The 142659-nt window shown below is 49.8% G+C and overlaps 2 protein-coding genes across 11 annotated transcripts in view; both read right to left on the reverse strand.

The window, feature by feature from the left end:
* Window positions 1–6163: 6163 nt before the first annotated feature.
* Window positions 6164–93213, reverse strand: Ltbp2 (latent transforming growth factor beta binding protein 2). 6 transcript variants are annotated; one of them, XM_050164627.1, is made up of 36 exons: window positions 92522–93213; window positions 85103–85173; window positions 69457–69703; window positions 52166–52356; window positions 51066–51236; window positions 50421–50627; window positions 49476–49762; window positions 48814–48916; window positions 38621–38695; window positions 35739–35861; window positions 32728–32892; window positions 32262–32477; window positions 31512–31531; window positions 30311–30350; window positions 29479–29592; window positions 27542–27670; window positions 26740–26868; window positions 22487–22606; window positions 19239–19358; window positions 18159–18281; window positions 17836–17961; window positions 17177–17302; window positions 15921–16043; window positions 15689–15814; window positions 15142–15264; window positions 14403–14534; window positions 13921–14046; window positions 13232–13375; window positions 12384–12575; window positions 12043–12126; window positions 11033–11161; window positions 10653–10790; window positions 10406–10573; window positions 9882–10163; window positions 9456–9605; window positions 6164–7954 (listed from the first exon to the last, which is right to left on the reverse strand). In XM_050164627.1, exons 1-36 carry the CDS (start codon window positions 93001–93003, stop codon window positions 7926–7928), a joined length of 5331 nt encoding a protein of 1776 aa, XP_050020584.1. In that variant the 5' UTR covers window positions 93004–93213; the 3' UTR covers window positions 6164–7925. The 6 variants fall into 6 exon arrangements, with proteins under 6 accessions (XP_050020584.1, XP_050020579.1, XP_050020581.1 ...); XM_050164622.1 differs by having other exon boundaries at window positions 6164–9120; window positions 92522–93211; XM_050164624.1 differs by lacking the exon at window positions 29479–29592 and having other exon boundaries at window positions 6164–9120; window positions 92522–93211.
* A 41953-nt stretch (window positions 93214–135166) lies between these two features.
* The window catches only part of Arel1 (apoptosis resistant E3 ubiquitin protein ligase 1), a 50357-nt gene continuing 42864 nt past the window's right edge, over window positions 135167–142659 (reverse strand). For 4 of the 5 annotated variants that reach the window (XM_050164566.1, XM_050164569.1, XM_050164567.1 and 1 more), the window contains exons 16-20: window positions 141161–141290; window positions 141022–141080; window positions 138258–138347; window positions 137708–137883; window positions 135167–137602 (exon numbers count right to left, since the gene is read on the reverse strand). In XM_050164566.1, coding sequence (XP_050020523.1) covers window positions 137500–137602; window positions 137708–137883; window positions 138258–138347; window positions 141022–141080; window positions 141161–141290 — 558 coding nt within the window. In that variant the 3' untranslated portion in view covers window positions 135167–137499. The remainder of the gene's footprint in view (window positions 137603–137707; window positions 137884–138257; window positions 138348–141021; window positions 141081–141160; window positions 141291–142659) is intronic. The other variant, XM_050164571.1, reaches the window with a different exon arrangement.

Genomic DNA, 142659 nt, shown 5'->3' on the forward strand with positions numbered 1-142659 from the left:
CTAGAAAAGGGACATGTCACCTTCCTCACATGGGGCTCAAGAGCAGCGTGTTTTCACAACCGTGCTTCTTTACAAGTCAGCATTAGCGTAGCAGTAACTATGGAAACCGTCAAGAGGAGTTCCAGTTTTATTATGCTGTGCTCCTGGGTGCCCCGGGTTATTTTAAGTCTTTCATTTTAATCTCGGGGCGCTAAGAACATCTTTGCTTTAATTGGTTTTCTATTTCCGTTTTCATCTTCATAATTGGCACAGTCCATCTTGGCAAGCTTCCAGTTATTCCCAGCAAAGTCTCGTATTTTCTAGACATTTCTTCATCTGTTTCTTCATTTTCAAGTTCCACTGTGGCATCTTGATAATCTTCTGCTTCGTTTGTAAGACTCATCTGAAACGTTAACTTCTTAGTCTCAGGATTAAGTCCCTAAACGCGTTTGTCCATAGAAAGGAGTTCTGCTCTGTAATGAAGTGCGCTCGCTTCCAGTTCTGGAAACCCGAGCACCAGTGCTCTTCCCCAGTGATGTTTCTTGTGTCCTGGGTTCAAGCCCAGTGCCCTCTGCGTGAACTTCATGCACTGTAGACTTTTGGATAACTCAGTCCTATACTCAGATGCCATGAGCCCCACTCCACCTAAGAAAAGCTTTATAAAACACAAATTCTAATACTTTTTAAGGTACTTAGGTGTGGCACTTAAGTGGACTACAGAACTTGAAACAACTGTCTTGAGTGCTGTGGAGCCCAGAACTGTTTAGACGGGTATTAGAAAAAGATTCCACACCACGTCACAACAGATAACTATTAATACTGTGGGAAACTATAGACATCCGGACTCCGGAAGAGTTACTGGTCAAATGTATCTTTTCTCCATATACTAAGAGTTTGTTGTAGAGAGGACCTAAATTTTGTTCTTAGCACTGTGTGAGGAGACTCATAACCTCCTTTACCTCCACCTTCAGGGGACCAGACACCTTTCTGGACTCCAAGGTCACATTGCACTCATGTGCATTACCCCCCCCCCCATAATTAAAAGCAATTTAGCCTGCGGGTATGGTGGCACACCTCTTTAATACAAACACTCAGGAGGCAGAGGATCTCTGCTAGTTCAAGGCCAGTCTGGTCTACACAGCAAATTCCAGACCAGCCAAGGTTATATAGTAAGACTGTTGCAAACCAACCAAAAAAGCTTGTTACAGCGAAACGTTTATTTATGTACTAGATAGGAATTAACATCATCTAGCAAGACAGTTTGCCAAAGAAAATGGAAATTAAGTATGGGATCAGAAACTGACATTTTCAGTGTGGGAAAATCTTGGAGTAGTAAGCAGATCAGAGGCATAGAGGGCAGAAGGGGATTCTGGGAAGTGAACAGATTCCTTACCTGCTTAGGAGCCCCTCACTGTGTGGAAGTACTTGTGTGTATATGTTACTAAGACTGAAAGTCAGTGACAATAGCTGGGCCTAAGATTTTCAGTTCAGACTGCTAACAGCCTTTTTCATTATTAAAAGAGATTTTACTACATTTTAAAGATTACAACCTATTATTGTTGCCAGGTGGTGATGGGGCACACCTTTAGTCCCAGCACTCAGAGGACAGAGGCAAGGGGGTCTCTGTGAGTTTGAGGCTAGCCTCGTCTACAGAGTGAGTTCCAGGATGTCGAGGACGGGCCTTGACAGCCTCGTCTACAGAGTGAGTTCCAGGATGTCGAGGACGGGCCTTGACAAAAATACTGCTTACCAGGATAGGGGCGTGGGAATTTAGAAACATAAGTAAAGAATATGAAGATAAAACAAACAAACAAACAAAAAACAACAGGACAGAACCCACAGAAAGTATCGGGAGGGCATTCCAGGGACTGAAATCACCTGCGTTTATTTTTCCACAGTTTTTATACCCAATGTAAATGGGGGGTAACAAAAGATTTTATCAACATGATACAAAGGACAACTCAAATAGTCAATTGCACTAACTAGACATCAAATCATTAGCATTCTGTTGTCTAGGTAGTGAAGCTGCTCTAGATCACATATCCTGAAGGCTGCCCCTCTCCAGGTGACCTCATAGTTAAAAAAGAAGGAGCAGAATTACATTTGCCTATCCTTACCACCTGTCAGGATGGCATGGATCTACTTAAATGAGCTATTTTAATGTAAACAAAAAACAAAAACAAGCAATCACATCCTAAGTTGGGACGTGCAACTATGCTTGTCTATCATTTGAGCAACCTACAAAACTCTGACCATCAGATTGGTCATTTTTGGGCCTCCACACCAGGACAGACAGGGCTACACAGAAAAACCCTGTTCCCCCCCCAAAAAAAAAAACAAATAATTTTTTAAAACTATGTGTATGGGTTTTTGTATATGTCTGTTCCACATGTGTGTAGTGCCAGTGAACCAGAAGAGGATACCATGCCCTGAGACTGAAGTTAAAAACAGTTGTGTGCCACCATGGGGCCGCTGGGAATCAAATCCCCATCCTATGGAAGAGCAACTAACAGTGCTCTTAACCATTGAGCATCTCTCCAGCCCCCAGCATCTCTCCAGCCTCCAGCATCTCTCCAGCCCCCAGTGTCTCTCCAGCCCCCAGCATCTCTCAGCTCCAGAGCATCTCTCCAGCCCCCAGCATCTCTCAGCTCCTGAGCATCTTTCCAGTCCCCGACCACCTCTCCAGCCCACAGCATCTCTTCAGCCCCTGAGCTTCTCTCCAGCCCCTAAGAGCCTACTCTTCAAGAATGTTTTTATAGGTTATTGATATAGTAGTTTTAAAATTCCCAAGCACAAGCAGAATAGTTCTGTTGCTAAATATTCTCCACTAAATTGCAATGGCCAAGCAGGCAGAAACAAGGTCCCCTAGAATGTCAGAGCCTATGTCACTTGGCTTCTGGTAATGGAAGAATTGAATTCTGTATTTAGAAAAAGGCAGGTTAGGGAAGTGCAAAAGTAGTCATTCTTATTTATGGAAGAATGTCTTTCAGAGGACTTAATCCTGGTGGTAGGGACACTTCATGAGGCAGCTAAAGTGTCAGAAGTCTCAGAAGAGTGACTTCCACCCATGGCGTGATAGGAACAAGGGACACTGGGCTATTTGCCTGCACTAACAAACAGCAATAGAGTTCTCTACAAGCCCTTTCTGACCAAATGCCCTCTTCCTGACAAGCCATAAAGGCTGGCAGACAAACATTACTGCAAGTTTTACTCACTGCAAATACATATCAACAGAAAGATTTTCCATTTGCCTTCCGCCCGGGGCCCATTTTTCCCCCTTTTCATTTCTTTTTTTTAATTAATTAATTTATTATGTATACAATATTCTGTCTGTGTGTATGTCTACAGGCCAGAAGAGGGCACTAGACCCTCTTCTTGTGAGCCACCATGTGGTTGCCGGGAATTGAACTCAGGACCTTTGGAAGAGCAGGCAATGCTCTTAACCACTGAGCCATCTCTCCAGCCCCCCCCCCCCCCCCCCCCCCCCTCCCCCCCCCCCCCCCCCCCCCCCCCCCTTTCATTTCTTGAGCCAGGGTCCTGCTTGGTCATCTAGGCTGGCCTTGAACTCATTCTATAGTTCCAGCAAGCCTTGATTTTGCACTCCTTTTAAGAGTACATGGGATTATAGCTGTGTGCCACCAAGCCCAATTTACCAGAACTTTTATAAAAAGACTTTTATTACTTGTGTTTATGAATGTGTATCTGTGTCAATGTATGTCACGTATATAGGGGTGCCTGTAGAGGCCAGCATAGTATGTTGGATCTCTTGGAGCTGGGGTTATAGGCATTTGTAGAACTAACCAACATGGGTGCTGGGAACCAGACTCCAGTTCTCTGGAAGAGCAGGAATGCATCTTAACTACTGAACCATCATTCCAGTCCTACTAGAGCCCTCATCAATCCTTTTCGCCTTTTTGAGGCAAGAATTTTAATGTGTGGCCCAGGCTGACCTTGTTACACCGTGTCAGTTCACACTGGCCTCAAATTCTTGCTCCTCCTACCACAGCCTCTTGGGTGCTGAGAAGTACAGGCATGTGTTCCCATATCCTGCTCTCCCTGTTACTTTGAAGAGCATTTGTCAAGACCTTAGTTGTTGCATAATTGGTTTCTATGCTAATCTGTGTCTGAGCCCCCTCTCCTTTTTCTCTGTTGGGGAAGGAGTATTGAGCAAGGGACTCATAGAGGCTAGACAGTATGGCTTAGGTTTTCTATTGCTGTGACGAAACACTATGACCAAAAAGCAAGTTAGGAGGAGAGGGTTTATTTGGCTTATACTTCCAGATCATAGTCCATCATCAAAGGAAGTCAAACTGGGCAGGAACCTGGAGACAGGAGCCGATGCAGAGGCCATGGAGGGATGCTGTTTACTGGTTTACCCCCCATGACTTGTTTAGTCTGCTTTCTTCTTTTTTGTTTGTTTGTTTGTTCTGTTCCATTCTGTTTTTTCTTTTTTTTTTTTTTTTGTTTTTTGTTTTTTGGGACAGAGTTTCTCTGTATAGCTTTGGAGCCTGTCCTGGAACTCACTCTGTAGACCAGGCTGGCTTCAAACTCAGAGATCTGCCTGCCTCTGCAGGATTAAAGGTGTGTGCCACCACCGCCCAGCTTTAGTCTGCTTTCTTATAGAACCCAGAACCACCAACTCAGGGTTGGCACCACCCACAATAGGTGGGGCCCTCCTCCATCAATCACCAATTAAAATATACCACTACAGGCTTGGCTATGGCCCATCTTGTGGAGGCATTTTCTTAATTGAGGTTCCCTTCTCTCAGATGACATAAAACTATCCAGGACAGGCTGTAATATATTTCATCTTTAGTAAATCATATTACTGCAATGAACAAAGGAGACAAAGGATCTCTGAGCCACTTTAGGTTGATATTTTGAAGAGGGGGCCTCCTGGCCAATCCTATTGTGCTATTATACTTTACAGTTATATGATGATAGTGACAGGTGTATGTAAACTATGTATTCACCTATCTGTGTGATGGGACCGCTGATTTTAAGAGATTGGGAGGAAGAGATAAACAAGGACTGCCCATGCTTGAGAGTTTGTTTGGGGACGATTGCTGTGTGGTGTCATCTTCCACTTGCTATTTGGATCCCTCATACAGAATTCTCTGCCTTTGTGTATGACAAGAGGAAAAGATTTGATGACCACAGCTGACTGCCAATGGCTGAGCCTTGGAAGTCAATGACTTGAAGATGTGGCCATGTGCTGCACCACGCATGATTGAGCATAGCCCTTGCAGGGATGTGATGCAGGACAGCTTTGCATGTGAGGCTTTTCTGGGGTGTATGTCAAGACTAAGGAAACACGCCCAACTAGCTGAAAGGATTGTATGCGAGGAAAGCAAGCATCCCTCTAAGCCAGCTGTGCTGGGAAGACAAGAAGGTGTATTTCTTACCTAAGTATCTGTTTGTAAGGGACCAAGATTGGAGAGTCATGTTAGGTGATGTCAAGTACAGTTTTCTTTGGTAATCATATGTATTTCCATATATGAGCTTTGTAGTTCATTAAAGTTGCTTTTTGATGGGGGCTGGGGAGAAAGGGTGAAAAAGGTGTTTGGGTAATGTTTGCTGTAACTCTGGAACTGAGTTCTGTTCTTTGGTCTTTTGTTGCAGCGCCTCAGAGGAGGGCTGACACTTAGCAGGCACAACCAGAGAGAAGGAGTAGGCTAGGCCTCCCTGTGTCTCCTCCGAGCTGATGTTACAGATCTGGCCTTCAGGAGGGCCTAAGATCGCCCAGTGAGTCACACAGTTCATGTGTTTGCTGAAAGGCAGAGATTTCCTTTGCTTTTTTTTTCCCCCCTCTAGGATTGCAGTCTGCAGTTGCTCTCTTGGAGTTCTTCCCCTGATGTCAGGGTCCAGCCTCAATGGCTCAATGGGTTTGCACGTTCCAGGGAAGGACTTGCAACAACAATACCTTAGACAGAGCATCCTATAGGCAGTCACTCCCTGGGTCAAACCTCCTGTCATATCCTTGAATGAGCAGGAATAGGCTTGAATTCTCTGACCTTTGGTCAGGGTGGAATGGATCCACTTCTGTGGGCTCCCACACCCTATAAAAGCACTATAGAGCTGTTTGATGGAAATTTGCTAAAGAGATTTCAAAATGATTACTTTAATTAAAATATAGATAAATATATAAAAGGAGAGGGCATTGAAGCAATGGTTAGCCAGCAGCTGTATTTAAAAATATTTTATTTTTCTTGAGTAGGTAATACATCTACAAATTTAAAAGGGGCAATACAGTAAAAAACAAAACTCAGTATTTTATTTATTCCTCTGTCACTCTCCCCATTCACCATATTGTTTTCAGGAGTTTACTCTCATAAATATAACATTTAATAACACATGTTCAGGAGTACTCGCTACAGCATCGTGAGCAAAGGTAGGCAATGGAATTGGACTGGTTGAGAAAGTTCTGGTTTATCCGTTCCACAGAATAATATACAGCTTTAAAATAGAACGAGACCATTGTTTATTATTTCGTCTCGTTTTGTAGTTCAGGCAGCCCTAGCTCTAACAGTCCTCTTGCCTCAGCCTTCCGAATGTAGGTTTGATGGGTGAATGCCCCAACACTAGGCCACATGAGATAATTCTTTAGGAGCAAGTATAGAAGAACAAGAATGTAGCTGGATGTGGTGGGCCATACCTGGAGTTCCAGCACAAAGGAGGAAGAGGGTCGTTGGTTCTAGGCTAGCCCAGCCTACTTGGTAAAATCCTGTCTCCAGAGGGGGGGGGGCACTGTGCAGAGCACAACAGCATGCACACTATATTATTTCTGTTTTTAATAAAGGACACTATGTGTATGTGCATGCACCGTGGCTGAAGGCTGAACAGGGACACTACTTGGTCAAAGGATGCGTGTAAGGTGGAGTGGTGAGGATGAGGGGACGAGAGGTCCCCTCTTTAGACAGACAGCACCTTCCACCCTATTCTACAGCCTGCTCCCCCGTCTGGTCAGGACATCGCTCTTGACAGGGTGTTTAGCCCGCCATCTGTTTTTGAGCACACTGTAGCAGTCATTTCTAATCTTCCGCTATTACAAACAGTGCATGATGGCATCTTTGGTGAGAGTAGATCTGAAGGTTACAGTCCTGGGAGTGGGATTTCTGGGTCAGAGAGCTAGCTTTGTGCCTATGAAAGCCAGCCATAAGAGTTCTCCAGGTGCCGCGCAGCATCCGCCTCCCCCGGTTGCCGCGAGTGTGCCTGCTTCACCAGAGCCTTGCCACCTTAGTCCATCTCTAAAAAGTGTCTTTGCTATTCTTCCCCCTCTCCTGATGCATTAGGAAGGGAACCCCTGGATCTTACGCACCCCAGGCGAACACTCTTATCAACCGAGCTAAATCCCCAACTAAATAGCATTTCTTTTAGGAACAAAAGAATATTTTCATTGATTTTTGTCTGTTGAGGACACTTCAACTGGGATAATGGCCTAAAGAAAATTATTTAAGCTTCCTGTGTCTCAGTTTTCTTGCCTGTAAATAGGAATAAGGTGGTAAATGAGGTTGTTGTATGATTAGATGAACTTTATGCATAACCCTCATTACAACACTCAGATATAGCAGACATTCAGTTTGAAGTTACATGGGCTGACGACCAGAGCAGCAGGCAGGACAGGGCGGATTTAAGAAGTAGCAATCTTCTCCATGGCTTCTGTCACATGCATCCTTGTTACATCACCGCCAATCTGGGAAATGCAGCAAGTCTGCCTTGTCTTAGGACAGTATTGAGCCTCCCACACTGGAGCGCAGTCCCTGGGGGCTGGGGGAAGTGGACATGGAGCACCTGCAGGCTCATTTCTGATCTCATCTTCAGACCTAACCAACACGGTAAAGTTGGTGTAACAGGAAATAAACACAGGCACAGGAAAGTCCGGATGAGCATTCCTTTATTCCACCATGCTCCTGAACTCCCAGCTAGCCTGTATGGAAGTGCATCTCTCAGAGGGGTTCCAGACATTCATTGTTTCCTGAAGGGAACAAAGGCAAGGCTTTCTGAGTAGAGGGGATAAGCAACATTGAAAACCTGGCTTCCTCAGTCAAGACCAACTAAAAGAGAGACCTTGTGTTGTTAGTCCATCGATCACAAAAGCCCAGAAGAGATTTGGTTTCTGACGGGAGCATGTATCTAACAAAGGTCTTTGGAGATGGGCACTGTATCTTGTGGCAGCCCTCACTGCTGGTGCATAGCGGCTCTAAGATGGCTCCGAGTACTTATTTCCCCAAAGCTACTCGGTGTTTGTAGATTTGTATAATCCTAGCTCCTCCTTCCATTGCAGCTCCCCATGTTTTAAGCCCTCTCTTGCTGCTTTCTCAGCTCATTCCTCTTCGTTTGTGTTTCTTGCACTCAGCAAGTTAGAATTAGTCTCCATCCTTGAGACGAGGGAAATGGGTCCCTTTTTGGGGCCACAGACCGTTATAGGGTGGACATGTGGCAAAAAGAGGCCACACCAGCTTGACTGGGTGGTTGTAGTTCAGAGAGGTGGCGTTGGAGCTGTCCCCCAAACTTTCCCAAACCCTGTCTTGCTCCACAGATTGTGAAGGGCCCTCCCAGGGCAGATGTAGCCACTGTCCCAGTTATGGAACCGGCAGGATGATGTGTGGATCACAGCTGGAAAGAGATGCCTGCAGCTTTTGCACAGCCTAGGGGAGTGGGTGAGGACTCTTCTGATGCGCGTCCTCCAGCGAGGCCCCAAGGACAGGTGGTAGGCTGTGTCTCATGGCCAGTGGCTGAAGCATTAAAATACTTGTGGTGTCTGAGCCAAGCAATGGCATAGAGGCAGTGGTGGAAGCTCACAACCAGAACTAAGCTGGAAGAGAGTTTGAAAAAAAGCAGGCAAGGCTGGCAGAACTTGGCTACAGAGCCCTGGCCTGACGACATCACCTTGTCTTCCCAGCCGCGATGTTTTCTCAGCTAGGGAAGCCATCTTAAGTTCCCAGCCTACGACTGAAGCCATTTCCAGATAGCTGCCACCAGCAATCCCTCACTTCTCCTCCTTGGCCGCACAGTGTGGGGGGCCTGGCTCTGCCACATAACCTGGGGAGCAGTGGCAGCGATAGGAACCCTCTGTGTTCTCACAGTGGCCATGTGCACAGAGTGCTGCAGGTCCGTTCAAGTCTTCACACTCATTCACGTCTATGGAAGCAACAAAGAAAGCTGTAGGGGGTTCTCTGGCTGTCTAGCCACCAGCCCCTAGTCCCTACCCTGGATATGACACCCAAACCAGACAACTCAGGGACAAAACCCAAGAAGCAGCCATCTCTTAGCATACCCAGGACCATGACTTCTTTCCCTGCTTCTCCTCTGTTGGGGACCATCCATCCAATGATTTTCCCAGGAAGCATTAAACCCTCCTTGGTGCTTTTGCAATCACTACCTTGACACATGCCCACTAGAGGGCAGCAGCGTATTTCCAAGCTTTCCTAAGCTCCGTCCTACGGTAGGGGTCATTCTCACAGCTCCAAACTTACCCACACAGGCCATGTGGGCTGCGTCCAGCTGGAAGCCTTCAAAGCAGTCACAAGTGTAGCCCTCCTGCACGCGCACACAGCGGCCATTCTCACAGCCATTCAGGATGCCACATTCCTCAGCCTGAAGTCCTTCGAAGGAGGCCAGTGGTTCTGAGAGGGGGTCAGAAAGAATAATGCTGAGGCTGCGCTTAGACCCCAGTCTCTCACTAGGACCTACACCCTCTAGAACAAAGGTTTTTGCTGTTGAGTGCCAACGGTGGGGTTGTGTTGGTGGATCTCTCTCTCTCTCCTCTCTCTCTCAGATTTACTTATTATATTCTGCCTGCACATATGCCTGCACACCAGAAGAGGGAACGAGATCTCAGGCAGATGGAGGGGATGAAGGAATGGTAGTGCCCATCTCTTCTCCAGTTTTGCTACACATACCGGGATGACTGGGCACATAGTGAGGCTGGAGTTCAGAAGGCTGCAAAGGAGGCTCCAGGACCGGCGTGTTGTCTCCTAGCTCACTGGCTATGTTGGAGAAGGGAGGCTCAGGAACGGTGTCTTCCGGGCCCAGGTAGTTGTAGAAAGGGGCCCCATCTGGGCCATAGAGATTGTAGGGCAGATCATCTGGGCCAGGGACATACTCATAGCCTGGCCGGAAGTGGATCCCTGCTTCCCGCTCTGCCTCAATCCGAGCCACATTGCACAGCTGAGCATAGACTTCTGTTGGGGGGAAGGAGAAAGGGAGCCGGACTTTAGCTCCAGCTAGCTAAAACTTGGCAAACTGGTTCATTGGGCTCTTGCCCAAGACGAGAACATGTGGGGATTCCTGGCCACGCTTGCGCCTCTCTCTGTCCTGAACAACTGGGATGGAGGACGAAGCCACTGCTCAAATTGCTCTCCTCCTTCCAAGGTGATAGCACCCCTTCCCAGAGCCACACCAAGACCCGCAGGCACCTTCTTACCAGAGCTCCTGGGGGGGCACAGGGCACACTGCTGGCTCCAGGCCTCGCCATCCTGGCAGCAGCATTCTGTGTAGGTAGTACGGTGCCCACGCAAGGGTTGGCTGCACACGTCATTCGTGACTTTCTTCCAGCAGATGTCCATGTGGATGTCATGGTCAGGGAAGTCCTCTGGTGGCACAGACCCCAGAAGCAAGTGAGTCCCAGATCAGGCCTGTGCCACCCGGTGCCCACGCCCCTATCCAGTCACCTGTGCTGCTGGTACTGTTGACACAGCGTTGGCCACTAAGGTCCAGGATGAGGGGAGGACTGCAGAAACAATGGAAGGAGCCTTCCGTGTTCACGCACTCCCCGTTCTCACAGACCACGTCCTGGCATTCGTTGTGATCTGTGGCGTCAGGGAAGGGTGCAGTGGGTGAGTGACCTCTGACAGGCAATGCTCAGGGAAGGATTTGCCTCAGGAGGCCCATGAAGATGCCCATCCTGGAAGGGCTCTCTCTAGAGACAATATCTGACAGCGTAGAGCTCCCCTCACCTCAGACCCGCCTGCTGCAGTGGGCATCTTTACCAGGAGGGGGGACTCCCGGCAAGAGTGGGACTTGGGGTTAGCAGGCCCTTGTGAGTCCTCACCCTGGCACTTCCTGCTGGAGGCATCGTAGTGGTAGCCAGGGTTACACAGGCAAATGTAGCCAGGCACTGTGTTGAGGCATCGGCCATTCTGGCAGAGAGCAGACCCGAACAGGACACACTCGTCGGCATCTGACAGAAGAAGGCAGGGTGAGGCAGAAGGGAAGACAGGGCAGGAAGGGAAGCTTAGAGCCTACATCCAGCTGTTAGAGCGAGTTGGGCAAGTTGTTTGTGTTCTTCTTGACTTAGCTTCTCTAAAATACTGTTTAACCTCTTGTAATGAGGATTAAGAAATGCTAATACCCATAAAGCACTTTAAGTAGTTCTTGGTATATAGCAAGCACTCCAGGAAAGCTGCTTTTTTGACTGGGGTGTTCAGTGGCACAGTGTCTGCCTTGCATACATGAGGCCATTGGTTTTATTCCCAGCAACACACACACACACACACACACACACACACACGCACACACATATACACACACACATATACACACATACACACACATGCACACACATACACACACATATATACACACACACACACACACACACACACACACACATACACACACACACACACTTTCTGTTTCCATTATCTCCTTCTCAGGACTAGTCCTGAGACTAGTCCGAAGGGCCCAGTACCTGAAACTCTCCAATGAGAGTGAGCTCCCCAAAGTGTTTGTTTTGGTGGGGGGAACCTGTGTGGCAGTGCAGTACCCTCGCTCTGTCCCTCTGTCCAGGTATGGGAGAGGTGAAGTTAGACACCACAGGGCACCCTCTAGACTTGAGGGCACAGGGAAACTGAGCTTAGGGTCATGTGACCACTCCGGGAGGAGCTTAGTTAAAACTTTCCAATTAAACATATCAGGAATAGAAGTGTCCCAGAGCCCAAAAGAAAGAAACTACCTGGAAGCCAGGGCTGGGTGTAGATTTCCTGGGACCTTACAGAGAACCAGGCCAGGGTTAACTGGGGGCAAGTGGAGTCTGGGGAGGAGGGTGTGGAGACTGATTACCTGTGTACATGGTGTGTCCAAATGTCCAGGTTCCTTCCACAGGGATATAGCCTTGACCACTGGGGCAGAGCTCACTGAATTCAACTGTGTAGGAAGGCGTCCAAGCTCAGAGAGGGAATGGTATGTCTCCCCACCCCCACTTTTTTACGGTTCTAATTATATAATAGAGGCTGGCCTGGAACTTTGCAATGTAGCTCAGACTTGCCTCAGACTCATCATCTTTCTGTTCCAACCTCCCGAGGGCCGGAGTTACAGGCATGTGTAACCCCTGGCTCCTTTCCCCTGTTAGGTGTCACCCTGCAAACTGACCCCAAGGGTCTTTGGAGCCCTTGAAGCCTTACCTGAGCCCTCAGATGGGCAAGGGTCACAGGCTTTTCCCCATCTGGCACCCTGAGTACAGCAGCACTCGGCCTTTGTGGAGTTCCAGCCCAGGATGCTAGAGCAGGAAGGACCACCATTACTCTCAGAGTAGCATTCCATGCGGATGAGGCCTGGAGTTGGGTCCCCTGTTGGGACCTCTGGGATTCTCTGAGCTGTGTGTGACAGAAGCCCCTTATTAGTGTCTGTTCATGACCCTCTGAACTCTGAGGTATCCCTGCCATCAAGTTGGTCTTTGAAATATAATGTCTGTATAGAGCCTTATGGTGTACATGATCTCATGTAGTACCCCAGCATCCCTAGGACTGGCTAGTGTTATCATCCCCTGCTACAAAGACATGGCACCTAAGAAGTTATTATGGAGTGAGATGGGGCTGGATGTTTCTACATCCAGTACACTGGATGTTTCTAGTGTACTATTTGCCCACAACCCCCATGGGCAATATCCATCTCTGGCATGGCATACCTTCTGCTCCTCAGGGACCCCAAGTCCTTCTCCCCCACCCCCATTTTCCCTTACAAAGTTCCCCTTGATTTTTTTCCCAAGTCATTGAAGCCAGCCGAGTCCTGGTCCAGCCTGAGGTAGAGTGGCAAAGGGGAGGGGAGGGTCCATCTGAGCTCAGTTTCAAGGTCTCCTTAATCCAAAAGACTCATCCAAGGATTGGGTAGATTCTGGGTCTCTACTAAACTCAACCTGAGGTCCTTGGAGGCTACTGTAAGTACCATAGCACCCCTAATTTCCCTAGGTCATCTTAGACTTTCAGGGAAATGTTGTCTGGAAGTGAAGGGGCCTGAGTCTCCCAGGTCTCACCTCCAGCTACCCGAGGACGACAGCGTCCTTCTTGGGCGTCATATTCCTCAAGATCGCTGGCACAAAGGCACAGGAAGGAGCCTTCCACGTTCTCACAGAGTGCAGCCCCACACACCGCCAGCATGAGTTCACACTCATTCACGTCTGTCAGGCACAAGGACAGCCTCGTGTACAGAGAAGAGGTAGCAAATGCACCCTGCCCCCAATTCCAGCAGGCTCTCATCCCACCGCCCCCCAGGAGAACCATGCTTGGAAGAAGCAAAGGTGGGTATGAATTAGCAGAGAGGGCACCGGTGGGCAGAGAGCATGGGAGGAAAGCGGGGCAGAGTTGCTGAAAATGGCTTTAACCATGAACAAAGAGAGTGCCCTCCTCTGGGCACCTCTTGAGCCCCCAAGTTCTCCAGGGAATTGAGTGGGGCAGGAGGTCTCTTCCTTCTTGTGCTTGCTCCTTATGTGGCCGGACTGGCCGTTCTCCCACCAACCCAGCAGCAGCTCTAGCTGGAGGGGATTCTCCCTCCCTTGAGCTTGCCTTGCCCACCCCTTGGGGTCCTGTCACGGAGCCGTGTAAACATGGGTGGTTGGAAGAGGGCCCTATCACTTCCTTTCAAGAAAGAAAGAAATTGGTAGAAATGAGAAGGACCCAAGGGCCTTTGCTAGCCCAGACCTTGGGGAGCCTGCAGGCTTCTCACCAACACATTCCCAGCCTGAAGGTGAGGTCTCAAAGCCCTGGTCACACAGGCAGCGGAAGGAGCCGTCCGTGTTGTCACAGAAGCCATGGTTCCCACACACGGTGTCATTGACACATTCGTCTATGTCTGTGGGGTGACGGAGACTAGGGTAGAGGGCATGCACGCTCACCTGTGTGCTGGGGATACTGACGTATCTGGTCTGTTAACACTAAGATTTGCAAACAAAACAAAACAAACAACCTCCCCTCTCCCCGTCCCCGCCCCGGGCCCAGCACAAGAAAGCTTTGACTATAATACATTCTTCTTCAATTTTTGGGTCAGCTTCGCTGTATGGAAAATAAACAAACAACTGCTCAAACGGTACCCGCGGGAGAAACTATTTCTAGTTGGATGCTTGGAAAACCAGATGTCCTCAGCCTTCCTCCTTCCTTTACCCTCCCCACCCCCACGCCTCACTCCACCCACCGCCCTGTTCTACTCACCGATGCAGTCTCCGGTTGGGGCCATGTAGAAGCCAGGCTGGCAGCCCAGGACACAGTGGTAGGAACCAGGGCTGTTCTCACACCTCCAGGCTCCACACACTGGCTCTTCCTTGTCCTCACACTCATCAATATCTGTCCCCAGAGCCATGAGAGGGGGCAGATATGTGGCTAGGTCACCATTCTGGCCCCACCTTGCTGACCTGACAAGCTCAGAGCCCACAGCTTCTGAGGTCCACTTCAGATCAGCATGCTCAGCTCACCCCAGGAGATTAACTCAGGGGGATTTCCCTGACCCAGCAGGGCTGAGCGTTTAGGAAGAGAACTAAACACCATTTGGGAAGCCTCCTCCCCTCTGATCCCCAACAGAGCACTCTGCCATTTTCACCACAACGGAGTTCAGGGAGTTTTCTTCAATATTTATCTCCCTTATTCAGTTTCAAGATCATCTGTAATCATCTGTCTTACCAAAAGACATCGAACATAGCAGGTGTTTAATATCTGCTGAATGTTTTTGGCTTTTAAAACTATTTTGTGTCTTCTGCTGGCACAAAGATTCTGTCTTTGTTAAGCCAATCCTTGCATCATCAGAAGCTCAATAAATGCATTATCCTTTGGATCCTGTAGAAAATGCTGTATTTCCTGGGAAGCTATGTTCCTTAGTTTAGGGAGCTAAGGACCATAGAGGGACAGAGGTGGACAGAAGTGAGGCAGGGTCCCATCCAATTCTTAGAGTCCTTACCCACGCACTCTCCACTGTCTGGGGAGGGCTGGAAGCCGGTCTCACACAGACAGTTGAAGGAGCCCTCTGTGTTGACACAACGCCCTCCCAGACATGGGTCTGTGGCTGCACACTCGTCAACATCTAGGAGAGAGACAGCAGTCAGCAGATGCAAGCATGGTTCTCTTTAGAGCTTGTTTGAGCCCCGAGCTGCTTCCTTTGGACCTCAAGAAGCCCATCGGAGATCCAAGGAGAAGCTCAGGGCAGGAAGATCAAGGGACAGCCCAGGCCATGCTGTGGGGAGGCTTTAGTGCTGGCCTCCGTTAGCAGAAGGGTGACACTGAGACTCGAGAGCACGCACAGCGGCCACAGGCACCACAGAGAGGACCCTGCAGACCTGAGTCCTTCCTTACAAGCCTGGATCTTTCCCATCTCCCCAGCCTTCCCATTTTCTCTTCCTTTGGTAGGCCGTTAGCAAACGATTCACTTCAGCAATGGTGTTCAGATAAGACTCTAGACATAGCCTTTAACTCCTGTGACCTTAGACACAACCACACTGATGTCTTACCCTGGCATCTGGTTCCCCGCTCAGCGCTGACAAAACCGGGTGCACAGAGGCAAAAGAAGGACCCCTGGCTGTTGAGGCACTCGCCGTGAGGAGCACAGTGCTCCTCCTCAGAACACTCGTCCATGTCTGTAGAGGCAAGATGAGACAGGGTGGGGGGGTGACTCCAGGGTACCCTCACCTCTGCAGATCCTCACTGTCCCCAGCTCCCGATGGGGAGACTTGGGGTGCTCACCTTCACACATGGTGCCATTGACCAGTTGGAAGCCCTGGGGACAGAGGCATTGGTAGGAACCTTCTGTGTTCTTACACTGGCCTCCAAGGCAGCTGTTCTGGGGACCTTCACACTCATCCACATCTGTAGGGTCACACAGGGAGGAGGCAGCTGATAGTGGCACCTTCCAAGGACAGGTTCCAAGGAAAACATTGCTAGAGGCCCTATCACCTGCCTGATGGGACAGAGCCTGCTATGTTTATCTCCCTTCTCCCAGGTACCTGGGAGAAGCTAATGAGAGAGCCATGGGGAGAAGGACAGCAGCAGATCTTCCCATTTGGCTCAGATCTGGCTGGGCTCCTTCATGCCCCGTAGTCCTGGCCTAGGGAAACCAAAGCCTCCCTCCTCTGTCTTGGCTGAGAAGCAATGGGCAAGAAACCAAGGAAACAGATGCAGGGAACCTGAGAAGGTAACAGAAACTCCCTTCTGCTTGTTCGTGAATTTGGTTTGAGATAGGATCTCGTGTAGCTAGCTCTGGCCTTGCCTCTCACTGGCTAGATAGTCAAAGATGAACTCCCTACTCTCCTCCTAAGTCCTAGAATTGTAAGCCCGGGTCACCACACCTGACCCGCCCTCCACTCACCCTACCCCTCTCTCCCTCTGTAGCTTCTTTGTTGGCCTTAGACTTTTAGTCTTCCTGACGAGGTTTGCCAAGTGTTGGGATTATAGGCATTATTAACCCTATTACAAAGCACCAATGGCCACTCTAGAGCAGTGGTTCTCACCCTTCCTAATGCTGCGACCCTTTAATACAGTTCCCCATGGTGTGCTACCCCCAACCTTAAAATTATTTTCGTTGCCACTTCATAACCATAATTTTGCTACTGTAACGAATTGTAATGTAAACATCTGTGTTTTCTGCTGTTCTTAGGTGACTCTTGTGAACGGGTTGTTTGACCCCCAATTTGAGCACCACTATTCTAGAGTCTTGTCATAACAGAGTCTCAAAAGTCTAGGCCAAGGCCCAAGAAACGCAATGTGTCTCTGTCTCTTGTCCCTTGGTGCTGCTGAGACCCCACAGCCCGTGCACCAGTGCCTTCATGGCGGTGAGACTCGGGTATCTAGCCACTTTCCTGACTGCTTTCGGGGAGCGGGTAGGAATACGAGTCCTCAGCCCCCATCCTAGGTTTAATGAGGAGCTCTTGTTCCTTTTCATAAAGCCTAGGTTGGTCTACTGTGTTCCGCCTGTGCTTTCCTTGCGGGGGAGGGTTGCCTACCTTCACAAGCGTTGCCCAGGGCGCTGGCCCGGTAGCCCTGCTCACAGTCACTGCAGGAGAAGGAGCCCACAGTGTTCGTGCAGACTCCTGCGGGGCAGGCTCCAGGGAAGGCACATTCGTCCAGGTCTAGGCAGACAGACAACCGTGGCTGTGGAACCAGGAGCGCAGTCCTACCACAGCTTTCTCTCACAACACCTCTTGCCTATCCCTGGGTTGGAAGAACACTCTGGACCTCTAGACAAGGGCAAACCCTGGCCATATTCGATAATACACTCCCCCACTTACTTCCTAGAAAGCTCCATGGGTAACCCCACCCCCAGCTTATCTCTTTTGAGACAAGGTGTTACATAGCTCAGGCTGCCCACTGTGTAGCTAAGGCTGGCCTTGAATTTCTGATCCCCAAGGCTGGGATCATAGGCAGACACTATTGTATGTCGCTTTAGATTCCCTCCTGTCTCTGGGACCATTTGTCTCCCCTCTGAATTTGGAAGTTATAGCAATAGAAGCTCTCTTGGGGCTATGTCTCCCAGAGTTCTCTCTAACCTAACCTGGAGGATTAACCGCCGGGATCAGCCCGAGGCTGGAGGACAAACAGATGTTCTTTAAGAGGGAGGAAGGCCTATATTCTGTCCCTCCTGTCACCGTCTGTCTTGTGTTACCTTCACAGGCAGTGCCGGCTTCGTTCACCCAGTACCCACTCTGACAGACTGAACAGGTGTAAGAGCCTTCGGTGTTGAGGCAGAGGCCCGTGGGGCATGAGGCTCGGCTGACACACTCATCCACATCTGAAACAGACCATTGAGTTCTGTATGGGATTCTGCAGAGCAGACATGCCAGAGACTCATAGGTGGGCAGGGAGGGTTAAAAGGTCAGGTCGGGCCTGGAGGGCTAGTTCAGGGGTGGCTTCAGGGACTGGCAGCCAGAGGGGAAGATGTTGCGGGTTTGATTTGTCTGTGGAAGAATTGGTGCTACATCTTTGTACCTTGGCAGCCCTTCTTGTCTGGGGTGACCTCATAGCCCGGCTCACAGGAGCATCTAAAGGAGCCTTCCACGTTGATACAACTTCCATGGGCACAGATCCCAGGGGTCAGGCACTCGTTCACATCTGTGGATGAAGTCCAAGATGGGGCACTGCCTCCTCTCTTCCTTGCACTGTCTGCGCTCTAGCAAGCCTAGATCATCTCAAGTATGAGTCCATGGAAGCAGCCTTCAGAGGGAAGCTGCACAGCCCTGCCCCTTTATTTCGTCAGGGCAGAGCAGGGTCACACCCTCTTTACTGCTCCTCAGCCCCCCATAGTCACACAGAACACCCTGCTTAGCCCTGGAAAACGAAGCCACCTAGAACGCTAGCAATAAGGCATCTAAGACCCTGATTCACTCCATCCTGAGTCTAGTCCTCATTAGTTTCTCACTTGCCACTAAAAAACCCCAATGTTTTACACCCAGCAAACAGTTTCAGTACATGGGTGGGCAGTGTGGAGAGAAGCCAGGCCATGCCTGGGTGGCTGTGGCTGTCCTGAGGGCCTGGGAACCGCCTGCCCTCTCATGAGCTTCAAAGCGTCTATTCAAGGCATGGCCCCTCCTGGCATCAGAGCACTGGGCCTTGTTCTCTGCGGGGGCTGAGGGGAAAGAGCACTCCTCTTCCCACTGACACGGAGCTGTTTGGGAACAAGAAGCGCTACTGCTATTCAATGTCCTTGTGTAGAACTTCAGTGTAGGAAAGCAGAGGGCCTGGTGGCTGGCTCTTGTCACCACTCAGCTTCTCACCCCGGTCCACAGAGGCCAACCACAGAAGCTTCTGGAACTTTGGGATAGAGCTTCAGAACGGATGTGGCTAAGCCCCAGCAGAGGGGCCCACCCTAGCTGATTCAGAGGGCAGAGTCCCATAACGGAAGCACACCCACATCGTGCTCAGTGTTGTCTGAGAACCCAATCAGATGATGGGGGACAATGTCCTCTAGGTCACTGCTGTCTGCCACCTCTTCCCCTCCCTGTCTGTGGGCTCAACCAGCCATCTCAAGGCAAAACAGCCCCCCTCAGTGCCTTGGCAAGCAGCCCTTACCTACACAGCTCCCGCTCTGGCCTATGTAGCCCTCCTCACAGGCTACACACGTGTAGGAGCCAGGGGAGTTGACGCATCTCCCATCAGGGCAGCTACCAGGGTGACGGCATTCATCAATATCTAGAAAACAAGAGCCCCTCCCTTGGTCATCTCCGAGAACCACAACCCATGGGTATTTCATGTCTGCAAATCTTTGGCCCTGCCCTGTATGGCGAAATGGATGTCAATTTCCATATCTGAACACCAGGAAAAAATGAGTTTCCCTGTGTTCCCAATCCACCTCCCACACACAGTCCTAGAGCAAAGATAAACGAAAGGACTTAAAAGACGGAAAGACGGCCCAGGTCGCTGCAGGAGGCTGTGGGTCCTGTTAGCTGTAGGAAGTCAGAGAACTGCATGTTTCAGACTGGATCGTTTGGGACGGTCCCTCATATCACCCTTGGTGACATCAGGCAAGGTAGGAAGATTGCACTGGCCAAGAGGAAAGGACCCTGAGTCTGCCCTACCTGCCATGTGTCAGGTACATTTGCGGAAGGTGTTTGTAGCCCCGGATGTCGGGCATTTAGGAGATGTGAAACTCACTCATCTTCAAAAAGTAGCTTACGTCTTCATTTTCGGGGCATGATATAGTTTTGTTTCTGGGTCCCTTGTGGTTGGGTGACATCAAAAGATTAGTGATAGCCAATGAGGTACACATGGATATGATGTAGGTAACTTGGGAACCAAAGCATTTCATTGCACGCAACCCTTGAGTGTCTTCTTCCTTTCTTGGTGACTGGGCACAGTCCAAACGTTGGCTATTCTTTCTGTCTAGTACCAGAGTAAGGAAGCCTGGGTCAGAGTTCTCAACCGATCCTTGATGGACACGAGACACTGGTGAGATGTAAGATTGACTGTGTGCTCTATAGCTGATTTGGGGGTTGGTTGTTAGTGAAGCAGAACCTAACACGAGCTGCAATGCTCCACCCAGCTTTCTTCTTAGAGCAGAGCCCCGGGGAATGACAGTGATGTTAATATGTGAGCAGTCTGTCAGGGAGGGAAAGAGAGAGAGGTCAGAAGACCAGAACAGCCCTTAGCCTCCCCCCCTCCCCGGAGCCAGGGGAGTCTCTCCTGAATGGGGAGTGGCTAGAATTGCACCATTAGATAAGCTCATCAAAGGAGGCCGAGGAAAATTCTGGATCGAGTGGACTCCATCCCCAAACAACCTGAGGCTATCCCACGGAACTCATGGTAGCTAAAGTGGGGCTTGTCACCGGATAGAGATCCTTCTGCCTAGTCAAGGGTTTGAACTTTAACCTAAAATTATGGAACGCCTTGGTAGATTCCAATATTCTGGTTTGTTTTGGAATTATTATTGCTGTATTCCCAGCCCACGGCTAACACACAGCTGGCACCCAACATGTGTTTGCAGACCAGAAGAAACAATGTGCCTAAAATAATACACACATTATCGTCTTAGTGTAAGGCTGCTAAAGAGACCGCTAGAGGGATCCAAGGGGAGGTCGCACAGGACTAATCTGTGAGTCTGCCGCCCATACTCTGGGAGGACACTGTGGCATCTTTCCAGGGACCAGTCTCTGTGTGGGGAACTGAGAGGGGACCCACCTGTGTTCCTGGTGAGAGTACGAAGTGGGAGTGATGGGCAGGAGCCAGAGTTCAGGGGACCTTGGGTGATAGTGGGGGACAGCCAAGGCCCTGACAGTGTAAAGGAGAATCATACTCTCTGTCCCTGGGAAACCAGAGTCCTGGGTATGATGGAAATGTCATTGAGACTGTTGCACGGGCCACTGTCCAAACCTCACAGTCTCTCACCAGAGACCTCGGGTTTCCATGGAGAGAGTAGTTCCTTCGTTGGAGACAGAAGAAAGGGAGAGGAAATTGCCTGGGCTCCCGGGGTGATGGGCAGGGTCTGTGGTTACTGATGGAAACCCGGAGAAGTGAACAAACTACATCATTCTTTCAACAGCCCCAGAGTGTCTGCCCAGGGCCAAGAACTCAGCCTGACCTCCCAGATGAGGTGTCTGTCTAGAAGCTTTCCTCCTGATGGGTCAGAGCCATCCAGAGTAGGACGTGGATGTGGGGGAGTCGGGACATGACAGAGAGGGGGCCTCACAGTGTGCTTGAGGTGGCTCTGCACATCTTGTGTATGAGAGCCGATCAGTCCTCGGAGAGAAGTGTGGCAATTTCTATTTCCAAACATGAAACATTAATAACAACCCAGACCTGTCTGCTCTGGAGCCTGTGCCCTTAATACAGACGGTTAGTATAAACCTGATCTTTTCAGTGTTCTGGCATTCTCTGGTTCATTTTCATTTTTTCTAAGTCCTGAGGTTAAATGTGTAGTGCTGTGATGCCCAATGAGGCTCTCTTAGTGCGGCCAGCTGGCACTTAGCAGGGTACCTATCAGGAGCTTCCAGGCTGTCTTGTTTCTATTGATCTAGTCAGGACAAGGGGATGGGTTCCAGCTTGGATCATGCCTAGGCCTGAGTTTTAGGTGGAGGGGCACTAAGAGGGGATCCCTGAGAGAAGGTGATCCCTGGGGTGAAGACAGTTTGTTCTACACCTGTAGATGTTTCCCCTCTGCTTAGATCTCCTGGGGCCTTGCTTTCCTGGCAGTGGACTGGGGAGAGGTCTCCCCTTCACAAGGTCCATGAGTTCACCTTTACTTCCAGAACTCTCTGGAACCAGGTAGGAAAGATTAGACGTTATCCTGTCTTACCTGGTTCCAGATAGGTTAGTGGCAGGTCCAACCCTGTCTACAAGGAGACGGGTTAGCAATGTCCTAGCCCATCTTTTAGCTGCCTGTGGGGAAGGGGAGATCTATTTGTTAATTCATTCGTTCATCAACCAGTATTTGCTGGGTGCCTATGCACATGCTAACTAGAGACATGGTCCACCCTCTGGGAGTTTAAATATTAACACACTTCAGTAAGAAGACTAAAGGTGCCAGAAAGATCAACTCTTCTCTGCTATCTACAGAGAGAACACATTTTCCAAGGTGATGGGGACAAAGATGTGAAAGGTGTGCATTCCTGTGGTGTCACACAGATTTGCATTTCCCTGCTACTGGGGAAGACAGGATGCTGACGTACCACCCAAAAGGCAGGAGGGCTCAGGGATTCCTAGACGTGTCTCTGCCAGTGGGAATTGGCTTAGTGACAAGGATCTCGGTGGGGGACAGCTAGAAGGGGAGCTGGTGGTTTGTAGTGTGTGGGGCAGCAGGCCGGTCCATTATCCTCGCTCCTTACCTTGGCAGTGTCCTTTCCTGACCATGACGTAACCCCGATGGCATTCACAGTGGTATGAGCCCTCAGTGTTGCTGCATCGCCCACCACTGCACACCCCGGGCTGCTCACACTCATCTACATCTGCAAACACACAGGGTGGTCCCGAGTCAAAGCCCGCCCTGGAGGATGGGCATCCTTCCCAGAGGCCGTGAACTAAGGGAGGTACGGATTCTTTGAAGGGATTCTCAGGTCAGCTCTGAGACTGTGGTCCCTTGATTCTTTTCTCCCAGGGGTAGCTACTTCTAGGGCCCATGGGAGCCCTTTTTTCCTCCTGATGGAAGGCCTGGGCTTGAGGTCAGGTATCAGTCTGTATAGTGTTCTCCCTGCCCCAACGATAGTCCAGTAGACACGGAGTCTACCACTAGGATGCTCCGCAAGGATGGACCTTCTCAGAAGGACAGAGAGCACTTCAGGCAGCCCAGGGTCTATAAGGTACACTGACACCCCCCTCTGAGACTCTCCACTGCCAACAGAGGAGAAGAGGGGGGGAATCTCATAGGTAGAGCAAAAGGCAGAAGCCTGATAGGAAAACCTGATTGACCCTAAAGCCCAAACTTGGTCAGGCCACTCCCCTGATTCAGTTCCCCAGCTCCTTGCTACCCCAGTCCTACTTGCAGTTTGGCTCCCAAACCCGGCCCCAGTTCTGCTGTATTTGCTCATCTGCCCGCCCTCGCTGTTATAATCCTAGCTATGGCAGATTCCCATGAGTTCAGCCTCCAAATCTCTGTTCACACGCATGCCTCTGCTGGGAGTGTCTCTTCCCTCCTGGTGACCAGCAGATTCCTAGTCCCATCTCAGACAGTGGCTCGGTGTACCAGCTCTGTCCTGTGACCACTCCCTGACTCCACCGCAAACCCATCCGGGTCTCATCTTTGCCCCCTTAGGGGAGTGCCTGGCTGGCAGTAAACATGGAGGAACGCTTGCTGGTCTCCAATAGGCATAAATCCAGCGTGCTTCCACCGCGGGCATCCTTCCTATCATCCCTTTCACAGTGGAGCCTCCGGCAGAGCCGTCACACGCACCCTCACTCAGCCCCCAGGGAGATCCTGGCCTTCAGTATAGGGCAGACCCAAGAACCTTCCTGGCAACAACTCTCCAGGGAATTCAGAAACAGCTGTCTGAACTCTCGGAAGCTCTACTGCCAACGCAAAAGGAAAGGGAAGGCTCTCGAAGACAGAGTGAATAGTGGAAACCTGGTGGAAAAAACTGGGTGAAGCCAGAACCATTCCCTAAAAAACAGATGGTGCTGGGAAAACTGGTCATAGAGAAAAATGGAAATGAAAAAGGGGGTTCCTAAGAGCCAAGCAAAGGCAGACCCCAGTTGGAGAAAGCATCCTGGAAAGAGTAAATAAAGTGCACAATGTCTTTGTGACATAACAAAACCACCACGCATTAAAAATAACACAAAAAAGGGGCCAGCCATGGCTCAGTGGGCAAACCTGGCAACCTGAGTTCAATCCCCAGGACCCACAGAAAGATGGAGGAGAGAACCAACTCCTCAAAGCTGTCCTCTGACCTCCACACACATAAAACAAATAAGATGCAGCAGAGTACACAAACTACACCCACAAAGTTATGAGAAAAAGCAACAACCGCACTTGGAAAACAAGCAAAAGACGGGATCACAGATCCTGTTTACAGGCTGAGGAAAGCAGCTCACAAATGAGGAAATCCAAAGGCCGGAGTGCAGAGATACACATATTCTAGAGAAGGTCATATGCAAGCTCTTAGATAAATCCTTAATGTTGAAATAATTTACATTTATTTCTATTTAAATGACCGTTAAACTTGTAATGGTTTAGAATGATTAATTTATACATACGAATCAATGCTAGATTAAAATAACGAAACGCTGTTTTGTGAGACTGGCAAAACTTAGAAAGTAGATGTTAAATTGGATTAGGGCCTTCAAAGTGGCAGCCAAGCCCCAGTGGAAGCTCTTCAGCTGAACTCAGGTTCCTCTCGTTCCTACAGCTGTCGGGGCTGGCAGAGACATCTAGACACCAGACTGGCACAGGACAGAACCTCTTGTCTGGGTCCGTCCTTACAATACTGATCCCCGTAGCCATAACTTGCCTATGGCCAGCTCCCAGACTGGACCTTCAGAGAGAAAGGCCCCTCACCACAGCACCCACCCAGGCTGCTTGAAGCTTGGAAATCCCCTGTCCACTGCCTTTCCCCTGGCTCTGCACACTGCCATATGCGTCACCCCCTTCCTAACAGCCAGACGACAGAGCCATCTACCCTTAACAAACCCTCCTGGCAGCCACTGCCCACAGGACAATGGCCAAGAACTTCAGCTTGGCCCCGGAGTCACATCACGGATTGGCCTCAGCCCCGCCACTTCTGCTAACAAGCCCACACTCCAGTCACCCTGACTTCATCCTAATTCCCAGGGCATGTCAGGCCTGCCCACACGCTCGCCTGTGCAGAAACGGCTTTCTCTGGACTAGTGACCCCATCCACTCCTGCTACTGCTCCTCGGGTACCTGGTACTGTGCATATAAAGGAGGGGATCATGAGATGCAAACCATGCTTTGGAGACGGCGTGATTTTGAATCTATGTCCTGTGCTGCTATAACAAGGCGCAGTGTCCGTGGGTGTTTCAGCTCACCTCTCAGGGCTTTCTCTGATAAAGCATGAAGTGTGGAACTGAGGACTGCAAGGGTTGGAATGGCGGGCCTTATATATAAAGTGCTCAGGGTGGCTCTAGATGGCTCTGGGTATACGTGCTTGTCAATGGGACCTGCTATTACTCTACCCCAGTTCAAGGCCCCCCCCCCCCCCCCAGGGAAACCCTCCCAGATTCTCTGCTCTAGTCAGTCGCTCGCTCATCTAACTCGACAGCGCCATTATTCCTGCTCATGCATTTGGTTATCTTCAGACCTTCAGCCCAGGGCCTGGTACCTGGCCTCTCAGAGCTGGAGTCCTCGCTGAGCGCTGACCTGGCTCCCTCACACCCCTATTAAGCGGGGCTTCTCTGCCTCCCTTCCCCACATAATGAAGTGAGAGGACTTGGATGACTTTGGATTCTGAGGGCCAGATCCTTGGAACCAGACGCCGAGGAGACTCTGCCAATGGAAGGATTCATTGTTCCAGGGCCACGCCGGGGAACAAGTGATCAGGGCCAAGCCCATGACTGGTGCCAGAGATGTGAGCCCCCAGAACAGGTAGAGCTGTTCTCAAGGTACAAGTTTCCCAATTACTTCTGGGTCTCCAGGCACTGTGTGGAAGAGACTTCCTCATTTCTTTGTGAACTTATTCATTTAAAAAATGTACAGGAGTGTTCTATGTAATAAAAGGGTTTGCACGGGGTGCTGGCTTGTTTTATGTCAACCTGACATAAGCTAGAATCATCAGAGAGGAGGGAGCAGTAGTTGAGAAAATGCCTCCCTAAGATCAGACTATAGGCAAGCTTGTAAAGGCATTTTCTTAACTGGTGATTGATGTAGAAGCGCATAGCCCATAGTGGCTGGGGCCTCCCTGGACTGGTGGTTCTGGGTTCTCTAAGAAAGGTAGCTGTGCAAGCCCTGAGAAAGCCAGTGAGAAACCCTCCTTGGCCTCCGCATTATCTCCTGCCTCCGGGTTCCTGCTCTGTGTGAGTTCCTGCATTGGCTTCCCTCAATGGACTGTGATTCAGGTTATGGAAACCAAATAAACATTTCCCTCCCCAAGCTGCTTTTGGTCATGGTGTCACATCAATGGTAACCATAACTAAGCCATACAGGAAGCCTGCTTACCAAGAGTTGCCTAACTGCGGCCAGGCCTTCTTGGAAGATGGTCAAAGCCTGCAGCTATCCCCACTGCTGGGGACCAGAAATCCTCTCCCAAACGTACAAATGCCCCTGGTCTGCTGAGAGTCCAAACTCCTATCCTCATTCCCCAAAAGAAAAGTCTCCTTGTCACTCGAGTCCTGGCATTTGGTCCCCGTCACCAGCCAAGTCTCTGGCTTCCTCTTGGCTCGAACCACACACACAATTCCTTGAGGTCTTTGCAAACATTGCCATTTTCTGGGCTCCTCTTCTCCCCTGTGATCCCAGCATAAGCTCAGCCTCCTCTCAGATCAAGGTCAGAGTGCTGTCTCCTTTCCCACGGCTCTGGTACTCCCCAGTGGTAAAACTCTGCATGCCTGCCTCTTCTTCCACCCCCACTTCAGGGCCTAGCCAAGAGGTGTTCTCCTGTGCCATCCCAGGCCTAAGGCGGGTCCGACTTACCTTGGCACTCCTGTGTGTCTCCCAGAGTGGTTAGTGAGTAGCCAGGATAGCAGAGGCAGGAGAAGGAGCCCACACTGTTGACACAGCGCCCTTTTCCTGCACAGGGGTTCCTCAAGCACTCGTTGTCATCTGACGAGAAGGAGGCAGGGAAGAAGGTCATGGAGGCCAGTGTGCCTTTCTCTGGGCGTCTGCCAGCAACTTGCCCACACTAGAGGATGGTGCTATGTGATATGGAAGGGGTGTGGAAGCAGAGGAGGTAGAGGCAGAGATGAAAGTCTCCAAGGACAAAGCCACAGGTCAGCCTGCCGGGGCCTCTTAGGCCCTAGGAATCCTTGGGTGATGATCAGTGCCTCTTCCCTGCCCATTGTCCCTTCCTTCAGCGACCCCACAATCATTTCCTTTCTCCTCCAAGCCCACAGTGAATGTTTCTCCTTTACACAAAGTACCGATCAGGAGAATGACACATTTGATGATTTTTCTTGGCTTCAAACATGTCCCCAAGGGGCAGCCCTGGTGAGGCCTTGTTCTGCTCTGTAGCTGTAGGCAGAAAGGTGGCCACTTTGAGGTGGGGGAATGCTCGTTCTGGCTTGGGACCCTTTCTCCTAGAGTCTGGTGGCCCTCACAGTCTGGTCATAGCCTGACTTAAGGTCTAGTTAGATGTGTCCGCAGGAACTGCTCTCCTAAGCTCATCAATCTTAGCACTTTACATACATCTTATACAGCCGGACTTCTTGACTCAGACCCCACACCCTACTCCTATTTGCCCCCACCACTCAGCAGTCACGGGACACCCTGTAAATACCTGTGCAATAGGCCTGGCTGGGGTGGAGCCGGTAGCCAGGGTTGCAGAGACATCTGTATCCATCTGGAAGGGTCACGCAGGTTCCAGGGCCACAGATGTTGGAAGCCCCAGCGAAACATGGATCAAAGCCTGCAGAGATGGGGCAAGCAGAGATAATGGCTGAGTGAAGGACGCATGAAGGCACTCGAGCGGGGTGGGGAGACAGCAGGGGCAGGTCCAGGGGCCTCAGAAGACCACTGGAAGTCTACCTACCTTTAGCACACCCTCTTACACCACTGTACAGCACGGTCTCAGAAGACTAACAGGTCCTGTGCCTGGGCTCTGAGTCATTTGACCGAGACCTAATGGCTTCTGGTAACCCATATTCCCTACAGATGACTCTCACCCTCATCCTAAATGTGGGCATAGCTCTTACCCAAAGAACCAGTGCTAGCCACCCCCAGAAATTCTTACATATCTTCGCATAGACTGACAGGTCTTGTGAATAGGTTACAGAGACTGAAAAACTAGCTTATTTTTTTTCTCGTTTCTCTAATATTAGAGAAGTACCTGACACTTATGATGAATGAATGAAGGAATGAAGGAACGAATGAATGATGAACCAATAAACAAATAAGGGAGCACTGCTCTCATCTGTGTCCACCCTGTTGTCTCATCCCATATCCCACATACCTAGGGGTCCCTTCCCTGCCCCACCACTCTGAGAGAAGCCAGAAGCCCTACCAGAGTGGGTAAGAAGTGGTCCAAGTTGGAACACAGAGGGGCTTCATGGCATTGCTAATGTGCCCTGAACTGAATGCCTACAGTGGCCTATAGCGCAAGGTCATCTTCTCTCTAGCTTGGTTCCAAGTCTATATTAGCAGTCCCCAGCCAGAATCCAAGTGTCCACTCAGAGGGTGAGGTTGGAAGACAGCAGGGCAGCAGCTGGATCAGACACAGGATTGAAACTGATGCTGCTGGCTCTGCCACCCGCATGGTTGAGGACCACTGCTGGGCCCAGCCTGGCTTCTCTGCACCATGGTCTTTTCTCCAGGAGTATTTCAGCTGTCAGTCTCAGTACTCCCCAGTGGAGCCCCACACACTCAGCCCTTCCTGCCTCCTTGGAAGGAGATGCTTCCTGGAGTCCCAGGAGACTTCTCTGAATCCTGGGAGAGGTTGTCTGAGAACGCTCAGGAAAGCCAAGCCCCATCCCACCTGCGACTTTCTCTGCACCAGGCTGCAGGCATTTTTCTCTCAATGCAGGAAATCCAGAACTCGAGCCACCCTCAACTCCTACTCAAGGTGACCCCCTAGCTAAGAGCAAAGCTAGTCCCTAGGGAAGGCAGGCAAGAGGGTACACGTGTGCAGAGAACACAGGCGACACTACTTCAATGGTAACCTTGCTTCTCTTGAACGAAGTCCCCAGACAAAGAGCCTCTGTGAATTCCACAGCCAGGTGGGATTTCCAGGGACCTCTCTCACACCACCCCTCATCACTATGGTAGACCATAGGGAGCCAGTTCTGGACACTTGAACAACCCTGTGCAATATAATTCTGTCCCTTCTCCAAAACCTTCCATGGGCAGGTGACAGCCACTTCCAGGGCCCTCACCGACTCAGCCCCCTCTCACCTTGCCTCCTACTCTATGAATTCCTATTCTTCAAGAGGCCCCACCCCCACGCTCCAGGAAGATCCATGGCTTCCCTGAAGCCCTCTGAGTAGGACAGTCCCTCCAAAGAGCGTTAGTGCCCAGGCACAGCTCCTGTCTTTTCTAGGTAGGCTTTGTGACCTTTGGAGGATCAGACCTGGACCACAGCAAGATCAGAGTTGCTGGAGAGTATTCATGTGATTGAAGAAGCAAGAGAGAGAAGCTCCATTCACGGCCTGGAGTTTGCTTCTGGGCAACCACATCTCCCAAAGGTGGGGGCAAAGACCCTCCAAGAACTTCTGCAGCTACCTGGGGGACTCTGTGTCGCCAGGACATTACTGGAGGGAATCACTTTCTCTTCCTCTGGGCTTTCTGGAATGCCCTGTCCAGGCAATGGTGGTGTCGGTCTCCCGGTGGCATCCCCTGGAGAGGACAGAGGGGAGGAAGTAGGGTCCTTGGGCTAGCAGTGGCCCATCCGTCTGTGTTCTCTGATGTTCAGAATCCTAAGAACCAAAAGTGGCGCCTAGGGCTCCCACCATCTTTTGGCATATCTGGTCTCCTCCCCTTGTAGTAAAACCAGGGACTGTAGAAATGACTTCTTGTCTAAGGCCTGCCAGCTTGCTGGAGGAAGAACTGCTGCCCCCATGCCCAGTTTAACATTCTGCTTTCACTTGTAATGCATCTTGCAGCTCACAAAACGGTGCTGCAAGCACAAGCACCCAGTTGCCATGGGAGACAGCAGGTGTCATGTCCACATCACAGCAGGGAAAACTCAACATCCTTGACTCTGAGCCCAGCTCTGGGGAGAGGTCAGCTCAAGATGAGGCCACTGGAGGAGAGGGTTCTGGAGCCCCATCAAGCTGCTTCAGCTAGCACCTCCTCTTTGACCTGATTGTCTTATGTGTGAGTGGTGTTATGAGATTAAGAAAAGAGTTCAGTAGGTAGGAAAACATTTGCAAAGCATCATGGGATCACTTGCTAACTGGACAGTCCCTTAGGGACTCAGTGTTCCCGGAAAGGGTGCTGACACGCCGTATCACACGCTACCTCTGATTGGAACCCACGGGCCAGTTCTCAGGTACTCATTCCATAACTAAAACTAGGTTTCTTCTTCTGGAAGCTTCTAGGAGGAGGAACTCACCTGGTACCCAGGCAGGTAGATGGGAAACACTGGTTGTGATCTGCACAGAAATGAAGGTTATTTGGGGGGGGCTCATCTGTTACTCCTAGGACACATTTCTTTCTCCTCTTACCCCACCTCCTTCCTGTCCAGCTCTCTCTGGTAGTGAGTTTTTACTGCTGGCATGTATTCTCTAGGTGTTTTCTATCCTTAACTGACCAGGTCTGCTTCCTTCTAAGTTGTAGCAGTTAAATGTGGGCCCGCTACCAGCTCAGTGTTGGATGCACAGCAGAATATTAGCACTTATCAAAGCTGCGATGTTCATGTCATAGATAACATAACAGAAATTAATTAGACCATCCAGGGCCACAAGGCCAGTGTGGCAAAGCCCGGAGTCACAGCCATACTCGGTGTCCCTCACCACAGTTATGGACAGAGACAGCTGGGGACAGGGAAGCAAAGAAGACCAGCAGAGGACAGAGCAGAAGGCACTGGGGTATTGCCGGGACTATGAGGACATGGAGGGAAAGTTTTAGCCTGAGAGGTCAGCACGTGGCTGTTTTGTTTTGTTTTGTTATTTTAGACAGGGTTTCTCTGTGTAGCCTGGATGTCCTGGAATTCCAACTATAGCCCAGGCTGGCCTCTGCCTCCCAAGTGCTGGGGTTAAAAGTGCGCACCACCCTGTCTGGCTTCAGCATATGGTTTTTAAGCAGGAAATCAAGGCTGCTGGAGAAGCGGTACATGGAGACAGGTTAGCTCATCACCATCGGGAGATGAGCAGGAACCGGCAGACTGGTCACGGCCTGGAGGAGGATAAAGCAAATTCACTCCTCTGGAGGAGATGCTCAGTCCTGGCTGCACAGGGGGACCTGGGCCCAGGGAAGGAGGGCAGATGCCCTCTCCTCAGTGAAATGGCTGGAGATGTTCACAGCCATGCTTCTGCTTTCCCATGAGCTCTTCACAGAGGGTATGTGTTAAACAAGCTCAGAAAACATGCCAGATTCAGGACCAGCTCTAGGCTTCATGCACAGCCACCAAGCTTGAATGGCAGCCAGGACTAAGTACACAGACACATGGGCCCTTGACTCCACTTTGTGATTTCTCCAAGTAAAATCCGGCATATGCTCCGTCCTTTTTTCCTGCTCTCCTGAGACTATGCCTGCAGTCTACGTTATTCTGTGTCTCACCCTAATCAGGCTCCCTGGCAGGAAGCCTCACTCACCTGAATAGCCTGGGAGTCACCTGGGGAAGGAAGATGACATCATGAGCTCCAGGAAGGGAGGCAGTGACCTTCGGACTTCGCTCCCAGCCTGGCTGCCTCACAGTCTACACTCCCCTTGCATTCCCAGCAAGATGAGCAATACAGAGTGCAGCTCTTTTTAGTCGTCTCAGCCTGTCAGCTCCCTTTGGGGACCCACCACCCCAGAAATCCAAGGCTCTAACAGAACATACAGGTAGCCCAGTTCACCTGTCAGGTGGACAAAGGAAGTCCCCTGCATTCCTTCCAAGTCTCCAGGGACAGAAGTTCTTATCAGCCAGCCTCATTAGACCTATAACAGATCTCTCTCCTGTGGCCCTGATCAAATGGATTACTCTCCATCCTCCCTGTTCAGGCCATGGACTAAGGGAGGACTTCCAGGAAGGAAATGCATTGCCCCTGACTGGGCTAGTGCCCGCATCTGTGGCCACTGAGTTCTGTCCTCACTTCTCTGTCCCAGATTCTTGGAGTAATTCTGGCAATCTCCTAGTTTATTTGTTCCTAACAGCTTCCCAGCCTCCTGGACTGGATGACTTGGGTATGATCCGGCTGTTTTCCAGAGCACCAGCCGGAGAACTCAAGCATAAGCTCTTCCTGGCCCTCACGTCCTGAGCCCCAGGAAATGGTGCTGCAGTTACCATCCTAAACCTAAGACCTGGGCAGGGAACTATACAGAAAAGGAGGGTCCTTAGGTGTCTCCCCCAGCTCAGATACCTTTGTCAGGGAGGGTTTCAGCCTCAATCCAGGTGTCGGTGACTGCCCGGAGTGGTTGTCTCTCGGCTGCCCCAGGCAGAGGTCCACTGACCCTCTGGATCTGTTCTCTGAAGGGGCTAGCCAGTTCCTCCTCCTCCGCTTTCCTCATGGACAGGCGGATGTCTGAGCTCGAGTAGGTGTAACCATGGCCGGCAGGACAGATCTCCCTGAAGGCCTCTAAAAAAATGACAGAGGATGAACCGAGCCATGCCACTTCCCAGGGCCTTGTTCCCCACCTTCCTTTCCTCTAGGGGACGAGACGATTGTGGCTGTAAGTGGAGTCCCGGTCTGGAACATGGAAGGGTAGACTGAGCCTTCTGGCTTGAAGCTAGGGGTGGGGGAGGGGAGGTCTACCCAGGCTGGAGAAGTGGCCATTGGCTTTGAGCAAGTATCCTGGTGGCCAGAACTGGGGTGAGGATGGGGTTACCTGTGCCAGGCAAGGGGCACTTTTCACACTTGTTGCCCCAGGCTTTGCCCACGCGACTGCAGCAGCAGATCTGCTTGGTGATCCGGTGTATCAAAGGCAGGGTGCAGGTGCCAGCTCCCAGTGACCGGTAGCATAGTCCCTGTTGCATGGAGACAGCCTTGTCCGCTGCAACAGACAGAGCATGTGGGACTGGGCAGGGAGCCGGTGGGAGGAGGAAGCACAGAAGGCAGCGGACAGAGGTGGGGTCAGTCATCGGCACCGAGATTAGCCCGGTTCATGTCCCACTCTGGAAGTTCGGATGCTCACGGGAGCTTTGGGAGGAATGGCTGTGGTGGAATGCCCTCACATCTCTTCATAGTGTCCACCTGATGAGGCCCTGCCACCCGCATGTGAGGGCAGGACCTGGGAATACAGGTGTTGCCTTCACCTGCTGCCCTTGAGTGTTTACTAAAGGCTCCATGTGCGCTTCAAGATGAGCAGAGAGCAGTGTGCCCTGAGGGCCACAGAAAACCTCTCTGGGAAGATGAGATGAGGTGAGAACCGGATGATTGTCAGAGAGCTGAGAGGATAGGGATCTTGTCTGGGTCATCCTTGTCACTCAGGGCCATCTATGTGTCTGGGGTATATGTCAAATCGATCATGGATGGCTCACTTAACTAAACAACCAGGACTGAATCCAGGTGTGTAGCTCAGTGGTGGAGCCCTTGCTGAGCACGGCTAAGCCCTACACACGTACACATAAACACAAGACAAAAATAATTCAGAAAACACTGAAACCATACATCCTTTGGAGCTAGAAGCAAGTGAATATTAAAAAATAGTCTCTTATTCTCTCAGAAGGAAAATGTATGACCAACAGGTTGGAAAGAGACTTAAATCTTCAGAGGCCAGACCAGACTGTCAGAGGACAGAGGGGTGACAAGAGCAACAGCCACAGTTGAGAATTAAAGATTCTGAGGAGCCCTGGTCAGTTCGAATATCTGCTACCCGCTGGGCTACACAACGCCCTGGGCCGCAGCTTCTTTATGTGTTGAGTAATGATGCCAAGGGCTGCGGGCATTCGGGCTGATCTGGCATGTATGCTAATGCCTCAGAGTTGTGGCCCACCCTGTTAGGCCACTTCCTGATTGTAAGACTGAAGTTCATATCCCTGGTCACAGTGATTGGGACAGGGCACTCTCAAGGGAGAGGCACTTGAGAAAGTAAGCCCCCTACTGCTCAGCTTGGCAGCTTTTCTTGGATTATTAGAAAACAGGTGACCATGTTCAGACTGAGAGCCTATAGGATATGTGGAGGCTAATGTGGAATCTCTCTCTGTATGCTGCGAATACAACTTTTTCCATTTTGGTTTGAGACAGGGTTTCTCTGTGTAGCTTTGGAGCCTGTCCTGGTATTAGTTCTGTAGACCAGGCTGGCCTTGACCTCACAGAGATCTGCCTGTATCTGCTTCCTGAGGGTTGGGATTAAAGGCATGCACCAACCACCCCTGTCCTGCAAATATGTCTTATTACCATTGGTTAGTAAAGAAGCTGACTTGGTCAATACCCAGGTAGAACAGAGCCAAGCAGGAAATCCAAACAGAGATACAGGGAGAAAAAGGACAGAGTCGGGGAGATGCCAGCAGTTGCCTGAGAAGCAAGATGTTAGGTAACAAGCCATGAGACTCGTGGTGAAATACAGAATAATAGAAATGGGTTAATTTAAGTTGTAAGAGCTAGATAATAATAAGCCTAAGCTAATAGGCCAAGCAGTATGTAATTACTATTAAGCCTCGAAATGATTATTCGGGAACCAGTGGGCAAACCTCCAGTTACAGAGGCCACCTCTGAAGGAGCTGGGAAACCAAGCCAGGAAACAGCAAGACAAAACTCCTGGGCATTGTGGAGAGTTGAATCCAACCAACAAGGTCACATTTACCCCCTCTCACTTCCTAGTTGTGCTCATCCGTTAAAGCGGTGGGAGTTGGGTTTCTGTGACTCCTGGCTGAAGAAGCCTTCTTCACAGGGTCACAGAGATGAAACACAGCAAGGCACACAGGCACACCCTGGCAAAGGTCAGGTACTACATGCATACCCATCAGCTCCTGAGTCCTACATCCTCAGGGGCAATCTCTGCCTTCAGTGGTCACTTCCTTGCGTTACTGTGGGGACACGCTCTATCCCTTTGCATCCCAAGGTGGGATATAAGGAAGCTGGATCGGCCTCCAGAGATGGCTTTATGCTTTAGTCAGGTGGCAGGAAGTCACCAGCTTGCCTTCTCCAATGGAGGTGGGGGAGCATAGTGAATCCTTGGAGGAAGCTGGAGGGAGGAGCCTTGGGGAGGGAGAAAAAATAAAGACAGTGGTCCCCTGCTTCTCCATATTGTATTGGGGTGTTTTCCTGGCATTCAGACATGTTGGGTGTTAAGCACCTGATAAAGCTTTGTTTTGTTTTGTTTGTTGTTGGTGTTGTTTTGAGACAGGGTTTTGCTATGGGACCTTGGCTAGCCTGGATATCACTTCATAGACCAGGTTGGCCCCTGCCTCCAGAATTCTGGGGTTAAGGCGTGCACCACCACGCCCAGCTTGATAAAACTTTAAGGGACCTGGAAAAGGAAAGACTATAAGGTTCTTGGGGCCTTGATTAGCTATTATGGCACCACAAGCTGACTGACCAGTTCTCCCATCCTGGTTCTCTTCCTTTCTGGACTCTCACTGTCTCCTGTCCCCAGAGATGTCAGGTCCAGCCATCCTTTCTACAGGCCACTACCTCTGGGTGGCAGCAGAGTTTTGTTCCTCCCATGGCCTTCCCAGACCCCATAGCAGGCACTTTGCTGCCAGCCAGAGAGCTCTGTGAGCTAGAGGTGGCCTTTAGGGGCGGCTTTTATTGTGCTTTGCTCAGGTCTTCCTTCCCAAGAAAAGCCCCCTATGAGCTCTGGGCACGAGGCCACGAGGTCTTGGGAAATTCGCCACTCTGGGTCTGGACTGTTCCCCCCGGAGGGTGTCTCTCGCCCTCGGGCCCACCATCACTCACATACACAGCGGCTCCTCGATGGGTCCAACATGAGGCCAGGCCTGCAGGTGCACAGGTAGCTGCCCCTGGTGTTCACGCACTCCGAGTCCTTGCACAGCCCCAAGGTCAGGCACTCATTGATATCTGCAGGGGTGGAGGAATGTCGGAATGCCCATTCAGCCGAAGCCAGGGGGCTGGGAGGGAGCTGCCATCCCATAGCCAGAGTGGCATCTCTCTGTGTGCTTTGGTCTTCTCACTCGCCAAACACGGATCCTAATAGTAACCACCCAACCATGCTGGTAGAATAATTCAGTGGGAAAACTGCAAGCTGCTTTACTAACTGGCACATAGTAGCCACCTTAGTGCAAAAGCTAACATTTGTGGAGTGACTACTGTATGCTTCAAACTCTTTTAATATTTGAATATGACACCCCTATTTAACCTTATAGACCATTTTGCCTGGTTCTTATGTCCTCATTTTACAGGTGAAGAAAAGCTCCAGGACTAACTTGCCCAGAGCGACTCAACTCTTGGTGACTCCGGCAAGTGGCATGTGGATTGAGGAAACAGGTAGACAATACTGTCTGGACTGGAGGGTGCCTGACGGGCAACCAAGTCCCTTCTAGTTAGCTCTCTTCAAGAGCTCCTGAGCAGTTCTGCAGCATAGGTCTGTAGGAAGCTGGAAGCAGGAGGCTGTGGGGGACAGTGCTGAGGGACTGGTGGAGACGGGGCAGGGGTCATCAGGAGGGTAGGAAAGCATTTGTCTGGTAACCCCTGCCCCAAACAGGCTACATGAACCCCGAGCCCATCAGAGGCTTTTATTCACCCTCAGGTAAGAAAGGGCAATAGCTTAGTCCTGGTGTCTAAACTTCTGTTGCTGTAAAATGGGAACTCAAAGCCTCATAGTCTGAGCTCCAAATTGGAGGCATCTTGGTGACGTTTCCTCTGTTGGTGGCTGTAATTGCCATTTGATGCTGAATGGGAAACACTTGTGAAGAGCTTCCGGAGCAGGGCGTAATTTAGGTAGCTCAGTGCCGTTAGAACTACCTGCTCATCCTCAGGCCTTGAGGAGATTGGCACAGATGAGGCCGCAAAAGATGGCCGCCGAAAGGACATCCTTGGTAGGATGCCCCACGGCAGCAGAGGCACTGAGCGATGCCCCTGAGAGCTGGGAAGGAAGCCGGCCCATATCCCTCCAGACCGTCACCAGTCACATCTAAACGCAAGCCTGATTTGCCTCCCCTGTGCTTCAGGAGCTTCAGGGCTCCTCCTCCTCCTCCTCGGAGCCCTAAAGCATGACACGGTATCCAAGGCCCTCCCAAAGCCTGTGGTGAGCAGGTTGTTCTCATGAGACATTGTCACCTCCTGTGTGCATATAGGCTGTTTGCCCAGTGTCCCTCAGATGCTTCAGCCAGCCCAAACTATCCCTTGGCTTCTCTTTTTACTTAGGAGACCTGCAGCTGGGAGAGTTATGTTCACTGGCCTAGTACTACCTCTTCCAGGAAGTCTTCCTTGGTTCTCCCAGCCTGGATTGGATTCTACCAGGGGATCCCATGCGATCCATCAAAAACAGGCTCTGGTTGTATTTAACTAGGTGTGTTTAACTAGGTGTGTTTAACTAGGCGTGTTTAACTAGGTGTATTTAACTAGGTGTATTTAACCAGGCGTCTGCGTTCTCCTGGTCATAGACTGGGTCTTCCCCATTGCTGTGTACTTAGCAACTGGCACAGATTGGATGTGGCACCTACCCTGGCCCCATCCTCTTGTTCTCCTTCACTTCAGAGACAGAGAGATGGTACACGGGGGTGAAGAAGTAGGGGCAGGGCACTCTGGGGTTGGAGCTTGGGAACCTTTCCAGAAGCTCCGTGGAGGACAGGTAGGGATGGATCTCACTGAAATTCTAAGAATGAAAGGTGAAAAGAATTCTCCTCACACCCACTAAGACTCTGGATCCACTGTACCCTGGGTTTTAATCCTGGGTTAGGCAGGGTTAGCAGTCTGCACTTGGACTGGACCAAGCACCTTTTCTCATCCTTGAGTCAAAAATCCCTTCTGTGGCCTGGTACCCCACAGGTGGACAGCCACTAAGGCTTCTGCAGGCCCCTCTCTCTGGGAGAAAACTTCTGAAAGGGGCCTTAGGGGCATTTGCGACAATATTACCTCCAAGCCAAGCTGTTTGTTTTACCTCAAGCCACACAAACAGCTCTCTACCCCATCGCTGGAAGTCCTCTGAAGGGGAGTGGCCCCAATTCCCACTGACCCTGCCAGTCCTAGAGACAGTCACCACAGGAGGTCAGTGGTCTATACAGCTCCAAAATCAACAGAGCCTTCACTCGGGGCCTCCCTCTGTCCCAAGGTCTGGTCCCTCTGTGGTCTCTAAAGCAGACCATCCCTGCCTCAGTTGGCCCATAGATACATTAGCGAGGCCATCAAGATGGGGGCAGGATTAGGCTTCATGGTTCACCTACCCATGCCGCCTGTGCCCCACCACCACCCCAGTCCCTGGCTATAGGCTGAGGCAGCTGGGAAGGAGGCCCAACCACCTAGCTGTGCTCTGACGGGAGGAGCCTACAGAGGTCCCCACCAATTCATTGTGGCTTCATGGTGGTGGAAATGTCCCGGAAAACTGAGAGTGTATGTGTAGGGTTTCCCGGTAGGGGTTAAACAGAAGTGGGTAAGGATGGGTGACCCCAGCACCCTGGATCTCTCAGCACCCTCAAGTAAGTAAGACCTGATGGTCTGAGATCCCCAGGACCACAGTCGCTTCCACAGTTCCCTGACCAGTAGAGGCCTCCTAGGCAGTGGCAGGTTCTCATCCTTCCTGGGGTGCACATCGCCCCAGCATTAGCAGGCGGAATCGCACCCCCACCCTTCCGCTTCACCCAGCCCTGGGGTCATCTTACCTTGGCAGTGGCTGAGGTTCAGTCTCTTGTACCCCTGGGGACACTCCAGCTGACCATTTTCTATCACTGGGGAGGCTGAGGAATGAAGATAGACAGGTCTCATGGGAGGGTCTTTGAATTCATCTACCCAGTGGTCACAGTCTGGATGTCTCAGGGGAGTTCCTCCAAGCATCTCCCTGGACAGCTGTTCCACCTTGCTTGATCCTCCTAGCCCATCTTGATTTTTTTTTTAAAAGACAATATTGAGTGAAATGTACCAGGCACACAAAGACAAGCCCAGCCTGATCACATTATTGGTGTGGAATCTGAAAAAGGAAAACTTACAGACTCAAAGAGGGAAATGACAGGTATCGGGAGTTGGGGGGAGGCAGTGGGGGAAAACTACGGAAGCGGTTTGGGAGCTGGGAGTCTAATGGTGTGAATTTCAAGACAGGTAAGATGATTCATCAGGTGAAAGTGCTTGATGCCAAGTCTGACAACCTGAGTTCAAGTCCTGGAACCCACAGGTTGGCCCGAGAGAAGCAACTCCCACAGTGGCCCTCTGACGTCCACATCTGCATGCCGTGGCAGGAACACACCACACAGACACATCATGTATGAGTATGAACACATACAAAACAAACAAAGGAATTAGAGTTATGAATTGCAGAAGGGAGAAATACTGTCTAACTAATAACAAGGCATTACATACTTGAGGATCACTAGGAGATTTTAAGCAGTCTCACCCTTCCCCCAAATAAACACAAAAAACAATTGAGCCTATTAGCACGCATATCAACGCAAAGTGATACACATATTTTGTGTCTGTGCGTATGTATGTGTGGCATATGTACTTGTTCATATGGGTGTGATGCAGGGGGGTGTATGTCCGTGTAGGCACATGCACAGGACGGAAGTCAATGTTGACTGTCTTCTTTGATTGCTTTCCACCTTGTTTTTTTTTTTTTGAGGCTAACTAATGTACAATGTATTCTCATTTCAAAATATCATATTGTGTACAATATATACATTTATATTTCAGTAAGAAAATATTTTTAGAAACTGAAGGGATGCCTTATACCCATAATCCCAGCACCCAGGAGGCCGAAGTTCAAGCTCAAAGCCAGCCTGAGACAGAGTACAAGACTCCATCTCGCATAACAAAAATAATTTGTTTTTTTAAATACTAAAAAAAAATTTTGTCTGAGTTTATACCACATATATAGCTATAATATTATATGCAGAATACACTCTACCACATTCACATTTTGCAATATAACATATTGTCAAATATATTTTTTTGTGTTATTAACTTTTTATTTGGAAACCATTATAGATACACAGGAGGCATCTGAATGCAGATTGGCCAACAAGGAAATGATATCAGTATTTTGATGCTAACACACATCCTGCTTTGATTTCACAACATCCCCCTTATGTCACAGAGACAGAAAGCCCCTCTTGATACTAAATAACAAAAGGAAAAGCATTGTTTTAAAGTGACAGCCCAGTGAGTGTGGTCACCTCTTGGGTTTGATCCCCAGCACTGATGAGAGAGGGAGGTGGAGGGAGGGAGAACTTGAGCTGATAATTCCTGAGCTAAGAAGAGAGACGAGGAGATGATTCAGTGGCTCAACACACTTGCCACCCAACCCGCAACCTGAGTTCAGTCCCGAGGAGCCACATGAAGCAGAGAACTGATTCTCTGGTCCCAGGGCATCCAGCGCCCTCTACGGCCTCTTCCGTCCACTCGGGCGCATATACCAGCACATAGACACACAAAGACGTAACTAAACATAATTTTAAAAAAATAATGCAGTTTTGCTGGGCATGGTGGTTCACACCGTAATTAGGAGGCAGAGGCAGGCAGATCTCTGTGAGTTCAAGGCCACTCTAGTCTACACAGCAAGATCCTCTCTTTCTCAAGAAGAAGAGGAAGCAGGATCAATGCCTCCATTCACTTGTACAGCCAAGTTTGAGGAGACAGAACTCAGGGCCTTGTACTTAGCACTAAAGTCCCAACTCCTCTTGCCCCATTCCTTTGATTTTTTTTAAAAACAGGGTCTCACTGTGGAGTGCAGATTCCACTCTCTATCCCCACCTGCTTCAGACTCCCAGTGCTAGGAATCCTAGTGAGCTACCAGGCGTGCCTGGCCGGAAAATGTTTTTCTGAGTGCACAGCTGTTACTTATTAGCCACATCTCACGGTACTTAGGGCGAGGTTTGTTATCAATGAGAGCCAAAACAGTTTTGCATCTCACATAGTCCTCTTAGCCAGTTAGCTTTTGCTCTCCATGTCGTCACGTATGATAGGCCATGACTCTTTCCCTGTGCTCTGGCTGATAAGATGTCACTGCACAGAGTGACAGTGCTGTGCTTCTCAGGACTGCCTGTGATTGTGTCACTACTAGTTTCTCGGGACCACAGGTTCTTAGCAGTCATTTTCAGAATCATTCCTCTGCTCTGTCAAGACCGATTTAGGGGGCTGGAGAGGTGGCCCAGAGGTTAAAAGCACTGATTGCCCTTCCAGAGGACCTGGGTTCAATTCCCAGTACCCCACATGATGCCTCACAGCTGTCTTTAACTCCAGTTCCAGGGGATCTGACTCCTGCATACAGACATACTTGCAGGCAAGACTGATGAAGTCAATGTCAGGCAACATACAAGTCCAGGAAGCAGAGCAATCGGAACCACAGTAATTGTAACATGACAAACTCAGACACATGAAGTGTCAGTTGCCTGGAAACCCCACCCCAGGACACATTGCATGCCAAGCAAGACACGTGTCAGTGTGACATGTGGACAGATCAAGTACGGATATACACAAACCAGTAAAGCTTAATGCTTTCTTTACTACTAAAAAAATATAAATTGAGGTTCTAATTTTTCAATGACTTGACCCATCTTCTCTGAAGTTTCGCATGAAGCTGAAACTCTGGACTAGGACACTACTCAGACTAAACGTGGATTCTGACACACAGAGTGAGACAGAACGATGGGACCGAAGCTGGGGACATACATGTCCCTGGCCTGGGGCCTGATGGTATGTCCTGAGGACAGAAGGGAGGGGCAAATGAAAGGACATTGTCAGGAGAAGTCAGAAGACTGGCGGATTGGATGCCGACAGCAGACATTGCGAAGAGCAGAAGCTGGGAAAGAATAATTCAGAGTGGCTGCCAGGGCTGAGGAGTAACGCCAAGTGAGCGTTTGCATGATGGCTGAGCAGCGAGGACACTGGGCCACGCCGTCCTCTCTGTCTATCTCAACAGTCGAGCAGGAAAGCACAGCTCAGGGAGGTAAGGAGACTGGCAAGAGCTGAGTCAGGGTCGAAAGCAGACTTCTGCCACAAAGGCCAGAGGGAGACAGAGACAGAGACAGAGACACAGAGACACACAGAGAGACAGAGACACACAGAGAGACAGAGACACAGGGAGACAGAGACACACAGAGAGACAGAGAGAGAAAGAAGAGGAAAGGAAGGAGAGGAGGAGGCTGTGAGGAGAGGAGGGAAGTGTGAAAAACTGCACCAGGTCAGAGGAGGAAGAGGCTCTGTGATCAGAAGATCTAGAAAGAGAAGGTGGCCGGAGAGGTGGCTCAGAGGTTAAGAGCATCTGCTGTTCTTGCAGAAGACCCAGCTTCAATGCTCAGCACTGATAGGGAGGCCATAGAAGCGTTTGTAACTCCAGCCCTAGGGATTCAACACCTTCTTCTGGCCTCCCCAGGTACTTACTGCATGCAGGCAGTGCACAGACGTGCACAGACATACAAGTGGATAAAACACACAGACATATAAAAATAAATAAACACGGAAGGTGGCTACGATGTGACTCAGGTGAACATGCTAAGGACACAGAGCCTTCAGTGTTCTCACAGTCAGTAGTCTGACACCTGACAAAACCGAAATCTCTCTGAAGGGCCCAGTCAGGATCAACCTGAACTCTAAACATCTGAACCATGTAGGGCAGATGTGGGTAAGGGCTCAGATAAAGAACACGGCCACGTGGCTCTGGGCATTTCTGGTCACTGCCCTTGCGTTTACCCATCCCCTGTGCTTCCTGCTACTCACAGATGGGGCAGAAGAACAGAGCACCCATGACTGTAGTCTGCCTTGCCCTGCTCATTCCATCCCTCAGCTCCTGGGACCCCCCAAGGAGTCCTCAACAAAGACAAACTAATTGCGGAGACAGTTTTGGCCCTGATTCCCCAGCAGAGCTGGGAGGAGACAGTGGAGACATGTCTGGCCATAGGGCTATTTACACAATGCCAATGTTGGCCTGTGATGACAGGTGCCCACAGCAGGGAACTATGGAGGGTGCCTGATGCATCGCTTCCCCAAAGAATAGACTCATATTTAGCCTGGAAGGCCAAGCTTGGGCTTCTGAGCTGGCTGGAGGCTTGCTCCGGGTTTGCACACCTCAGGCACCTGGGTGTGCTGGAGGGCAACTCCACTCCTCTGGGAGAAACGGTGTGAGAGCACATGGTAGCCAGGACAGCCAGACACACAATGAATTCCTGGATTGGCTCCAATTCGGAGCACTGTTCCTCCTCTCTTTTGGCCTGTAGTTCAGCTGTAGAAGAGGGGGTGGAAATTAGTTTGTAGGGATGCCGCAGAGACACGCTTTGCTGAAACAATGGCTGTCGGAAAGATATTCAAAATTGGCTCAATCCCAGGAGTTAGTTCCCTCTTCCTTCCCCTGCCATACCCTTCTTTCTTTCCTCCTTCTCTCTTTCCCTCCCTCCATCCTTCCTAACTTCTCTCCCTCCCTTCTCCTCTTCCTTCCTTTCCCCTTCAGCTGCTCTTGATCACAGTGTTTTATTACAGCAACAGGAAGCAGCTGATAAGGAAGATACCAAGCTCTTTCTTGTGGAATTGAAGCAAACTCTAAGCCTGTGAGACCCTGAACACAGCAGCCATTACATCCTAGCAATGATCACACTGTCCACGATGTGGACTCCCTCTTTGGTCCAGTGCCATGACCCCCTCAATGAGAATGGACAATCCCTTCAAAGATGACCCCATCTGTTTCCTTGGAGAGGTCTGAGGGTCATCATCACTACAAATAGCGAGGTGGAGAGTGGTACCCAGTCTACCTAGTCACCCATGCTCCAGCCCTTCCTAGAGTGGGTCAGAGATGCCACATATCACATTCCCACCCCTGCAAAGCAGGGCGGGAGCTAGCTAAGCTTGGGACACAATGCCCAGGCGGCTTCCAATCCTTTGGAAGAAGCTCTCAGAACACCACCCAGCCAGAGATAACAATTCCTCAGCTTGACTGGAGTTTACATCCCATTTCTCTAGGACAGGGGACTAGTGTCTCAACGTACGTCCCGAAGAATAGAAAAACCCTCCCCCATTACAGCTATTCTCCAAGCTGAGGTCCTCCAACTTTTAAATACCTAAGCCAGAGCTCCAGAAATCCATGTACAGACAGTGAATTACAGAGCACTAGAAGCATCAGGAAAAGACGGACTTAGGCGTCACGTCCTTCTGAACGATGGATACGGTATTCCATGACACCTGCAAGCATCATATAGATTCACTGCAATGCGAAGTCCTTCCAAATGCTCTAAACAAACAGCTGCTAAGGGTGGCGCCGACAATACTGTCATTGCTGCTGTAACTTGTCCTAAGGCTCTCTGCCCCAAACCTCCGCAAATCCTCACAGATGCAACTTTCCCCAGGACTGACGTCACAGAACTACCCCCATCACACTCCTTATGGGACAGAGCTTTTTTTTCAGTGAGTTGGCGATGAACCTTCAGCCACTCACATAGACCCTTGTCCTCTCAAGGCAAGCTGCTTTCCCCCTCTGGAACACCTGTTCTCGATAGGTGTAGCACTTGCAGGAAGGATCTTGGTACCTCTGGGCACAGGGCGTTTTATTGCCGGGCATTTGCAGTAGACGCACCCTTTCTCAGTTTCCAGCTGAGCTCTGCTTTCCAGAAACAGCTACCCTTTTACTTTTTTTCTCCTTGGAACCCCTCGGAAACGGCCTCCCTCCTTCTGTCTAGGGCAATTATTTGAGCATACCTCCATTAACACTTAGGCCTGGGTTACACGCTGCCAACTGGCCTGCCTGCCAATTTTGATGGGCAAGATCCTTCACGCACAAGTCACTCATGGACTACGAGGCTGGCGTGCATACTCCTTCCCAGTCTAGTCCCCTAGGTTGTGTTTCTCGCAAGCAGGTCCAGGTCTTCCCAGGATGATAAGGACCAGACACACCGTGCTTTAAGCGCATTCACTTTCTGCAATCATAGATGAGTTCTTCAGCCTTCTCGGGGCTGCATTTCCCCATCTGTTACACGGGCTTCAAGTTCCCCAGCTTGTGCTTGTGCCAATTAAATGAGACAATCAGGTAAGCTGGCAGTTCAGCAAGTGGCCGGCATTAATGTTCACAAGATGCTGTCTTTCCTGGAGGACAGAGGGACAGAGTCCCTGGTGCCCCGAGAACCAGAGAGGGGGCCTGGGTTCTGAGGTAAATGCATCCCAGGCCAGGCAGATGGAAAGACATTTTCGTGGCAAACAGCTGGAGCCCACCACTGCAAGTGGTGCCAGCCCCGCCTGTTCCAGCAGAGGGGCCTTGGGGTTGACATAGCCAGTGCCAAGCCTGATGAGGCAGCTGCCAACTTTCCAGTTAACCCAGATGTCTGTCTTATATGGAAAGTCAAAAATATGGCCTCAATCAAAGTGCCTCTTGAGAGCGGTGTGTTCCCAGACTTTGGCAGGACACTGAAGACACTCTGGGCTGGGACCTTGTACTAACTCCCAAGGGGTCAGGAAGGCAGGGTTGGAGCTAAATCCCAGAGGTCACAGGGGGACGTGCTGTATCAGTCACTCAGAAGGAGACAAAAGGAGGGGCTCACAGTGGGTTTAAGCTGACTCCTGGAGCCATCTCCCTGAGGAATAGGGCTCTGAAATTCCTGGGGAAGAAAAGGGAATTGTCTGTGCTGTTGGAATTGTGACTTCAAGTCAGTCCTTTTGTATGTTAGAAATAGTAGCATGGGGCTGGAGAGATGGCTCAGTGGTTAAGAGCACTGGCTGCTCTTCCAGAAGTCCTGAGTTCAATTCCCAGCAACCACATGGTGGCTCTCTATCATCTATAATGAGATCTGGTGCCCCTTTCTGGCCTACTGGCATACGTGCAGACAGAACACTGTATACATAATAAAAAAAAAATCAATCTTAAAGAAAAAGAAATAGTAGCATTCTACAGTGACTATCTTCCACAGTCAGGCATGGAGCCTTGAAAGACCGATATGACCTGGGAGAAGTCATGGAGTCATGTGGGTCCCAGGCTTCCCATTCTCTTGCTGCCATCATGACTTGACTCTGCTGGGGAAGACAAAGTTTCCCCTCAGAGACAGAGTCCCATTTTATCAGAGGAGAAATAAAAGTAAAACCGCAAAGGATGAGAATGTTCTCGAATCCAGAAGCTCTGCTTTTCTGGCCAAGCATTGCCCCAAACTCCTTCATCGGCTTCTTTTGTTCTCCGGGGCTTGCGCAGTAGCTTGCTTGTTGTGCCACTTAAAGGGGCAGCCCTGCCAGCCCTGGGGGCAAGGTGTGGCGCTAGTTGTCTTGGCAAACTCTCAGCACAAAGAAGGTCCCTAATGTTCCGCCCCTTCCCCAAACAGGGCGCTGCTGCAGTTTCATGTGTTGGAAATGTTTACGTTGCCCTGGTCTTTGTTATTTCTTGCTCAGTATGCTGGAATGTTTGCCATTCCAGGGTCTGTACCCTGCTGCCCAGCTTGCTGAGCTGTGCCAAACACTGGGGAGGGTGGGAGAAGGTTGGGGCACCACCTGAGGGATGGAGGAAAAGAGCTGAGCTTTAAGTGTGCATATGGAGGCTCAGCCTGTGCTTTGCACTGCCACATACATGTAGCGCAACTGCTCCAGAGATCTTCTCCCATCTCCACTGGGGCTGAAGTCCAGGCTCTGACTGGTCAAAGATAGCCAGCTCCACTAGGATCAGGGTCCTTGGTCAACCAGTGGGCTAAACTCACAAGACTAGCATACAGCCCAGACCTTGAGTGGGGCAGATAGGCAGGCAAACAGCCCCCGAAGCACAAACATTGGCCTCCTCACTCATTCCCACCTTCCAAGTGAGGATGTCTTTCAGAACTGGTATTACGGTCACTGTGCACTCCAGCCCCTACTAAGAGGAGCAGGCCAAGGTTCTCTCACTGATGACAGCGATCCCTACAGCCTGCCTCTCTGCATCCTGCTTAAATCTCATGACCAGTAGATAAGACATTGAAGAGAAGAGGCAGGCTGAGCTGGGAGGTGGTGGCACATAGCTTTAATCCCAGCACTCGGGAGGCAGAGGCAGGCGGATCTTTGTGAGTTTGAGGCCAGCCTGGTCTATAAGAGCTAGTTCCAGGACAGGGTCCAAAACTACTGAGAAACCCTGTCTCGAAAAACAAAACAAAAACAACAACAAAAGACCTAGTATAGAACCTATGGGAATCCTCTCAGTAACTTTAAGTCACTTCTAGATTGATTACAATATTTTATGCAGTGTAAATTATGTGCAAATTAGCACTGTGTAGGTTTTAGGGACTATGACAAGAAAAAGTCCTGTGTGTTCAATAGAAACCCGACTATACAGCAAACGAGGTGTGAGGTGAACGGAACTCACGTGACTGCTATAGACACAGGATTACAGCGTGGGGGAGGCTATGAAAGCACATGATCACATAGCAAGCGCTTCATTTCGTGTGGGTTCAGCATCGGACTCCACGAGAGGCAAATTCAAGTTTTACTTCTCGGAACTTGGATGGTCCTTTAAACATTTTTTAAAATTTATTACATCTTTATTTATTTTTGCGTATGGGTATGTGTATACACGTGAGTGTGTGAGCATCACACTGGCAGTGTGGAAGTCACAGGACAAGCGTGAAGTCGGCTCTTCCACCGTGTGGGCTTCACCATGAAGGATTGAATACAAGTTGTCAGGCTTAGTGGCAGGTGCCTCTACCTCTTAAGCCATCTCACCAACCCTGTATTTCAAATATTTTTGACGACCTGAAATTGGTTGAGTCTGCAGTTACAGAATTGTAGCTATGGGGCACCATCTATAACATGTACCATGTAGTCCCTCTCATGTAATAACCAAAGCAACCCTGTAAGGCTGACACTACTACCCTTCGGGGCCAGACTTCACAAGGAAGGGGACCCAGGTAGAGAGAGATGAGCAAGCAGGGCAGGGACTGGCTCCTGACATGTGTTGAATGCTGAAGTCTGAGCTGAATACCACCGTTCGCGGTTTTGCAGAAACACACCGTACTGGGAAACCATCTGCACTCACATTTAGTGTGGAAGATGTAGTCACCGTGGCACTGTTGAGTCTGAAGCTGGGGACATCCCTGCTCCTCCCACCTTTGGGCTGTGCTCCAGGCCCCCCACAAAACCAGCTCACAGAGCTGACTGGTGACAGGTAAGAACACACGCCAGACCCAGACCCAGGCCCAGGAATGAGGCCTGGGGGGGGGGGGGAGACAGGTTGAGTAGGCAGATGCCGTACTTAGGTACAGGCACCTGATCATCCCTCCAGACCACAGAATAAGACCTCTAAGAGCAGTGTCAGTGACTTTTTGCTGACTGAATCCTCAGTGCCTGGCACGTAAGAGATATCCAGCTAAGCCTGGCATGGTCCCAGCTCTGGGGAAGCAGAGGTAGGTGAATCTCTGGGTTCAAGGCCAGCCTGGTCTATAGAGTGAGTTCCAGGACAGCCAGGGCTACACAGAGAAACCCTGTCTTGAACAAACAAACAGGCATCCAGCCCCATATCTGCTGAATGAACAAATAAATGAGTGAGTATGTGTTGAGTTTTAATCAATCATCCAAAAGGGAACAAGGAACTGGGGCTCTCATACCCTATGGTCAAGGGCATTTTCAGGCAGGCACTCAACTTTGGTCCAGGAGGGGCGGAGGAGGCCTAAGGCCCTCGGAGAAAGGAGGGAGACATTCTAGGTTCCTGGGGCCGATGCGTGGGTATATGTGACAAGGTGGAAGGGCCCATCACTGTCTGGATTCCTATATAATCTGTAAAAGTGAAATCCCCACAGAGACTGTCTGATTGAGCACAGACCCAGTTGCTGGGCGGAGGGGCTGAGTGGCTCCTTGAGGTACATATGGAAATATTGCCTGGCCTTGCTGAGGTGTGGGGATGGAGCGCTTCCCCCTAGCCCTCCACCTTGGCACCAGTACTCACCTGGTCTGGGTGGGCATGGAGTACATGAGGTCACCCCCCAGAAGGTCCCCACACTGCCACAGCAGTCCTCCTGAGAAGTCAGCTCCACCAGAGGGTTAGCACACTGGAAGAGAGACCATAGACACCTCCTGTGACAGCTGCCGTCGCGAGCCAAGGGTCCTAGCCTCAGCTCACAGAAAGCCAGTATTTTTTGAGTCCAAACTCTAGGTGGCCTTAGACAGCAGGTACCAGTGACAGCTCCTCTACAAGGGACTCCTGTGGCCCCCTTCTGTGGTGGCTCAGGGGGGAGACCCGGCCTCTCCACATTCAGCACCCTCCCCCGTTTAGACAGAGACTCCATAGCTTAGGCTGGCCTTGAATTCACTATGGAGCCCAGGATTGCCTTAAGCTTTTGATCCTTCTGCCTCTGACTCCTAAGTGCTGGGATTACAGGCCTGCACCACCAGGCCTGGTGTATGTGCTGCTAGGGATCAAACTGCGGGCCTTCCGCATATGAGACCAGCACTCTACCGACTGAACTGCATCCCCAACCCACTCAGGTACTTTTGTGCTGTGCCTTCACCCAATGGGAAATGGAACGAAGAAGAAAGGGAAAACTATAGGCTGGGGAGCCATAGCTGTCCTGGACACCTGAAGAGCTGAGATGGAAGCTTTGTCCTCACCTGTCCGTTCACGGTGCTCAGGTAACACCGGCCTAGAAGTCCCTGATGTCTGGACAGCACTGGGGGCGGTGGCCGAGGGGCCTCTCCAGCCTGAGCGGGTATGCTGTTGCTGGCCCAGTGGCTGTGGCTTGGGCTGGCAGGGGACCGATGAGAGGCTCTGGTCTCCACACTGTTCTCGCTCAGCACAGGATCCACCTCACCCCGGACCCGTGCCACCTGGTGGATCTGCACAGAGGCCTCGGGCGGGTGTTGAATATGCACCTTCACCAACGAGGGGTTCACAGAGGCTAGGCAGAAGGGCTGGGGGTCAGAGCCAAGACGCAGGCCACTACCTCATTTTTCTGACCTAGGTCGGGCAGTCACACTCCAGACTGTGTGAGTCTCCAAAAGCCCCCCCCCCTTTTTTTTTTTTTTTTTTTTGCCTGTCTTGTGGAACAGGAACAATGCCCCGCCCCAGACGGGAGGAAGTGGTAACTCCTCCGTGGAAGGCTCTGCAATGAAAGCTACACAGTTCTTTCTGATACCTCCTCTGTGGCTGTGTGCAGCCCTGAGTACCACTGGACCACAGACAAGTCACGGTCAGTGAATTCCTGGGGGTCATCCCAACACACAGCCTTCATAGGCACTCTGGGGTCAGAGCCCTTCCCAACTCCTAGAGAATCCTGTGTGTTTGTACCTTGAATTTGTCATGTATTAACCGAAGGCAGGGAAATGAAATACATGTAGAATTCTACCCCGACCCCTTCCCCCCTCTATTGCCCAGGCTGGTTATAAGCTGCGCTGTCTTCCCCAGCGCAGGGCACACACACGGAGGAACCGCGATGGGAGGCAGACGTGTAGGGGATGCCATGGAGACTGGTACCCACCCAGCATAGCGACGGTGGCAGCACACGCTCTACCTGCTGCGCCTCACAGGCTGGCTGCCCTCACACTGCTGGCACTCACCGAGCTGGTTGGAGAGGGGCAACATGAAGGTGGATTGCTTCAAGGGCCCTTCCAGCAGGGCTCTGTGGTGGGAGCCTCTCCCTGGACGCTCCCTGTCAGGCTGTGGGGCAGGCAGATGGCAGAACTTCCCCGTGGAGTTGGCTGGGCACCAGCACTCGTCCCGACCAATGCAGCGTCCTCCATTCAGGCAGGGGATCTGGCAGAAATCTGCAATGACAGTCTAGGTAACTGACAGCTGACCTCCAGCTGGTGACAAGTAAGCAGGGAGGTGGGGGCTTGGAGGGTGTAGAACCCCTTGAAATGTGGGGGCTTTCCTTGAAGCCCTGGAGTAAAAATAAACAACGAATAACTAGCCTTTTAGAGAAGCCTCCTCGTGTCTCTCCTGCCCGTTAAAGTAACCTAGAGCACAGGCAGGGGCTTGGTTCTTCCCTATCAAAGCAACTTGGACTCAGAGAGGTTGTGTGACTTGCCTGGAGTCACACAGCCAGGCTGGGACAGAGCTGGGATAACATTCACTCACTGCCGTGATAGATAACAACCAACAGAGCTACAGGACAAGAGGTTCCACACCAAGGAGTCCCCAAGAGGCAGCCCCACCCCCACCACCCCCACCACGCCTAGACCATCTGTGGGAAGGGGACTCACAGATACGGAAGCCAGACTTGGGGTCATGCCCATGGCCACCCTGGCTGTACAGGGTGGTGGTGTCGCCCTTCTCGCAGCTGTTGGCACAGCGCCCGCGGGCACAGGTCTGCTTGCAGATGGTGGGAGTGAAGACCACCTTGATCTTCTTGATTTTCTCGGTGAGGTTCAGCCCTGCAGAGAGAGGGCTTGGGTCCTGGATGGAGCCAGAGCATAACCCTGATCTCCAAGCCTGGTGCAAAAGGCCCTTCGTGTGAGAGAGCATCCTACAGCACCTGCTGAGACCCGGACAACAGGCCTGTAGTCACGGTAGGCCGAGGGTGCCAAGAAGTGCCCAGAGATGCCCCCCACCAAGCTCGTGCCGTGTGCACACTGATATGTACTGCGACGAGAGGAGCTGCTCAAAGCTGCAGGGCAGTTCCCACACGTCTACCGGATATTTCATTTCACGGTTGGACCAAGGTGGAGCGATATCCAGGCACCCTCATTACACAGTCAAAAAGTGCAGCCTCAAGCCTTGGGCACAAGGGCAGGGAGGGCAACATAGCTCCGACGGACAGAGAAGGGGTTCCCTAGAGGATATAGAGGCAGAGAAGGCCTGAGGCATGGCTAGAATCAGGTTTGGGAGATTCGGTTGCGAGCTTCATTAGCAGGGGGTGAGGATGCCAGCAAAACATCATGGAGGAAGTGAGGGCTGCAGACCATGGCGGTGTGTGTGTGGTGGGGGTTTCCTGGAAGAAGCAGCAGCTGGCTGCGCTGGTCCAGGACTGGCGTTTACAGAAAGGATAATGTGGAAATGCATGAGTCAGGGAATTGAGGCCCCCAGCCGGATGTGGAGGAAGCAAAGGCAGGCAGAGATGACAGAGCAGGAGACGGCAGACTGCCGTCAAAGTCCTAGGGTTCAGATGGATTAGTCTGACACTCTGGAACTTGGCACAAAGCAAGTGCACCAACGCTGTTTGTCGGTCGGCTGAAAGAACTCGGCTGAAAAAAGCGAAGGACAAAGTGACAGTGGTGTCCTTTGAGGGTGAGCAGCGGTGGGGGAAGAATGGGTCAGATTTAGATGCTCTGTTCTCCTAGGTCCAGACACAGGGCGACCTTACCCCAGGAGGGTGAGAGGCGGTTCACGTGGGATCCCGGTTGGATGCTATCTCTCAGCTCCAGTCCTGGTCCCGAAGGCAAGGCGTTGGAAGTCAGCTGGCCGTTGGCCCCGGTGGCTGGATAACGCCGGACAGTCCTGGACAGCCCTATGTGCTGCTGTAAGGGCCAGGTCTGGCTGAGGCCATTCAGGGTCCTGTGGAGATGACCATGGCCTGGGGGTTTGCATTCCAGGAGCAGCATGTCTCGGCCCTCCATCATCTGACCGCCCTCAGCCCAGCACTTACACGAGAAGAATGCTCTCCATTGAAGAATGCCTTCCCCCCACGCATACACGGCTGACTCTTGGATGTATAAGTGCCCAGATAAAAACCAAGGGTGGCCAGGCTTCTAAGGAGGAGGACCTACCCCTATTGGAATATTTAGAAAACCCAGCCTCTCTGGGCCTCGGGACCTTTGGCTACAACATGAAGCATCAGACTGTCCTGTGTGGCTCTGGCATTCTGGGAGTCTTTGGCCACTCAAGGGTCAACCCAGCACCAAAACCATGGTGTGTGCCAAAACCCTGCTATTTTTATCCACAGTGCAGAAGATAAATCCCAGGAATATGTGCATGCTAGGCAAGCACTCTATCACTGTTACATGTCTAGTCCTATTTAAAAAGTTTTTCTTTGAAGCTTGTCCAGGGCCAGCCTCAAGTTCACTGTCCTCTTGCCTCCCCAGTGCTGGGATGACAGGTGCCTCCCCACACCCGGCCCAGCCACTTCCCTTGATAACCCTCTATGTAAATTACCAATGGAATTGGTGAGCATCAAATACACATGCTTAGGTCATTCAGGGGCAGAGCCTAGGATAATCTCCCAATTAATTAATTAATTAATATAAAAACGATGGAACAACCATATTCAAAGAGAAAAAAGAATTCATCATCTTCCATCCTAACACAGTAGATACATTTGCCTATTTTTCCAACCTTTGCTCACATATATGATTTTATAAGATTATCGTCAGCTGTAGGTACAATATTTTTACTTACCATTATGCTCTATTTTATAAAATCACACATTTCCTCCTTATTTATCATTTTCCCTGGCCTGTGGTAGTTGACCTGAATCATAGCTTGAGAGACATACTCCTATGGCATTTTCAGATGGCTGGTTTCCCTGTGGAAAATCTCCCATGTGTGACATATTTTCTCCTGTTAAAATAGTCCTTTAGGGCCGGGAGATGGCTCCGTGGGCAAAGGCACCTGCCACCAAGCCTGCCCACCTAAGTTCGATTCCTGCAACACACGTGGTGGGAGAACAGACCGCTACAAGTTGTCCTCTGGTCGCCACGTGCACACCATGCCCCCACACAAGCAAATAAATAAATGTGTGCAGGTGCGTATGCACACGTGTGCGAATGTGTGCGGCGGTCGGAGTTTGACACTGGGCGGCTTCCTCAGTTACTTTACACCTCACTCTTCTGATAGGTTCTCTCACTGAGCCTAGCGCTCACCAGCCGGGCTAGCGTGGGTCCAGGGAGCCCAGTGTACCAGGCAGAGCAAACGCACACGTGTAGATGGTAATGATGATGATGAGCAGGACCGGGAGCTCCGTCTCCGCCTCCCTAGGGCTGGAACTGCAGGTGTGTGAGCCCATACCTGGCCTTGTTCCCGCGCGATGCTTGGGATTGAACTCAGCTTCTCTCTCTTGTGTTAGTAAGCCCTTCAGCCGCTGAACCATTTCCCCAGCCCTTGAAGTTTTTAATAACAACTTCTATTTAGCCATTGTAATTTGTGTGTTTGAAAAGCTTTGAATAATAAACATTTTGAGAACAGTTATGACATTAGGATTGACTCAGTTCCTCAGGCTACCAAGACTATCAAAGATTACAAACATCTTCAGCTTTAATATATTTTGGTGCCTTACATCAAAGCATGTAAGTGTCACAGTGTATACATGTATCAAACCTTACATAGAACCCCACTAATATACATAATTTTATGAGTCTTATGTATCAGCTAAGATTTAAAAGTGGGTTTAAAACTTAATAAAGCCCATAAGTGTACCACACAGAGCACACACTCGCTAGCATAGCCTATAACAGTAATTATTGTTGTCCTCATCGTCATTATTGAGAGTTTGTTGTGTAGCTCAGGCTAGCCTCATAATTATATTTTTCCTTTTGAGAACTGGGATTACAGGCATGCACTGCCTATTACTCCCAGCTTTATTGTTAAGTTTTGTAATACATTAATTGAATAAGCATAATAATGGCACTTCGATGTTGCTTTTCTCTCCTTTTAAAATTTTAATTAAAGAAATTATCTTGTGTCAGGTGGTGGTGGCACATGCCTTTAACCCCAGCACTCAGGAGGCAGAGGCAGGTGGATCTCTGTGAGCTCAAGGCCAGCCTGGTCTACAGAGTGAATCCCTACCTCAAAAACCAACAACAAAACATTGTTTTTGTGTGTTGTATAGGTGTGTGGCTCTGTATGGGCATATCCAGGTGAGTATAGTTGCCTGCTGAGACCAGAGCCATCATATCCCCTGGGGCTGAAGTTACAGGTGACTGGCAGCTGTGGTGCTGGGAACTGAACTTGTGCCCTCTGTAAGCACAGTCTGTGCTCTTAACAGCTGAGCCATTTCTCCAGCCCTCCCTTCTAAAAAAAAAAAAAAAAAAAAAAAAAACTTCTGATGTTGAAATGTTGCTCATGGATGTATTTGTTGCTTGTTCTTTGACAACCGTCTGAATTGTTTGTCTCATAAACTTGAGCAGCTCTTCTGCGTGTTTGTTATTGGACGGCCTCTATTGTAAATACTCTAGCATTTTGACAGTGGCATGAGCCACTGTATACACAACATCTGGACCATGGTGGGTGTGAGGCCATGTGAACAGGGAAGCTGAGAGGGGCTAAAGACTCACCCAACATGATATAATCACTAAACCAAGACACTGGGATTCCAGATGGGCCACCCTGACTCCAGAGCCTGTGTTCTGTGTCAGCCCAAACGCCAGTGGAAGCCAGCCTGGTCTTAGGGCTCTCTGCACCTGTCAGATCCTACCCCCTTTCTTCCTGCTGGATTCTGTGTCCTAACAAGATAGAGTCTGGGGTATCCTGTCAGGTATTTTGAACAACAACAACAAAATCAACCAGCATGGATGGATATGATGCTAACACACGCAGGAATGCATACTGATCATCACCACCATAACTTCATAAGGAAAAGACTTTCAGTTCTAAACATCAATATTTGCATAGGCTTAACTTTATGAAAATCTCACGACCAATACTTTATTTTCTTTATCATTTCACAGACAATGGAAAGTCTGCCACAGGCTGGTACCAGGGGTGCCCCTGGATCTGCCAAGAGAACCTTCTGACTGCTAATGCTGGAAATCTTTCAACAAGCTTAATGAGAAAAGTGTTCCCACATCAGATGGTTGGGACCTGCGGGCATATAACGAGGCCACTCAGTGAAATGTGCAGGGTGTCTTCAGACCCTGCTCCCCACACTAAGGCTCCAGTGATGTAAAAACGCTCAGCCTTTCTGCTTAGGAGACGGACAAATGAAAAACGACCCCGCCACAGCATGTTTTAATCTACCAGACTAGCCAAACTCCCAAAGTTTAATAACATGCGTGTTGTTGAGAAAGAAACAGACACTCTCAGCTGTTGCTGGCAGGACCTGAGCTGAGAGAGCTCTCAGAGAGCGGCCTGATGGTGCCGGCTCTTTTGGCACAGTGTGGGAAGACTTTGAGTCCTACGGTCCACCTCTGAGGCTGGGGTGCGGATGAACCTGCTTCGCGGGGCTGCTGCTTTCCTGCCCCTATGGAGGCTGCTGCTTCCCCTGAACTGTAAGGGTGGTGGCCAATCACTTAACTGTGATTTCCCAGTCCCGTTTTTGGCCAATGGGAACTACCTGAGAGGGTCTCCTCATTGTGAGTACACAGCTGATGACTGCGCCCAACGGGAGGCCACAGCCCCTTTCTCTCAAGGTAAAACAATTTTGAACACTCCATCCTCAAACAAAGCTTGATTTCCTGGGGACTTATGTCCCTGCTTGACTGTCTCTACTGTCCTACCCTGCTTCCCTCTCTCCTTGGACCACTTCTTCACTCTAAAGGACCAGTCCAAATACATGTGTTCATGTCTAGAATGATGCAAACATACGCTTTCCAGAGCAGCATTGTTTTGAACTAGCAATAAATATGTTTTTACGGAATAGAAGCAACTGAGTGGCCTCCAGTAGAGGAGCGGTTAAAGCAGAGATGGCCGCAGCATGGAGCCAGGTGTCTTAACAGCTCTTTCGTATCAGGAAGGAACACTCTCCAAGACATATTGAAATGTGGCAACAAAACAGCCCAAATCCAATCTCCCGGCTGTTTTGTACAGGCTGTGACCTAACAATGGTCTTTACATTTTTAAACAGCTGGAAAAACAGTTAAAAGACTGTTTCTTGACATGAGAAAGTGATATAAAATTCAAATGTAAGTTTCCATAAATAAAGCGTCCCTGGAGTGCGGCCATTCACTGTCTACGGCTGCTCTTGCTCCTCAGCAGCCCGACTGGGTAGCTGCAGAAGCCATATGTCACAGGAAGCTGAAAATATTTACCATATGGCCTTTTATGGAAAAAGTTTGCTGACTTCTGGTATAAGGGGCATGTAAAGTTGTAAAAAAAACCACTGAAAATATGGATGCATGTTGTGCATATACACAAAGTAATCTTAGAAGGAAACCTGGGAAATTAATAATAGTGGCTGCTTATGTGGGAGGAACAGGAAGTGGGAACTCAGGTCACCTGGTATGAAGGCTTTTTGTTTTGTTTTATTTTAATTTTTTTTTCTCCGTAGCTTTTGGTTCCTGTCCTGGAACTAGCTCTTGTAGACCAGGCTGGCCTCGAACTCACAGAGATCCGCCTGCCTCTGCCTCCCGAGTGCTGGGATTAAAGGCGTGCACCACCACCACCCAGCTAATTTATGTTATGTGCATTGGTGTGAGGGTGTCAAATCCTCTGGAACTAGAGTTACAGACAGTTGTGAGCTGCCGTATGGGTGCTGGGAATGAACGTGGGTTCTCTGGAAGAGGAGCCAGTGATCTTAACCCTTGAGCCATCCCTCCAGCCCCCTGATATGAAGGTTTATTGACCACTTTACTCTCTGTACCAGTGATATCCATCATACGCACCCTCTCATGTGGGCCTCTCTATAACCTGGTCCCCAGTGTATACACACAATCCCTACAAACAAACAAGACAACAAAACAAACCGAGATGTATGAAAGGTTCGCGACTGTGGAAGGTTGCAGAATTCATGATGCACAGAAGCCAGGTTACTAAACCAGGTTCACTTCATCCTGAATCCCCTCTCCTTTGCTGATTCTTTCCATTTTACACATGAGGACACTGAGGCTTTGAGAGACATAGAACAGGCTTGAATCCATATTTTGGGGGCCTATAACACCCCCCTTTAGGCATTCAGGAAGTACTTACAGGGCTGGAGAGATGGCTCAGTGGTCAAAAATGCATGCTGGCTCTCTTTCAGAGGACTTGAGCTCTGTCCTAACAGTCATACCAGGTGACTCATGACCACATGTAACTCCAGCTCCAGGGAATCCCACACAGTCTTCTGGTCTCCTCAGGCACCTGCAGATGTGTGTGTGTACGTGTGCGCGCGCTCATGCACAGAAATCAAGTAAATCTTTTTTGTGTGTTTGTTTGTGTTTTTTGAGACGGGGTTTCCTCTGTAGCTTTGGAGCCTGTCCTGGAAACTAACTCTTGTAGACCAAGCTGGCCTCAAACTCACTATGGAGATCTGCCTGCCTCTGCCTCCCAAGTACTGCAATTAAAGGCATGTGCCACCACCCGGCTTTTTTTAAACATTTATACCTGCCTATCATGGGTCCCAAGGATGACAAACACTTTCTTTCCTCTTGGATCCACTGGACACTGGGCCAAGTGACTGGCACTCAGCAAAGGTGAGGCGAGCCAAGATTAGTCTCAAGGCACTAATGGTAGTGGTAGAGAGGGGAGGGCTAGAGGCCAGATAGAAGGCTTTGGCTGTGGTCTGGGCTGTGAGTGACCAAGGATGGGACCAAGAAGAAGGTATGGCTTCTAGAGCTATTTCAGAAGTAGAGATGGAGAAAATCCCTAACAGAGGCTTGCACGTCGGCGTCTGGTTTGGGAACGTGCTCTGTTTTTTGGAAGCTGAGACTCACGTGTCCAGGCTGACCTTGAACTTGTTACGTTGCTAAGGATGATCTTGAACTTCTGACTCTCCAGTCTCCAGTTCTCAAATGCTGGGGTTGCAGGTTAAGAGCCCAGGTTGCAACCCAAGAGAAATGGGTAGCAGGGCTCTGCTTTTGTAGCATGGTGTGTGGTTAATGCCTCAAGTTGGCAGAAACCCAAGAGGCTAGTCAGTGCTGCAGCCACAGTGGGGTGGGGCGGGGGAGGGCGAGGAGGAGGGAGGGGAGCTGATCTCTCAGGGACCCCTGCTGAGCTCAGGCCCAACTCTGCAAACACCTCCTGACTGAAGGGGGAAAATCTGCTAATGAGCTACATGGCCTCAGTTTTAAGTTGCATTCCATAAATCCTCCAGCCTCCGGCGCCTGCTGCCACTTGTCCGCTAGTGCACGGTTGAACAAATGAACAAGCAATAAATTAATATCAACGGAAAAATGCGGCAACAGATCGTCACGCTTCACTCAGTAGTCCAGTTCACTCTTTCCATGGGCATGTGTGTGTGTGTGTGTGTGTGTGTGTGTGTGTGTGTGTGTGTGTGCCTAAAGCTGGGTGGGTTCGGGCTTTTTGTTTTTTTGGTGTGTGGGCTTTTTCTTTTTCATAGACACACAGGCGATCGTCTTAGCTTCTGCTGATAAAACTGTTTCTAGCTAATTACCATCATGGGATAAACTGCCCTGGTAGCTCGTGGTATTTCTTGAGACTCCCACATGCTCTGATACCTAAACATGTTGAGAAACGTAAGAATGAGGGGAGAATACAGAAAGGCCTTGGAGCGGGGCGGGCAGGGAACATGGCCTAGCTTAGAGGCAAATCAGAAGAGGCTACGCCACTGGTGATGCCAGAGGAGGGGTCAAGAGAAAGCGACAGAGAGGAGATGGTCAAAATATTCTGCTTCCCGACTGCAGGCACAGTTCCTTGTAGGTCAGCATCCCTAGATCCTCCCCACTGGCTCCTGCTTCCAGAGGATCTGGAACCTCAAAAGGCCCAAAGGGCAAGTCTGGCAGATTGTTATCCAGTCCCCCACTGGATGGCCAGGCAGTCCTCACACCTGCACCAGGATCAGATGGCCCCTTGCCATGCCTCCAGGGACTTATGATAGACACTCAGGGGCAGTTTTCTCAGTGGGCAGCTCTTAGGTGGGGGACCAACACCTGTTGCTGCATGGCAGCAGCTACACTGGCGCTGTCATTGCTATCGCCGATCCTGAAAGACTGAGAGCGCCTCCTCCAGATGTGTCTTCCTGGCTGCATGGTGTGCCCACCTCTGGACAACCCGACTCAGCCCAACTTGGCTGCCTGTGAGTCACACTCCCTGCTCTGAGGCTCTGGGCCCCCAGTTCTTTCCATGGTCAAACCCGGGTCTGAGAGGACGACAGGTCTGGGATGCCCCTGCCAAGACTCGGGTTAGAGGTGCACCAAGCGGGGCAGTCTTTCCTAGCCAGAACCACTCCTGCTTGGCTTCCTCGGCAGTCGGCGGAGAACACATTTCCAGAAAGGTCCATCAGTGCCAAAGGGAGGTAGCAGTTCTGTGTGTCCTGGGGAATGCTGGAAGAAGGGGACACCCAGCTCCTCACTGAGGCCACATCCCTACCACCAGGACAACCCCGAAGCAGGTGCTGCCTCGGTTTCAGAGGAGGCTCCAGAGATGCGGAAGATCCTTGTCCCTCTCCTCCGCTAGCTGCAGGGCATTTTTTTAAAGCCAGCAGTCTGTCCTGTAGACCAGGCCCTCAGCACGTAGATCACCTTTACTCTCTTCTGCTGCCTGGAAACCAGGCTTACCCCCGGGGTGCCTCAGCACAGAGGTAGCAAGAAAAGGTAGCTGGAGGGGGCTGTCCCAGTACCCAGGAAAAGCCCTTCACTTTCTACCCAGCATGCCCAGGTGACAAACTTTCCAGGCAATGGGCATTCCATTCTCCTCCGAGAGATTTCAGCCAGCCTCCTTCTGGGCCCAGTAGGACCATCCTGGAACTGAGCCAGGGACACTGACTCTCCAGAAGAGAAGGGACTGAGTCTTACCCTCTATATAGTACAGAGACTCAGAACATTACTGGGAACCCAGTTGTTGCCCCAAATATTGATTATATTGCACTTTAAACTTCTTCATGATTTCCCTAGCTCTCTCTCTGTTGGAGTCATGTACCCATCCCTGGAAAGGCCTTGTTTCCAAGACTGGGCCAGCGTCATCTGGAAGACTTCTCAGCTCATAGGGAATCTTGATTTCAAGAATTCGTAGTTCGACCTGGCTAAGGTGTGCTTTCGATGCCCTTGGAAGGTGTGCAGTCCCACTGGGCATTATGGGAAGGGCACCTTGCCCTCTGAGACAGGGAGGCAGCAGACCTAGTAAACCCATAGCCACAACTGAAGTTGCCTCACTACCGTGGACTAATCCTCTTGTCCACAGTGAAGATTTGTCACTCGAATTGGTTTAATAAAACACTGACTAGTAGCAAGGCTGGATGTATAGGTGTGACCAAACTAAGGGTGATGGGAAGGAGAAGGGCGGAGTCAGGAGTTTTCAGGTGGACGCAGAGGGAGAAGGAGAGGAATGTGCCATGTTAGTAAAGGTACTGTCACGTGGCAGAGCATAAATAAGGAATATGGGTTAACTTAAAATGTAAGAGCTAGTTAGTAATGAGCCTGAGCTATTGGCCAAGCATTTACAATTAATATAAGCCTCTGAGTGATTATTTGGTACTAAGTGGTCAGGACAAAAAAAGCTCTACCTCTGTTTACACCCTACTTCCTTCAGGAGGCTGCAGCACAGTACCAAGGTAGGATGACCAGAATACAGGCTAGACTTTAGCCCTGTTTATCCTGTTACATTTGGTGCAGTGACCAACACAAACATCCACACCCAGTGGCCCAGGAACTAGGTCCTGCATGTGAGCATGTCAGAAGAACCCAAGAGAAGAAAAGCAGGATGTTACAGGGGTCAGGAAAGTCATGGCCAAGTAAGTTATCCAACCCAAGCACTCCAGGCCTCCTAAGCAGGTGTGGTCCTGAGGCTGGAGTTTTCTAGAGATGTGGAATGTGAGCTGGAATAGGGAGTGGGAAGGGCAGAGAAAACACTGACCACAAATGGACAGATGCAGAATGTGCAGGTGGTGATGCCCAGTGGGGAACAAGGACTACCCAGTCAAGGGGAAACAGGATGGATCATGCAAATAGCTAACTAGAAGGCTGTCCTCTCCTAGAAAATAAACTGGCCTCCTTCTGGGCTCTGCCAGGCTGTGCTGAGCATTTCCCATTTGTTCATTTAATAATCATTAAAGTTAGGACACAGATCTTCCGCCTAGTTCACATACAGTATGAGAAGCTAGGCCAGTTGTCTAAGGTTGCACAGCCGATGAGAAACAGAGACAGGTAAACTCTGCCAGGTAATGTTGTGTGACTCTACTTTGCATCTGAGCTAAAGAAGGCCTGGTTTGGACCTCATCTTATAGAACTCAGCATCAAAGAGAAACCTTGAAGAGGTGTTGTGCCCCCCCACCGACTCCCACCCCTCACCCCCCAGAAACTAATAGGAAGATTGGTCCCTTAGCTGTCTCTATTGACCACACTCCGCAGAGATGCTCCCTCCCTTCTCTTTCCCACTGTCTGCTCTTCCAGATTGCTGGGAGCTCTTAGGAGAAAGGCATGAGGCCAAGCCATCCCAGCATTCCTTATTCTTGCAAAGAATGAAAGAGAGGAGAGAGAGAGAGAGAGAGAGAGAGAGAGAGAGAGAGAGAGAGAAAGAGAGAGAGAAGAGAGAAAGAAAAAAATAAAAGAAGGAAGGAAGGAAAGACGGGAGGAAAGAAGGCGGGAGGAAAGACAGGAGGATGTAGGGAAGGGCAGAAGGCAGACAGGCAAGTAGGCTGTGCCTGGACAAAACCCTGCCAGTGTCTGCTCAAAGCCCATCCCCTTTCAAACATCTCCTCCAACTGGCCTGAAAATTCACTTGGGACACATGGAACGCATGGCAGAGGGGTGAAGAGAGACTGAACCCTCACGCCAGGGCTTATTTAGTTTGGACTCTCCTTTGGGAGATGAGGCTGTGAAAGCTAATTACATAGCAACTCTCTCTTAAGATGGGTTGGTGTAGGGCAGACTCGTGGGAATGCTGAACTCAATGGCCAAAGGTCAAAGCTCTGTGAACTAGCAAGAGACTGTCTCAAAACACAAGGAGGATAGCTCCTAGATGCGGCACTCAAGGTTGCCCTCCGGCTTCCACAAACCCAAGCACATATGTATACACATACCCCTAGATACACACATACACAAAAATATAACAGGGGAAAGCCATAGGTGCCACTGAGTGAACCATGAACACTCTTGGTTTAATGAGAATAAAAAGGTCTTTGCTGAAGTTGCTAGGCTCTACAAGGCATCTATCCACAGGATTACAAAGAGGGAAAAAATATTAGCCCCACTTTTGCCATCACCTCTCAGACTGCAAAGGGCATAGCCATCTTTCTTCAAGGAAGGAGCCCTGGAAGGGCGCCGTCTCACTGGCGACTTGGGATCCAGATTCCGACAAGTAGCTCTGATGTAACCCAGCACACATGGGTGGACAAGCGAGGCCGTGGTCAGAGCTGGAGGCGCCAGGAGGAAAGCGCTGTGTGGGCAATCGGCTGGGAGCGCTAGAGGTTTTGATTTATAATCTTTGTTTTGCAAGACTCGGGGATTTTTCCCTTCAAGAAGCACTCAGCTTCCTTGAATTTTAGACCTTCCACAAATATTGTTTTAGGAGAAATGAGAAGAAAAGCCGCCCCCAAATGCCTGCCGCGGCTACTCACTTCCACCATGAATCAGAAGCCCAAAACCACAGCTCTGGGGCTCACAGGGGAACTAGGCGTTTTCACAGTTCGTTACCGGGAGGCATTTAGCAACTGTCAGTGTCATCTGCAGACAGACAGGTGGACACGCAGACACAGACATCCCTCTGGGTCTGGAAGGCAGGGAGTCCTGGGTTTGCATACCTCCCATTCTCTCCTTCTAACCCATTTCTAGAAAATTGCCTGGCTCAACTTAGGTCTCTCCTTCTCTCCCTTAGCCCCCCCCCCCATAAGGGAGTGTGTCTGTGTGTGTGTGTGTGTGTCTGTGTGTGTGTGCTGATCCCATGAATGCCACACACAGAGACGAGTATATATTTTAAAATCTCTTCTCTCTCTCTCTCTCTCTCTCTCTCTCTCTCTCTCTCTCTCTCTCTCTCTGTTATCCTAACACTACTGGACTTTGCCGAAGCAGTTTTCACCTGGGAAGCACTCATTGGCTTTTCTGGCAGTGCCCAGTGAGCTAACTGATGGCAGATTTACAGATTGAGTAACTGGAAAAACTACTGGGCCCATAAATCAGAAACTTCCTCCACATGCCTGGCAAGGGGTGAAACCTGATATAGCTGTGAAAGCCTTCAGCTCCAAAGGTTCTTGCAGCCTGGGAAACCTCCGCCGGGACTATGGGGGCACCAGCTCCCTGTCGCTCCTCGCCTAGGCCCTGTTCACTAGGGCTTTGCCCACCTTTTCTCTCCTCTTGAATCTTCGATCCTTAACCTCTTCCTTCCAAATGAAAATCCTAGAGGCCTAAGTCCACCAAGTACAAGCGTGTTTCGGGTTGACACAGGTTGTCCTCGGTGTCCTCACTGCAGAGCGACCGTGACAGAAAAGCCTACTCACAGGACACTGTGAGGATGCTTAGGACACTGAGGGTGCTCAGGACACTGTGAGGATGCTCAGGTGCTGGGAGGCCCTTCTACCTGCCTGGGGGGGCCCTGACATCCCTCTCAGGTCACACTAGGCCCCAGGAGGCTTCTTCACCCTGGATACTACCCCAGTGGGGAATTTCAGGAAGAGATCAGAGGGAGGAGGAAAATGAACAGAGGTCCCATCCTTAGCCTCTAGACAAGCAGCCTGGTCCTGCGGCTGTGCTGCTTTGGATCCTAGCAACTGCCTCTTGTCCCTTAAAAGGAGATTTGATGTTGCTACCAAGTTCCACAGGCAATCGTTTTCTCCTCCCCTGCCCGCACCCTGTTAAACAGACCTTTTATTAAATTGTGCCCCCAGAGTTTCTCTGCTTTCCTGCTGGAACTCAGATCCAACAAGAAACACTCCTCACCGTGGGGTACGGCACCCTGAACTGGGTGACTCAGCACTTTCTCCTAGGCCTGTCATCATTCAACCCATAGCTGGGTGCGGTCAAGCGTGCTGTGGGTGGTCAAGCATTAGCAGGAGCCCTCTACCCTGAGCCTCCCAGAAGTGAAAAAGGACCCGCCACATCCCACAGCTTGCGAGCAAAATCATATGAAACCGTGGTCTGTGGGACTTAGGAGCCACACTCTCAACCCCTGTGCCTTCTCGTCCCCAGTTTTGGGTTAGGAGGAACCCATAAAGCACCCCAGCTTCCTCATTAAGACTCCAGCGGAGGTTAGATTAAAACAACAACCATACTCCATTCGAAAGACTGACAGTCTAAGCTCTGCATTACCGCAGCCCTAAGGTTCAGCCTTCTCCTCACTCTGCACTAAAGGCAAATTGCCAATCTCACCGTAACCACCACACCACGGTTCAACTGAAATAATATCACCCTAACCCACAGCACCAGTTCCCCCAATCTCAACATGAACGATCCACCACCATAGCTGGAAATCTAGACCCACTATTAAAGAGCAAGGAACTCTAGGGACCCCCTCTACTCTGCTCCTAGGAGCTGCCTGCCCTGTCCCCATTTATACTTCAAGGACAATGATTAACAACATCCACTTCCTTACCTAACTCTAAGCTGGAGACTTTCATGCAGGCCTCTCAAGGAGGGTCAACAGTAGGGATGTGGGGAATCGTCACAGTGGCGGCGGCGGTAATCTGTGGCCGTCATCACTGACCTGCAGGTTGTGGGCCAGTAGGAGACCAGTAGCTTAACTCTCAGTGTTTGTATAGAGCTGGGGCCGGGCCTTGAAGAATCCTTGTAATAGTTTGCAACTAGACTGTGTGTGAGAGGCTTGATCCCCAGGGTGGTGATATTTGAAGTTGGTAGGATTTTTAGGGAGATGTGAGTGGGGTGAAGGACTAGCGGGAGGTCCTTCAGCCACCGATGAGGAGGGATATAGCATCAAGGGGGACTTGGGACCCCAGCATCTTCCTCGTTATCTCTTGCTTCCTAGCCATGAAATGAGTGTCTTGTTTTACCACACCCTCTCTCTGGCTTGGCCACCAGAGGTCTGAAGCAATGGGTCTGCTCAATCTTGGACTAGAACTTACAAAACTGAGTCAAAAACAAACACTCAGGTATTTTGTTACACGGATGGAATGCTAATGCAGTTCTGTTCTAAAACCAAAGCCATGGCAGCGGCCTGACAGTCCTTGGCTCCGAGAGGATTTTAGAAAGGAGAAATACTCAGATTTCATCAGAGTTTGGTGGGTCTCTTTGGACCAGATGGCCTCATTCAGACTTACAGGTGGGGGAAAGGAAGAGGGGATTTGGGGATTTGGGGACTGTCTGATCCCTGACAGTAGCAGATGGATTCTGAAAGACTCCTGGTCCCTGTTCTCCTGAACGAGATGAGGCTTGCCTCAGCAACCTAGACATGCCTGCTTTGAGCCAAGCATAGCAGGAGGAGATTCCCTGGCCCTGCCACATTTGAGAAGGCCTCCTCCCTCCTCGACACTGCTCCCTGAACCCCTATCCCTAGGGTCAAAGCTGGATTACACGCCCTGGGCTACATCTGGGCTTTACTGTGTAGTTCTGAATGGTCTGGAACTCTCTCTGTAGACCAAGCTGCCCCAGACTTCACAGAGACCCACCTGCCTCTACTTCCCGAGCGCAGTGATCAATGGTGTGCCCCACCTGATAAGATTTGTGTTTATATATACACAAATGCACCCCAGGGCCAGCCCTGTCTTGACCAGGGCCTGACTCTTTAAGTCTCAGATGTCTCTGTTGGTTGGGCAGATGCTAACATTACAAAGGCCCAAAGATCCTTCCACCTCTCAGTGAACATAGAGAGAAACTCAGTGGTCAAGCCTAGCTGGAGAAGACTACTTGAAGCAGCTTTGTGGGAAGTGGGAGACAACAGCCCCCCTCTCACCTCTCCTGGGAGGAAGCCAAGACTGAAATCACTCATCAGTTGCACTGGGCCACAGGCTGTGCGACTCTCTGGGTGAGAACAGTGTTTGCGACCACCCGGTCACTCTGGGCTCCATTGTTGGGCAGCAGTGGGGAGTCAAGGGACGCCCGTAAACCTCCAGGTGGCCTCTCCACACTGTACAACTGCCTCTGCTAACAGCAAGGAAGGGGACGGAGGAGGTAAAGGAAGTTCTCAGATGAGATTTAAGAGAGGAAAAAAGAGGGATGGGGTGGGGAGGGAGGGAGAGAGGGAAGGAGAGAGAGAGACCTTCTCCAGAGCAGTAAGTACTTGTGCCTGGTTTAGAACTTTCCCACTGATTTGTGTTCTCTCATGCAGGTAGTGACAATGTGTCATCATCATACCCCAAGTCAGCTAAAGCTACCCCTAGTGGATCTGTTGTCGTACCTCCCTGTGAGCTGAATCTGAACCCTTCCTTTCTTCCAGAACAAGTCTATACAAGCGCTCTCTCTCTCTCTCTCTCTCTCTCTCTCTCTCTCTCTCTCTCCTCTCTCTATATCTCTCTCACACACACACACGTTTTTCTGTCCTCAAGTCTTCGTGGCAAAAAGAACCTGCCCACTGATGGCTACCATACAAAAACACTAGAGTCAAATACCGTGCAAAGCACCCTACTCAGCTGGTGTCATTTCACCCTCCCCGTGATCCTATCAGATGGAGACTATTGGCTCTGAGAGATTAGGGTGTGTACCTAATGTGACACAGATGGTGAGTGCAAACCCTGAACAAGGGCCAAGGCTTATCTGAACCCCAGACCCACACACTAACCTGAAATATGGTCTACAGACCAGCGCCTTGGCTAACGTCCCTGGGACCACATCAGAGATGCTTGCTTACTCCAGACTGTGGAATCAAAAGCTGTATGTTGACAATTTCCCAGAAATCAGCTTCGAGGTTAGACCCTGGTCTAAAGCAGTTTCCCATGGTCCACTTGTCTCCTGGAACCAGCCCCATTTCCCAAAGCCATAGCTCAGTTGTTTCATAGGTGGGCAGGCCCTCTGCCCAGCTAGGGACGACAAGGTACCTTGGCCTCCATGGGCATCCTGCCTGCTGCTGTGACTTTCCAGGACCCCCTCTCTCATCTACCTTTAAATGTACATGGAAATGGTGTGCAGGCCCCAGCCTCTACCTAGTGCTCTTCTGAAAGGGCTTTGGCCATCACACTTCTTGCAGGGTTGCCCCTCCCAGACATCTCACCCTCCTTCCCACTCTTAGACTGTCCTCTGTGTCATGCCTCTCCTTTGTCTGGACAGGCATGGCCTGTCCAAACTGCTCTCAGGACAGAGGCCAGCAGCTGCTTGGGAAACCTGGCTCGGCTCACAGGAAATGTTTAGCACGACCAGGCATGCAGGCTTTGGCCTCACAAAGCAAAACACAGCTGGGTGGACAGCAGCCGACAGTGGGGCACTTAGACTTGCCCGGATTTCATGCTTGGACATCTCAGGGCAGAAAGAGATGGGACTGACCTGGAGGCTACAGTCCCTTAAGGACACCACGGTAGCCTCTGGCCTGAAAGCCCATGGAAGTTAAGCATGACCCTACTGTGGGCCAAAGACTTTTCTCAGACCTTAGGACAATATCCCTAGGATACAAAACACACACAACCTAGACGTCTCACCTTGCAGTCATTCTTCTACAAATGGGCTGAGCACCTGTACGTGTTAGATGTCAGGGACAGTGCGTTCATGGATAAGCAGGAACAACGGTAACGAATGGCCTATCTGGAGGAGTGTGAAAGCACTAGAGAGGGAAACATGGCCTCAAGCTGGCATCTGGCACGTGCCTTGACATAGGCCTGTTTGCTTGGGGCTCACTATATGTGTGTGTGTGTGCGTGTATATGTGTATGTGTGTATATATATGTATGTGTGTATATATATCACCTACTATGTTATATATCTATAACAATCAGGGCAAGGGCTAGGCCCTGCCCACCGGCTTATAGCTAACCCCAGGTCATCTGTGGGTTCACAACCTATAACAATCAGTGCAAGGGCCAGGCCCCGCCCACTAGCTCATAACCAATCCCAGGTCCTTTGTGTTGAACGCCGAGACCCTTGGTTCTGCGCCCTAACATTTGCAGGGAATGGCCATAGTTGACTATTGTGTTTTGATCTTGGAGCTCCCTAAGCCTCAACCTGAGCTCACCTACTCTTTCTCCCTGTTTCTGACGGCCCTTGGGAAGCACAGGTCTGGGCACTCAGACTCCCCACGCCTACTCTGCACCTTGCTACCTCAGAGTAGCCTGCCTGCGCCTCCTGCTCTCAGAGTTACTTCATAGCTCCCGCCTGCTCTTCCTCCTCTTCCTGCCACTCAGCAAAGCTCTCTCAACCTGGCTGCTAAGGATCTGACCTCAACATCCATCTTCCCTCCCCTTGGTTCTCTTGGCTCAGAGACAGCAAATCTATTTTCCCCTTGGTTCAGCAAGACAAGGTCGGTTGCAGCATTTCAGAAAGAACTCCCTAAGTGGATGCGAATGGAAAAACCAACCCCAAAAGTTCAAAGCAAACAGTATCCTAGAAAGGGACCGGTTTACAAAGTACAGATTTCTAGTCCTAAGCTAGAGAACAGTCTAGCCAGATGCGGAGGAGGGGAGAGGTCAAGTAGGGCAGGGATGCCGCCCATCAACTCCCCTCCTCCTTTTAGTCTACTCATTCCCCCACATGTACCTCCTCCTCCAAGGGGAGAAGTTTGGTGGAGTGAGCAGAACGGCGTCTCTTTATTTTAGATGAAGAAATATATCACCATAGAGATATCATTGTGCAGGGCGAGGAGATGGAGGAGATGGAGGAGGTGATGGGGTAAGGATAAAGCGGGGAGGGATTTGGAAAGAACACGTGCACTCAGTGCTGTCCAAGCACGCTAATTCAATCTCACAAACCCATGACATAATTGTTAGCATTGTTGCTTCCTTACTGATGAGCAACCCCGACCCCCACCCCCAGAAGGAGCTTACCTGGCTGATAGTGGTGGTGGTGCCAGCGGCTGTATTCTGGTCACAAGGCTTCCTCTGGCCTCGCTGCTCCTGTGAGGGCTGGGTGCCCCCTCCACTGAACGTCTTGGCACCGGCCTGGCATTCTGGGGGTCAAATTCCTCCTCAGGGATGACCTCTTCACAGCGTGTCCCACGGAAGCCAGAGCGGCAGACACAGAGCTGGGGCCTGCTGCAGGAGCCCCGGTTCTGACAGGGAGGCTGGCACACAGCTGAGGAGACAGGAAGAAAATGATGACAGAAGGGCCAGGTACCGTAAGGCCATGGGCCAGCCACCAATCTTACATTCTAGGGGTTTCTGCCCCCAGGGAAAGGACCTTGCTGGGCCCCTTGCGGACATGGGAAGCCTTTAGGAAGCTTCTGGAACCATTTCTAGCCCTGCTACCCACAGGTCTCCAAGATGAGTATGGCTTTGAGTTTTGGACAAGAGTTGTGAAGGGGGCTGTCACCACACCACCGCAAGAATGCCCTGAAGGGAAAAAGACCACCTGGTACCCTATTTATGCTTAGATAGCCAATTCTATTGGGCTACAGAAACACCTAATACAGACATTTTATTTCTTGTCTTATGGTAGCTTCAGAACTTAAAAATAAATATTGTTACTGAGTAGATTTTTTCTTTTTTATTATTATTTCTTTATAAATAATAGGAATCAAAATTTCCACTTCCTCCTCTCCTCCCACTTCCCCCTCCCCCTCCAGTTCTAAGAGAGGGCAGGGTACCCTGCCCTGTGGGAAATCCAAGGCCCTCCCCCCTCTATCCAGGCTTAGGAAGGTGAGCATCCAAATAGACTAGGATCCCAAAAAGCCAGTACTTGCAGTAGAGACAAATCCCAGTGCCCTGATCATTGGCTTCTCAGTCAGCCCCCATTGTCAGTCACATTCAGAGAGTCCGGTTTGATCACGTGCTCGTTCAGTATGATTCCAGCTGGATTTGGTGAGCTCCCATTAGTTCAGGCACACTGTCTCAGTGAGTGGATCAACAACCCCTCGTGGTCCTGACTTCCTTGGATATATTCTCCCTCCTTCTGCTCTTCAAGAGGACCTTGGGAGCTTGTTACTGAGTAGATTATCAATAAATATTGTGAATGAATGAATGAATGTCTTTATGGGAAAGGTCAGGCATTAGCCTAAGAGAAGTTGATTGCTGTTTGCTTGCCTCCTGGCTGTCACGTAGGAGCTATGTAACCTAGACTCACTGAGCCTGCTTTCTGGTGAAACACGAGGATGGGCTGAGGAGGCTGGAGAATCCAAGGGCCTCTAAGACACCACTCCCAATCTGTCTGTATCCTCTGCGAGCCCTGCCCTCAATCTGTGACTTAGTGACGTAGAAACCTGTTTTGGGCACTGGGATGAATCAGCCCAGTGAGTCCTAATCCAGCCTGGAAACAGGGTGGAGGCTAAAACTGGGTGTTGTCCTGTAAACTGGTTCTCAACCTGCGGGTCAAACAACCCTTTCACAGGCGTTACCTAAGACCACCCTGCATGTCAGATCTTTACATTATGACTCACAACAGCAGCAAAATTATAGTTATGAAGTAGCAAAGAAACCAATTTTATAGTTGGGGTGTCACCACAGCGTAAAGGCTTGCAGTGTTAGGAAGGTTGAGAGCCACTGTGCTAAGCCTTCACCATGAGCTCATAGTGGACATGACTTCTCTCTTTCCTGGCCTTTCCCTCCTTACAAATGCCAGAGACAAATCCAACGATCTGCAGCTACCCAGAATCCCCTGCAGAGGCTTACATTGGGATGGAAAGCCAGGACTCTCTCTCCCACGACCTCCCTGGAGAACAGGTGTGACTCCATGGTCCAGGTCATTCTGAGTATTCTCAAACAAGGTCTCCTCTGCCTGCCTTCATTCACTCAGGAAGCAGTTGCTGAGCTCTGCTGAGGGCTCCACCGTGAAGACTAAAGTCATCTTTCACGTGGGGTTTGCAATCCAGTGAGGGAGAAGCAGGAAGCTAAAGAAGAACAGCGTGACGGCGTCGGGCAGACAGAAGGGTGACACAGTGTTCCAGGCCATCCAGGAGAGGTCGTCCCACACGTCACCGAAGAGGGAGCAGTAGGGAGTGGACTGGAAAGATTTGAGCAGACTTCCAGAGGCAAGCACAAAGTCCTGGAGGCTAGGAAGAACGGAGCATGTTGGGGAAGGCACCAAGGACCCATGGAGGCCACTGGCTGGTGGGGAGAAGCCAGTAAGCAAGGTCATTAAAGGTCATGGAGGAAACAGAGACCTTGTTGCCTCAGTTATGGTAAGTACATTTTTGGAAACCATCAGATGTACCATGCACTACTCAGACCACATGCCTCAGGGGAGAGGTTCACAAGAAATCTCTCTGAAAGGAATTCCACATTCCAACAAAACAGACCAGTTTAGAGGGAACTCTGCAGTGGTAAGCTTTGGGTGTCATCTTGACTGGGTCTGGCCAATTATAAGGAGGTCCACTGCTACCAGCTACGTAAGTCTCCTCCCGGGTCGGAGGGAGATAAGCTACTGAGCACATTTGCGAGACATTTTCTTGCTCAAGTTATCTGAAGTGAGAAGACCTGAAATGCGGGTGGTATTGTCCAGTGGCAGCTAGCTCTAAGGAGGCCAAGGGGAAAAGCTTTGTCTTTTGCCTGCTTGCATTCCTGTTGTCTTACTTGTAGGTTCATCTACCCTGTTGTGTCTTGAGCTGCTGCTTCCATTCTTCAAGAGAATCAGAGCCCGGTGTGGACCATCACCACTGAATGGAGACCACTGAGGCACTCGGCCTTGTGGACCGAGTAGCTGCTGGGCTGTCTGTCTCTCCAGTGTGAAAGCAGCTCTTGTTAGCCTACCCAGACAGTATCATACAAGCTAATTTAACAAGTCCTTTTAATATATATTCATTCTATTGGTTCTGCTCTTCTAGAGAACCCTGGCTCATAGACTCTCCAAAATTCTAGCCCGTGCCATCTCCCCTTTGGGAACCTTATGTTTCTTTAACGTACAGGTACACACTAGCGTTGATGACCTCCTAACTCCCACCTTTAACAAGACTCTAAGTCAACCCACTCCAGCTGAGCTTGCTTTCTGGCTTCCTAACTTGGCCACTTGCCTAAGAGCTACTATTCCCTCAAAGTCACCTCCCCATCCCTGAGGATACATCTTCCAGCGGGTGCCTCTTCTTTTGAAGAAAAAGCAAAAGCGCTTCCTCGGCATGGCCCTGACTGAGCTCATCCAATGGATGGGTTTTGTGTTGTGTCTCAGTGTCCCCCTTAGGAGTGCAGTCATCTTCAGCTCCTAGCATACAATAGCAGAGCCATCTCCTTCACGCTGGCAGTTACTCGCCAGTGGGTGCTCACAATATACCTTGCATATAGAATCTCATTTAATCTTCTCTACAACCCTCTGCAGCGGGTATGATTACGGGTCCTATTTTACCCATAATGCCCATGAAAGTCAAGGGGGTTAAGAGACTTGCCTAGGGTCACCTAGCAGATAATGGAGCCAGCATTCGAATCTTTGACTAAATAGCCCATCCTTACTCTTGCCTGCCAACTCCCAGCACGACTTACGTGGATCTTTTTCTCCTACAACCTCTGAGCCCTGGCTTGGAGCTGATTATGAGACAAAAAGGATGTGTTGGCTTTAAATTATGCACCAAAGGGGCCATTGTAAGCCCAGTCCCAGGGAAGCTGCCCATCCCGGGTTGGCCCTGATACACAATGGAGGCTTTAGGCCCATTTGCCCTTCTAAAAAAGGCCACATGGTAAATTTCTAATTATGAGGGAAGATGTGTGCCAGCTCATTCATCTGTTTTGATGAATATTCTTAGGGCACTCACAGGGTCTAAGCTGTGATATAAAAAGTCTTGAGGACAATTATAGAGAAAGGACACACAGGTCCATGGGGCCACTGTTGGGTGGGCCAGAGCTCTAACTCAGGCTGGTTAGAGTGATAGTTAAGGAAAATGTTTGGGGATGTTATTTTCAGGTGTGTGACTTTTGTTCAACTCTGTGGAGCTGTGTTACTGTGCCTGTGTAAAGCATCTGACGGTCTAAGAAAGAGCTGAACGGCCAATAGCAAGGCAGGAGCAAGGATAGACGGGGCTGACAGGCATAAAGTATAAATAGAAGGCAAAACAAGGCTCAAAAGGCACAAAGAGAGAAAAAGAGGAGGAGGAGGACGTCACTGGCTAGCCACCCAGTCACCCAGCCACCCAGCCAGTCACGGAGTAAGAGTGAAAGTCAGATATACAGAAGTAAGACAAAAGGTAGATGGGATAATTTAAGAAAAGCTGGCAAAAAACAAGGCAAGCTAAGACTGGGCATTTATAATTAAGAATAAGCCTCCATGTGGGATTTATCTGGGAGCTGAGTGGTGTACCCCTCAAAAAGCCAAAAGAGTAAAAAGTCCCAGAACAGGAAAGTTTCCTGGAATAAGAGATGCTGACCAGCCATTCTAAAGACGAGAACATGGGAAAGTCTGCCAGCAGGGATATTCAAGGGCCAGGCTACCCAGTCCGTAGGTGGTAAGGGGAGGAGCAGGAAGACCGCTGAAGGAGTCTAACCATGAACTAGACCCAAAGGCCATGGTGTCTTCCTCGGTGCCCCCATGCCCCTCTCTAACCGGTCCCTGGTCCCCATTGAGCAGATAATCCCAGAGACTTGCAAGTAAAACCCTTTCCAAGACATAGAATGCCACCCCAAGATTTTAGCCAAAGCCTAGACACAATTTTGTCTGCCCAGATATAACTAGCTACCTCCTGACCACTTGCCCGGGCCCCTGGCACCACCACCTCGGCCACAAACACTGTCTCCTGAGAACAGCTTAGCAGGCAAACACTGAGGAAGGCAGATGTGCCCTGGGCACATACAGAGCCTGGTTTTCTTTTAGGATTGGAGAGATCACATGAACTCACACCTCTCACCCAGCGGAGACCCCAAACCTGGCGTGCATGAGAGGAGGGGCATGTAACTCCCACCTCTGAGCAAGTGATGCTTGCCTCAAAGGCAGTTTTTTTTTTAATTTTTTTTGTTCTTTTTTTATTTTATGTGCATTGGTATTTTGTCTGTATGTTTGGGTAAGGGCATCAGATCCCTTGGAACTGGAGTTACAGACAGCGGTGAGCAGTCATGTGGATGCTGGGAATTGAGCCTGGATCCTCTGGAAGAGCAGCCAGTGCTCTTAAGAGCGAGCCACCTCTCTAGCCCCCCCAAAGGTGGCCTCACATCTCTCCACCCCTCCGAAAGTGGGGTCTTGACACTTCCAGAAGGTCTTTTCTCAACCAGGAATCCCATTCTCAGGAAGGACTTCAGTTGTTCTAATGAACAGCTCACAGGGAATGAGTGGTCAGGAGAAAAACTGGATCTGTCATTTTTCTCTGTCTATTGTATCATCAAAAAATAAAAGTCATAAGACTTCCAGACCCGCCAGCTCTGTTGATAGATAAACACCCTCATGGGAAAGTGACCTTTCCCAATCTGCTGAGGCAACCTTCCTTCCATGTCGGGAGGGTCTGAGGTTTGAACCAGCTCTCACTGGCTTCCTAGAGGCCTGGCTTGTATGGTTTCCATTACCGGTTTGTTCTGAGCCAGTTCTTATAGGACTGGATCATGCGCTCCTCTTTTCTTCCCTACAAAGGCACCCCTAAAAGGCTCATAATGGTGGCTCCAATTGCCTAAGGAAAAGAAAATTCTGAAAGTTTTTTCTCTTTTTTTCCCTTGTGTTAAATGCCCTTTTAAACTTTCTTTTGGCGTGTATACATGTGTTAACATGTGGGCGGGTGCACAAGTGTGTACCGGTACTATGTACATGTGTGTACATGGAGGCCAGAGGTGGGCAATGGGTGTCTTCCTTGACCCTTCTAAAGCCTCATGGTCCATTTCAAATTATAAGGGGAGGTGTGTGCCAGCTCATGCTTCTGCGCTGATGAGTATTCTCAGAGCACTCACAGGGTCTGGGATGTGATAGAAAAAGTCTCGAGTACACTTTACAGAAAGGTCACACAGGTCCATGGGGCAAGTGTTATGCTGGCCAGAGCCATCAGCTCAGCTGGTTAGAGTGAAGCTAGATGCTAGGAAGCGTCCGCCTGAGATTGAAGAAGGGTTTTCCACTCAAACCTAGAGTTCACCATTTGGCTAGGCTAGCTAGCCAGTTTCTTTCAGATATCCCGTGTGCCTGACTCACGGGACCACATACAGGCTGTCACGGCCATCCTGCATTTGTGTGGGTGCTGAGGACTGAACTCTGGGCCTCGTGTTACACATCAAGAATTTTATTGTCCTCAAGTCATTGCTCCAGCCCCTAAAACAGTGTTTTGCATATGGCTCAGTTCCCTCCACTTGGGAACCCTGAAATCTGGTCTCTGTACACGGGCTCTCTTGTTTTTATTCATATTCGTGTGTGCATGTCTGTGGTACAGAAGGGGTGCAAGCATGGAGGTCAAAGGGCAACTCTGCAGGGCCAGTTTACTCTTCAACCTTTACTTGGGTTCTGGGATCAATCAGGCCATTAGGCCTGTGCGGCAGGTGCCGTTACTAGCAGAACCATCGTGCAGGTGGTTTGTTTCTTTTGTTTTGTTTTGTTTCTTGATGTTAGTGCTGCATGAAATCTAGTGACAGTGTGAGAAGGAGACCCATGGAAACAAATGAGCACAGATCTCAAAATGTATCAAAAGCTTTCTCAGCAAATTAGGAAACAACCTTCCTCAAGACCCAGCAATACCACTTTTGAGTATATAGCCAAAGGAGTCTCAATTGTACCACAAGGACATGTGCTCAACTATGGTCATAGCAGCATTGTTTGTCATAGCCAGAACCTGGAAACAACCTAAATGCCCCTTGACCAAAGAATGGATAAGGAAAATGTGGCATATTTACACAGTGGAATACTACACAGTGGAAAAAAATAATGACATCTTGAAATTTTCAGACAAATAGATGGAGCTAGTAAACATATTGAGTGAGGTAACCCAGACTCAGAAAAACAAATATAATATGTACTCACTCATAAGTGGCTTTTAGACATAAAGCAAAGAAAAATCAGCCCACAATTCACAACCCCAGAGAACCTAGACAATAAAGAGGGCCCTAAGAGAGACATATATAGATCTAATCTACATAGGAAGTAGAAAAAGACAAGATCTCCTGAGTAAATTGGGAGCATGTGGATCACGAAAAAGGGAAGAAGGAGAAGGGGGAGGAAGTGAGGGAAGCAAAGAAAAATATATAACAATAAAAAATGTATCAAAAGCAAACTGACCATCTCAGAATTGCTCATAGCAGGGACTTTCTAAGATACCAAAACAAGGCACTGGAGGAAAGGCAGCTCCAACAGGCGGTGCCATCTGAAGAGAGAAACTCCAAGCTTGGTGGACTTTTTCTCCCCAGACAGGGTTTCTCTGTGTAGCCCTAGCTGTCCTGGAACTCACTCTGTAGACCAGGCTGGCCTCAAACTCACAGAGATCTGCCTGACTCTGCCTCCCAAGTGCTAGAATTAAAGGCATATGCCACCACTGTCTAGGGGTAAACTTTTATACCCAGCTCAAACATCCTATTTTTCTTATTGAGGAGAGATTACACTTTGCATTTAAGAAATTAACTCAGTGGGTGTTTTAGGCTCTAACGGATCTTTGGTTGATTATTGCTGGAGAATTTTCAGCATAGCATTGTGGCGTCTCTGTCAGTCCTCTGGGGTTGGCTCACCAGAAGGTGCACAGCTAGCCTCTCCTTATTGGAGGACAGCACCCCTGTGTAGCCAGAGGCTGTGCTGCTCTCCACCCATTCATAATTTGGACTCTTCTGGAACATTGCCTTCCCCACCCTCCCCTGGCACTCTTCTTCACTGAACATTAGGTATGTGGAGAGTTCAGCCCTACAGAGTCAGCAGGCTGTCAAAAGATAGGAAGAAACAAAAACTCCCGGAACTGCCCCGAAAGCAGGAAATGGATGAAAACACGATTCCCAGACACCCTCACCTTTTTGGGTGCGCCCCTACTACCTTCACTCAGCTCCAAAAGTTGAGCAAAGGTATACTCTGACTTTCCACCCAAAACACATACTTTTTGGGAGGAGACCAAAGTCAGAACGGGAAGGCCTTGGGGAAGAAGGTTCTAGAAACAGTGCCCACTGTGTAAATAGATGCTACCCCTCCCTGTTTCAGATCCATGAAGATCATCTGCTTGTTAGTAGAACGGTCAGGAGGTAGGGGGCTGGGGCCAGAAGGATATGGTCTGAGCCAGCTCAACCACCCCGGCTGTGTGACTGTGGCACTTCTTGTCTTTCTGAGACGCTTCGCTCCCCGCTTAGGCTTGCTCCGGAAGCAGGCTGCTGATCTGCTTTCTACAGATCCTGGCAGAGGACACCAGCTGCGCTTTCTAGAACTGCCCGTCCAACACGGCAGCCGCAAGTTGTTTGTGGTTATTTAAGTGTAAATGGGTTAGATTGAGATGTCATAAAATTTAAAACTCAATTCCTCATTCTCATTTGCCACATCCAAGTGTTTACTAGTCACATGTGGCTTGTGGTGACCATATTGGACAGCAAAATATAGAACACGTCCATCACGCCCAGCATTCTAGTAGTCAACCCACAAAGCAAAAAACAGCAATGGGTGGGGGCCGGATGGCTTTTGAATTTCTTAGCCGTGCCCCGTCCCCCTCAGCCAGGCCTAGGCAAGTGTGCAGAAGGAAGTACCGCAGTACAGACAGACGGCCCCTTCTTTAAGCTTTTGCTACCATTTTTTTCTTCTGGGTCCCAAAGACACTGTCCTTTTCTCTCCATAGTCTGTGAGGTGAGACGTTGACTTTAAGATACCCCACCCCTACCAAGCTCCCTGATTGTCCTATATTCTGCCTCCAGGGACCTAACAACCTGTCCCCTACTCTGTGACTCTCTTTCTCAGCCAAACCCTTTACGGATCTGACCGTTTCCAACTACCCACACCACTTGTCCCAGGCCCTCCATGGGCACCTCCCCTTTAGGATGTGTTTATAAGGGCAATGCTTTGGCCCTAAAGGCAGAGACCCTCAAAACCCTCTGTGGACTCATTCTTTCCACCGAAGCCCCGTGAGGAGGGCAGAACCTTGGGCCTGGGCCTCCAGGCTATGGAGAAGTCAGGGCCCCAGGCCCCATGGCCTTGCCCCACTCCTACCACAGCTGTTCGGGGCTACTGCTCTCTGGACTGCGGCAAACAGCACTGGGGCTCAGACCCGCCAAGCACCCGGCTCCAAAATAGCAGTTGTATTCACATAAAAGCCTCTAATGAGAGAAAGATGCCATTTTTGGCCCTTTGCACACTCTCTGCAGACGTAGTCTGGCAGGCCAAGTAGGCCTCTACTGTTTGGCGGTCTGAGGGGAGGAAGGGAAGGTGTGAGTCAGACTTTGGCCCCAGCCTCTAGGCCTGGACCGCCCTGTTAATTGCTTTAACAAACGCTGCGATGCTAGGCCACTTGGAGGCTGAGGGCCAGGGACTGGGGCAGAAAGCAGCTCCAATTCCCACCAGCCACAGCAGGCACAAGGAAGGAGACTTCATGGCATATCCACCCTGCAATCTTGACTTGGTTGTGAGAGGTCAGGGTTTTGGTGTGGTTCTAGTTCCAGCAGGGGCCCCCAGCAATGACGCACAGGACAGGCACTATCAGGGGCAAGCCTGTGATGCACCTCTTCCTGGAGAGTAGCATCAAGGGCATAGAAGACAGCTATGGCTGACATGTAGCCATCCACCCTTCCTACCCCCAGCCCAGGGCAGAACATACAGGAAAGTGCCACCTTGCCATTATGGACTGTCTGAATCCTAACCACATGAATGCAAGAGCCACTCCCGCTGGCAGACTGTGTCCTTATCTAGAGTGTGGTTTTGCATCTATGCATCCAGTATTTATGGCTGCACAGAGTGATGAAGAAGATAAACGTTGTCCGTTCCTTCATGGAACCTCCACATTTATCAGAAGAGTATCAGAAAACACATAACAAAGAGACGGAAGACGGGAAACCAGGATGTGAAGACACGGAGGCAATAGTTAAGGGGCGAAGGTCCAGGGAAAAACAGGATTGATGAGGAGCGAGTCTGAGCAGGGTGGCTGGAGGCTGCCTCTCTGAGGAGGGGAGCATGGTGCGGAGTCTGGTGAGACCCAAGGCCAGGCACACAGGCAATGAGTGGAGGCAGAGCCGGGAGAGAGCGGCATTTGCTCTGGAGGAGGGGAGGCACTCCCAGCAGCCAGGCTAGATGCTGTGAGCGAGACAGGGTAAGGGCTAAGAGCCAGGCTGGAAGGGACTCTGGCTTAGGGACCCCCAGAGCAGAAGGCCAGCTGATGTATTCAGGGGTAACGGAAGGAGCAGCCAGCGCACTTCTGCAGACATCCAGAGCGGATCACTGCAGACACCCAAGACCTGGGAGGCATCGTAGTGAGGCATGCACAAGAACGGTGTGGCAAGGAATGATGATGAACATGAGCAAGAGGTGGCCCATGTGCCCCTAGCTGTCTGGGATGCCATTTCAAAGGGAGCAAAAACTGACTCGGGGGAGAGAACGCAAGAGCTCATTTGCACAAAGTGGGGTTGGGATGTCAGGGAAGCAATCACGACAGACACTGAGTAGGCAGCAGACTCGGGAGCCTGGGACCAAGAGAGAAGTCTGGCCGGGAGTGACTATACACATGGGCTAGTGGCTCCAAGACAGTGTCTACGTCTATGAGGAAGCAGACCGCTCCAGGGGGCAGTGCAGCCAGAAAGAAAAGAGGAGGGCTGGGAAAGTCCTGGGAAACCTGTCGTTTAGTAGCAGGTACAGAAGCTGCAGTCAGCGGCGTGCATGCGGAGGACAATAGGGGGTGCAGAGGGAGCCAGCGCCTGGCTTCGGGAAGCTCCTGGCTGAGGACATCTCAGAATGCAAAAAGCCTCATGGGAAATACATACTCGCCACAAAGAGTACAGTACCCTACACGACATCCTCGGGGGCTGTGTGTTTCTTCCCATGATTTCTTTTGTCTCCTCCTATCTTCCTCTCCACCATTCCCTAACGACCTCTGCGTAGCTGTCCTCAGGTGTGAGTCTTCTGCAGGTGTGAGCTGGATGGAATCAGACGTGCACCCTGAGGGAAGCCAAGTGGAACCCAGAAAAAGAGAAAGAGGGTCCTTGCAGGACTGGGATAAGAACCAGAAGGAATAGTGTCCCAGTGCCTACCACACAATGCAGAGGCTCCGGACCAAGAAGTCAGGAGCAAATGCACACCAGGCCTCCAGCTCCAGGTCCCCTGAGCAGCAGGGAGGGTGTCTGGGAGAGCCGACAGAAGTTTGACAACAGAAAGGGATGTCTCAGCTTAGCCAAGGAAAGGCATTGTGCCACACAGAGGTACACCATGCTGGGGACAGCGAGATAACCCCTGTCCTCAGAAATCAAAGTCAAAATGACAGCTCTGTGTCAAGGACCTAGAGAACACAACAGACCATGAATGAAATGTTTGACCTAAGTTACTTCATTTGTTCCTTACAACTCTGGAAGGGAGCAGTTATTGTTCGTTGCAGAGCGCAGAAGAGGACACTGAGACACAGTCTGAGCAGCTTGACCAGAGCCACACACCCACCAAGTGGGTCCCTAGCATAGGCTCTGCAGACTGTGTTCCAAACACCATATGTCTAGCCATGTGCCGGGCTGTCTGCACAGCTGCTCACTTAGCAGAAAGAATGGGGGTAAGAGCTGGAGACTGCTGAACCCCCACTCCCTGGCTTGGACAACTGTCCAGGTTCATCTGCATACGCGGGGGTGGGGATCCAACCCAGCCTCATGAGTCATTGTATTAAAATGCAGGCTTATACAAATCTCTGTGAGTGTGAAACCAGCCTGGTCTATAGAGAGAGTTCCAGGACAGCCAAGGACAGCTAAGGCTACACAGAGAAACTCTATCTCAACAAACAAACAAAAAGCCAGTAATAAGATGGCTCAGTGGTTAAGAGCTCTGTCTGCTCTTCCAAAGGCACTGAGTTCAATTCCCAGCAACCACATGGGCTCACAACCATCTGCAATGAGATTTGGTGCCCTCTTCTGGCTGCAGGGATACATGCAGGCAGAGCACTGTGTACATAATAAATAAAATTTAAAACACACACACACACACACACACACAAACCCAGGAATATAAAAGACTTATGGTGACCTGGCGCACTGTGAGAATTATAGATTGTATTGCTGTTAATACCAAAGACAAGCCTGTGTACATTGTCATACACTATATGATAAGACTCAACTGAAAAGGGACCTGGTGCTTTGCCCAAGGATCTAACACTAGGGTTTGAACATCTACCTCCTTAGACCTGATACCAGAATCTAAAGCATAGACTCTTTTGTTTGTTTGTTTTTTTAAATACATTTTTTAATTTATTTATTAATTAAAGATTTCTGTCTCTTCCCTGCCACTGCCTCCCATTTCCCTCCCTCTCCCCCAATCAAGTTCCCCTCCCTTGTCAGCCCAAAGAGAAATCAGGGTTCCCTGCCCTGTGGGAAGTCCAAGGACCACCCACCTCCATCCAGGTCTAGTAAGGTGAGCATCCAAACTGCCTAGGCTCCCACAAAGCCAGTATGTGCAGTAGGATCAAAAACCCATTGCCATTGTTCTTGAGTTCTTAGTAGTCCTCATTGTCCGCTATGTTCAGTGAGTCTGGTTTTATCCCAGGCTTTTTCAGACCCAGGCCAGCTGGCCTTGGTGAGTTCCCGATAGAACATTCCCATTGTCTCAGTGTGTGGGTGCACCCCTCNTGCATTCTCTCTCCCAGCATTCAGCTTAGTTTTCCTGGCCTAGCTCTGTTCCCCTGTAGCTCTGCTATAGGCCCAAAGTAGTTCCTTTATTCTTCAATGGTAATCACAGCATATAGAGGGAAATCCCAATCACAATTACATTGCTTTTTTAAAATAAATTCATTGTCTTTCAATATAGCTTCCACAAGCCTCAGTTATTTTGGACTGAGGACTCATGTCCCTTTGGTTTGTTATTCTGATATGGATTTGAGAAAGCAGGAGATCAAGTTCTTTTATTGGTCAACAAGAGCTTGTGCTGCTTTGTTTTATGTCAACTCGGCAAAAGCTAGAGTTTTTTGAGAGAAGGAATATCAATGCTCCTATGAGATTGGCCTATGGGCAAGCCTGTGATTGTTTTCTTAATGATGTGTGAGAACCCACTTCTCTATGTATGGTGTTGCCCCTGGGTTGGCGGTCTGAGATTGTATAAGAAAGCAGGCTGCTATGAACATAGTAGAGCATATACTTTTGTTGTATGATAAGGCCTCTCTTGGGTATATTCCCAAGAGTGGTATTGCTGGGTCCAGGAGTAGGTTGATCCCGAATTTCCTGAGAAACCGCCACACTGTAAAGCATAGACTCTTAACCTTGAGCCTTATTATAAGACTTGGGGTCTAGAGATGGGCCCCTCCTCGGTCACTGTAGGGTCCTCTCCAGAGCAGCTCCAGACCCTGTGTATTCAAGTCAAGATAGGAAGGCTGGGGGAGGTTCTGAGCCCCTTCCCTAGTTGTGTGGAGACAGGGATGAGCTAGTGTGAGAAAATCGAAGACTCTCCTCAAACCAGCAGCTGTAAACAGGACAGTCACCTCGCATCCTGCTGCCCTTGCCCTCAGGCAGCTGCCTCCACAGACACGTAAACACATCAATCATGCAGAAGAACTGGCAAGGCCACAGAAAAAAGGCAGATACCAAAACCAAGGGAGGAAACGGTGGCCCAATTCCAGACCCCACCAACGTAGAAAGAGGAACTGGGGACGCAGCAATGTGGTAGCCAGAGACACAGCAGCCCCCCAGATTCCAATGACTCTGGGAGAAGGGAGCAGACTAGCCAGGGTGGTGGCATAGTGTGTTAGGATTTAGCATTGCTTCTGTGAGCCAAGAGAGGGGCCAGGAAGAGGTGGCAGCTGAGCCAGGACCAGTACTTCAAAACACAGAGAATAAAGTGAGTTCTCGATACATTTTATCAAGTAGCCAGATATAATATATCTGGGGAGCCAGAAAAGAATCCAAGTTCTCCACATGGTTTGGGGTCCAACACTGAAATGGGGTTATGTCAGACATTCCTCCTTATCTCCTCTCATCTCCCACCTGCCTGGAAGGTACCCCATGTGGACAAAATTGCTAGCACAGAATCCTGAATATTCTCTGGCATGGCCTCTCCCCATCCCTAAGGGCAGCTGCGTAGAGGGGAGGGGGCAATAAGAAGCCACTGGGGAAATACAGAGCCAGCTGTCAGGGTTTGGAGCTAAGAGCGCCACATTCTACACAGCCCGGGCCAACACCCCGTCGCTCACGTGGTTTTTATTAGGCTCATTAGCAGCGAAATAGCAACAAGCAAACAGCATAGGGACCAACTAATTACCACATAGCTCTTCAGTGGGAAGCCCTCTTCCAGTCGGGAAGAGCTGCCAACCTAAAGCCTTCTCTGAGAGTTAGACGACAGGTTGGAGAGTATGTGTGGCCTAACCAAGCTGGACGGAGAAATATGGGGGTACGGGTACCTACACATCCTCCAGCAGCACCCTCTGAGACATGAGGGTGCACACATGCTTGGTCCTAGACACTCTGCACTCACCCAACCTCAAGTTTCCAATGTTGAAACTACAGTTTGGCAAAGAAAAATACTAGAAAATCACAAGCGAGTTAGAAACAGCCTGTAGGCCTGCAGGGTTGAGTGCGATCAGGCCCAGACCCCTCAGGCATCTGGGCAGAAGCCCACTCCCCGTGTGGCTGCCTGTTCCAGTCAACCAGAGGCTCACTCTACCAGCCAAAGGCTGCCTGCATAGACTGAGCTCTCTGGAATGGACCAATCTCCTTCTCCAGCCTTGAACTTCAGACCTCGCCAGAGTCCCCAGGGATTACACTCCCCTCCCCAGCGCTCAGGCGCAGAGGGAGGCCCAGGGCAGGTACCCGGCAGCAGGGCGTAAGTCACTCCCTGGAGTCAGGAGTTATCCGAGCTCCAGTCTACTTCTGCCACCGCCTGACTTGTTTCCTCATCCACCAAGGTTCAGCACAGTTTGTGTAAAATGGATGCTGAAAACGTATTGGCTCTTGCCACTGCCTCTGACATTAATGGCGGCATGGGTTATGGCTCTCCCACCCTTGAGTGAAGGGTCCGCCTAGAAGTCCTGACTCTTCCTGCCTCCATCCTTGGTCTCCACATCGCTAAGAGGATTTCTTTCTTTCTCAACATTTAAGACAGCTTGGCAGGTTTCAGAATAATCTGAGAGAAGGCTGTTCTGAAAACTGACTCAGAACCTTATTTGATCATCCTAGTACCAGGTCGGCCTGATGGGCCAGGATTGTGGGCCAAGGGTCAGGGCAGAGGTGGCTTCCCACAGCACACAGTGAGAATGATGCCCCTCCCCCGACAGAGGTATTTTCTACAGACCACAAACACGGGTAGCAACACAGTGGGCCAGCAGAAGAAAATGTAGGAAGTTTAAAACATGAGCGAGAATCTGCTTCGAGGAAGTTTCCGTCTGGAAACTCTAAGTCTCCCTTCTACTACACACCGCCTCCACTCTGAAGACCCACTGCAAGGAAGCCAAGGAAGACCTGTCTGCTCCACGTTCTGGAGTTCTCATCCAGCTCCACCTCAAGAGCAAGATGGGTGGATGGGACAGGAGATACTCACGTTTGATACAGTGGTTGGTGCTGTTTGACGTCGTCCATCCTGGGCAGCACTGTCCCCCGCAGACATTTCTCCTGTGGAGTCACCAGAGCAAAGTTAACACAAGGATGCTCAGAGCTGGGACTCTTCACACAGCCCCCTTTAGGCAGGACTTGGGGGAGTAGTTAGAGGCCGGGAAGACTATCCCCATTCCACGGGAGGCCACCTGGTCCAGGAACGACCACTATGGCCAAAGACCAAAGTCGCATCTTGCCCCTGCCATTCCCTGTATACCTCTGGGAAGCCTCAGTCGCTCCATCTGCGCAATGGAGATAATTCCTGCCTTGCTGAATGACTGTGATGGGTGAGAAGAGGTGTCTAGAACCCAGTACCCAGAAGTCAATACAGAGCAGAGCATGGTGGTACCCTGACAGAAGTTCTAGGCCAGCCTGGGACTGGGCAAGACCTCATCTCAAACAATCAACACACACACGAGCGCGCGCACACACACGCACACACACACACATGCGTGCTTACACACACATGCACACATATGCACACATGCACATGCATACACACATGCATGCACACATGCACACACACGTACACACACATGCAACGTGCACACAGTAACAAGAACAAGATGGTAAACAAGTCCAGAGAGATTCAGTCATTTGCCAAAGCCATGTGATTGTCGAGTACCAGAGCCCAGTTTAAATCTAGCCTGGCAGGCTAGTGGGTAACTCAGTGAGAGAGAGTCTGCCTAGCCGGGTTGGAGGCCCTGGGTTCTATCCAGAACACCAAAACCAAAACCTCTGAGTTGGTCGAACTCTAAACCAGGCTCCAAGTCGACAATGCCTCTCACCAAAAGCCACACACTGTGCCCTGTGCCTGGCAGTGCTGACAAGGAAGTCGGGTATCAACAGTCTTAAGGATGTGGATGCGTGTCACCGTCCCACGAATCCAAACCAGGAGGAGTAGAGACCTGGGCAGTCCCATATGCGATTAGACTGAGGGCTAAGAGGGAGCCTAAGAAACAGGGCTCTTGGGTCACCGTTTAAGAAAGACTTCCAGAGTGATAGCTGGTAGAAGCAGGGGCATAATGAAGCCACCTCTGTCCAACCAGCACGGTTTTCACTCGGGAACGACAATGGAACGCAGTGTATGGGGGATGCACCTGGCCCTGACACCTTCATGAGACCTTAACTTTGGGTCCTGGTGGGACACTCACTTCTCTTGTGCAAACATTGGCCTCAGGAGTCTGGTGAGAGCCACCAGTACCAGAAGATTCTCCAGCCCAAGATCTCCATCTGCAGATCCGCCATAACCAGACAAGGGAAGCGCCCCCAAGAGGGAGTGCTCCAGGGAAGACTTCTTTGGACAGGACAGGCGAAGCTGACTCTGACTCCCTGGGCCCAGTCATAAGGAGCAGAAATGAACCAGGGTTGAGTGGGAGGGAGAGGCTGGGGGGGCCAAAGGCTGGAGTGGGTGGTCATTCCTGGGATCCTTGGGGCCAAGATGATGAGCATCTGGTGCCGCTTAGGAAATTGTTTGACATTTGAGTGGACCCCAAAGCTTATGCGGTTGTGAGAGTAATACAAAGAATTCAAAATAAATTCCTAAAGACTGCAAAGGCTGAGGCCCATTCCTGGCCCTTGGGCCCAATGTTGTGGGGCACGGCCTCCCAGGGAGCTTTCAGAATGTCCCGCTGGCCAAGAGCTTTGTTGTGCTGGCTACCTCTTAGAGCACCTTCCTGGTTCCACAAGGCTCTCCTCCCAATCAAGGCCCAAGCCTCTGGGCCCCTAGGAGAGCCCAGCCCCCAGCCACGCCCCCAGACCTAGGGCTTTCCGGTATATACCCAGGTAGAAGAGGAAAACAGTCCACTTATTTGGAAGTAGTGACAAGCATCTTTGCGGCCTGGGAGGTCTTTGAGAGAAAACAGGCTGTGTGCCCTGGGAGTTTTCTAAAAACCAGCGCCTGTGGGAACCCAGGACAAACCAAGGAGTCTACTTGGCTGGGAACAAATCCTCCCAGATGCTCTCAGGATGGCTTCACAGCTAAGAGTAGGAGGTCAGCAGTCAGGTCTGCCTTGCCAGCCTACAGAGGAGCAGAAGGATGTCAGGACCAAAGGAGAGGCTGGCTGGAATCAAAGGCCGTCAGCAGCAGGGATAGGATGGCCCGATTCAGATACTCAATGGACATCTGCGAGGATCTCACAGGTCCAACCAGGAGAGCAGCTGGGAGGTGGTTATCCCCCGGTACCAGGCTCCTCTGACAAGTGTCTGGTTCCCCTGCTCTCATGCCACTAGGGTCCACCTCTGTCCTCAAAGGTTCTTTCCTCTGCAGGCTGACACAGTGCCTAACACATGGTATACATTAAATACGTCTTTTAGTCACCCGGTCCAGAGCTCCCTCGGAAGTGGGCTGAGCAATGCCAAGGGTAGGAAAGGGGATGTTAGGTTTCTATGACCAGGAAACTTAGCAGTACTGTCTCCCACAGCAAGGAAGTGATTTCCTGTTCCATGGTTTTTCTAACCTACTTAGGCAGGGAGCAGGTCTCCATCTAGGTCCTCAAGCTGGATCCTGTCCCTGGACACAGCCAGTCCACTTCTCCACAGAGAGCAGAAGCCTCGGGATTCAGCTTCCAGAACAACAGCTGGTGCCTGACCAAAACTGGAAAGCTTCTTTTTTTTTTTATTTCAAATTTTCCTACATTTCTTTTCTCTTTTTGCAAATAGTACTGCGTTTAACTTGCAATAATGATACAAAGTTTTCTTTTAATTATGGATTTATTTATGCAAAAAAATGAGTCAGGCTCTGTTTGTAATGGCAAAAAAATGTAATTCATCTAAACATCCAGAAACAGGAGGATGGATAAATAAACTGTGGTATATTTAGACAAAGGAACAATATACAACAGTTAAAATGAATAAACTTGAGCTGTATATTATCATAGTTAAGTCTCAAAAGGCTAATGAGGAAGGAAAAACATTGTAGGAGGATACAATATGCTATCGTTTATCTAAGTTTCAAATATGCAATACCGTGTATTTTATGGATAGTTACATCGGCTGTAATCATATGAAGCACACACTGGAAATATTTAAATCCAAATTTAACTGCAGAAAGAGGGAGGCAAATTTATAGAGGAAATTTAAGTTAAAAAAACTAAAAATAAAATAACTTGTGAGCTCTGTTATTTTTTTTAAATATTTATTTTATTTATTTATTATGTATACAATATTCTGTCTGTATGCCTGCAGGCCAGAAGAGGGCACCAGACCTCTTTTACAGATGGTTGTGAGCCACCATGTGGTTGCCGGGAATTGAACTCAGGACCTTTGGAAGAGCAGGCAATACTCTTAACCACTGAGCCATCTCTCCAGCCCTGTTATTTTTAATGTCTTTTAGTATTCGTCTAAAACTTGATAATTTACTTCAAAATATATAACATGGAATTCTGTTACTTTAATAATATGTTGAGGAATAAAAAGCTGGCAAGATGGCTCACTGGGTCGAAGCACTTGCTGTCAAGCCTGACAACCTGAGTTCAAGCCCTGGAACCCACTTGGTGGGAGGAGATAAAAGAAGAGAATATGGAGGAAATAAAAGATGATCTACTATGAGGCTGGTCCAAAAAGCACTGAGCACTGGGAAACAATGGCTTAGTGAGTCTCCTGTAGACTGTATGGCATAGCTACACTGCTCACCACTGTACCTCAGACATTTAGCACAGTGTCTAGCACATATTTTTATTGATATTTACTGAGCTCTACGTTTTTCTCTGCTCCCCTCCATGCCTCTCCCCTCCCCTCTTCAATCCTTCCCCAAGGTCCCCATGCTCCCAATTTACTCAGGAGATCTTGTCTTTTTCTACTTTCTACTTCCTATGTAGATTAGATCTATGTAAGTCTCTCTTAGTGTCCGCATTGTTGACTAAGTTCTCTGGGATTGTGGTTTGTAGGCTGGCTTTCTTTGCTTTATATTTGAAAACCACCTATGAGTGAGTACATGTGATAATTGTCTTTCTGTGTCTGGGTTACCTCACTCAAAATAATGTTTTCTAGCTCCATCCATTTTCCTGTAAAATTCAAGCTGTCTTTATTTTTTTTTCTGCTGTGTAGTGCTCCATTGTGTAAGTGTACCACATTTTCCTTATCCATTCTTTGGTCAAGGGGCATTTAGGTTGTTTCCAGGTTCTGCCTATGACAAACAAAGCTGCTATGAACATAGCTGAGCACATGTCCTTGTGGCACAATTGAGCATCCTTTGGATATATACCCAGAAGTAGTATTACTAGGTCTTGAGGAAGGTTGTTTCCTAACTTTCTGAGAAATTGCCACACTGACATCCAAAGGGGTTGTGCCAGCTTGCATTCCCACCAGCAATGCAGGAGTGTTCCCTTTACCTCACAACCTCTCTGGTATGGGACAATTCTGTATTCTGACAATTATGTTTTAAATAAACATTGATTGTCCAGTAGCCAGGCAGGAAGTATAGGTGGGACAGCCAGACAGGAAGTAGACATGGTGCCACAAGAACAGAAGTATTCTGGGAAGGAGGAAGCCCATTTCCCCCTAGTCCTGCCCAGACACTGAAGAAGCAGGATGTGACCTGCCCCACTGAAAAGGTACTGAGCCATGTGGCTAACATATACTAGAATACTGTACCAATATAAGTTATAAGAGTTAATAAGAAGCCTGAGCTATTGGTCCAAGCAGTGTTTTAATGAATACAGGTTTCTGTGTGATTATTTCGGGGCTAAGCTAGCCGGGTGGCCAGAGCGACAAGCATGCCCTCATGTTACACTTCTCCAGCATAAGCTGTCATCCGTGTTTTTGATTTTGGCCATTCTTACAGGTGTAAAATGGAATCTCAGAGTTGTTTTGATTTGCATTTCTCTAATTACTAAGGATGTTGAACATTTCCTTAAGTGTCTTTCAGCCATTTTAGATTCCTCTGTTGAGCGTTCTCTGTTTAGGTCTGTAACTCCATTTTTTTTATTGGATTATAGCACATTTAAAAAAAATACCCACTACATCAAAAATTCCATAAGGACAGGGTTTATCTGTCTTGTCCACTATTATACCCCCAGGGTCCAGCATAGAGCATATTGAAGGAGTTAAAAAAAAAAAAAAAGTCGGGGCTGGAGAGATGGCTCAGGGTTAAGAGCATTGCCTGCTCTTCCAAAGGTCCTGAGTTCAATTCCCAGCAACCACATGGTGGCTCACAACCATCTGTAATGAGACCTGCAGAAAGAATACTGTATACATAATAAAAATAAATAAATAAATATTTTAAAAAAAGTCTCAAGGAGCGATGGTGTGCAGTTCTACATTCCACCGGCAGATGGCACTTGGTCCCTAGCTCTGACTTACACAATGGCCAGAACAGACATGGATTGAAGAAGGAATAATTTTGTCATTCAGCCCCTCCCCAGGGGTTGAATGGTATTCCAAAAGACCTCATTATCTACTAAATGTGCAGAAGACAAAACTGAGGAGCCAACTCCAGCACAGGTGTGTGTCTGTCGATACAGCAGGTGCCTGTAGGTGGCACCTAGCTGCTTACATACCTGTGCCCATCCGCCAGCTTTGTCTTGGTGACAGTCTGCTTTGCTTAACTTTATGACTTCTAACAGCAACTTTCCAACACACATGCGCGCGCGCGCGCGCGCGCACACACACACACACACACACACACACACACTCACCCATAATGCCTGCAGTATAAACTCCTCTATGACAGCCCAAACTTCATCCCTAGCCTAAGCCCCTGACTCTCCTATACCCCTGGGCAAATGCCAACGGTGAAAAGCCTTGTTCTAAGACAGTGTTAAGCCAGTCTGACATGCCATCTACAGGTGTCACTCTGGCCATCTCCTTCCTCATGTTTTCTACTGACCCCCAGGGGTCCCAGGTCACAGTGTCTCTTCTCTGAGCCTTCTCCACTACATTGTACTGCTCCATTGCACTTAGCAAACCCTTCCAGTGCTTTTAGAAATGCGCTCACCAGCACGTACTGTTCATGATTTTAAGTATCTGAGGAACGGTTGGATTCTGTGGGTCCCCGCCTCCTTTCCCAGGCTCAGCAATCTGTAATCAGGCAGTTGCCAGCACAAGTCAGGAAAGCAGAGAAAGCGGAAACAGGGTAGATGTTGAAGGGTCCTATGCGGGAGCCACTGGGCAGCATGCAGATCTGTGCCCTGCTTTGGGCTAGGCATCCGAAGGGCAGCAAGGGAGTAAGTCCATTTACACTCAGGGAAGGCCAGCTATGTGCAGGCGCTGATCTGCTGGGAACACAACCCGTAGAAGTGAGCACATACGCAGAAATAGAATTGTATAAATGGGGGCTCTAAGGAAGCGCACGGTGAGGGCAGAGAAGGGATGAGACTCAGTGAATTCTGCAGAAGTATAGAGAAAGAGCGCCCAAGGAGAACAGTGTGTGCAAGGTCCAGGAAGCAGAAACTCCCCAGAGTGGAACTAGGGGCCCAAGCATCCGGACTGCTAATTGGGACTAAAACCAACAGGTAAATCAGGCTCAAGCCAATGGCTGCCAAAGCCCCTCCTAGCCTTACCAATGGCACCCTGCCCAGTCCGGCACTGCCAGGCTACGGTGCCTTCATTCCTGAGACACCTGGATCCTCAGGTAAGATCTCCGACCACTGTAATTCTGGGGCGGAGGAGGGGGAGCCTCCCTCTGTGGTAATAGAGTCGTCCAAGGTCTGCGGCGAGTGGGTGGTGCAAAATAGTTATTTGAAGAGTTGGAGAGAGACTTGTACATTAAAAAGTGTACAAATAGTACTGACACAGAGACTCACTGGCACACAGACAGACCTAGTCCCTCACACAGCGTCGGGGCAGCCTTTCCCTCCAAAGAACGCCTAAGCCCATGCCTAAGCCCTCTGCGAGTCCCAGCAGCCCCTGAGCCCAGACCATACACTTGTCTTGGTGCGCCGGCTCTCTGTCAGCCCCTTCCCGGAGAAGCATCTGTCTTCGCGCCCTGGTGTCCCCATTTCCCCGCCCAGATCCTCCACCTACTGGCTCCCTGAGCCAGTTTAACCTTCTCTGGGCCTCCAGAACCCAGAGCGCCCACCCAGCTGCCTTCTCCCCAACGGCCGATCTTGGCAATGTTGCCTGTCACGGAGCTGATTAGCCCAGCACAGAATGAGCTAGAAACGCACAAGAATTTAACGTCGGGGTTCCGGATGAGCTGGTGTCCAAGGGAAGGGATAGTAGATTTATTTTTTCCCCAAAAACTTTCTGAAAGCTGGTTCTGAGCCCCGGCTTTGGAACCTCGGAGCGGTTTCTCTACAGTACTGAGGACAAAGGGGCACAGTTTCCTCTGGTCCCTAACGCCAGTGAAGACATGACCGTCCGACACCCCTCCTCCCGCAGCGCGCATCCCTTATTCCCCCCTCCCCGTTCCCTCTTCAGTGCTCACCCGGTGAGCCGCCCTTGTCGTGCAGCCGCGGGTCGCTGCGGGGTCACCGGGCGCGCGACAGAAGGCGCAGCCCGGGCTGCTGGATGCGGCTGGCTCCGGGGACTGCTTCTTCGGGTCTGGACAGGTGGCTGGGCTCGACGCAGCTGTTGGGCACGAGATGGCCTCCTGGCCTCGGCCTCCGCCTCAGCGGGCCTCCTGGGGCCCCGCTGGCCCGGCTGGTTCCACTCCGAGGGCGACAAGCCAGACACCGGAGCATCAGGCTCTCGAAATAGACTGTACACCTTGGCTGCAGCCGCTACGGGATGGCTGCCCACGGGGCGCCACAACCGATTCGCATCCCTGCTAGCTGGTTCGTATCTCCCCACGGAGTCCCTTTGGGCATGACCTGTCCTCATCAAGAGAGCCACAACAAATGGCAGAAAGCTCTTCCAACGCATCCTCAGGATGCGTCCGGAGCAGAGGCTGGTGATCGAAGCCCTCATGGCGCCAGAGAGGCTGCGGAGCTGCGGGCACCGGAGACCTCGCGGGGAGATGCTCTCTAACGTTCGCTCCGTGGGCTTGCCTGGCGGCTTGCCCCACCCGTCTAGGGGGGCTCTGAAGGAGCCGACTGGGGGCCAGGGAATTCCCCGACAAGGACTGTATGGCGTGAGCTGCCTGGGCTGCCCACCGAACCTGAGTCCACTGCACCTCCACGCCCGCTCCCCGCACTGCAGCCGTCTGAAGGGGAACCGGAGGGTTTTATTTTTGGAAACCGCCCCCTGCTTTTTCGTCTCTTTTATCCACGCCATGCCCCCTCCTTGGAGGGACAGCTCGGCCCCCTTATTACGGGAGACAGGAATTCCAGCAACACCCACTTTGGCACCGAGAAGCGAGCGGGCGGCGAGGGGATTAACCCGTGAGGAGCTGCGGGTGACGCAGGGCAGACCCGGGGACTGGAAGGACCATGACGTCTGCCTGGACAAGTGCATCTGAGCCGCTGATCTCCTGTCTTGAGCAAGCTCAAATTGTCCACCTGTCCTGAATGTATTTCCTGCTCCTGACCTCACGGACTCAGATTTGGAACAAGGCTGCTTTTCAGGCCCGAAGGAGGCTGGGAAGGTACCCAGACCGGAGTAATGGGGACAGAGTCTGAGGCATGCGCGCCTGGTCTCGTCGCTTCCGCCCCTGGCCGCTGGGGGCGCTAGGCGAGAATGCTGGTGTCCCTGGGGCAGCAGCCAGGAGCCGGACACCTATGGGGAAGGTCAACTGGGGGCGCGCGCCCCCTAGTGGAGCTAGCCGCACGCTTGGCAGTCGGGCACGCTCTGCCAGCGGCCTCAGCTCCTTGATCTTAATCAGCTTCCTGGAGCGTCAAGGCTTGGCCTGGACCTGTGGTGAGGATGGCTGCCGCTGGAAGAGGTATTTAGACATGGAGCCTCTTGAATAAGGTGACCAAAGAAGGGCATTGCCAAAGAGGGAAATAAGAAGCAGGCCTATGGCTTGTGGACCCGTGGCCCACTCCCTGGACTCCTGTCACAGCCCCTCATTCCTGGGGACGGGGGGGGGGGGGGATTCCCCCTAGGGAGACTAGATGAACCTCTGATTGGTCCCTGACCGGCCTGGTTTTTACATCTTGTATTGAAGGGTACAGGGATGTCCGTTGCCTCCCATCTGAGCACCTTTGCAAATGGGCCATCTTTCTCACCCATGTCTCCTGCCCCAAAGCCTGAAGGCCTTTGGCAGGGGCAAATAAGGCTTTCCTGGAAATGTTTTCACAGCCTACTATCTCTTAGGGAGGCAGAGTAAAAGCGCGCGGGTGGAGGGCACCCCTGACAACTTCCCGTACCAGCCTCTCCCTTCCAGAAGCCGAGGAATATTTCGTTGGAGAAGAAAGCCTCAGTACTTGACATCAGCCTATAGAACTCTCCATGCCCGGCTGGCTCTCGGGCCTAGGTGAGCTTATTCTTGCTCAGTATACGGTCCACAGCCTCTGCACTGGCCTTCTCCACAGTCCACCACGGTGCCCACTTCCCTCCCCTCAAGTGTTCACCTTCCAGAGGTCAGGACAGGGTCTTCATTTCACCTCCCGGTGCAAACATCACCCGCTAGAGTGGTCTGTGCGCCGCTCAGCTTCCCCCAAGGTTAGCCCCTTACAAACAGAAATTGTTTCTTTCCACTCATGTTTTCTGCCCTCAGCTCATTGGTTCCATTGCTTTGGGGCCCATGCTGAAGGAATGCAAAGGAAGAGGGGAGCCTCATGGCAGCCTGGAAGCAAAGAGAGAAACAGGGGGCCAAGGTCCCCGCTGTCCCTTGGAGAGCATGTCCCCAATGATCTAACTTCCTTCCCCTGCTCTCCATCTCTCCAGGGTCCCTCACCTCCCAACAGTGTTACAAACTAGTCATCAAGCCGACGACACATCTCCTCTGGGGAGAAACGTGAGCACCAAACTGTAACATCCTTGAATCCCTAGTCTAGAACAGCCCTTGCACCCCCAAGTCCCCACTGCCTCACAGACATCACCCTGTTCGATCGGCATGCCTCTACCGAGCTGAAATTATCTTTCTCTCTGGTGACTTGCGCAGCTGGTTCTTTGGAGGACGGTCAGCCATACCTCTCTGCCTCCCGCCACGTAAGATGTGTAGCTGTGTATGTCTGCATATGAGCGTGTGCACATGCGTGCAGGGGCCGTTGGAGGCCTGGGGTATGGGGTTCCCTGGAGCTGGAGCCACCTGATGCGGCTCTGGGAACTGACCTCTGGTTCTCTGGAAGAGCAGCAAGTGCTCTTCACCTCTGAGTGACCTCTTCAGCCCATGTTTCTCTGCTCCTGACATACCTCTGACACACGGTCCTTGGCTTTGCCCATTCCTACTGGATACAAAAACAGTCTTTGTCACTGAGATCAACTTTTAGACACTAAAGAGCTTGCTCTTGTTCAGGTCAAAGGCTCATTCGATTTAATCAATATCATATCCAATTTAATCCTCTTCCTCTCTCCTCTGCTTCCCCTCCTGCAAGCCCTATAGTGGGGAGACAGGGCGGGGTCTGTTTCAGGCTCTCCTTTCCCACTGTGGTTCTGCTGGGTCAAGGTTCCACAGGAAGTGTCAGAGAAAGAACAAGAGTCATGTTTAGTAGGTGCCCAAGCATTGGTCAGCTCTTTACATACATGTGGCAGTGAGCGGGGCTTCCACCCTGAGCTGTCATAGCCTAATTTGTCTCTAACCAACCTCCTGAAGATCCCGGACCCCTTGCCCAAGAGACACTCCAGTGCCTGCCAGGCCAAGCAGTGGTAAGGAGGCCACTTCCCCACCATGGAGACCACCCTAGCCTCCCAGCCACGATTCTTCATTGGCAACTGCACGAGGGTCTTGTCATATATGTATTTGCTCTGTTCCTAAAGATGGATGCTGGGGTCTCCCAAGAACTTTGTGCTGTGCCTTGGCACAGGGAAGTGCCTGTAACCGCCAGCGATTGTTCAGGTCCCAGAGGAAGGACACCTGGGAGGAGTCACAGTGGTCTCCTCTTCTGGCAGGTGATGCCTCCCTTCACACAGTTTCCTCAGGGAAACCTCAACCCTGTCTACAAAGGTAGCCAGTGTGTTCTCTCCCCAGGGACTAACTGTTGGCTTTGCTCTATAGACAAGAGTCAAGGTAGTTTGTACAAACCTGCTCTACTTAAAGGTATCCTTTACTTCTCTTTAGAATGCCCTATTTTATGCTCTGCCATTTCAGTGGGCCTCTCTCTCTCTCTCTCTCTCTCTCTCTCTCTCTCTCTCTCTCTCTCCCTCGTGTATGTGTACGTGTACGTGCAGGGGTGCACATATGCACAGTGGCCAGAGGTGTCATCAACCTTGGGTGTCATTCTTCAGGGGCCATCCACTTGGGTTGTTTTGTTTTGTTTTGTGATAAAAGCCTCTCACTGACCTCAGCTTGCTTGCTGATTGGCTGGGCAAGCCGTCCAAGAAGCCCCACAGATTCATCTGTCTTGGCCTTCCCAGCATTGGTATTAACAAGCATGTGCTACCAGGCCTGTTTTTTTTTTTTTTTTTTTTTTTGGTTTTTTATTTTAACCTGGCTTGTAAGGACCAAACTTGGGGCTCTGGTTGCAGGCAAGCACTTTACCAGCTGAGCCATCTCCCCAGCCCAGCTTCAGCCGACCTGCTAAAGCCACAGGAGGAGCCCTGGCCAACAATCTCTACAATTATTTGTCGTCTTAACTCCCCAGCTACTGTATCTCTAAAGGAGCTGATATGTTGCGCACTGTCTCCCCAGAACACAGGACAGAGCTAGAATCTGGTGGGCAGGCAAGGGATACACCTCAGCTGTGGCTCAAGGAATGAATGACAAAATGCCCCACCAACCAGGAAGGACTGGTATCGATAAGCCTGTTTGAAGAGAGGAAAAACTTGAGCCCTGGATAGCGGTTCCTGTCCAAACTCTCATGCTTGCTGTCCTTGGGGACGAATGCTACCTCCATCCCCAGGATGCTCAGTCCCATCCCTTCACACTGATACAAGCCTCGGCCATGCTGACTCTTCCTGCTTGGAGTGGGTGTCCCTCTCTGCAGTCCAGGCCTCCCCGTTCTACCTGTCCAGTGCCTTCAGGGGCCCACTTCCCCAGCCACCAGTGCTCACCTCACAACCCCAAGGGCTCCTCAAGGCCAGAAACCTTGGCGTCATCTTCTCCCTGAGCTATTTTTTCCTCCTGTGTGTCCAAGTCATTATTACTGCTCCGTCTCCCCAGCCTGAATTTCTGGAAGTCTGCCGCCCATTCAGCCTCTCGCTGCCGGTCTCAGCCAAAAGCCTCAGCAGACACGCTTCCCTCACCACCCGGCACCCCTCCCACTCCTCAGTGAGTACAAGTGGTCCTTGGAAATCCCCACCCTGTACTCCTGGGGCCCAGAGCCCCAGTAATCTACTCCAAAGCTTGGCATCTGCTGCCCGTCTGAGCTCCATCCTCCTGTCTCACCTCTTTTGTCTTCCACATGCCTACCCCCACTCCCTGTAATTATTGGCACCCCATGACATAGCTCTTCAAAATCCTTTCTCCCGTTAGCACTCGAGTTCTGGTAGAGTTCGACTTCATTTTGCTGTCTTAAGCTGTCAAAATTTGTGACCCTTGGTATGGCCCAGGCACCGTGTTAATCTGCTATGCAGACGGCTCATGCAGACAACCTATAGAGCATCATGAGGCTGGGGACAGCTACTGGCTTGTCTGAGACCACACAACTTGTTGATAAGCAGCAAATACAAGATTTGAACCTGGCTCGCCGAAGCCAAGCTTTTAAGGCCATATCATCCAGAGCTCCCATCACAACCAAGCAGGACCCCCACTGTTGTGACCACTAAAGGGTCCCCCGTGAATAGTCTCAAACGCCTCACCCATGCCTGCCAGTTCACAATTTAATTCCCTAAGGAACTGGGGTGATCGGAACATTCTGCTCCCCTGAGCCTCATCTGCACAGTTCGAGAAGGGGTTAACTGTTTCCAGCATGGCCCTGACTCACCATGTGTCACTTCCCTGTCACTGACGAGGCAGGAGAATGCTGTTAAGCCCTCTCACACATTTGTGGAGTCTGGAGGGAAAGCATTTCTGGAAAGCCCGGAAGAGTTACTTTTAAAGGGTCAACATTAGTCAGGACCCTGCCCCACCAAGGGCGGAGGGCAGTCTGCTGGACACATGGGCAACCTAATTGCTTTCCCATGTCTTGCTGGAGAGGTACTGGCAGCCAGAGAGCTACCAGAACCTGAACTAATTTGGTAAATAAGGACCAAAAACAAGGACCGCATTTCTGCTTCCTTTGCTGAGACCCAGACTCCCCACAGAATTCCAGAGATTTTTCTTCTTTGGAAGTCACTGGACCTCCAGCCCCGAATTCCTCTCCCCAGGAGAGCCTGTTCCCCTGCTCAGAACAAATAACATATTTCCTGGTTAATTGGAAGTCAGGAGAGCTTGAAGAAGGGTGATTGGGGCCCCAGTCTTCCAGAGAAGTCAGCTCATGGGCCCAGTGTCCTACAGACACCGGGCAGCTGGGACTACTGCGTGGTACAGCCACCATCTCAAGTTCTGAAGATGGGGGTGGTACAGGATGACCCTCTCTCTCATGACTTCTATGCCCATAGAGGTAGGTTGTCAGGGTAACTGACTCATACGTCATAGCCTGACATCCCCACAAATTCACAACCACTGGGTCTGATCTGCTGATGTCTGTCCCTCCCAGTGAGTATGGATGCTGGCTTAGTGGTGGCAGCCACAGAGTAAATATCCACCCAGAGATCAAGCAGTCTGGACGAGGAGCCTTCTGCGACAGGGGCTCCGTTCAGAGTTCCCCCTAGCCTCTATTTTCTCATCTGGAAAGGGAGCTGATGACCTCCTTTCCTGCAGTTCCCTCCTCCAGGGCAAACTATGCTCTGTCATTGGGAGGGGGCTGATTACTGCCGTGCCCTGCACTAGCACGTAAAAACCACCTGGCTCTGGGCTCAGCGCCTCACGTTCATTTTCTCATCCGGTTCTCACAATAATTCTGTGAAGGACGTGTTGCGTTTCCCCGTGATGCGGGTGAGGGAGTGAAGACACAGGGAGGTGAAATGACTTATCCACAGTCACAGCTATGAGCAGCTACATAGCAACACTCTCCTGGTTTATCTAGCTACAGACACTAAATCCACACCAGCTTCCAAGGGCAGGGAGACTATCTCCAGCCACACTCTCTGGGAAATAGAAACTCCTCAGCATTTGGAGTACAGTAAAGATACTGATGGACCCAGAACTTCTATTAGTCCCAAGCAAGGTCCCCTGTCAGGCCTGTTGGTCAGCTAGGACACCTTGTGTCCAAGCAGACCAAAACCACCATGGTGAGTTTCAGAAGCCCTGACTTCACTCACTTAGGAGAAGGAAGGGGGTCACGTTCATTCCGTTGAGCGGCTTGCCATTGCTGGCGGAGGCTCATCTTGCCCTCAGCTTTTCTCTTTGGGGATGGGACAGAAGAGATACAAACAGGAACCCCTGTGGAGCCACAAGGCAGGCATTGTAATCTGCAGCTCACAAACCCAGAAGGGTAAAGTATCTTGTTCAAGGTCACACGGGCTAGGAGTCCAGCCAGGATTCATCTAAGAAGTCTGAACGGTTCCAAAGTCCATAATTTTTCCACTATAGCACACTGGGCTCGCTCCAGGGTGTCCTACAAAGATGTGAGAAGGGCCGCTCTTCAAAATGACAGACTCCACTCTGTTCCCTCCATTCCCAGGCTCTGGCATAGGGGTGAACTGGTCTGGAGTTTCTGCATTTAGTACTAAGGCCAAGATGTCATTTCCGACTGACTTGCACGTTTCTTTCAGTCTCTAACTAGAGCAGAATCTTCTAGAACTCCTGGGATCTGGAGCACAACAATGTCTCCTCCTTCTTGGTGTTTTTGTATTTGTTGTTGTTGTTTGTTAGTTTAAGATGGGGTCTCACTGTGTACCTACTCCTGACTGGCCTGGAACTCACCATATAGACCTCGAACTTAGAGAGCTCTACTTGCCTCTGCCTCTCAAGCGCTATGATTAAACTCACGCGCCACCATACCCTGCTGAAGTACTATTTCTTCAGCAGAGGCTCCAAAGATCTGAACCACATGGGCGTCTGGAGGCCTTTTTCATCCGGGGACTTGTGTGTTCCCCTGGGGTGAGGTGAGAGCGAGAATGAAAGATTCTAAATCTACAGGAAGAAATTCTAAGGACTTTGGGGAGAGAGACAGACCTATGCAGAATTCTGAGGTGGCTGAGGAGGAATCGGAGGAGGAAGCAGCTGTCCGTGGCTGTCAGTAAGTTCTCCCAGCCCGGTCACATCTTGGCCTCCTGCTGGGACAACGACACTCACACACCCTGAGGGGTGAGGCTGACTTGTCGGAACAAGCAAAGGGACAGCTATGGCTCTTTCTCTGTGGAGGCCGCCAGGAGGCTCACCATTTATTCTATTCCCCTAGCCAAGGGAAGAGGATGCCGCCTGCTCCCATGAGACAAAACACAGGTCAAGAGTAGGGACATTCATGAAGTTGGCTCTGTCTCTAGGGCCTCAAGCCCTTAGGACCAGACCTGGATCCCAAAAGTCCCCAGGAAAGACCACAGACACCAGGCTGAGGGGGGAGGGGAGAGGTGCAGCCAGAGTCCACCGGCCCAGCCAGTCCCCATGACTCATCCCCTGTTTCTGTCCACTCTGGTCTGAGCGCCTTGGCCAAGGGGCCTTGAGGAGGTTGTAACACAGGCTGGCCTCTTGCCCATCTGGGCTCAGCAGACAAAAATTAAAGATCTCACCCCTCAGGAACTCACACAGACAGCAAAGACATGCTCGGTGCGGGGCTGCCTCCGAGACCAGACTTCAGGCCAGCTGATGCTTGTTGCCAAGAAGGAGGGAAAAGTCTTTGGCTCCACCCCCTCCTCTGCACCCCTTGAGTCCAGCCCTGAAACCCCAAGGCCTGTTCACTCCGCTCTGCTCCCTGTCTGGTCCCAGTCTGAAGGTGGCAGTGCCAAGCAGTGTTTCTTTCCTCGGGTTCCTCCTCCCTGGCCCTTCCTGCCTCTCCCTGAAGACAATACTCCGCGCCTTCCAAGAGAAACAGACTTGTAATTAGTTCTCCGTCCATTTCTGGACTCACAGTTCCGACTCCGTCACTCCCCTTGCTCAACAACCTTCCGTGGCTCCCCGATACTTCATCAATCAAGCCCAAACCCTAAGCTCGCCTCACGTCAGACCCTTCGCTATTTCTGCTGATGCTCAGCACATTCACCCATCTCCTCCCTGTCCCCTTTCCCTTTCCCGCGGCTTGCTCTAACCCAGATACCTTCGCACACGTAATTTCCTTCACCATCCCTGCCCTCAATTTCAAAGGCCACCACTTCCAGGAATTTCCAAGATTACTCCTTCCATCTAGAAAGCTTGCTGCCTCCACCAGACCTCTGTGGCTCTCAGTGTTCTTCACGACACCCTGTGCGTTCCAGGCCACAGCCGGTGGCACTGGCGGAGAGGAAGAACATGGAGCTAACCTCAACACAATCCTTGACCAGCTTCACAGCATGAGCTAAGGGGCTCTGAGTCAGATTCCTCACCAGTGAACTAACTGGATGTCTTTCTATACGCAGCTCCTAGGAAAAAATCAACTGTATATTGCCAGTGACACCACAGCCCAGGGCATGCGTGCCTGGACCAGGTATGAGGCAGCAATTCTGAAGGCAGCCGCTTAACTGATTGGTGACCTAAGACTTCTATGGTCTGATTCAAATACAGACATCATGGGATGAATCATATATTCTCTCTGAATTAGCAGTTAGCAGTCCAGGCTTTGAAAATCCAGACCTGGAATTCAAACACAGCGGGCAAGTCTCTGCTTTCTAGAGGTCACATTCTAGCCACGGTCATAGACCCAGAGATTGATGAAACCAGGCTGGGTAGTCAGTGGTTTAGAGAAGACTGGAGCGTGGGTCTCCAGGCTTGGGTCTGGTCTTGACTAGTTGGCCCTTGCTATAGGCTCGAGACATACACAGCCCTGAACTGATGCTCTGTAGAAGACTAAAGGCCACCACACCCCTTGCCAACCATGCAGAGCACTTGGGCCGCTTGGGAGCACAGGGCTCTTCCGTTCCAGGTAGTTCAGGCCAAAGTCAGATGGCGACAGGCAGCAAACATCCTTGGTCTGCATCTGCCTCTAACGGAACTCACTGACCTGCCCTCCCTCCTCCCCGGGACTCAGCTTTGTATGGATATACAAATTCAAATCCCTATCAACACTAAGATTTATATTTGAGGAGCAGACAGACAAGGGCTATGGAGCCAAGAACTGTAGGGTCCAGCAAACGTGCCTGCAGGAGGAAACTTCCTTAGGGGACCAAGCAGTCAGTGCTGTTAACAGGAAACTGAGGCCCCAAAGAGGGAGACAAGCTTGTCCAAGGTCCCATGACTGATTTTGGCTGCACCCAGCCCTTGACTCCCAAGCCTTTCAGCTCTTTCTCTTTCAACTCCCATGGAAAGCTGGGAGCGATCTGACCGTCTGGGCACGAGAGGCCAGGAGTCACTGAGCATGTCAGAGCAGGGCCTTGGGGCCTGGGAATCTCTCTGATGGGGAGTGCATGTGCCAAAGCTGCTGGAGGAGAAGAGGGGTGAAGGGCGGGAAGGATACCAAAGAGATAAGTTGTCAGCATCCCACTCGTCTCGTCATCAAGCGTCCATGGTGACAGAGGAGCAACAGCCCCGTCCCTGGCTCTCCATGGAGAGCTTCCCCGCTGGCAGTGCCCACCGTCTTGCTGCTGAAAACTGCTTACAGCCTCATCTCTTAAAGTATAGAAGTTTCCTCAGGCACACTGAGATGTCCCTGCTCACCTGCTTCTAGCTGGAGGTCCACTCACTCAACAAGGCTCACAATGCTCTCCCTCTCACTCCACAGGCTAGGCACTGGGGATAGACAGCTAGGGCATCCTCACTCCCTGTGCAATGGTGTTACAGTGTGAATATGAATTTTCCCCATCAGCGCATGTGCTGGACACCTGGTCCCCAGGGGGTACTATTTGGGAAGGTCATGGAAACTTTAGGAGTTGGTTAGCTGAAGTAGGTTCCTAGAAGCAGGCCTTTGAAGAGTATACCTATTGCCCCTGGTCCCTTCCAATTCCACCCTTTTCTTTTGGCTTCCGACCTACCATGAGGTGATGAACCTTTTCCGTCATATGTTCCAGCCACCATGATTGTTGTGGGAGACCGATTGTTCATTCCCGGCTGCCCAGACTCAAAATCACCACACCAAAACTGTATTAGTTAAATCAACACTTGGTCTATTAGCTCTAGCTTCTTATTGGCTAGCTCTTACATCTTAATTTAAGCCATTTCTATTAATCTGTGTGTTGCCAGTGGTTGTGGCTGTGGTTTGCTGGCAAGAATTGACAGAGACATCTTGCTGCCTGGACAGTCATTCAAAGTTCTTCTGTACTGTTGGAGCATCCATATTCAGCCTACAGGCCCATAGTATCCAACAGATTTTACCACAAAGCAGGAAATTTGAAGTTCTGTTCTGCCTTGTATTGGCAAAGTCCATCAGTTGCTTTCTTCTGTGTCCTGTAGAATGTCTGGCAGGCTTTTTGATGAAGCAGGAACCCCGAAGGACAGTCTCACCTTTAGGTAAGTTCAGCAGTCATTTTTCTGTGGGTCCTGCATGTCCAGTTCATACAGCATAACATCAAGTACTCCATCAAGGTAAGAGTAGTTTCTTGCCCAAGTAGCTAGCAAACTCCATAAGGATCCTCTTCAATGCCCATCTTCCTCTTGAAGTTACTGGTGCTGCCAGGAGCAGATATGTCTCATTGCCATAAAAAGTCTTAAGCTCTTAAAACATTTTAAATTGGGATTGATGAGAGTGTTTCTGGTAAGCTTGGGTCAATGAATAGAGGTCTTAACTCTATTGATCTCCTGTTGTGAAATGTTTAACTATGTAACGATGTGTTACATTTGTTTATGTTATAGAATATTACTTTATCTGTGTAAAGGTGTGTTACATTTGTTTATGTTAGAGAATATTACTTTAACTGTGTAAAGGTGTGTTACATTTGTTTATGTTAGAGAATATTATTTTAACTGTGTAAAGGTGTGTTACATTTGTTTATGTTAGAGAATATTACTTTAACTGTGTAAAGGTGTGTTACATTTGTTTATGTTAGAGAATATTATTTTAACTGTGTAAAGGTGTGTTACAATTGTTTATGTTAGAGAATATTATTTTAACTGTGTAAAGGTGTGTTACATTTATTTATGTTAGAGAACATTACTGTGTAAAGGTGTGTTACATTTGTTTATGTTAGAGAATATTATTTTAATTGTGTAAAGGTGTGTCACATTTGTTTGTGCTGCATTTGTTTAACTATGTAAAGATGTATCCCATTTGTTTCACCTTGCCTGCCTAAGGTGCCTGGTTGGTCTAATAAAAAGCTGAATGGCCAATAGCTAGGCAGGAGAGGGACAAGCAGGGCTGGTGGGCAGACAGAATAAGTAGGAGGAGAAATCTAGGCTCAGGAAAAGGAAAGAGAAGAAGGAGAGAACAAGGGAGAAAGAGGGACATGACTGGGGCCAGAAGCCAGGCAGCTGGCAGCCAGACACCAGAAGCAGTGAAAGTAAGATATACAGAAAGGAAGAAAGGTTAAAAGCTCCGGACAAAACGTAGATGAAGAGAAACAGGTTAAGTTGTAAGAGCATAAGATAAGGCCGAGCATTCATAACTGATAATTAGTGATGGAGTGTATGGACTATCAATCTGGATTCTTAGTCTCTTTTTATTCATTCATTCATTCATTTATTTATTTATTAAAGATTTCTGCCTCCTCCCCACCACCGCCTCCCATTTCCCTCCCCCTCCCCTGATCAAGTCCCCCTCCCCCGATCAAGTCCCCCTCCCCCGATCAAGTCCCCCTCCCTCATCAGCCCAAAGAGCAATCAGGGTTCCCTGACCTGTGGGAAGTCCAAGGACCACCCACCTCATGCATGGGATAAAACTGGACTTGCTGAACATAGTGGACAATGAGGACTACTGAGAACCCAAGAACAATGGCAATGGGTTTTTGATCCTACTGCACATACTGGCTTTGGGGGAGCCTAGGCAGTTTGGATGCTCACCTTACTAGACCTGGATTCTTAGTCTCTTGATGTCTCCAGTCAACAGTAGAGAGTCAGGACTAGAGGGAAGTCAGGGTGTCCTTAATCTCCATCAGCTCAGAGTTATCCAACATCAGTGAACACAAAGCCAGGGAGCTTGCTAGGCTTAAAGCAATCCCCCAACACTGCTTCCGACCAGCCTGCCCTACAGAGAACTTCCCAGTTTTACAGAAATGGGGAGAGCTGCCAATGCTGTGGGGTGACCTGGCCTCTGACTCTTGCAGTGGTGACCCAACATCCAGAGTATCCCTTTCTTCTTCAGCCTGTTCCCAGATACTTCTCCCTTCTAAACCCAGTCTGAATGCTTTACTTCTGCACTTGACCCCTTCTGGGGGCTCAGCCTCAGGCTCCTATGCCCAAGCAAGCATGGTTCGGCTGCGTGTCCCTCTGCAATCTCACAATCTCTCCATTGTGTCACGCCTTTGGCAACATACACAATGCAGCTTTCCTCACTGCCTCACTCCATAGATAGATAAGCTTGACCGCCCATGGGCAGCACAGATAGTAAGTACCCCAAGCCCTTGTTTCTTGAGCATCCTTTCAGTGGGCATGTTGAAGAATCAGGTTGAGGATACCTGCCATGTCCTGTGTGTCCTGTCCCACCCCCCACCCCCGCCATGCTTGCAGGAAGAAGAAAGGCAGCAACTGCTTAGTACATGAGTTCAAGGATAAAGCACTCATTTGTGGCTGGGACGATGAGATGACTGGACTCTGGTGAAGTCTCTAAAGTGGGCTGGGAGGTCTTGGCCAGGAGAGGATGGGAGAGGATGAGGAAGAAGCATCCATTGGCCACCAGAGCCAGGCTTGTGGAAATCGACACCACACCTTATCCTGTTTCTTTTATTTTCATTCGGCTAGACTGGCTGGCAGCAAGCCTGAGGGTCCTCCTGTCTTCTCCTTGTCCACTCTGGGAGTACCAGCACACACCTCCACACCTAGCTTTTTAACATGACTGCTGGGGATCAAACTTAGGAACTTACGCTGTGAAGCAAGCATTTTTATCCACTGAGCCATCTTCCCAGAGCCATCATTTCCTTATTCAGTAGGGTTCCTGGTCAGCAAATTGTTGCCATAATTTGGTGATATTCAGATGCTATGTGACATGGGCAGTCTGAAGAAGTGTGAGGCCTTGGTAATGCAGTCAGAAGATGCATAGTTGTCCTATGCCCTTCCCCCCCCCCCCCAGTAACGGGTGGATGAAGGTCACCAAGAACTGTGAGACGGGGCAGGGACCAACAGAAGGCTTCTCATAATTGGGGAGCAGGAAAAAAACATTTTTCTCAAATTTTCACATGACACATAACAGAAGGAATAAATGATAAAATTGGATGCTAGAAATAAGATCTGAACTGAACTAGATAAACGGAGAGTCACTAGAGATAAGGGGGAAAGCCTTGCATCTTGGTCCAGAGAGGTCAGTGATTAAGTGAAGAATGGGAGATGCTGGCTCTTATAGTCAGTCATCTAAAATGACCTGAAACTGGTGGAGTGGACAGGGGGCTCACGGCGGGGGTTACAGAGACTGTTGAAAGGGGACAGCCTAGTTAACCAGTGGTTAAAAAGTAAACTAGCAACTGGGCATGTGGCACATGCCTCTCATCCCAGGACTCCAGAGGCAGCAGCAGGCAGATCTGGTCTAAAATAGAGAGATCTTGTCTCTTGAAAAAAAAAATAACAGTGACATCTTCTATTGGATCTAGTACCTTCTTCAGGCCTAAGAACCCAGAGAGTGACGGTGTTCTCCAAACTATTTGGATGTAATGGAAGCTTCACACTGCTAGACGATGATAATGGCATATTATAACCCCAAGACATGTCTAAGGGGGGACAGCCAGATGGAGATAAATGTAACCCAGCGGAAGGAGTGAGAGGCCAGAGAAGAAAACTGTTAGCAGAGTCTGACTATACACAAGTGTTTGTAGGACTACTGGGCAAGAGCGGGGTTTACATTAGTCAGGACAGTTTGACAACCTCTAAGGCCAAGTGTGGTGTCACATGCCTTTACTTCCAGCACTCAGGAGGCAAGGGGAGGTTCATCTTTGCGAGTTTGAAGAGAGCCTGGTTGACATAGTGAATTCCAAGCCAGCCAGTGCTATAGTGAGACCCATCTAAAAACAAACAGAAACATACAATAAAATAAAATAAAACACAAAAAAAAAAAAAAAAAAAAACAGGACTAGGTGTGCAGCTTAGTGGCAGAACCCTTGTCTAGCAGGCTTGAGGCCAGGGTTCAATCCCCAGAACTTACAAGTTTGTTCTTGCTTGTGTTCATACAAGCTCCAGGGACCTGGCTCCTCCCGTTTACGGTGTTCTAGTATTTTATAGATTCTTCCGCCATCAGCGTAAAGGTTCCTCAGCAGAACCTTACAATGAGGAATGACTTCAGGGGTGGTGGGAGCAGCAGGCTTTCCCACCACTTCTACCAGTGGGTGGGCTATTCCACTCTGCCTTCTCGGCTTTCTCCTCTGAGCCCTGGGGCCCAGCGAGCCAGAGAAAACGGCATTGCCGCTGCCACATGCCCTAGCTCCTCTTCCTCTGGAGGGGGCCTTGTTTGGGGGGAGGGAAATGGGAGGCAGTGGCGGGGAAGAGACAGAAATCTTCAATAAATAAATAAATTAATTAAAAAACAAAAACAAAAGGCCACTTAAAGGAGAAAGGATTTGCTTTTGGCTCATGGCTTGAAGGTGGAAGAGTCCTGGCGACAGGAGCTTGCGGCAACTGGTCGCTTGTGCGCTTGTACGTCTGAAGTCAGGAAGCAAGGACCGAAGAATGCCTGTATTCATCATCCATTCTGTGCCGGCCAAAAACCAAGCCCAGGGAACAATGCTGACCTCCTTTAAGGCAGTTCCTCCTACCTCCAGTAACCTAATTGAGATAATCCGCAGCAGGGGTTCTCCAAACCAAAACTAATCTGAATAATCCTGAAGTGGTGTGCCTGCAGCCTTCCCTCCAAGGCTGATTCCAGACCCTGTCAAGTTGACAAGTCTGCATTAACCCTCCTAAACGCAAACATCACCAGTGGCCCAGGCCAGCTGGAAGAATGTTTTTCAAACTTCTAACCATAACTCACAGCAGGAAGCCCATCTTACAACATGGCTGGCTACCCAGGGACATATAATCACTGAAATGAGGCATCCCTGTTCACTGGGAAGCATTCTCATGGTTTCAATCGCCTCTCTTCTGTTTTGCATTTTAATGCTGGTCATGACTCACTTCAGTGATTTCACAGCCCACAGATGGACTGCCGTGCTCGACTCAGCCCCGGAGTTCCAGACAGGAGTCAGGAAACTTGGGACAAGCCCAAAGGCAAGGTGTGAAGCAGCAGCCAGCATGGGCAATGCATAGGACCCAAGAAGAAAGGCCTGGAAGCCCCTCAACCCAGAGAAAAAGGCACCCAGGGAACTTACCACGTTTCCGTGTTTACCAAGACATCATCTCTCTGTGGTTTTCTTGTGTTCACAGAGGGTAGTGCTAAGGGGGTTGACTGAAACTCAGTGGAAGAGATTTCAGTTCATAGAGGACTGGCAGCTGAGTGTGTGAGGGGAGTGGGGGCAGTCAGAGTGTTCATGGTAAAAAGGTTCAGGACCGTTCCCCCCTTGTTCACGGCAAGGTAAAAGCCCTGGCTGAACTCTTGCTAATCTAGGATGATTTTAATGTTTTCCCAAGAGACAAAGGACAGATGTGACGGCTTGAGCAGAACTTGTCCAGACTTAGGGGGTTCACGAGTGCTTTCAGCTCACCCTGTCCACAGGCTGCCTGGAGACCTTTATCCTGGCTCATGTTAGCGAAGAGCACCCAAGCCGAAAGACCCCAAAGAGCCAGAGGGTCCAAGGCTGGGGAAAAGAGAAATTTCAGTAGAGCGGGGCCGGTGAGGTTAGGAGGCGGCATCTGTGTGCCGAGCTGGGCAAGCCATGGTAAGTGACTACCCAAGTAGAGCAGAGTTGTGAGTTTAGCATCAGGAAGGAGGCAGGTCTAGCCCCTGTCACCTCTGCAGTGATGTGCTGAAAGCAGGAGGAAACTGCCCGGCATGTGAAGGCCAGCAAAGCTATTCCCTGTGCCAGCAGGACAGGAGAAAGCTGAGCAGAGTGTCACTAGGGCTCATCCTCCTCCCCATATCTGGCATCCTCAGCAGAAGCTGGAATTCAGGAGGTGAGGGTTGCTCAGAAGCATCTGAGATGGACCCCCTGGGAGTAGGAATTAGATGTCAAGAGATTCTGCTGCTGTCCTAAGGGTCCAGGAGTTTCAATGGCACTGGGCACCCTTAGGGAGAGAAGACCCAGGGAAGCTGTCAGCTGCAGCCCTGGGCAGGCCATGGGGAGAGATGCTGAACAGAGGCAAAGGCTGGGCTTAGTGACAGGCAGAAGGGACTGGTCCTCCCTGCCCCACCAGGGCAGCACAAATGGCCACAAGTATTTGCAGACTGTAAACACCAAGAGGGACAAGGCTTGTCTGGATCTACAGGGCTCTGGCTAGGACTGATGGAAAAGAGCCCAGGGTAGGGAGGAAGCCAGAGCCTGGCATCCTCTGTGATGACCGCTCCAGACCATGGGAGAAACTCTGGGAGACCCAAGGACCATCCAGAAAACCTCACGGAGCCAAGAGCTGGACACCACCCCAAATAAAGATCTGGGACCAGCTTGTGTTTATATAGGAGTTGGTCCCCTACAAGTATTTCCTCCCTTTGGAGCTCCAAGTCCAAAGACTCAGGCTGGTGTTTCTGTTTGGACGGACAGGGTTCTATAGACATATAGGGGAGCTGGCTTTACCTCCCAGCACCAGGGTTCAGCTAGGGCAGGTCCAATAACTATTTATGGTGGATGCCCATTACCCTCTCACATGTGGGGTGACCCCCCCAATGGCTTCCACATGGACTCTCACCCCTCCACTCTCCTTTCTTGAATGGAAAATTCTTGCCAGAAGCAGAGTCTATGGATGTAGTCTCACCTTCTGTCTGGCACTAGGATAGTGAGGCATTCATGCCAGATGTAGGTTAGAATAGAGACTGTGACCAGAGACACAAAGGACCGAGGATAGGACTGCCTCCCTACCTGGGGCCTCAGTTTACCCAGCTGTAACACGAGGGTGAACTGGCAGTCACAGATCTCATTGATTACAGCCCTTGGCTCAGCCTGTGATTGCTATGAGAATAGCCCCATACAGGCACTAAGGTACTCAGCAGGCTGGGGTGTTCCTCTTACACTGTGACTCTCTTAGACTGTGTTAGTCCCTTTACCATCTCTTTTCCTTCAGCAAACTGCCGCCCTGTTTTCTAGGTCTTTTGATGAATGGCCAATTATTGTATTTGCCACAAGGCGCACAGCCTAAACTGGCCCAATTAGATTCTCTCCCATGATTCGACCCTGCAGCAGATAAACATTTTAATGGCACCATCCAATTTGCAGCTCCCCCAGAAAGACATGATCCAAGGAATCTCTGGGACTGAGCACAGTTGCTGTCTAAATTCCTAGCTCTCTTGAATCCTGACTCTGCAGGTCATAGAGGTGACTGCAGGCCCTTCCTCCCTCATTTAGGGCTGAAGGATGGCTTAGTCTTCCCAACAGCACTCCGTGGAAGTTGGAGGCCTGGCAGGGAGGATCTGTTTATCCAACAAGACTAGGGGTAACTCCACAGTAGGATGTGTGCTCAGCCGTGATGAGGCCCTGAGTTTTTCCTAGGGAAAAAAAAAAGACTGAACTAGAATTCAAAGCATATCAGTTATCTCCAACACCTGACTTAGGACCTTGTCCATTGTAGGTATTCCATTGCATGAAATCAGACCCAACCCCCCTTTTATTTACTTACTTACTTACTAATTTATTTACTTATTTTTATTTTATGTATATGGGTGTTTTGACTGTGTGTATGTTGGTGTACCATGTGCATGCCTGGTGGTCAGAAGAAGGGCATCAGAACCCCTGAAATTGAAGTTATAGATGGTTGCAAACCACCATATGGGTACTGGAAATCAAACCCAGGTCCTCTGGTACCAGTGCTCTTAAAAAGTCTTTTTTTTTTTTTTTTCAAGACAGGGTTTTCTGTATAGCCCTGGCTGTCCTGGAACTCTATCTATAGACCAGGCTGACCTTGAGCTCAGAGATCTTCCTGCCTCTGCTTCCCGAGTGCTGGGATTAAAGGCCTGCATGACTGCCCAGCAGAACCAGTGATCTTAACCAGTGAGCAAGCGCCTCAGCCCTGTGAATCAGAATGCTGAAGCCAGCAACTCCGCTGAAAGAAAAACTTAACAAGTCTCAGGGGACGCCACCTGGAGAGACACAAACAGCTCCACCCACCCTGCTCTGGGACCACGCAGTTCCCACTGGACACAAGCACAGTGCGTCAGGCAGGGAGGCTAATGGGCAGGCAGCTGGAGGGTTTAGAGGCACAGAACGTCAAATGATTTACAGAGAAACTGTGAGAAAGAGAAGAGCAGGGCAGGGATGCTGGGACACAAGGGAGTGTGGTGCCTGGTGGCTTTGGCTGCAAGTTACAGAATTTGGCTCTAGCAGGCTACATAGGGGATAGGAATTGGCTGAAGGAGGTGCTCCTCAAGGCCTGGGAATGCCAACACCAGGGCGGCGCCGGGACTCTGATGGCAGGCACCCATAGGCCATCTGTCTTTGGATGGTTCTGAGCCTTGATGGTTCGGAGTGACTCCCACCCACATTCAAAGTTCTCAGGGAAGTCTGATGGGTGCAGGGTCCACCCTTTGTGGGTGGAGGGACGGGAGCATCCCATGGCCTGCAACACCATTAGGAATGTATGGAATTGGGGAGGGGAAGTTCCCCAAAGGAAAACTGGTTGTCTGTTCCCCAAAGCAGAAGGAGTGCTGGGCATATGCACACAGCAGATGTTCACTGCACATGGGATGTCAATTGAGCGAGGAGGGAGATGAGAGGGGTGGGGTCTGAGAATTTCCAGCACTCTCCAGAATCTGCCACAGGGGCCAAGACTCCTGCTCTAGCCTTGGATTGCGTCGCTCTTTCCCTCTAAAAGAGCAGGCTCAGGAAAAAAAAAAAAAAGAACACTGTTTTTATTCTTGACAGCTTGATAGAATTGTCCCGTTAGCTTCCAGTCACGGTCAGCTTCTGCTAGAATAATTACCACCCACCTGTTCGGCAGACGAAACTTCACAGCCAGTGGATGCACATCTGGCCTGTAAAAGACATGCTTGGAAGTCTCCCAGGCTGCTTGGAACAGGCTGGGGACAACACAGGGTCAGCCACTGATTCGAAAGCAGGGAAACAGCTGGCCTGAGAGCCATGGTCACTGGGCCTGACAGTTGCCCACCATTGCCTGCAAGGTAGCTCAGTGGATGTAGGATTGGTGTGTCCTGTGGCCAGAAAAACCCCTGAGACTCAGAGGAAGTCTGAATGGTAGGGGTGGGGGTGGGCCCTGCCCTGCTCCTCCAGTACACCCTTTTCTCCAGGCATGGAAGGGGGGCTGGGTGGTCTTTTAGGAGATGTTTTGACGTTTTTCTTCCTATTACTGTACACGTTACTCTCTTCTAAGCATCTCAGAAATTAAGACCAGTGGTAGTGCACGCCTTTCATCTCAGCACTAGGGAGACAGAGGCAGGAAGATCTCTGTGAGTTTGAGGCCTGCCTGGTCTACAAGAGCTAGTTTCAGGACAGCCAGGTCTATATAAAGAGACCCTGTCTCAAAACACAAAACAACAACAAAAGAAGACCTGGAGTACTTTTAGTGGGGCCTGAGTGGGGGTGGTACCAGCAATTTGTTGGTGGTAGGAGCAATTGGTTTTTTGGGTTTGTTTTTTTTTTGTTTGTTTGTTTGTTTGTTTTTGTTGTTGTTGTTTTTCTGAGACAGGGTTTCTCTATGTAATAGTCCTGGTTGTCCTGAATCTCACGCTGTAGACCAGGCTGGCCTCAAACTCACTGAGATCTGCTTGCCTCTGCCTCCCAAGTGCTGGGTTTAGAGGCATGTGCTACCACCGTCTGGCTGCTTTTGTTTTTTGTTTGTTTGTTTTTTAATGAATGCAGAACCAGAATGGACCTGAGAGCTGAGAGTTTCTCAGTCATTCATTTCAGGAAAAATAAACTTTGTTCAATGTTCCAGCAGTCAACCAACATTTTGTTTTGTTTTGTTTCTTATTTTTGCTTTTTGAGACAGGGTTTCTCTATGTAGCCTTGGCTGTCCTGGAGCTCATTCTGTAGATCAGGCTGGCCTTGAACTCATAGAGATTCGCCTGCCTCTTCCTCCAAAGTGCTGAGATTAAAGGCATGCACCACCACCACCACCACCTTCTTCAACCAACATTTTTATGAAGTGCCTGTCCTGGGTTGTGTTGGAAGGTACAATAGCATGCATTCCAGACCCAACCCCTGCCCTCAGGAGCCCACTTACAGTCCAGTAGAGGTGATAGATCGGTGGAAGTTCAGACAACTAGTTCAGCTTTCAAGGGAAGTAGAGGTAGGAAAGAGACACAGGCAGCTACATGACTCAGAATAGACTTAGGGATAACAAAGGCTAAGTGTTGAAGGAGCTGCGGGCTGCGTTCCTGCCGCCCGGCTCCCAGCCACTGGCTAGCTTTACCCAAAATAACAACACACAAACTGTATTCATATAAACACTGCTTGACCCATTTCTATTAATGTGTGTAGCACCACGAGGTGCACTTACCAGGGAGATTCTAGCCTACGTCCATCCTGGGTCGGAGCTTCATCGCGTCTGTCTCAGAGAGCAGAGCTATGACGTCTGAGCTCACTTCCTCTTCCTCCCAGCATTCTGTTCTGTTTACTCCACCCGCCTATGTTCTAACCTATCAGGCTAAGCAGTTTCTTTATTAATTAACCAATGACCTTCCTCCATCAGCTAAGAGAGACATCTGAGCGAAAACCCAAAGGGTACCAAGAAGAAAAAAGACAGGAGTTGAATGAGCCAGGCAAGAGAGATTAAGGAAAATCTCTGGTAGGAAGGCACTGTGGTAAGCAGCTGCCCCAGCCAAAACAAGCAGACAGTGTGGGGTGAGGCTGGAGGGGACACAGGGACCAGACTATCAGGGCCTTAGAGCCCAGATCAAGAAAGTGAACAGGAAACGTGGGAACTCTTGGGGTTGAAAAGGGACCCACCACGACCTACTCACCCTTTACCACCCAGAAGTTTTTGAGGCACTTTGGTGGAGCTATAGGCTTCATGGAATATAGCTTTAAAAATCCCTATTCTAAAGCTAGACCTTGTGAGGGACATGCTTGGGATGCTAAGGCAGGAGATAATGAGTTTGAAGACAACCTGAGCTGTAGACCAAGACTCTGTCTCAAGAAGAACCCAACCCAGAAAAACTGAAAACCACTGTCCCAGCCAGCCCTGCTGGCCATTAAATTTATTTTCAGAGACTTATTTTATTTTATGCTTGATTGTTTTGTCTGCACACATGTCTGTGTACCACATATGTGTCTGGTGCCCAAAGAGGTCAGAAATGGGGGCTAGGTCCCTGAAACTGGAGTCACAGGTGGTTATGAGCCACCATGTAGACGCTGGAAATTGAATCTGGATTCAATGCAAGAATAACGACCTCTTTTAACTGTCGGCTCTCTCTTTCCAGTCCACGCTTGCCATTTCTAAGACAAGATTCCTGGACTTCACCAGCAGTCCACCCCCAGTGCTGCTCGGTTAACTCTGGGTAGCTCACCAGCCTCATCAGAGACAATGTGACATCGGGACAAGTTCCCAGAACGACACGGTACATCTCAGCAGTTCATGAATGACAGGAACAGTCTCAACAACCCCCAAGCTGTGGCACCGAGCAGAAAGGGGGGTGGGGGAGATACCAGGATGAGATGTTACCCCCTGAAGTCCTATGCTGGGAGAATCGCTGACCTCCTCCACCCCGCCTGTCCCCACCACTCACCCCAAGGCATAGACAGGCAGCCTGCCAGGACAGCAGACCTTATCCAAGCTCTAGCCTCAGCATTCTTCTTCACTCAGAGGTCAAGGTCAAGAGCAGGGTATTTTCCCAAGCTTCAAGGAACAGCGGCGCCTCCTGATAACCGCAGCTACTACTTGGCTATCGGGACCGTCAGGCTGGAGAACAGAGTAGTCAGCTGGACCTCAAAGCCAGGGTGCAAGGGAAAGGGGCCTGGGGAAGAGGGCCTGGGATAGATCAACAACTTCAGTCCCAGGAAGTAGAAATCCACTGGCGAGAAAGAGTGATCAAGGCAGGAGGCTGAGCTCTGTCAGCTTCCAGAAGAGACTGGAATCTTCCGACCCAAGCCCAGATGGTCCTCTTCTAACTAGCTTAGGGTCTGGCCTCTCTGGAGACCCCTAACTGGCTTGTCTGCAGCTCCTAGGGCAGGAGCCTGGAGAAAGCAGGTATGGAGCCCCAGACTGGGGACAGCTGGAATAGACATCGCAGACCCCTTCCCAGCCTGCAGATGTTCAAGGGCCCAGCAGGTCTGGCTGGAAGAAAGGTTCTAAGGATCAAGAATTGCCTGACCACGAAGAGCTGCAGGGAGAATCTCTGGGGTTCTGAAAGGCAACTTTTAAGCAGCCGAGGCTAGCCCGAGGCGCACAACTCTCCCTTCTGCTCTCATGTGGCACCCGGCTCTGTGAGCACAGAGCACCTGCCGCCCTCCCCCAGGAGAAGGAGGTACAGAACACAGGAGCAGGTATCAGAGGGTCTAGCGGCTCCCTCTCTAGCTGTGTGATCTTCAGCAAAGCTCTTGGGCTCTCTGAGACTGCTTCCTTGTCTGTAAAAAATGGGAGGCATAACGGCTACCACTGGCTTTCTGTATCCACAGACCCAAAATCCTTGGATTTGACTATCCACAAACTGAAAATTGCATCTAGATTGAATATGGACAGACTTTTCCTAGGGTCGTTGCTCCTTAATAATTCAGTATAACCATGGTTTAATTAACATTTTACCTTATATTAGGCACTGTAAGGAATCCAGAGGAGATATCAAATAGGTCCTATGCCATCTGATAGAAGGGATTGGGCATCTGGGGCTTTTGGTATCTGCAGGTCCTAGAACCAATCCCCCAAGGATACAGAAGGACACCTACGAGTGTAGAAACAATCAGATGAGGAAATAAAGTTAACTTGTATCACCATGGTTACTCCTAACAGTATGTGGGGCTAAGAAGGAAAATAGGGACAATAAGAGGGAACCTTTGGATTTTAAAATAGAGAACTTGATGCTGGGGCTTCTGAAAGTTCCCAGTCCCATTACTAGGTTAAAGGCCACGTTAGACAGTGGGCATTGAGAACCTGGGGTGGGAAGGTTGTCCTCTATTAAAGGGAGAAAGGAGAGAGGAAGTCAAATTTCACAAAATATTTGAGCCAAGAGCCTGGGCAGACAGCCGCTTCTCTGAGGGACGGCTGGTGTCCTGTGCTCTGGGGCCTCTGGCAGCCAGCGCTGAGCTGCTGTTTTCCTCATTATCATGGCTGCTGCCTGGCTCGTCCACACTGATGCCAAGGGCCAGAATTAACTCAGAGTCCCCAAGCAGACAGTGGAGGCAGCAGCGGAGGACTCGATTTGGGGGAGTGCGGAGATCTTCCAAAAGAAACTTAACCAGAAGGGCTGGAGAGATGGCTCAGCAGGCAAGAGTGCTTGCTGCACATGCATGAAGACCTGAGTTCAAATCCCCAGCACCCACATTAAAAGCCGGATGTGGCCACAGGCCTGTAACCCTAGAGCTGGAAAGGGGGACATACACATGAAGATTACTGGGCATTGCTGGCCACCAGCCTAGCTCTAGATTCATGAGACCCTGTTGAGGAGGGTAAGGTGGCGAGGGGCAGAGCTATGTACCTCCTCTTGCTTCAGGTATGAATGGTATACATACTCTCACACATGTGCACACCCACCACACACACGTAAATGCTTAAAAGAAACGTATCTAGAAACTTAAGAAACAGAACAAATAAAAACATAAAAAGCTGGGCATGGTAATGCATTTCTGTAATCCTAGCTCTTAGAAGGTTGAGATAAAAGGATGGCAAGTTCAAGGCCAGCCTGGGTTTCAAAATGAGTTTCAGGACAGTCTGAAACACTTAGCAAGGTTCTACCTCAAAGCAGAGGCATGCGCACACACACATCATAATGTATTGAACATGAATATGTAATGTTTGGGTTCTAGGATTAGGAAAATAACGGCCACTGGTTGTACTTCTAAAGCATGATTAATAAAAACCCAGAGGGAGAAATTGGGGTTCAACATGAAGGTCAGAAAAGTAAAACAGCCAGACATTGGTTCTCACCTCTACGTCTGAAATGGCGACCCTGCCTCCAGGAATCTCAGAATGAGACTGAGAGCTGTTTCCTCCCATTTTATAATCCTCTCTAGAGCTGGGATTAAAGGCACTGCCTGGTTTCTGTAACACCTAGTGTGGATACTGGGATTAAAGGTGTGTGTTACCACTGCCTGGTCTGTAAGGCTGAACAGTGGGGCTGTTTTACTCTCTGATCATCAGGCAAGCTTTATTTATTAAAATACAAATTAAATGCCACTACATACTTTTTTTTTTTTTTTTTGAGACAGGGTTTCTCTGTAGCTTTGGTGCCCGTCCCGGAACTAGCTCTTGTAGACCAGGCTGGCCTCGAACTCCCAGAGATCCGCCTGCCTCTGCCTCCCGAGTGCTGGGATTAAAGGTATGCGCCACCACCGCCCAGCCACTACATACTTTTTAACGTGTGTGTGTGTGTGTGTGTGTGTGTGTGTGTGTGTGTGTGTGTGTTTTAATGTTGGTGGTAGAGACTGAACTCAGGTCCCACCTGTAAGGCAAATATTTCAGCATCTGAGCTATCTTCCCAGCCCTTTGTGCTCTTAACTTGTGTCAGTTTCTTTCATTCTCAAGGATATGAGATCTGGACTATTATCCTTCCTCCCTTTACAGATGTGGAGACTGACGCTCAGAGACACAAGGCCACCTGGCCAGTTCAAACAGATTGGGGTTCAGACGGGCATCTCCCCTCCCCATCTCTCTCCGCCTCCTCTCTGTCTTTGCAGTGCTAGGGATTAAACCGCTGCATATGTTAGGCAAATATTTTACTCCTGACCTGCATCCCTATCCCTTGTTTCTGTTGAGATGGTGTTGCTATGTAGCCTCGGCTTCAAACTAGCCTCAAACTTGAATCCTCCTTCTTAAGCCTCCTCTCTTCCACGACACCCAACTTGTATCTGCTCTCAACCCCTAAATGAAAGAGATGGTGACAACCAGTGGCAGGTCTTGCTCTTGACCTCACGCCTGTGAGTGAGCTGCTCGGGTCCCTATGGAAGAGTTCAGGCCAGCACCACCGCCCGCCTGATGATCAGACTTTTCCCAGGGGGTAGCATGTTCTTGTCTTCCTGCAGTTCATCTCACGGCCCTCGTATCTGCTAGCTAAGAGAAACAAAGAAAGCGATCCCCATGGATTCCCGTTTATCCTTCATTTCAAGTTACCTCACACCATGTTATATTTCCACGTTCTATTAACTCTGAGTTCCCAGCACCTGAGGTGATGAGATGGAGCCCCAACAGTCAATGCACTACCCCACTCATCACCCAGAGGCCTCGTTCTTCAACCCCATCAGCAAGTCCCCCTGGCTCTCTCGGTACAGGCAGCATACAGTAGGGCCTTAACTAGAGCTATCGTAGTTACTGATAAGGAGTAGTTACTGAGCTCATGAGCTGTCCCTTTCAATCCTGATAGCAATGTAGAAATGTTTTCTGCTCTCTCCCATTTACAGAAGATGAAACTGGGCTCAGAAAATATGAAATAAGGACACAGTAAGAACATGTGACAGGGCTAGGATCTGAGCCCAAGCAGTCAACCCAAAGCCTGTGCACCGTCTGCCCTGTTCTGCTGCCTGGGAGGATGCAACAAGAGATACTGAAGAGCAAATGAGGGAAGGAGATGGCATCCTGCTGGGGTGGTAGGGATACAGTCGGAGGGAACACATCCTATTGGACCCTGGAAGGAGGACAAGAGAAGCCAAAGAGGGGCGGGCTGGAGAGATGGCTCTGCAGCTAAGGGCACTTCTGCTCTTACTAGGACCCAGGCTCAATCCCCAGCACCTGCAGAATGACTTGTAACTGTTTGTAACTCCAGTTGCAGGGAATCTGATGCCTTTGTCCGACCTCCTTGTGTATCAGACATGCATATGATACATAGATATATATATATGCAAGTAAAACACTCGTACACATATAAGGAAAAAATTTAAGAGCAAAGTATAAAGAGAAATGTTTTAGGGTAGAAAACGATACTTGTATCTACTACAGCCCAACATGGAACATCAGAAGATGCCCCCTCCCTAGACCATGAGGGCTTGCTTCTCCTTTGAGGCATGTCCTTGGCCGACTGGTCTACCTAGGAGAGCATTTCAAGAGCCTGAGGGGGTGGGAGCCTTGTCAGGTTTCCAGAAATCAGTGTCAAACAGAACAGCACAAGAACTCCTAGGAGGCACTGGGCAGGGCTGGCCAGGGTTTCATTGGATCTATATGAACTGGCCTTTAATGAAGCTGTGTTTGGTACCCTAGCAGGAGTGGACACAGAGGGACCCCTGAGCCTCGAGAACTGTACTAGTCCTCAGTGATTATAGGCAGAAGCTTTGACCTCCAGAAGCCATAGTCACTGATGGATGGGACAGAATATAATTCAAGGCTGGGCAGCTGACAGTGTGTTAGTCCCCCCACCCACCCAATCAGAACAGACACAGCTGAAAGGTCAAATAAGACACTCCTGGCATGTGGCAAGCCTCCTTAGAGGTTCAGCCACATCTGGAAGCCCATCACATGACCTCCACTTGTATGATCAAAATCTGCCCCGTTTGTCAACATGTGCATCTTCCCACACGGTACTCCTTTGTGAGTCTATGTGTCCACCCATCCTTGAAGTCTCCTTAAACAAAGTGAAGTGATCACCTGCAGGGACCCTGAGAGCCTTGTACTGCTTCTTCCTGGGAGGAAAACCTGCAGCGACCTCAAACGCACTGAGACGCTGTGAGGCGAGGATGCTGTGAGAACTCAGTGGCTGCGCAGAGGGTTGGATGAAGAAGGGATGTCACGAGCACTTGGAACAAAACTACAGCACTGCAGAGTGTGGCTTCGGCGACTGGTGAAGTGCCAGGGGTTCTGCAGCTTTGTGGCCATTTTTGCACGTACGCAGATACTAATTAGTAGAAATGACTTGCCTTTCTGGGTTGTCTGGCTCCGTGTCTATGGACATTCTTACATCCCAGAGAGCGAAGGAGGATCTCTGGGGAGCGACTGTCATCACCATCCCTTGCCTGGCAGCCGCTCAAGTGAAGGCTCCAGGGAAAGCTGGGCCACTGCTGGCGGGCTGGGGGGAACATGGATGCTCCCCAGGCCTGGCCTGGCTGTCACAGGCACCAGTGAAATTTCTGAGCATGTCTGTAACTCTGCACCTGTCCCTTTTCACTTAGCCCCAGTTTGGTCCAGGCCAGATAGGCTGTAGCCAGAGGCAGACTAAAGAGAACTGGCCTGCGCTACTGAGATGCAGGCTGAGGCCAGAAAACATTCAAAGGCTGGAGTTCCCAGAGCTGCTAAGGAATCCAGGTGAGAAGCCCAGGCTTCAGTGCTCTCGGCTCTCCACACATAGTTCTTGGCGCCTTTTTTTCTTTTTGGTGGCTGCATATGTGCAGATTTTTCAATCCTACCACAGACCATGCCACTGTTCCTCACCCTGTGGTCTGGGGACCACCAGCAGCAGAAGCGTGTGAGAAAGGCAGACTCTCAGGCGTTCCCCACTGGAATCGCAGTCTGTATATGAACGTGATCCCTGGGGGCTTGGATGCTGTAATGCCTGGTTCTGAGCAACACTTGAAAGCAGGGCTAATCCGCGTTGGCTGTCTAAACACTCGGCTTCCACATCCCATGTGTTTCTCAAGAAGGAAGTGCTCACCCAGTGTGTGATTTCACCTGCTATTTTGAAATAATTGAAGACTTAGTGAAAAGCTGCAAAAATTAATCCAGGACATTCTCATCACATCACCCAGCCCCCCGAGTATTAGTCCAGGACATTCTCATACACACCGCCCAGCCCCCCAAGTGTTAGTCCATGGCATTCTCATACACACCACCCAGCACCCCACCCTGAGTATTATCCAGGAAATTCCCATACACACCGCCCAGCCCCCTGAGTGTTAGCGGTTCACATGACCATGGTACAGCTGAGAGAAGAACGGCAGGAAGGTAGCCTAGGCATGAGACTATTCACTACACTACAGACCCTCTACCAATGTCACCAGCTTCCCCTCTGTTGGCCTTTTCTTCTGCTCTAGAACCCTCTTGACTTTTAGTTGAAGTCCTACAATTTATGGTAGTTCCTCACTTGTCCACCCCTGTCTTTTATGACCTTGACTCTTTCTGTGATGGCTCTTCAGACACTTGGCAGTCTGTCCCTCTACTTGTGTGTGTCTGCTGTTTTCTTCTAATCAGACTGAGGTTATGTTTTTTTTTGTTTTTGTTGTTGTTTTTGTTTTGTAAAAGCCACTGAAGTGGTCCTAGACTGTTCCCCAGAGGGACAGCATCTCCAAGGGTGCAAGATGTCGTTATGTCTTAATACCAAAGATGGTGATCTTGATTATGTGGTTAAGTTTGTCTGTTGATTTTTCCCCCTGCTCATTCTAAAATTACCACTATTCTTGTCTCTTCAAAAGAGACAAAGACGCCTGTCTCAGGGGAGACACCTGGGAAGTCTGCAGCTACCTGGATTCCATTTAAACTTTTTCCTCTGAGCCTCGTACCCACCCACGTCTGGTAGAGCTTTCCTTCAACCATTATTGCCTCTGTGTTTGTCTGATGGTGATTTTAAATTTCGCCAGTCCCTTCTATATTTATTAGCTGGAATTCTAGCAAAAAGGAAATCTCTCTTCCTCATTCTAAAGCTTCATTGCTTATTACAGTAATGTCTTGTGGGCATTTGTTTGATCCCGTGGCTTATAATCTCATATGCCATTACCATTACTTTATTTTGCTGCTTAAATTGTTCCCCAGTTTACCCTTGTCAGTTGGTTGTTGAGTCTCTACCACAGGCTCCACCCTTCACTAGGAACCTGCGTTTACTTCCAGATTCTTCTTGATAAAGTTCCAATGAGTAGACCGTAGATGGAAAAGTCAACGAATATATAAGATCATCTTCCTGCCAGTCCCCAGCGTGGAAGCTGTAGATAGCTCAGTTCTCCGTTGGGAAGGACAGGTGTTCGATGCCTCACAGAGCCTCTTGCCTCTGCTGCTCCAGGACCATGAAGAAGGCTAGAAAAACGTCTAACCTGAAGACAAGGGCAATGTTCCTGTGGAAGTGAGGCCTAGGACTTTGCCTTGCCCTGAAATACCTGTCATGGCCTGTCTACACCTAGCAAGCAATGTGCAAGTGCTTACTAGTCCACGTAGCAGAGCCAGATTCCTGACTACCCTGTGTCTCAGTTTCCCAAAAGTAAAATGCAGGTGATATAAGCATTTGTCATCGACCTGAATAATAACTGGCTTTTAAATGTGTAAATCACTTAGGACATTCTGCGGCATGTATAAATAATCAAGGACCATTACCCGGAGAGTCTGGCATTCTAGCATTGGCCTGCACTGTTGATTCCACTCAGTAAATATTTATCAAGCATCCACACTGTAGCATGCAACGCTGAGTCCTATGGTTTCAGCAGTGAAGAAAAGAGACAACATTGCTCTCACACAGCGAGAGGACCCTCTCTATGCCCTTCTGGAATAGAAATAGTCTAACCCTAAAGGGCCTTGCCCTGGCTGTTCTGGAATTCTCTCTGTAGATCAGATTGGCCCCAAACTCACAGAGATCCGCCTGCCTCTGTCTCCTGAGTGCTGGGATTAAAGGCACATGCCACCATGCCTGGCTACTTTTTAAGACGGCAGAGGGAGGAAGGAGCTAAAACACCAGCAATGTTGTCAACCATTTAATTCAGGCTTCAGTGAATCGAAGCACTGCATTATGCTGCGGCAAGGACACAGGACCCAATCGGCATCAGCGAGACTAGCTTCCTGGTTCCTCACGGGAAGGAGCAGGTGAAGAATAGCTTGGAGATTGACGCCAACATCGCTATTGTAGAACCCGAGTGGAGGGAAGAGCCCTGCTGGCCTTGCCCAAGCCCCTAAGTCAAGACTATGTTCTGAAAGTGGGCATGGTGGTATTTGCCTGTGCCTGTAACACCAGCAGCAATCAGGAGGCTGAGGCAGGAGGATTAGAGTATAAAATGAGGCCTGACATCTGTCCTATGGTCTGCTTTTCAGCTATACAAGCCAAGAAATTCCCTTCCATTGCTTATACCTGAATCCTGAGCTTCCTTCAACCTGTAGAAAGCCTGATACCTCAGCTGTTACTGTTCTCAGTGCTTCATGGTTCTGTGTTTTAGTCACAATACACACACTAATACACACATACACCACACATACAAACACACTACACACACAGCCTCAACCCCTCTACACACTAACACACACCCCATACACACCACACAAATACACCACATATACCACACACACACACAACCTCAACACCTATACACACTAACACATGCACCACACATACAAACACACAAACCCACCCCACACTAATACACACACATAACACGCACACCATATACACACACACAAACACACCATTCACACAGCCCAAGCCCCTATACACACTAACACACACACCATACACACACATACACACCACACAAATACACCACATATACCATACACACACAACTTCAATGCCTATACACACTAACACACATCACATACACAAACACACCACACACGAACACTCCCACACTAATCCACACACATAACACACACACCATACACACATACCACACAAACACCACACACACACATACACACACACACTACAGTTTACAGCACACCCTTGACTTCTCTCCTGATTGCCTTGCCCTTTCCCAAGCTCCTCTGCCCAAGCCACTTCCGCCCAGGCCAGTCAGAATGAATTCCCAGTCCCTAGTTTGGCCTCTGGTGGCCTTGCCTTTTCTTCTTCAGAAGTCTGAGGGACCATGCCTGCTCTCAATAAGCCAGCAGGGGAATGCTACCCCCAACAGCAGAAGGGTCTCACTCCTTCTAGAGTCCTCTGTACTGTTACCTCATCCCCTGTGTCTGAGATCTCCTGTAGCTAGGCCTGGGTGGAGTCAAGGATCTTTGAGCCCTCCCATCTCTGTGCCCAGTGAGAAAGCTATCTCCTAAGGGCAGACCAGGAACACCCAAACTCCCTCATCCTTTGGGAATATTCCCACCTCCTTCCCCCAAGGCTAAAAAATGCAGTGTCCAAATCACTTACTCATCCCCTGATTGTTGACATGTCTTGTGCTGTCTTCCAACTTCTTTTATTGTAAGACTTGCCTCCGTGCACCGACTATAAGCCTAGCATGGTACCTAGTAAACAAGGAAGAAATTATGGCTGAAAAAAATGAATGGTTGGGTAAAGGGTAAAATGAGTAGGATAAAGGATAGTAGGACCTGGGTAGAGCAGCAGAAGGTGAAACAGCCCAGGGGAGGAGCAGCGGGAGGAGACGGGTGGGAGGAGGGGGCAGGGTGGCAGAACGGAGTAGCTAGCCTGACAGGATGTGAGGAAGGCCACAAATATACAAGGTCTCTCAACTTTATGTTTCTGTGAAAACAAAACAAAACAAACAAACAAACAAACAAAAAAAACAGACGCTAGCTCTGTACTCATCCACAGTTTATAACACAAGTGCCATTCTCAAGGACACTGTATACCTCGCTTTGACGTGACCAGTCATGGCAGATGAGGGCTCTGCTCTCATATCCCACTTCCCAGATGTGGGGATGACAAGGCAGTTGAGACACCAGCATACTTTATAGAACCTCTCAGACAGGGTCTGGGAGATCCAGTGAACTTCCAGCCAAGAGCTCCAAGTCCTCTTCAGGCCAGGGCCACAGTGACCTCTGTCCTGCCACAAAGATTTTCCTTCTCTCTGGGCCACCAATTCCCATGCCTGGTTCTACACTGGCACTGCCTGGAGCCGAGGAGACCTCAGACAACCCAAGAGAGCTTCGGGTGACTGCATGGGTTTGCAGCTACAAATGAAAAGCCACGTTTTGTTTTGAATGGATTGTGCTCTGGCAGGAAGGCCTGGGATGCAAATCCACCGAGAGACGATGCAGATGGGAAGCAGATGTGGGGATGTTGCAAGCCCTTCTCCAGCGCCTTAGGCCCACCTTTTAGAATGCAGGCCTTCTGCTGCAGAACGCTGATGGGGGTGTAGACACTGTGGGAGCCCCAGCTGCCACCCTCGCCTCCTCCCCCTCCCACTCAGGACCAAACCTTCCCTTCCTAGCATCCTTAGAAGATGTGTCTGTTCTTCCTGCCCTCTCCTCTGCCCACCTCTTGCCCTGTCTCTTTCTGTCACTTGCCCCTCTTACTCTGTCTCTTTCTCAGACATTCTGTCTGTCCCCAGTCTTTGCCTCTCCCTCCTTTGTCTTGGCTGCTTCCCAAGGCTTCTGCCCCTACCCTCCATGCTTGGATAAATCTGCCAATCAGCTTGAATCCCTGGGGTGAGGAACAGGAAGAACTGGCCAAGGGCAGACAGCAACCCCAGTTCCCTGAAGGAAGCTGTTTCAAGCCAGCTAGGCCTGGGCGAGCTGAGGCCAAGAATTTCTCACTTACCCTCAGGGTTGGATATTTAGTCTGAGTTGGGGAGGGCAGGTGGCAACCAGCCTGGAGCTTCTAAGCCTGCAGGAGTCAGTCCCGGCACTGTCCCAGCTCTCCATCCTTAAGTTCCTGCTCCTCCGTGGGACACTGCTCTCCCTGTCCTGGTTTGGGCCCAGCATTACAGAGAGGTAGCACAGCTGGGTACTGCAGTCACTATTTCCCAAGGGCCCAGGCCCAGGTGAAGGGCAGGCAGGACAGGAAGAGGCATATTTTGTATACTCCACTGCACTGCTAAGCAATCCTTCCCTTTCCACCCCTGCAAGGCCCCAGCCAGCCTCCAAATGCACGCGTGCTTGTTCCTTGGCCTGTATACAGCATACATACTTTATCCAATTGATACTGGGCTCCACATTCGGCTGTCTTGTTTTCCTTTATGTTCTGCAAGTGCTCTCGCGTTCTCAGACAAGACCTCAGGACCACTTCTAGCACATTCCAGGGGCCACCAGTCATCTCAAAATTTGATTCTGAACTCTTGAGTGCTACTCAACTTTTGAGAAGGACTTGAGAGGCATCCTGGAAAGTATCTAAATATAGGATGTTGCCATTCCCAGCAGACTGAAACCGTGTAGAGGGACATTTCACAGAGGCTTCTGTGGTGTGAATGAGGAGGCTGTCAGAACACAGTTGGGGCCTCTCCCTGGCACTCCCCCAGCTCTGCTCAATGGTGTCCCTTCCCTCCAGCAGGCATTTGCTCCAGGACCCATGGGCACTTTATGGTGCCCAGGACTGGGCTGAACCATAAGATGTAGTCTCAGGAGCCTGGCACTCAATGTGGCACCTAAGCTTGGCTCTGGACCCCTTCCTGAGCTGAGCATCCATTACACATGTGCCTCACATTACTCGGCCATGGTTTTGAGGGGCGAGTAAACCAGCAAGCACATCTCTCTGCTTGTGAAGAAGATGGACGGGGTGCTGACACCTGGGTCACAGTCAGGGGTGTTCTGGGAGAGTCCCTGCAGCTGAGGGGCTCTCAGACAGGTCACAGCAGCCATCTCGGAGGTTCGGTTTCGTCACCCAGTAGAGTGGGAGGTAGTTAGGGGACTATTAGGAGGAGCCACACAATTAAATCATTAGTACATAGGCTGGCAGAGGGCGGGGGCTGAGTTCTCTGCTCACCAGCCCTCAGACCCCCATGTTATTGCAGGAATACAGTTCACTTCCAAGAGCCGGCCCTGCATCTTTATCAGAGGTCTGCCCTTTGGCTGCTTGATTCTGCTTGGGAGACCTGCATAGAAGGCAGCCAGGTGCCTGGGTGGTTACTTCCTTGAGCCCCAACAGGCAGCCCCCAGGGACTCTGGGAGTAAGGGATACATGCCTAGTCTCCAGAACTCCCTACAGTCAGTCATGTCCCTTCCACAGCTCTTCGGCTGGCCCTGTATCCTTGCTTGGCCGCCTTCTCTTCCCTACCGCTCACCCCAAACCCTGGAAAGATTCCTAAGAAGCTGTCACTTTCACACACAAACCCTTGTTTCTCTTCACCTGGGGAACGCAGTTTAGGACACTGGGAAGTGCTATGTAAACTTTAGGAAGTGTCTAAGCTATGTGACCCCTTTTTCCTGTAGAGCTGTCCTGTGGCCAAGGCAAGTCCCCCCAAGCCTCTATGGAACCAGTCACAATACCCTGGCCATCGAACTCCACGGACACCTCTGTTTCCTGTACAGGCAAAGGCCACAGAAGCTGACAGCATGGCCCTGGCAGATACCTCTCTGCCCTCAATTCAGGAACCTGTCTGACCTATTGGCCTCTGGATTCTATGTCCTCCCTCCAGGGACGGGCACAGGATACCAAAGGGTAGTATAACACTCACACTTGATAGCTGCCACCTTCTTCTAGTGCTAGCTACCGCAAGATCATGCTGAAGTTAGTTCTCCTTTTCCCACACGGGGCAGAAGCAGTTGACAAAGGTCAGATCCAGAGGCTAGTCTGGTTATTTTTTTTCCCTGGACTTTGTGATGTTTATGGCATTTGCTAGCCTTTAACACTGTGATTTGTTGATATTTTTCCTTGTTCCAAATATTCTCCTTCTTACCTAACTTTCTAGTTCTCCCCCCTCCCCATAAAGATGACTTCCAAAATTATAGAGGCTTGAGATAACCTAAAACCTTAACGTGCTTTGATCACTTGAGGTTTGAAGACCTGGTCAGGCTTGACTCTACCTCCCTGCACTTCAAGCTGTGCTTCTCTTCTCTTCTCTTCTCTTCTCTTCTCTTCTCTTCTCTTCTCTTCTCTTCTCTTCTCTTCTCTTCCCCGTTGTTCCAGCGTTGTGTGTGACCACAAATGCATCCTTTATAGCAGGCCCATTTGAAAACATACCCAATTCAGATTCCTTCAGCCCCCAAATGTCAGAGCTGCCCATAACCATCTGACACAGAGGGCAGCAGAAACCAAAACTCAGAGAACTTCAATTCTTTTTTTTTTTCAAATATTAGCAAATAATGTAAAATATATAACCTTGCTGGGTGTTGGTGAGCATGCCTTTATTCCCAGCATCCAGGAGGCAGAGGCAGAGGCAAAGGCAGAAGCAAGTGAATCTCTGTGAGTTCAAGGCCAGCCTGAGAAACCCTGTCTCAAAAAAAAACCCCAATACATCATATATATGTACATATATATATGTACATATATATATATGACCTTGAAAAAAATGACTTTGGGAGCAGCTTGCCTGGGCAAAGGGCCTTGAACACAAGCCTCAAAAGCTTCCTAGGAATTGGCCTTTGGTTGCTGGACTTATTGTTTTAAGGTTTGAGGGTTTTAGGCACATCCCAAATGTAAAAAGGAAGTATGGCTGTTCAGGGCTCTTCTTTCCTTGGTGCTCCTCAGTTGTGGCAAGAGGACCCTATAGCATATTGAGGCAAGACTGAAGAGGAACTGGAAATAATGAACTTGGCTTCTGGCACTGGTCTTAATGGCAGGAGGTATCTGGCATCCACAAGCCCAAGTTTTCCCTTCTTTTGCATGTTTTTGTTTCAGGTGACACCCCCCGCCCCGACACTTCCTTTTTCAAAATGTCTTCTAAAAAAAAATTCCAGGTTTATCTTTATTGAATGGAAGAGAAGGACAAACGTAATTGGCTCTGTTTATGACAGGCCAGGTCTGGAGCCCAACAGAAACCAGAAGTGGGAGAGCAATCTAGCATCTATGGGCTCTTTTGTGGGTTCCAGAACCTTTCTCCACACCATGACTTCATTTGAGTTTCAAATTTCCTCTGCACCATACACGGTAGTACATGTTAGAATCAGTCTTCTCTAGGTCATGAGAGACTAAGTCATCCATGTAATAGTGGCTACTTAGCCTCAATTAAAATTCAACACAGTCTAAGGAATTTGTGGCTATTGGTTTACATTGTAATTTTTTAAAGCGGGCAGGGGCCACAGTGTAACTCACAGTGGAACATTCACTGGGAATTTCAAAACTCTAGGTTCAATCCTTAACACCACAAAAATACAGGAGGCTGGGGAGACAGCTCAGCAGGCAGAGTGCTTGCTGCTCAAGAATGAAGACCTAAATCTGGATTCCCAGCTCCCACATAAAGCTGGATGCATCAGTGTGTTCCCACTGCTGGAGAGACGGGAACAGATCTTGGAGGCTCACTGGTCAGCTTGTCTGGCTAAAACGCTGAACTCCAGGTCCAATGAGAGGCCTTGTCTCAAAGAGTAAGATGGAGAACAACAGAAGAGACCTGATGTTGACCTCCAGCTCCCACGTGCACAAACATGCACACGCATGTACACCCCCACACACACACACAAGTAATAATAAAAATGACAACTGCCCCATCCCTTTTGGGTTGAGAGTCTTACTATGGCATTCAGGCTGACCTAGAATTCATTCTGTAGCCCAGGCTGACCTCAACTCAGGGTGATTCTCCTGCCCCTGTCTCCCAAATGCTGGCTGGCATTGCAGGCATGAGCTGCCACACCAGTTGTACCTTCCTTTAAAAGGTTATGGATGTGTTCTCTAACCCTCGTCTCCTCTGACACAAGCTGGGTTTGGAGGTTGAGGACGGACAGTCCGAGGTGAGGAACATTCTTCAAGCAGTGCATAGGATAAGCCCTGAGCTGAGCTTGTTCAGACCTTCACCGATAACTGGCCATGCTTGCAGAGGTACTGTCCCAGGATCTAGAGCACCATCCCACAGGCCTCCCAGACCTCTCTCAGGCACATCTTGTCTCTTAGTGGAAAGAGGCTGCTTCAATATAAAAATGTCTCTGGCGCAGTTCAAAGACAACCGGAAAAGGCCTGTGGCCTGTCATTGCCCATATGGTTTGTTCTCAGTGAGACAGAGAGAGGGTTGCCAGGGTGAGCTGGTATGTCATGATGGCGCCCACATTTCCAGCAAAGTGATGGACTTGGCTTCTACCCTGAGCTTTGAAACGGCAGCCCACAGCTTGGCCAGCACTTATCCTTTTGCTTTTCTTCCACTCTAACAAGAGCCTGGAGCTGGACCCTGGTCTAAGGCTCCCAAACATTTGGGGATTGAGAGATGGAGGGATGCCTGCGGCCCTGGAAGGAGCAGCAGAAGGTGCAAGTACTGGCCTGAATGGGCAGTAGCACTCTCAGGGGTGTAGGGAGGCAGGATTGACTCCCTAGGGACCTGGGAGCCAGAGGCTCACGCGGTCTGCCTCCTTGCTTGGGGGATGACCGGCACTCTGGCAGCTCCTGCACAGGGATCCTCGAAACTTGGCTCTCTGCCCCCAAGCCACCTCATTTGAGCTTGTGTGAGGCGAGGCGCTGGAGCCAAGCTGACACTACGATTCATCTAATAGGCATGTAACCTCGGACAGCTTAGTCCTCTATGCCTTGGTCTCCTGTAAAATGGAAATACTAAATACAGCTTATAGAGAGATGTGAAGATGAACGAAGCTGACACAAGTCAAACGCTAAAAAAGGGATCAGAGACACTAGATGTCACCTGTTATCACACCAGTCCTGAAATTATCCTGTAGGTTATTTTCTATTCCTTGGCAGTGGACTGAGAATCTGCACACATGCTAGAGAAACTTTTGGCTTCTGCCTCCTGAGACCTTTAAGGACGCTGTGCCGGACAGCTCCTCTGGCGGCGTCCCTCCTGCCCAACCAGCTGCAGGCTAGTTTCGCTGCTCTGTCCACTTGTGTCTGTTTCAGCTTACGAGCCAGGCGGGCAGAAGTGTTTAATGGCCCCATTAGCACCTCACTGCTTGCTGTGGCCACTAACCACCTCGGCGGACTCCCTCTGGACTGGCTGAGCTGCCTGCGAAAACTAGTTCCTGCCACGGCCCAGGCTTCCCCAGCTAGTCCCAATTCCTCCCCCAGGTCAGTCACACTTTTCACCCAGAAGGCCAAACAAGTTACTGGCTAGATTTTGGAGGCATATGTGAACTTGAAAAAAAAAATCACACAGGCTTCTGATCCTGCTCTACAACCTGAAAGAGACCTCTGGGCAGCTCCATTCACCCAGAACCTTCTTTCTCTTCTTCTCCACCCAACACCTGCAGACATGCCCTCACCCTCACTCCTCACGGTTTAGTATGCAATCGGGCAGGGAGGCAAAGGCTCAAATTTGAAGCAGATGTTTGGGATGAGGAGTGAAGTCGGGGTGGGGACAATAGGAAGGATGTGGACCCTTCTAGAACTGCTTGCTCTGACCCACTGCCAAGGCTGAGGGAGAACAAGTCAATGTTCCTGGTTAAATACCCAGCTATCCCGTGCCAGGCTTTCCTGGGCCTCAGTCCTCAGAGACGCTGGCTCTGCCTCCTGAGTTCTCCATTTCCTGTGCCAACCACTCTCCTGGCCCCCTCGTTCTCACTGCACCAGGCCCTTGAGGCCAGTCCCACCCCAGAAGTCAGGGCTGGAGTTCTGCTTCCCTCTCTTCCCCCATAGTTAATCCACAGTGACAATTTTAAAACCCAAACTTAAGATACGCTCTGACAAGAGAGATTTGTGCTTGTTGCTGGTATGAGAGGCTGTCTGGAAGACTTCACTGAGATGCCAAGACAATAGAATTTTCCAGGTTCTGGAGCAGAAATAGATGAGAACCACTGGAGAGTGTGCTGATGAATGGCTGTTATCTGACCCCTCCCACCATGTCCCCAGAGTGGCACACATGAGCCTTTCTGGAGTCAGTGTTCACTACCCTGAGCAAGCCTCAAAGTCCCCTCTCCAGAACTCAGGTTCAACTCCATTACTGGAACTAGCGGCAGAAACACATGTGGGTATTATCATGAACAAGGCTCGAAGAAATCCTTCTAGGACAGGGAGCACAGTGAGCTGGTATTCTTGAGGCAGGGTTCAAACAAGTACCCATCTAGCTGTGGAGGAAATCAACCATGAGATCTGCCTAGCCCCTAGAGAGTAACAAGATTGGCCACAGCACAAGCAGAAAACACAGGGCTTGTTTCTTGGGTTTGACTAACTCTAAGGGAAAATTGGAATGAAGTTCAATGTTTCCACCCATGGTGGCCACAAACCAATGCCATGGCTCTTTGTGGTGTTGATTCACCTCCTCAGGCTTGGGGGTCACTGGAAATAGCGCTGTCTTTACTCTGCCATCCCAATTATTCTAAGCAAGCACTCGTGTCTGATTGCTATTAATGTTGAAAATACTCCCTTTCCCTGTTCACTCAAGATTTTAATTTCATTCACTGAGCTGCAGGCAACTGGCCAGTTCCCTGCTGCCGAAGTCAATAGCCAGGTCTTCTGTGTCTGGGAGAGCAGGTTAATGGAGAGCTGGCCCTAAGATCAGAGTTCCCTTTCCCAGCCTGGTGCAGGATCTGCTGGACCATAGACTACTATGAGAACTGGCTCCTTGGGTCTGCTTGAGTCCATTTGTACAGAGTTCTTTCGTCTCTCAAAGTCGGCAGGGAGAGCAGATTTCCCTCCATTAAAGGAGCTAGGCATTTTTCTTTCAGCTGTTCCTGTATGATGCAGTCTCCAAACACAGAGGAGACAGTCCCCACCCCCATGAAAAGAAAGCAGCATGTGAAACACAGGGACAGGTGGCCGAGTTTGTGTGTCTAAGCCTCGGGGAAAGGGCGCAACACCGTCACATGCTCACAGACGTGTCCCACACACGAGAAAGGTTTGCTGAAATAGATACGCACAGGACTCGAGGGGGAAAGGAGATCACAAATCCGGAGGTGGAACAGACAGAAGTTAAATGACACCTTGGGAGAGATAGACCTAGGAGACCCTAGAATGATGACACATACTCTTCTTATACAAGAACACAACATTTTGCATTCAAAATATCCTAAGAGCCATCAGCCTTCTCCAGCTGGCTTGCAAATCCTGATGTCCCTGACTCTGCTAATGGGCAGAGGAATGTCTTGGCAGTTTCTCGGAGTGGGAGTTCTGGAGAGGGAACACTCGCACTGTAAAGCAGAGAGAGCGTCAGATCCCACTCAGACAAGCCCACAATGCAGGTGAAGTGAGGGTTTGTCGAGATGACAGCTTCAGCCTAAAGAACCAGGAGGCTCTCACACAGACAGACCATGCTTAAAGAGCTTCAGGAGACTCCTGGTGGTGCTGGTGTGTCGGCGAAGGGGTGTTTCCCTGATTCTGGCACTCTGGAAACTGCTTTTCAGTGAAGTGTGCTCCAGGAATTTGGCCTTTACCACTCGGGTGCTGTTTCATATAAAGTATAGACGGCAGATTTATTCAAATGCGTCTTTCTCTGCAGACAGTTACCAGAGATAAACAGCAGAGTACTGTCTCTGACCTCATTGTAATCATCCATTTGCATGTGACTAAGGCCTTTCCACCAATGTAGAGATAAAAAATGATTTAGGACCAGCCCTCTCGGTTACATCCTCAGGGGTGTCTTGTGTTCTTTATGCAGGGCTCATTTGGAACTTGGCAGTCTCTTCTCCCAGATTATTAGCTCACAGATCTGCAAAACTTTCTCCATGCAGATTTTAAAGCCATGGCTCCTCGCTGCACCTCTTTAAAACGCCCCACCTGGAGTAGGGTCTTGTCGCCATCAACCCCAGGTCACAGTGACTATCAGGTAAACCAAGGCAGAAAGTGTTCATCTGTCACACCCAGCACCAAGTAAGTGTGAGGTGGCCTGATGTCTGGGTTTTCTGTCTAAACTTAGCTTCAAGACACAAAACCAAAAATGTCATTTGGGTTCTGAAAAGAAACAGACCCACGCTCAAATACAGTTCTGATGCCAGGCATGGTGGTGCACACCTTTAAGCCCAGCATTCAGGAGGTAGAGGCAGGAGAATCTCTGTGAGTTCTAGGCCAGCCACAAGTTTGTCTCAAAAAAGAAAAAAAGCTACTAAGTCAGAAATACCAGCCCAGTTGACACATTTGGGGACAATTTACCCCTGAGCCATTTTCAGTAATACTATATATTACACAATACTTAGTAATGCCCCGCTGACTATCACAGAGAATCACAATTATGTCAAACCAGGCCACAAACAGGTCCTAAATGCCCAGGAGCATCCGACAGTCTCAGAATGTATGGTTGGTTAATCAGGTTCAGCAGCAGGAGTCTGGGCTAGATTCTCCCGGGGCCAGAGATGGTTCCAGAGGATTGCAGCCAACTGTGGAAGGGCAAGCAGGAGAGCAGCATGTGGAGGACGGTGCAACTAAACACGCAGTCATATGAGAACCTGAAGGCCGCCAGTGTTCAGTGCTTACCTCTGGAGGGGGGTGATGTGGCCTCTACATCTCCTTTTATTGTTTTGTTCGGGGTTTGTTGTTGCTTGATACTTAAAGGGTCTTTGTCTTATGAGGCAAGGAATCGCCGTGTTACTCAGGCTGGTTTCAAACTCCTCCGCTCAAGTGATCCTCTTAGCCCAGTCCCCTGGGAGCTGGGACTACAGGCATGCACTACCCATCCACCTTGACTGAACGTTTAAGATTTTTTTAAATGTTTGTGCAGACATCCTGGGTCCCTGAGAACTGGAGCTACAGGGGTTATAAGCTGCCCAGTATAGGCACCAGGAACCAAAGCCAGGTCTTCTCTAAGAGTAGCAAGCATCCCAAACCACTAAAGCATCTCTCTGGCCGCCTCTTTTAACTTCTTATTTCAAAGTTTTCTCTGCTGACTTTATGATATAGAAAACAACACATAAATGCTGAAAGATTATTATAGATACCCTTTGTTCATATCATAGCTCACAGTTTCCTCCTCGGGCTCTCAGCACACTTTCCCACTGGGGTGCTATCTATAGCAAGTAGTGTGGCCCTACCTGGCATAAGAACAGGTACTGGAGACCAGCCAGGGCTCCAAGTGCACACCCTATCCACAGCAGACTGCTCCTGCTTATAACAGATAAAGGCCTCTCTACACATTTTCCTTCCCATGTCTATTCAAGACCTGCTCCCCACCCCCATTCAAACAGTCACTTAGCCCGCACTCTTGTAGGCATTTTATTTACTGTACAAATATTTACATCTTCAGCTGCAGACGTCCAGACCTGACAATGTGCAGCGGAGCTCGGTCTCTGCCAAGTTTCTAGAACCAGGCCGACACTCTCGGTTTCCATTTCATGACTTGTCTCCTTCAAGGACACTGAGAAGCCAAACGCTGGGAGAGCGGCTGGCCTCCCAAGCGCCTATGCCACAAAGCATTAACAGAAAAACTGGCCAAAATAAGGAATATGAATAGAAAATTGCCCAAGAAATAACACATCGTTCTATCTCTCCCACATTCAGTATGTCTTCCCCACAGTGGCTAGCGCCAAGCTGTATTAGAAAAAAAAGGTAAAGGAAAATGCAAAAGAGAGCGAAATGCTTCTGGATAGTTAGGAGAGTAAACTGGAATAGAAAACCACACAGTACTAAAGGGGGTTTTGTTGGTTTGGGGTTTTTTTTTTTGTTTTTGTTTTGTTTTGTTTTGTTTTTTTGCTTGTTAAAGACTCTGGTGCCTAAAGACCACCCTGGGATACAGCTGCCCCAGTTGGGCTAGAACAGTGCTTGGAGACTCTGAAGAAGTGCTATGACTAGAGCTTAAAGTGACAGGTCTAGCCAAAACTATAAACTCCACGCCCCTGCATAATCTCTGGAGGGGTGTCCAGGACAGGAGCATCTGCCCCGAGCCAGACCATGACCCCAGCTGGGAGCCCCAGCGGGGGCCTTACAGGCAACAGGGTAACGGCTCCACTATCTTACACATGTTCCATGGGGAAAGTGTGGGCAAGCAGCAGCACCTTGTCCTGGTCCCTGAGGAGAGCAGTGACCATGTGGCATGGAGGATCCTGGGGTGGAGAGGCCCTGATGCCAGGCCCTAAACCCCAAGGACAAGTGAGGTCAGCACCCACGCCAAGAAAGGACAGATGACTGCGAAGGAGGTCGGGCGGGAATTTGAGCAGCTCAGGAGGGCTTGTTTCTTATGATCCCCAGGAACAGGAGGGCTCAGACATGCTTCCAGGAGGCCAAGGCACTGTCACAACAATTGCCTTGTCTCGGGATTCTGTGTACTTGCTGGTTTTGGCAATAAAGATGGCTTGTAATATTCTGAGTGAGTTCCCATCAGAAATGGCGGCTTGTAGCAAAGCCTTACTAAAGACAGAAACTGGCAAGTCCATGTGATCTTGAGCCTTACTGTTGTTTCCATTCAAACACTAATGAGAAGAGATGTGATCATCTTCCAAGAGACTGACAGGTTCTCTTCAATCGCCACGTAATGGTGAACCCAATATAGCTTTCTCCCTCCTTGGTTCCCCTTCCTGGTAACTGACAAGGTACTGCTGCTGGATCTCCACATGTCTCTCCCCAGTGGCCTGACCATGATCTGTGATGGCAGTTCTTCTGCCTCAGTGCTACCAGAACCACCCAAGGGAGGCTGGTAAGCTATGTTTACTGTTCCGGTCCTTTGCTCCCCAGTCCCACCAGAAGAATGCTAAAGACAGCTCCTAACAGACTGCATAAAGACGGAGGTCAGTGGTCAGGCCACGCTAGCCTTCAGTGCAAACAAGAAGCTCAGAGAAAGGCATCAATAGTCTTCAAGCCATCCACATGCCCGGACACGGCCCTTCCCCCGAGAGAAGCACAGCCACGGAAGGCCACAGCACAGCCACGGGAGGCCACGCACAGCCATCCTTCACACTCAAGAGAAAGCTTAGCACATTCTTCATAGATTAATGAGCATCTTCAAAAAGGCCTGCAGGGAGAGTCTTTTCCAGTGTCACCACAAAGAGATCTTTATCAGTCCCCATCAGTGCCAGGGCCTGTGCCTGCCATGATGTGGGAGGCCAAATCAGATGGCTGTGTGAGCCACTTTCTATCTATGCTTCTCCTGTCTAGTGATGAGAAGAGGTGAGAGGTTGCCCAGAAGGGATCATATGCCAGTCTGGTCATGGAGTGAGATCAAGAAGGGTACTTCCAAAGAGCAGAGGGTGCTGGAACAAGGCATGGCGTACAGGGTCTCACACGCCAGTTTTCCAACAGAACTGAGTCCTCCATGTCACCCATTCCTCCCAGCCACTGGGGTGGATCCAGCTACAGAGATCTTCAAAGGACCAAAGGAAATGGCAGCAGCATGGTCCTCTTCTCATGACTGAGTACCCAAGTGGCCTGTGGTAAATGTGGACACAGAGGGGGTGAGGTAAGAGCGATGCTGTAGATGACAGAATACTCCAGACATGAGGGAGCATGCAGTATCTTCTGGCTAGTGGTTATGTGTGTTAAGGTCAGTGGTTACGCTTGTTGACCTGTGTTCAGATGCTCTAGAGAGTGACAGGAGCGGTCAGAGCATGCCGAAGCCCTCGCAACCCTCACTGATGGCCAGCTGCAGCATCCTGTGCACCTCTTCATAGGAGTCATATGTAGGGAGGCACAGCTGGTTAAAACTGGAAAGACAAGGAGGAAGATGATTAATTCACACTCCCAGAAACACGAGCAAGGGCTCGAAAGAGAATCTCCTGCAGGGATGCTCTGTGCAGTCAGACACCTACCATGTGTGTGCAGTAGGAAGAGTGCTGTGGGTTGGAGCAGCGATAATCTGAAATGAGGGACAGAGGGCAGCAAAGCCTCCAGGGGGAAGCTGAGAGGAGCCTGTTGTGAACTGAAGTAGCCGAGCCAGTTCCTCCTGGGTCAGACTGGAAACCACAGTCCAGAACCATCTCATGACCTGGCAGAAAATACAGGGCTATAGTCACATATGGTGTGCAGCCATTTGATCCTAAGGATTTGATCCTCTGGGAAGGCAGATGCTCCCATTTACAGTTCCATGAAGCATGAACAACAACCTCGGCAAGAATTTACATTGTCACAGGGTCAGAAGAGCAACCACCAACTGATTGCTTCACTCTGTTTACCTGCTTTTCCCACTCACCGCCCCAGTGACAGTCTGCAGAACAGTTTTGGGACCGAGCTCCTTGCAGCTTGGAAAACCACCTGTTCCCCCATGTGGATCACCTATGCGCCAGTCAACATGCCAACTTTCTTCTTCTAAAACCTTTCCTCACAAGATGATACCAAACTGTAGAAAGTTTAGCCTGTTACCTTTTCTCTGAAATGCCAAGAGCCACCAACCACTACAGCATGGGCTTTGAAGTCAGACACACTGATGTCTCCGGTCCCACACATCAGCAGCTAAAGAAGGACAAAGGCACACAGGTAACTATTGACATGGAACTGCAGGATAAAAGAAAGACCAGGAGAAAGACAGAAAGTGAGATCACAGTGTCAGAATGAATTGAAATAGGCCAGTGATTCCTAACCAGTGTGGTATTAAAGAAGAAGAAAAAAAAAGGCCAGGATATGGGCCCAGGGCTAAGGGTGCAGTCTGGGGTTGTTAAACAGGCTTAACGGCAGTTTAGCGGGTTGTGGGCAGAGTCTTCCCTAGGACTGCTCCGGTACAGCTCCCTAGATGTGCCTGCATCAGGCTCAATTAAAAAGACAGACAGACAGATATGCTTGTAGCTGTGCCCTAGGTCTATTGCATCAGAATCTCTAGGGCTGGATTACAAGTTTGTGTAACTGAAAGGGTGCTTCTGGTGAGCACGCCTAGAGAACTGCTACAGATTCTTTGTAATTAAAGGACAAAATTAAAGAAAGAAAAGAACTGAGTATATGTTCTAGCAAAGGAATGCCAAAAAGAAAAGGCAAACCCTTTCTCTTTGACGAAAATCCCTAGCCCCATTTATAAGTGTTTTCTCTCAGGATCTATCCTCCTTTGGTTGATTGAACTTTTTTACTTCTCTTTAGCTCCACTTCCACTTGAACAGATAAATTAAAAGGTATGGAGAGAGAGAGAGAGAGAGAGAGAGAGAGAGAGAGAGAGAGAGAGAGAACATTAATAACATCAGAGCCCTAAACATCTTGTTGTGTCCTAATTTGGTTCAAGATTCAACATGTTACTTAGCAGACCATGAGTATCCATCCAATAGCTATAAGGAATGAAACCTCTTAATAAAAAGACAAAAAAGGGCAAAATCAGCCCTAGAAGCTATGGTTTCTTCAAGCCCATGCCAAGCAAATGAGTAACTAGCAGCAGCTGTAAGAGACGGCATCTTTCTTTTATATGTTCTTCCCAATGCTCATGATAAAACAGAATACTCCAGTGCTCCAAAATATCAGCACTGGGTCAGAGGCCTATTAGAAATTTTAGACTGAGAATTCATTATTTTATATCTCAAGACACAAAAAGTGATAAAAATTACAGAAGGCTTTAATTGTTCTCTGACAGTACAGCTAACAAGAAAAAGAATTACACACCACCCGACACACTAATTTTTTCTTTACAAACTTTAAAGAATTTCTTTATGTTTGGTTGGTTGTTTTGTTTTTGTTTTTGAAGACAGCGTTTCTCCATAGCCCAAGCTATACAGAAACTCCCTCTGTAGGTCAGGCTGGCCTCGAATTTAGAGATCCTCCTGCCTCTGCCTCCCAAGTGCTGTGAAAGGTTTTCTAACAGGAAACAGTTTGCAGAAATGAACTCCTCATAAAATCTTGGAAAGTCAAAAGTCCTAACTTTTGTATCAGCTGTGAGGAGCAACAGACAGTAAAGACAAACTGGCTTTGTTTTGTTCTCGACTCATAAGGACTTTAATTCAGCTAACTATAAAAATGGTATTTACTGTCTTACAGCTACTTTTGACTGATACAAAACGTGAAATAGTAACACAGATATGTAAATACACACATGTCCATACACTCTGTGGTACTAGATATGTAAACATACAGACATACATACACACAGTGGTTATGGTCTAAACTTTAAATGTAATCCCATCTTGTGGGATGTCTCTTTTACTAGCATACGGGACTTTGTCTTCTTCACTGCTATTTCTCTGGTATCTCAGTATACAATTCATAGTTCACATACACCTGAACAAATACATTCTATAATCCCCTTAATTGTCATAAGACATTATGAAGACTGCAATTCTCCTTAATAGTCGATTAATATCAATAATAGTTGATGGATAAATATTAACTACCACTCTTCATAAATACTTGTCACTTTCTGACTTTCAACATTCTAATAACAGCTGAAGAAAAGGCCAATGAACAGAAGAGTAACAAGTGAATACAGCGCTGGAGGGATGGCTCAGTGGTTAAGAGCAATGGCTGCTCTTCCAGAGGACCTGGGTTCAACTCCCAGCATCCAAACGGAAGCTCACAACTGTCTGTAACTCAAGTTCTGGGGGACCCAATACCTTCTTCTGGCTTCTGGAGGCACTAGGCACACACATGGTACACAGAAATACATGCAAACAAAAGACTAACACACACATAATAAAATAAAAACTTTTAAAAAGTGAATTCAACTCCTGCATAATAAAAAACTTTTTCAGGAAGCAGAAGCAGGCAGATCTCTGAGTTCGAAGCCAGCCTGGTTTACAAGAACTAGTTCCAGGACAGGCTCTAAAGCTACAGAGAAACCCTGTCTCAAAAAACAAACAAACAAACAAACAAACAAAAAACCAAAACCAAACAAACAAAAGACTTTCTGGCGAGATAGTCAGGCTCTGTCTCAACGTGTTGCCTCTACCAGAAGGCACAGCAAGCAGGAGCCCACAAGGCCTGCTCTCCACAGCAGCAGTCTTGGGGCTGCTGAGATGGCTCAGAAGGTAAAGGCACTTGCTACCAACCAACCCTGATCACCGTGTCCAGCCCAGAGACTCATGTGGTAGACAGAGAGAAGCAAGTATGCCCGTGGCTCTCTGCCCTCCACACTGTGACATGGCACTTGTGAGTCCCTCAACATAAGTAAATAAAAAAATAACACAAAACAAAACAGGTTTGAATCCTAAGCACTTACCTCAAGCTCATTCTCATCAAAAATTGCCAAAAGATTCTCAGGAACCAACTCATTCAAGCCTGAAACAAAAGGATCCAAGTTAAGGCCACACCTGCAAGTACCACACCGACATCTTAAGCACAAGGAGACAGGGTCCCACCTTTTAGGAAATGCTCCACCTCCTCTTTCACTTGACTGGCCAGCCGGTACTGGGCTAGCAAGTTTAAATAGAAGATTTTATTTGCATTGGTGACTGGGGTTTGAGCTCCACCTGTCATGAGTTCTATAATCTGAAACAGGAGGCAAAAGACAGGAGAGGTTGTGGCTAAGCAAACTGTAAGCTGTATCAGCCTGGAAGGCCCTGCAAGCAGTGGACTGGACTCCCTCGGTGTCAGCCTCAAGTTCCTAATCTGCATGTGGCTTTTTAACACACTTGCTTTTACCTTTTGTTACTAACCTTCAGGGCCTGCACCACTTCTCCCACACCTGCAGGCTATGACCTAACATGGGTGTTAAGTGGGGTCTTCTCGCATGTGTGGGGCAAATGATGCAACAGGAAGATATGATTTCTTGTTAGCAATATTTTAACCAATAAACCACTGATGACCTTTTCCCAAAGCAGCTCTTTCATGGCTCTGCAATCTAAGGTGGAAACCGCCATTCCCACACATTCTTCTATCTCCCAAGTACACCAAGGGAAAGATCAATGGCTTCAGACTGGGAGATCTGGCATCCAAAACTCCAGCCCGATACCGACTTGGTACAGAACGTCAGTCTATTTGTTCCTCAGTTTGTATCTCTCTAGAGAAAAGCTGAACAAGCTTCCTGAGTCACAAACAGAACACTAAACACACATACACACTAAACAACGACTGAGGGGCATTCAAGGACGTCCCAAGCAATGAGATCCCGTGTATGGAAACCAGAGTTGTCTCCATAAGTGAATGAATGCCTCCATGACTTACAAGATCAGATTTTAAGGTCCTGGTAATATTTTAATTACATTGATGTGAACAATAAATCTTAATAACATTTCTTAGGCCATAGCTAGAAATGTTTATTCACAAAAACGCACCAAACTATAGCAGTAATGTAATATCCATAAGTATTAAAAAAAACAAGTTCCAGTCTCTTAATCTACTGAGAATCCTGCTGGTGAACAAGCTGCTGCTGTCCCTGGGGCCAAGGACTGAAGCCTAAGCTTTGTTCACTTGCTGCTCTGTTACATCAGCTCCAGCTAGGTACAGACCTCACTGGAACAAAGACAGAAAACGGCCATTCCGATCATTTTCAGTAGTATTTAGTTCTGATTTTTGAGACAGGGTCTCTCTATGTAGGCCAGGCTAGCCTCAAACTCACAGAGATCTACCTGCCTGCCCCTATCTCCCAACTGCTGGGATTAAAGGTGTATGCCACCATACCCAGCTGCCACATGTTTTCAGTCATTGCTACGTTCCCTTTAAGTGCATATTGTTAACTAGTTTCATAGCGGTGGTATCAGACCTAATGAAGTTTAATTATGTGTTGTTATTATGACTAGCTTCATTTTTATCATTTGATATTGCATAGCTCCACAATAAAACAAAAGCACATTTGCAACAATAACAACAAAGTATCTGGGCAGTAAGCTCAGCACTCAGGAGGCCAGCCTGAGCTACA

Source organism: Alexandromys fortis, unplaced genomic scaffold (assembly GCF_014885135.2).
Source record: "Alexandromys fortis isolate MF-2015 unplaced genomic scaffold, M_Fortis_MF-2015_v1.1 scaffold_159, whole genome shotgun sequence".
Lineage (NCBI taxonomy): Eukaryota > Metazoa > Chordata > Mammalia > Rodentia > Cricetidae > Alexandromys > Alexandromys fortis.

Bases quoted from the DNA above. Each gene is read 5' to 3' on its own strand.
- Ltbp2 (XM_050164622.1), bottom strand. From the start codon at position 93,003: ATGAGGGCTTCGATCACCAGCCTCTGCTCCGGACGCATCCTGAGGATG. The intron at 29,593-30,310 runs GTGAGTTCCTCC...TGTCCTCTCCAG, and splicing joins TCTACCTGCCTGGGTACCAG to GGGATGCCACCGGGAGACCG. The intron at 18,282-19,238 runs GTAAGGGCTGCT...CTTCATCCACAG, and splicing joins CCAGAGCGGGAGCTGTGTAG to ATGTGAACGAGTGCCTGACC.